This window comes from Clarias gariepinus, chromosome 1, assembly GCF_024256425.1.
Source record: "Clarias gariepinus isolate MV-2021 ecotype Netherlands chromosome 1, CGAR_prim_01v2, whole genome shotgun sequence".
NCBI lineage: Eukaryota > Metazoa > Chordata > Actinopteri > Siluriformes > Clariidae > Clarias > Clarias gariepinus.
Window position 1 is genome coordinate 50392757 of NC_071100.1, and position 138598 is coordinate 50531354.

At 40.6% G+C, this 138598-nt stretch overlaps 14 protein-coding genes and 3 non-coding genes across 32 annotated transcripts; 6 read left to right on the top strand and 11 right to left on the bottom strand.

The window, feature by feature from the left end:
- Positions 1 to 1156: 1156 nt before the first annotated feature.
- Positions 1157 to 15744, bottom strand: dvl3a (dishevelled segment polarity protein 3a). The gene is made up of 15 exons (XM_053498891.1): positions 15185 to 15744; positions 11116 to 11185; positions 9946 to 10064; positions 9453 to 9568; positions 7436 to 7580; positions 7043 to 7136; positions 6890 to 6959; positions 6095 to 6234; positions 5938 to 6014; positions 5785 to 5849; positions 5285 to 5434; positions 4687 to 4818; positions 4410 to 4577; positions 3936 to 4121; positions 1157 to 3410 (listed from the first exon to the last, which is right to left on the bottom strand). Exons 1-15 carry the CDS (start codon positions 15343 to 15345, stop codon positions 3142 to 3144), a joined length of 1962 nt encoding a protein of 653 aa, XP_053354866.1. The 5' UTR covers positions 15346 to 15744; the 3' UTR covers positions 1157 to 3141.
- Positions 15745 to 18872: 3128 nt separating this feature from the next.
- On the bottom strand, positions 18873 to 19006 carry LOC128532081 (small nucleolar RNA SNORA13). Its single transcript, XR_008361262.1, has one exon. It is a non-coding gene; the product is annotated as a small nucleolar RNA SNORA13 (small nucleolar RNA).
- Positions 19007 to 19413: 407 nt separating this feature from the next.
- LOC128532074 (small nucleolar RNA SNORA13) lies at positions 19414 to 19546 on the bottom strand. The gene has a single exon (XR_008361260.1). It is a non-coding gene; the product is annotated as a small nucleolar RNA SNORA13 (small nucleolar RNA).
- A 756-nt stretch (positions 19547 to 20302) lies between these two features.
- pcyt1aa (phosphate cytidylyltransferase 1A, choline a) lies at positions 20303 to 25546 on the top strand. Of its 2 annotated transcripts, XM_053504735.1 has the most exons (9): positions 20304 to 20402; positions 22080 to 22211; positions 22443 to 22542; positions 22627 to 22743; positions 22831 to 22982; positions 23170 to 23248; positions 23352 to 23494; positions 23585 to 23773; positions 24063 to 25546. In XM_053504735.1, exons 2-9 carry the CDS (start codon positions 22101 to 22103, stop codon positions 24309 to 24311), a joined length of 1140 nt encoding a protein of 379 aa, XP_053360710.1. In that variant the 5' UTR covers positions 20304 to 20402; positions 22080 to 22100; the 3' UTR covers positions 24312 to 25546. The 2 variants fall into 2 exon arrangements, with proteins under 2 accessions (XP_053360703.1, XP_053360710.1); XM_053504728.1 differs by having other exon boundaries at positions 20303 to 20402; positions 23352 to 23773.
- A 1201-nt stretch (positions 25547 to 26747) lies between these two features.
- ap2m1a (adaptor related protein complex 2 subunit mu 1a) lies at positions 26748 to 33211 on the bottom strand. Its single transcript, XM_053495655.1, has 12 exons — positions 33085 to 33211; positions 31530 to 31647; positions 30639 to 30904; positions 30120 to 30202; positions 29005 to 29010; positions 28738 to 28873; positions 28434 to 28578; positions 28194 to 28313; positions 27967 to 28102; positions 27789 to 27886; positions 27572 to 27683; positions 26748 to 27303 (listed from the first exon to the last, which is right to left on the bottom strand). The coding sequence occupies exons 2-12, from the start codon at positions 31601 to 31603 to the stop codon at positions 27169 to 27171; spliced, it is 1311 nt and encodes a 436-aa protein (XP_053351630.1). The 5' UTR covers positions 31604 to 31647; positions 33085 to 33211; the 3' UTR covers positions 26748 to 27168.
- A 5073-nt stretch (positions 33212 to 38284) lies between these two features.
- Positions 38285 to 46510, top strand: anxa13l (annexin A13, like). The gene is made up of 11 exons (XM_053495647.1): positions 38285 to 38431; positions 39087 to 39162; positions 39262 to 39356; positions 40501 to 40671; positions 40771 to 40804; positions 40911 to 40990; positions 41315 to 41383; positions 42701 to 42802; positions 43585 to 43660; positions 44066 to 44178; positions 44561 to 46510. The coding sequence occupies exons 1-11, from the start codon at positions 38417 to 38419 to the stop codon at positions 44678 to 44680; spliced, it is 951 nt and encodes a 316-aa protein (XP_053351622.1). The 5' UTR covers positions 38285 to 38416; the 3' UTR covers positions 44681 to 46510.
- A 2384-nt stretch (positions 46511 to 48894) lies between these two features.
- On the bottom strand, positions 48895 to 56623 carry si:ch211-252f13.5 (uncharacterized). The gene is made up of 4 exons (XM_053495637.1): positions 56078 to 56623; positions 52201 to 52718; positions 52040 to 52109; positions 48895 to 51938 (listed from the first exon to the last, which is right to left on the bottom strand). Exons 1-4 carry the CDS (start codon positions 56505 to 56507, stop codon positions 50431 to 50433), a joined length of 2526 nt encoding a protein of 841 aa, XP_053351612.1. The 5' UTR covers positions 56508 to 56623; the 3' UTR covers positions 48895 to 50430.
- A 902-nt stretch (positions 56624 to 57525) lies between these two features.
- Positions 57526 to 67792, bottom strand: abi1b (abl-interactor 1b). Of its 2 annotated transcripts, XM_053495639.1 has the most exons (11): positions 67606 to 67792; positions 63573 to 63740; positions 63038 to 63214; positions 62218 to 62232; positions 62031 to 62137; positions 61676 to 61816; positions 60648 to 60745; positions 60213 to 60431; positions 60036 to 60122; positions 59571 to 59756; positions 57526 to 59373 (listed from the first exon to the last, which is right to left on the bottom strand). In XM_053495639.1, the coding sequence occupies exons 1-11, from the start codon at positions 67720 to 67722 to the stop codon at positions 59198 to 59200; spliced, it is 1491 nt and encodes a 496-aa protein (XP_053351614.1). In that variant the 5' UTR covers positions 67723 to 67792; the 3' UTR covers positions 57526 to 59197. The 2 variants fall into 2 exon arrangements, with proteins under 2 accessions (XP_053351614.1, XP_053351615.1); XM_053495640.1 differs by lacking the exon at positions 62218 to 62232.
- A 2349-nt stretch (positions 67793 to 70141) lies between these two features.
- Positions 70142 to 76849, top strand: acbd5b (acyl-CoA binding domain containing 5b). Of its 6 annotated transcripts, XM_053495646.1 has the most exons (11): positions 70142 to 70217; positions 70970 to 71093; positions 71581 to 71653; positions 71730 to 71856; positions 72978 to 73142; positions 73226 to 73305; positions 74992 to 75191; positions 75652 to 75841; positions 76090 to 76140; positions 76241 to 76343; positions 76452 to 76849. In XM_053495646.1, the coding sequence occupies exons 1-11, from the start codon at positions 70142 to 70144 to the stop codon at positions 76457 to 76459; spliced, it is 1197 nt and encodes a 398-aa protein (XP_053351621.1). In that variant the 3' UTR covers positions 76460 to 76849. The 6 variants fall into 6 exon arrangements, with proteins under 6 accessions (XP_053351621.1, XP_053351616.1, XP_053351618.1 ...); XM_053495641.1 differs by lacking the exon at positions 70142 to 70217 and having other exon boundaries at positions 70975 to 71093; positions 74989 to 75172; positions 75711 to 75841; XM_053495643.1 differs by lacking the exon at positions 70142 to 70217 and having other exon boundaries at positions 70975 to 71093; positions 74989 to 75172; positions 75717 to 75841.
- On the bottom strand, positions 74197 to 74269 carry trnat-ugu (transfer RNA threonine (anticodon UGU)). Its single transcript has one exon. It is a non-coding gene; the product is annotated as a tRNA-Thr (tRNA).
- Positions 76850 to 77357: 508 nt separating the features above from the next.
- tsen15 (TSEN15 tRNA splicing endonuclease subunit) lies at positions 77358 to 84275 on the top strand. Of its 3 annotated transcripts, XM_053495652.1 has the most exons (6): positions 77358 to 77517; positions 78937 to 79018; positions 79739 to 79874; positions 81337 to 81561; positions 82514 to 82607; positions 84080 to 84275. In XM_053495652.1, exons 1-4 carry the CDS (start codon positions 77458 to 77460, stop codon positions 81503 to 81505), a joined length of 447 nt encoding a protein of 148 aa, XP_053351627.1. In that variant the 5' UTR covers positions 77358 to 77457; the 3' UTR covers positions 81506 to 81561; positions 82514 to 82607; positions 84080 to 84275. The 3 variants fall into 3 exon arrangements, with proteins under 3 accessions (XP_053351627.1, XP_053351625.1, XP_053351626.1); XM_053495650.1 differs by lacking the exon at positions 82514 to 82607; XM_053495651.1 differs by lacking the exons at positions 82514 to 82607; positions 84080 to 84275 and adding an exon at positions 82209 to 82330.
- zgc:55943 (uncharacterized protein LOC406337 homolog) lies at positions 84275 to 90714 on the bottom strand. 2 transcript variants are annotated; one of them, XM_053495653.1, is made up of 6 exons: positions 90555 to 90714; positions 89710 to 89852; positions 87540 to 87625; positions 86991 to 87055; positions 86814 to 86874; positions 84275 to 84580 (listed from the first exon to the last, which is right to left on the bottom strand). In XM_053495653.1, exons 2-6 carry the CDS (start codon positions 89801 to 89803, stop codon positions 84542 to 84544), a joined length of 345 nt encoding a protein of 114 aa, XP_053351628.1. In that variant the 5' UTR covers positions 89804 to 89852; positions 90555 to 90714; the 3' UTR covers positions 84275 to 84541. The 2 variants fall into 2 exon arrangements, with proteins under 2 accessions (XP_053351628.1, XP_053351629.1); XM_053495654.1 differs by lacking the exon at positions 90555 to 90714 and adding an exon at positions 90248 to 90309.
- An 878-nt stretch (positions 90715 to 91592) lies between these two features.
- imp3 (IMP U3 small nucleolar ribonucleoprotein 3) lies at positions 91593 to 96444 on the bottom strand. Of its 2 annotated transcripts, XM_053495648.1 has the most exons (7): positions 96221 to 96444; positions 94901 to 95008; positions 94672 to 94746; positions 93334 to 93413; positions 92922 to 92973; positions 92751 to 92823; positions 91593 to 92579 (listed from the first exon to the last, which is right to left on the bottom strand). In XM_053495648.1, the coding sequence occupies exons 1-7, from the start codon at positions 96355 to 96357 to the stop codon at positions 92553 to 92555; spliced, it is 552 nt and encodes a 183-aa protein (XP_053351623.1). In that variant the 5' UTR covers positions 96358 to 96444; the 3' UTR covers positions 91593 to 92552. The 2 variants fall into 2 exon arrangements, with proteins under 2 accessions (XP_053351623.1, XP_053351624.1); XM_053495649.1 differs by lacking the exons at positions 91593 to 92579; positions 92751 to 92823; positions 92922 to 92973; positions 93334 to 93413 and adding an exon at positions 93806 to 94070.
- Positions 96445 to 104757: 8313 nt separating this feature from the next.
- slc35a3b (solute carrier family 35 member A3b) lies at positions 104758 to 113368 on the top strand. Its single transcript, XM_053475996.1, has 9 exons — positions 104758 to 104944; positions 106849 to 106933; positions 107453 to 107711; positions 108935 to 109089; positions 109199 to 109321; positions 109919 to 110093; positions 110173 to 110291; positions 110406 to 110539; positions 112973 to 113368. The coding sequence occupies exons 2-9, from the start codon at positions 106913 to 106915 to the stop codon at positions 113061 to 113063; spliced, it is 1077 nt and encodes a 358-aa protein (XP_053331971.1). The 5' UTR covers positions 104758 to 104944; positions 106849 to 106912; the 3' UTR covers positions 113064 to 113368.
- Positions 113369 to 113434: 66 nt separating this feature from the next.
- Positions 113435 to 117238, bottom strand: fam78ba (family with sequence similarity 78 member Ba). Of its 2 annotated transcripts, XR_008355599.1 has the most exons (3): positions 115919 to 117238; positions 114316 to 115359; positions 113435 to 113732 (listed from the first exon to the last, which is right to left on the bottom strand). XR_008355599.1 is itself a non-coding variant. In XM_053476105.1 (2 exons), exons 1-2 carry the CDS (start codon positions 116251 to 116253, stop codon positions 114837 to 114839), a joined length of 858 nt encoding a protein of 285 aa, XP_053332080.1. In that variant the 5' UTR covers positions 116254 to 117238; the 3' UTR covers positions 113435 to 114836. The 2 variants fall into 2 exon arrangements, 1 of the variants encoding a protein (XP_053332080.1); XM_053476105.1 differs by having other exon boundaries at positions 113435 to 115359.
- Positions 117239 to 118241: 1003 nt separating this feature from the next.
- cmpk (cytidylate kinase) lies at positions 118242 to 127454 on the top strand. 2 transcript variants are annotated; one of them, XM_053476259.1, is made up of 6 exons: positions 118242 to 118516; positions 119336 to 119482; positions 121770 to 121922; positions 122059 to 122135; positions 123166 to 123262; positions 126900 to 127454. In XM_053476259.1, the coding sequence occupies exons 1-6, from the start codon at positions 118385 to 118387 to the stop codon at positions 126939 to 126941; spliced, it is 648 nt and encodes a 215-aa protein (XP_053332234.1). In that variant the 5' UTR covers positions 118242 to 118384; the 3' UTR covers positions 126942 to 127454. The 2 variants fall into 2 exon arrangements, with proteins under 2 accessions (XP_053332234.1, XP_053332316.1); XM_053476341.1 differs by lacking the exons at positions 118242 to 118516; positions 119336 to 119482; positions 121770 to 121922; positions 122059 to 122135; positions 123166 to 123262 and adding exons at positions 124692 to 124817; positions 125578 to 125724; positions 125838 to 125990; positions 126094 to 126170; positions 126690 to 126786.
- A 292-nt stretch (positions 127455 to 127746) lies between these two features.
- Positions 127747 to 132515, bottom strand: bcl6ab (BCL6A transcription repressor b). 3 transcript variants are annotated; one of them, XM_053475783.1, is made up of 9 exons: positions 132441 to 132515; positions 131471 to 131640; positions 131088 to 131309; positions 130433 to 130954; positions 130150 to 130256; positions 129715 to 129870; positions 129466 to 129596; positions 129237 to 129374; positions 127747 to 128615 (listed from the first exon to the last, which is right to left on the bottom strand). In XM_053475783.1, exons 2-9 carry the CDS (start codon positions 131629 to 131631, stop codon positions 128514 to 128516), a joined length of 1539 nt encoding a protein of 512 aa, XP_053331758.1. In that variant the 5' UTR covers positions 131632 to 131640; positions 132441 to 132515; the 3' UTR covers positions 127747 to 128513. The 3 variants fall into 3 exon arrangements, with proteins under 3 accessions (XP_053331758.1, XP_053331843.1, XP_053372435.1); XM_053475868.1 differs by having other exon boundaries at positions 131471 to 131632; positions 132441 to 132499; XM_053516460.1 differs by lacking the exon at positions 132441 to 132515 and adding an exon at positions 131741 to 131951.
- Positions 132516 to 138598: the final 6083 nt, after the last annotated feature.

Below are 138598 nucleotides of genomic sequence, written 5' to 3' on the forward strand. Positions count from 1 at the left end.
GATATGCATTGATATCGGCCCGCTCTGTGTCGAGTTTCTGTTTACGATTAAGGAATTTACTAGCTTGTGAAAACTATTAAACGTTTTTTAAATTCAGTGACTTACTGATAATAATAAACTAATGTATAATTTTACTATAGTGTCATAATAGCATAGGAAATATTAGATTAATTAAACTACATTTTACTTTCTAAATTCAATTATGTCTAGTGGTAAAAAAAAACATTGAAAAGTTCAACAGTATATGTTGTAATGAACAGACAGACAGATGGACACATAGGTAGATACTTTATTGCAATTCGAGTCACACAATCTAACGCTGTTCCAGTTTACCTCCGATTAAGTCATTTGTTTTGCTAATTTTATGCACTTAGCTTTTAGGCTAACGTAGCAATTAATTAAGACGCTTGCACCTTCCAGATTAGCATAAGCGTTGTTTCAACACATTTTGTCTGTTTTTTTCCCCCCAACAATCTGCTATTGTGTGATATAAATGAGTGTGTAACTGTGGCATTGTCTAGCCAGTGTGACAATTAGCTAATGGAAGCTAACATTAGTGCTAATTGATGCTACAGTAGGTCAGCTGTTGTGCCCTGCTATACACAGAATCAGCCAAAAAATGTTTCAGGAAAATGTGTTTACATTATATGTTATACATTATACATATATATATATATATAATATATAATATTCACATCATATGGATATCTTACATTTATTTATATCTAAATATATGCAAGATATCCACAAAATTGTTTTTTTTTCTTCTTTTTTGTGTGAATAAAGAAGCACTAAAGCGTTCTCTTATCTATTAAAGAACAGATACAGTATTTTATTTTATATATATTAAAAACCCTTAGAAATTAAAATACTGCAGCTGTTCTTTAATAGATAACAGACTTCCTTAGTGCTTTTTATTCACACAAAAAAGGGGAAAAATGTTATTTAAAAACAACCCAAGTTAAATTCTGCATGAATGACGTGTCATTTGTTAGCAAATTATCTCTCAGTCGACTGAAATATGTGAGTTGATTATTATCTTTAATTTATTTCTCATATATATACTGTATATATAAATGAACATAGACTAGACTGATCTAGAAGTGTGTATAACTGTGTTTTAACTTTACTTGGAAAGAAATCACAACACAAACAGTTAGTGCTAAAAATTATTTAATCACTTTTCCAACGTAATGCAATTTTGTAAAGTAAAAGGTGGACAAAAAAAATCATTCAACAGTTTCAGCCACAGTCATGGCAAAGAACAACAATCAATGGTCAAAATATCTGGTTTAGAAAAAACAAAAAAACAAACAAGAAACGCATTCATTAATGAGACAAATCGACTCGTTAACTCGGCTCACGGAACAGAGCTGGAATCTGCATCACTAGCCTGCATCCATCTACAGCTGATATGAAGAAATCCAACATCGCTAAAAAATTGCGACACGGGTCCAATGACAACGAAAATTCGGAAAAAGAAAATCATTTAGAAGCAAATTAAACCTGCACACTTTTTTATTGTTGTTTAAACAAATCTATCGCTCCTTGCCAGATGTTTTTACTGGCGCTAGTTCTAGTAGTAGCTAATTTCCCCGAACCCACATTTGGAATGACGTCTCCTTAATCATAAACAGCCTCCGCTGAAACACCTCCAGGAACATCTCCGCTGAGTGAAGAACACAAGCTCGTTACTCTTCCCACCGCGCGACGACAGCGCTGCCGAGACTCGCTATCGCTCTACAGACCTAAAGAAAGCCATGGATCTCTGGATCGCTCCAAAACGTGCACACAAACACACACCGGTGTAATAAAACTATATTTATAAATAAATGCATGAACTTCTGATTTTTTTTTTTCTTTTCCAAAAATCTCCTGGCACATAAACGCTGACAAACCGTGAAAAATACATTCCTGACTTATGTGGAGGTGAAAGTCTTTTCACTGTTGCAGGAAGAGCTAACAATCTTTCCAAACACACAACACCCACGTCAAATCTCGAGTAGGCATGTGCTGATATTCATCATGTTAACTACATCACTTATGAAACTGTCGGGTTCCAGCACCTCTGGGGTTTGGGCTCCTGGTGGTGGTGACAAACTAGTTCCCCAAAAAATAAATAATAATGAGGAAAAGGAGTACCTGTCCTACTGGAAAGTGGTTTAGAAAAAAATTAAATGAAAAGTATATAACATGAAAAAGATCATTTCATGTTATAACGTTTCGTATAATGTCGAAACACAAAATAATCCCACGTTATGTAAAGATAAGAAAAGATTTCTCAGGTTATAACGTGGAAATATCTTGAAATAGTATAAAGATTTTTAGATCTTTTCATGTAATTTCAGCATAAAAACACCTTATCTTTAAATAACATGATAATTTAGTGTTTACTGATTGGTTGTGTTAGCTGATGATGTTTCTAGTGCGGGACGTTAAACAGGAGGACATTCAGGGGCAGAACGTTTCGTACGTGAGTTTCAGATGAGACCAGCAAGTCCACAGTGGATAATTAATAATTTGACTGATTACCTGCACATGCCTAATTAGAAGACGTTTATTTAACCCTCGCAGTCGAAGCGCGCCGAGTTTCTGACATCATCTCTCTGTTTTCTTAGTCTAATTCTAATTTAAAATTCACGCTTTAAAAGTCTTTTATTCCACTAACCAGAGTTTTAAAAAATCATTTAAAAAACACACTACCTACAAGGCATCTTTATGGTATTGTATTAAAAAAAAAATTATTCCCAGCTTTATTTAAATATTTCCGCACATCGCCACATCTGGACTGAAATTTCTGAAACACAAACGCTGCAGGTTCAGACAGTCGGAGATGAAGCACAGACTGATGAGGTTCATCCACTTCACCATCGCGATCAGGGATTAACCGGGACGCGCCTTCTAGCTAAATATATTTATAAACGTCGCGCTTTGTATTCTAACGTTAATCCCATTCAGTTTTCAGCCTAATTTTAAGTTAAATAAAATGATCCTAGTGTTCTCACGTTTCAGGGCTACGCGTTACAGTTCGTCATCTACAGTTATTTTAAATGCAATTCGTAAAAAAAAAATAAAAAACTTAAGTAATAAAAAATGAAGAAAGAAATCAGGGTCTTGGTGTAGTTCACAATCCGGGCGTGGTCACATGATGTCGACGAACAGCTCTCCGTTGGCGGTGAGGCAGGAGCGGCGCGAGCCCGAGAGTTCAGAGGGCACGTGGGCGAGGTGGCGCGGAGCCGACACGCCGCTGTAGGCGTGAGAGTGAGAGCGTGAGCTGCGGATGCTGCCCTCGCTCGGCGCTCGCTCCCTGCGCAAGTCAAACTCCGGGGCGTCGCCTACGTCGTTCATCAGCAGCCCCGCCGCCGCCGCCGCCGCCGTCGTCTTCCCCTCCGTCCTGCTCCAGCTCGAACCTGAGTCGGGACAAATGAGCAAAATGTTTGGGTTTTCCCTGCACACACTCGGCTAAGCTTTGTTGAACTTTTGCCACCCTGAGATGTTTTGTATGTTTTTACAGATACAGTTGGATTTATAGATGAATAACGAGGAGGTTTTACACGTGAACGTCGTCAGGAGACACAGACGGTCCTCGTGACCGAGATGGACTGAGAACCAGTTTTGTCCAATACGTTTGCATTTAAAAAATACTTTTTAAGAGAATGGTATAAGCATGTTTTTTTTTTATTTAAGATTAAATTTTAATCTTAATTTAAACAACTTTAGCCAACTTAGCCATTTGCTAAGGGTGCCAATACTTTTGAAATGAACTACATGACATGTAGCATACACTGTATATATAAAAATTAACATGTAGGCAACAGGATTAGTTTACATTTTAGGAACGATGATGTCCATGATCAGGTGTGTTTATTATTATTATTATTATTATTATTAGAGAAATAATGAATCTGTGAAGCGTGACGTGACGATGCCGTTACCCTCGCTGTGGTGACTCCCGCCGCCCGTCTCGGCGTGATGGAGCGGTGCGTCGTGCAGCGAGGGCGGGTACTGATAGGGGAAGCTGGGCCACGGGGCCTCGGTGGGGTGGAGCAGGGGGGCGAGTGTGTCCTGATCAGACGCTCCGCTCGAACCGTCGTGCTCCTGCAGGGACAAGTGCGCCATATCTGCACACACACACACACACACACACACACACACACACACACACTAAGTTAACTAATGACGGCCATCAGGAAGTCATGTGCTAAAACATGTACCACATAAAGCTTAAGTTCTAAATGAACACTGCGCTAATAAAACAAATAACTCAATAATTATAAAAAGGAATTACGTTATAAAAAATAATATGAAAAAAATTACACTAATTATTGTAATTTATTTCCCTTTGCGTATTGACTATTTAAATTTTGACATTGAATACGTGTGTGTGTGTGTGTGTGTGTGAGACTCACTGCCTGATAAATCCCCAAACACGTAGTAGCACTGCTCGGAGAAGGTGATCTTGTTGACGGTGTGGCGGATGAAGCCGGCCTTCAGCAGGTTACTGGCGTACTTACGAGCTTCTCTTCTGTCTGCAAAACCCTCGACATGATGGAAGAGCCAGTCCACCACATCCGACCCTGAAACACACACACTGTTCAGAACCGTGATCCAAAATAATCATAAACTGCATGTTCAACACACACACACACACACACACACACACACACACACACACACATAATGTACCTATGAAGGCGTTGGCTATAGTGATTTTCAGCCACATCCTGTCTCGAACCTCCAGCCCCGAGTCAGGACAGGCCATCGCCTTGGCAACGGTTGCCATGTCGCTGTGGACTGACAGGTGGTAGTCATCAAAGCCTGAGGAGGAGGAAAATGACCACTAAACAAACTCCGATCCGAATTTGAATCCTTAATTCACGTGATATTTATTCAGCAGGAACACGTTCTCCCTGCTGGAGGAACATACGGAGTGTGTGCGCGCACACGTGCGTGGACTCGACACGCTCTACGCTTTAGGAACACACTCAGCTCGAACTTCACACACTTTTATTCTTACTCCAATACCACCGCTGTAAACACCCCCCCCCCGGCGATTGATCTCAGAGACGTAACCATGGCAACAATCATACAGTAAAACAGTCATGGTGTTATGGCTACTAAAACACGAGATTTTCAAATCACATCACTACATCACTAGTATAACTAATATTACTGCATTTCTATAACATGATTAGCTGCATCTTTAAAATGGTGTTCGTGCGCCCCCTAGTGACCACCTCTAGAAGTGTTGCTTGTTATTAAGTAAATATGGTTCGGCGCTCACGCTCGGTCTCGGGGATGGAGCTGGAGATGGAGGAGCTGGTGGAGGTGACCGTGCTCATGGAGGGGCTCATGCCGTAGGGAGGGTAGATCCCCGTCATGGCCGCCGTGTGAGACACCCAGGCTGCAGGGTCGATCGGACGAATGGGCTCACCTACGGAGGAATAGAAGGAAAAAAGATTAGGACGAACCATGTGACGTAGTTTACCAAATACTGTGGAGGTTCACCATCATCATCATCATCATCAACTCTGGCCAATATGGGATAGAAGAGTCGCAGTTCTTCCATCATGAAATACCCACAGCGCCACCTGCAGTACTGGTGCACTCGAAGGACACACACTGGGCACAACGAGTTAAATTTAGGTACAATCTTTTAAAGAATGGGTTATGGAAGTGTGTGTGTGTGTGTTTGTGTGTGTGTGTGTGTGTGTGTGTGTGTGTGTGTGTATGTGTGTGTGAGTGAGAGAGAGAGAGAAAGAGAGAGAATATAAAAACACTCACTTCTAGGAGTGAAGCAGTTGTTAGGGTTTGGATCCCAGCACTTGGCCACCGTCAAAGAAACAGGTCTGCAAACACACACACACACACACGCTTTTCACATCTCAGCAATAAAATGTTATAAAATCTAATTTCACACACACACCATGAGCTCACCCTGGTTTGTGCACGATGTCCCTCAACACCCTCACTGCATCATCGTTGCACATGTTCTCAAAGTTTATATCGTTCACCTGCAAAAAAAGAAAAAAATGTAAAACTTAAAGCCCCACCCACACCATCACCCCGACAAGCCTAAGCCCCGCCCACTCACCTGCAGCAGCATGTCACCCGGCTCGATCCGGCCGTCAGCTGCCACGGCCCCGCCCTTCATGATGGAGCCGATGTAGATGCCGCCGTCTCCTCGCTCGTTACTCTGCCCTACGATGCTGATGCCCAGGAAGTTGTACTTTTCTAAAAGAATGTGAGAAAGCGTCGTCCATAATAATAACTGCTGCGTCACATCAGCACCCTCTACTGGTGCAGTCTAGTATGGCACATCTTCATGGAAAAAGCAGCGATTAAAGCAGCAGTGTGCGACATGGAGACGAAATGCACTACAGGTGTTTAAACTAGATTTCCTTTTAAGGAAAGGGGCGGGTCCAACCATCTATGTTCTGATCTAAAATAAGATGATGTACACCAGTTCATCTAAAAGGGCCTGTTGGAATTCTGTTAGACGTTACAGACCGCCCCTTTAATTATAAAAGCCAGCTTCCTTTATGAGCTGCTGCTGCGATAATGACGATTAGCATGAACTTTAGGAACTATATTAAATAAAGCTGAGATTTTGTGACATATAAAATGTTTACAGAGATGACAATCATATACTGTGAAAATGATGTGGAAGATGATAATCATCTGGTTTCAGGCTTCTTCATAAAAAAATTTCTGGCCCTGAAATGAACTCCTCAATGAAGCAATGTCAGACCTGCTCAGCACCGCCTCTTTTCCTTCAAATCACATGATGTACATCTTTTTATTAGAGCTCTTTTTCGAACTATGGGGTGGAGTTTGGGGAAGGGGGAGGGGCATAGGCTGTGACGAGACGGGAAAAGCCGAGACTCACCCATGTTCAGCGTGACGGTGATGATGTTCAGGGACATGGTGGAGTCGGTGATGCTGCTGAAAGACGACGACTAAACAGAGACAAAAAGGAATAAAGAAGTTGATTTCACGTCATACACACGCGCGCAAGAATTTTCTCCCTAATGTGTCTCACCCTCTCCATGTGATGGGGTTTGGGTTTCCGTCTCCGGCGCCGGTGTCGCCTCATCATGCGTGACGAGCCGCTCTGTTCAGTCACGCTGCTGAAACTGGGAGACAAAAGTCAAACACGACATCATCTCTACAGAGAATCAAACTAACCAGGGGGAGTGTGTGCCAAAACTTTTGCTGTTTTCCTCCCTTGTGCAACAAAGTGGAATTACAGCATCACACAAAGTCCTCAGGCCGAAAGTGTTAAACATTGAGAGGAGCATGAAGTGGATTAGTGAAGCCAGAAGTGAAGTGAAACAGGTAGTGAGGCGGGGCGTGCCGTAGGGAGGGAGGCGGGGCGTGCCGTAGGGAGGGAGGCGGGGCGTGCCGTAGGGAGGGAGACAGTGATGTTTCTCACCGGCTGGTGGATCCGTCGTCGTCCGAGTCGAAGCAGCTGCTGGACTCCAGCTCACTGCTCATGAGGGACGAGCGGCTGTCACAGACGTCAAACCCCCCGAGCTCCATCCCTCTGCCCACGCGGGAGTAACCGTTCATCCTCGCGCCTGCAGGGGGAGCAACACAAACAAACGTTCATCAACAACCGCCGGTAGTTGGTTGGTAAAGAGTTCTCAGAAATAAAGAACAGGTTAAAGCTAAAGATAATCTGATCAGCTTTATAACGTAATTAATGATGTAACGATTATGCGTTTGGGGGGGGGGGAGAAGACGAAGTTTTCTTTTTTTCTACTTTTTTTTGAGTAAGTCATGCTGTGACTTTACATTCCCTTTTCTGGTGAAGTGAAGACGTGTTGGTCACTTGTTCCCTACACCGTTTGCAGTTCCCTTCGAACTGAACATTTTCGCTCCCTGTGGTTTGGAATCACACTGAACATGACTGAACACTCTGAAGTGTACTTCGCAGGGTACTTCGCAGGGTACTTCGCAGGGTACTTCGCAGGGTACTTCGCAGGGTACTTCAGGCCATTCGGATCGAACCATACGTTTCTCCTGAAACTCCATAAAAACATCATCTGTGTACGTGTGCAGACGCCGACCAATCAGAAGACGACTTATTCACATAAATTAGTCTTAAAGGGAAGACAGTCAAAATAAACATAAAATAAAAACTTCCATGGTGAGATTACACACCACTATTTTACCCACTATAAAGTTTACACTTCACACTCCGACACTCAAGTTTTTCCCCCCGAATTCCTCAGATGTTCCTGTTTAAGAGCGCACATGGGGAGGCGCGGCACGCTCGCATTCCTCAGCCCGAATCCCACAATGCATCAGTTATGTTATCGCACCCAGGACTAACTCAATAAATAGCTGGAATGTCAATCTCTGGGTAAGTGTGGGGAACGTCAACACACACTAGCCTTACCCAGAGAGTGTGTGTGTGTTTATCATCACACACACACACACACACACACACTAAAGGTTGGCTCCGTGTTTAAACATCATTAGATGACAAACTACTTCAGAGGTTTAGGCAACATGGAAGTGAACGATCTCGCTTCCATAAAAAAGTCGCTCACTTCATCCGTTTTGGAGAGATGATTTTATATGAGCCCCAAAAATGGACATGTTTTAGCGTTGGACTGTCTCACTTCAAACAATAATCATATAAAACACTAATTATTCTGATTTCGTTACGGGTATTGATACTTAAATTGGTGTAAGCTTCTAGTAGCACATGACTTTAAAATGTTACTTAAGTTGGTTTTTGGTAAAGCTTAAAAAGCAGAAAAATCCGTAGTGTCCGTAACCGTGTCAAAGTCCTGTTACAATATCTTAACAATTTTGCATTTTATAGAAATAATACACTTTGTCTGGTTCATGTCTTTTCATGCGAAATCTAAACTGGCCAAGTTTCATGTGAATGATGGTTAAGATCATTAAAAGATTTTAATAAAAAAAGTTATGGACACTAAAACATAAAAGGGCACGAAATTTAAAGTGTATTCATCAAATGTGTTTCTTTTTATCTGATAAAAATATAACTGTGTATGAATATTTATTTAAAAAAAAAAGAAGCATGGATCTGGAAATGAGAAGCAGTAAGTATTATGAAACACGGTGTCGTATGATCGGATCTGAAAATTCACTTTTTCACACACGTGAGACACCTTTTAGCACCAACACCATGTTTCGGTCGTGTGGGGTTCACGTGTTACTATGGCAACAAGCTGAGACAAGAATTTAGACTGAAGGTTTCAGCAAAATGGTGCGGCATCCCAGCTCGCAAAGTCTTTTGTGCACATTTCGTGCGACACCGACATCGTTACCATGACGACGCTCTTCCTAGCTAGCAGCGGTTTTACAAACTAAAGTTTGTCTTTCTTCTTTTAACGTTAACTTGCCATTTGAGAATAAAAGTAAAAGCGTCTGACGTCACGCTACGCTGTTCAAACTGGTAAAGGGAAGAGAACCTGAATGCTCATGCGAGTGTTTCCTGCGCATCCGGTCTCTGTCCCTCCGGTGTGACACCACCGAGTCCGTCTCCGTCTCATCGTCCACACCGTGTCGGCTGCCTGCAGCTTTAGGACTGCGGGAGAAAATAAATAAAGGTTACATTTTCACTTTAACGCTAATTGGCTCATTGTTGTGGAAGCTTTAAGGAACAGTTTAGCAAAAAAACAAACAATTAATTAAATGTGTCGAGGACTCGTATAGCTACGGCTGTTTGTTTCATACGATGTATTCCGTAACCCCTTACATCACCAGTGCCACACTACATCCATCAGCTCTTATCATTTTATTTCTGAACAGCGGAACCCGTCTGGTGCGGTACTGAAGTACTCGAGCTCTTTAGGGTTAATCAGAGCGTCTTAGGGGCGTCTAGACAGTCTCTAGGATAACTGATTTGCTGAACTGTTCTCCTTTAAGTGGTGTTTGCGTAGTGGGCGTGGCAGCGATACGGACTGAAAGGACGGCGGTCTGGAGTCTCCGATGCCCTGAGGTCTCTCCCCCGACGGCGGGCGCTCCGACTGGCTCTCCGCCACCGAGCATCCGTCCGAGTGCGAGCCGTCAGCCGACACCAGCTTCGACCAGAAGAGAAACACACACACACACACACATTTAATCCTGTTAGTACAAACTCAGTTGAGATATAAGATGACATCATCATAAGATCAGCACGTTTTATAATTATGTTTGCTCGCACTTTCTGCGTCTGTTTAAAGACATGTCTACATCTTATCTATAATCAGATCCTAACCTCCAGGCAGATGCAACCTGGTTTTGGGACAAAATTCATGACATCATCAACCTCTTACAGGCTGAACTTATGGACCATCATGAATACTTTTGCAGCCTGGAACACCATTACCAATTGGAAAGGTTTCTAATTAAAAAAAAAGAAAAATCTTGCGCTTATAACAGTTTTCGCAGCTTTGATTGATTTTTAATCTCGATTCGTTTAATCTCGACAGCGTTACGCAGTTTTAAATGTTGCTTCATTTTATAAACCCGACATCGAGACGTCACACCATAAACATCATTATTAAAAAAATTATTATGGTCAGAACTTTTAAAGCTAATCCAAAGAAGAAAAAAAAATCTCTGAAGCTGTAAATGACCAGCTAAACCTGGTTTATATTCCTGATGGGTTACGATGTAACTGGAGGCTGATCCTGTCCCGTCAGCGAGGGGTTTCATTAATCCTCTGCTTCATTACTCACACACTGTTCATACCGAGCGAAAAATATTCATCAGAATCTGTGCAAATTTAAATATTAAACATCAAAACCCGACAGCGAGTGACCTCGGACCTGAGACGGGAATTAAATTCTGATTTTTCCAGGGAAAAACCCTGAACGCTGTGGCGTAACTCGTCCACGTTTATGTTAAATGTTACTAAATTGTAACAAATTTCAACATAATTCAATAGTTCTGTATTCTATACTTTTTCTAGTCTAAATATTCCTACCCTTGTGGGGACACTCGGTCCTCATAAAGCCACAAAACATGACCCCACACACACACACACCCAAGGAAACCCCCAGCAGTGTAGTGTTCATTAATTCTCTGCTTCATTATGCAAAGAGGATCAGTAATGCTGTGTGTGTGTGTGTGTGTGTGTGTGTCTCTCACCCAGCACACCACACGGCCATTATAACAGGGCAGTTTGGCGTTGTCGTCCGTGATTTCCTCCTTGACCACCCTAAAGGACAAAAAAATAATAATTATAAGGAAAAGATTAAATTATGGACGCGTCAGCACATCATCGTGTCTCCGACGTCAATCACGCGGCAGCTGAGCTCGGCTTTAATCCCACCAGGAAGACGGAGCGAATACATTAGAATACATAAATACGACCGGGTCCGAGATAAAAGCAGAGACGAGCAGGTTTTAATGGTTTGTTCCCTATGAGAGGAGCAGCAGCCGGGCTGAGGGTTTAACCTCACACCCTCCTGGCCACTGGGGCAGAACCTTCACCAAAATCACCATCTGGGCCAAAACTCTCAGGTTTAACCGATTAAAAAACATTTTTCTAGAATTTCATTAAGTATATGTGGCTTTTTAAAAGGCAACAAGAGCACTGATATCCTGTGAACTGATACGTTTTATATCCTGTGTTTATTAAGTGTTGAAGAAGTTCATCAGTTTATAATTTATCTTCAGAAAAAGTGAACAGAATCCTCGTCATGCAGCAAAACAACAGACGAGTTCAAAAGAAGGGGGTGAAAACTTTTGAACAGTTTCCTGTTTATATAACAGTATTAATGTCACTATTCGCTACTTATTTATGTAATCATCTTCAAGAGTCTAAACACAAACACTTTTTTTATGCAAAAAAAAAAAAAAAAAAAGTCACATCAGAAGAGGGACACAAACTTTTGCACCCAGTGAAATTTCCTGGGGAAATAAAATAAAATTCCCAGGCTTGTGTATATGCATATACTGTATGCTATAGCAATGCCCATTCCTGAACATGGGTTCAAAGTGTGAATATAAAGAGGGGAGTGCAAAAGTTTGTGCACCCTTCTGTGGTCTACAAGTTTATTTTTACCTTCTTTTCTTTTGAAAAGAAAAACTGAGGCGACAATAAACCCGTGCTTTTGGATGTTCCGACACGTCATCGTATCACCTGCGAACAGGGAACTGGGTGATGTTCCGGAGCTCCAGTTTTATACATCAGGCTGAACTCAGCCTCACCGTCAACAAACATGAAACAGGAAGTAAACAGAACCTGCCGTGTTACTCGTCACGTGGTCCAAAGAGAGTCAGAGAGTCAGAGAGACCTCATGAAGGTCGCGTCACAGTTCAGTTGGTGAGTTTTGTGACATCACAACCTGTGCTGATTTAGGACTCCACCCTCAAATGCACATAAAGTCGCTCAGAGACGATGCGCTGCACTCGCTGATGTGCACAAGCGCCGTTTGTACACGTGAATGTGTTGCATGTGAACCGGGAGTGGGCGTGGCCTAAACGGAAACTGGTGTGTAAAGTCTTGCTGAGATCGCTTCCACCCAAAACAAAACGAACACGGGTTTCACACTAGACATAAAAAAAATAAACAAATAAAAATGTTAGATTTAAACGTAAAGCTAAAAAGCAAAGAAAGAGAGAACTTTTTTCCTCCTGATTTGGAAGTGGGAGCTCTGAAACTGTTAATCAGCCTCATGAACTATGAAATAACGTTCGGTCCTGTAAACACGTGGTCTGTGTGACGTGTCGGAGGGTGAATGAGGGGTGTACACACGAACATCCCACACGTCTGTTCCTGATTTATATTTATATTTACATTTAGAGACTAAACACGTTTAAGCTTTGAAACGAGCTGCGTGAAGAGCCAGGATCTGGCTGGAACGTATTTCACGCAGGACAGAGCCGCCGTAAAACTGACAGCACGTATCGCTAAATTCCACGCTCGGTCCAAGCTGGCATTCCTCCGTTAACGCAACGCACAAACACACAGATGGAGGTATGTGAAAAAGCAGCCGACGTCATATTAAAGCCTGCTGGAGAAATAAACAACTTCGGTTCAAGTATTCGTCATCCGAGACTCGTTACGCAACAACCTTAGAAACTCTGCTAATGTTCTCTCTCTCTTTTTTTGTTTTATGCCCCTTAACTTCGTCCCTGCTAAACTCTGAACTGCTGTGGTTTTCCCTTCCAGACAGGCTGAGCTGCTAAACACAGAATATAGCGGCGACAATACAACCGCTGACAATTTGTAAATTCAAATCTAGAAATTTACATTACGCTATTTGTTGCTGGTTAAAATCTTCTTATTGTTTTGTTTATATTTGTTTTGGGATTTTTCTTGTAGTAAAGACATTATTTTCTAACTCACAACTGTCCTTCATATTAAAATTACTGCTCATAGTTTAAGAGTAAAAATTTTATAAGGGAAATGAAAGAAATGAAAGGATAGATGGGCAGCGTTACTTTTTCCACTCATAAACATTTTAAAAGTACACGCAGATACACACACACACACACACACACACGCACACACACACAATAACGATACAAATACAAATGTGTAAAATTTTGCAATTAATATTTTGATCTCGATATTAGCGCCGATGCTGAAGCTACGATGTTGCTATCGTTTAAGTTTACCTCCTTCTAAGCTAGCACTAACTGACGAGAGCAGGAACGTTGCTGTAACTGACGTTTGTCAGGACTGAAAACTGATTCTTAAACTTTTTAACGAAACCAAGTCGTTTTGCTGACATCATTTTAAGAAACTAAGAAATCTATACCGACTGTGAAACTTTGCAATAACTTTGAGATACCAGATAAACATTAGTTTTTCTAAATTAAACTAACAATTAAAAAGCTAAGACTAGCCCTGGTTTTTGCGAATATATGCGTTTTTTAAATAAATAGATTAATTAATAAATCTAAATTTAAAAAAATTGTTATAATCCTTCCCAGTAGTGTTTACCCAGTGTGCGGATCTATCTAATGACGGAAACTTCAAAGCACTTTTGTAAGTCACTCTGGGTAAGAACGTCTGCCGAATGGTGAAATGTAAATATATCTATTTTGAAAAACCAACCCAGGACTGAATTTAGTAGGTAAACACACGACACCCCTAAACCTCGGTAGATAAGTACCGTACAGTGGACCCTCGCCACACGAACGCCCCGGCTAGCAGATATTCGACTTAGTAAAATCCAGCCAAAATGTTGCTTCCTTCGACCTGTGAAGTTGTTTTAGGATAAGAGCGATCAGAACTTCAGAGGCAGCCAGTCAGAACTGTCGGGTCGGGTTCTGATTGTCTGGAAGTGGTTATAGTTTTAATGGAACTGTTTCCATATGGCAAGAAAAATCATCACAATCATAAAAAAAGGTTAAGTGACGTTTAATGTCTGTTTATTTTATTATTTTACTTAATTAATATATCTTTTCTAAATGTTTGGATTGTTTTCATAAACAAAACCTGATTAAAGTGTTGGACATTTTGCTCATATTGTTGGGTGGCTGGAGCGGATTATCCACCTTTACACTGGACTCTGTGGGAAACAGTGATTCACTCTCCACAGCCCTGATGTACGAACTCGCCTCCAGAGCGGATTATATTTATCTGGATTTAATTCATCAGAACATTCCCGGTACATGCGGTACCGTGTGTGTGTGTGTGTGTGTGTGTGTATCGAGCGGCGGTGTATCGCTGAAACCCTGCGTGACCGCGGGGCACAGATGGCGTCTGCACTGCGCATGCGCCGGTCACAAAAGAACGCATTCAACGGACCACACACTCGCTTTAAACCGAACCGAAGAGCAGAGAGAAACAGGCCCGAGTGTGTGTGTTTGATGAACCCGGCGGTTTAGAGTCCCCAGTGCGCGCTCCCGAGTGTTTGTTCACCTCCTCAAAGTGTTTACGTCATAGATTTGGCGCATTTTTGTGCTGAACAATTCACACAAACATGGCAAAGCACTGTGTGTGTGTGTGTGTGTGTTTATTCGGCTGTCCCTGCCCCTCACACCGCTCCAAAAAAAAACAAACAAAACAAAACAAAAAAACCCTCTCAGAGTGGAAGTTGGAGGATGTTATGAGGTTTAGTCCCCACGTTCCTCCGAACAGACCCGCGGCGGTTAGACCCCGGCAGCGCGCGACACAAACTAACTGCACAAGTTTCCATGAGAAACAACATCAAAGAGAATCAAAGAAACAAAGTATCGGCGCGGTCACTCCGCCCCTCACCCGAAGTCCGCGTCCATGGACTTGAAGAAGAACTTATGGCTGCTTTTTTTCAGCGCATGTTTCAGGTCGGAGAGGGTGACCGAGTCGGCGGGGACGGAGATCTTCACCAGGTACGGAGTCTCCTGCTCGTCCAGATGGTAGATGACTTTAGTTTCCCCCATGGCAGAGAGCCGGGGAGAGAGAGGGCACGGTGGGCATCAGGGCCCCTCCGACACCCGGGGCCGCTTCTCCTTCACTCCGCTCCTGAAAACAAGCCCGACTTTTCCTCTCTTCCGTCCTTCTTTCCTTTCTTTCCTTTCTTCCTCGGGAGTTGCCAGGAAACCTTCCAACGCGCAAAGCCGAGCTACCCCCTCCGCTCTTCCATCTCTCTCTCTCTCTTTCTTTCTCTCTCACTCACTCTCTCTCTCTTTTGTACACTTTAATCACTAATACACACCACTTCTACAAGGTTCGAAACCCCAGTATCAGTTTTTTTTTTCTCTCTCTCTCTCTCTTCCCCAGCACTGAAGCTCGCTCCTGGTTTTCTATTGCTTTGATTGATCGGAGTGGAAAAGGGGGAAAGCACGACACGCGCCCCCTGATGGTCAGGAGCGGAAGTGCTTATTGCTCTTTTTTTATTTTCAGGGTGTCCAAAAAAAAAAAAAAAAAGGACCCAAGTTCCAGTGGTCAAATATTATCCTACGAAGAAAATATAGGATTATTACAATACTTATATGGGATTTTGATGATAATAATATGAAAATGTTTGCAAAGCAATTCCTAATCCTCTTCTTCGAATGTTACAAAGTCAAAACTAATTAGTCTATTTTTTCAACAAAACAAAAAAACATTTTGGAGACTTTAACTCTTGTATTGTGAGAGATAATATTGAGTTCCCTTTAGGATACAATCCCTTTCATTTTATTTATCATGCCCCAAAAACAAAGAAAACACTCTGTCAGTGACTTTGTATCTAAAAGAGTTAAATCTGACAGATTTCAGTATATTTTGTTCTGAGACAGAAACTCGAAATCATTTAATTTCTAACATAATTCACTAACATAAATAGTTATATAAAATTTTTAATTGTATTTTTTAATTCAGAATGCAATTGTTGTACAAAAAAGTTTGTATAAGAAAATAAAGAATTAAATCTCTGAATAAACAAACAGCTAAATAAATATATTTATTTAGCTGTTTGTTTATTCAGAGATTTATATATATATATATATATATATATATATATATATATATATATATATATATATATATATATATATATATATATATAAAATCACTGCACAATACCTATAAAACAACTATATATATATATATTCCAATATTTCCAACTATAAAATTTAACTGCTAAAAAGCATACATTTATTTAATTTGGCTAATATTGATTACAATATTTCAATATTAAATTGAAGATAAATTTAAAGTTGTATTTTGTTTTATTAGACCGCATTTTCCCTGACACCGGAAGTAAAAACTCCCAGAAACACTTCCGCTTTCTTAAAACTTTAATTTTATTATAAAATAAGGCGTCAGGTTTTATAAAGAACTAAATATTTATATTATATATTTTTTATATTATTATATATAGATTATAATATATAATAATAATATAGTATAACCAAAAGGGGACAAGAATGAATTCACTTCCGGATTTCGTTTGACGCGATGACGTAATCACGCACGCGCTTTAAAAGCTGACTCGCGATCAAGTCAGACCTTTAACGTTTAATATTAGATTTAATTCTAATTCTAATATTATTAATTCCAATACATTTAATGTAGTTATTATTTTGTGTAAATTGTACATCGATGAATCAAAATTTACAGATTAAAAAGTTTATTTTTATTTAATTTAAGGTCTATATTAAATTAAACATTCTATTATCTCTATAGCAAATAGAAATGATAAATGTTTTTGATTGAATAACCCATGGAAAATAAATTATTTAAATTTAAATAGAATCACTTCAACTGATACAAAACAAATATACAATTTATATCAGTAAGGTTGATTTATAAATCACATCAATTTTTTTCCACATTAATAAACCAAGAGCAGATGTTGGTTATTAGTAGACTTAGTCAAATGTTTCCTGTTTCTCCTCCACTACCTCAACTCGTACCTCATTACTACAAAAGTACTGAAACGTATTACGTTGTTGTGTTTGTCATTCTGTAGGTCTTTGTTCGCACATTTGTTGTATGTATGTTTTTTTTTTTTTGTATCACAGTTTTTAGGTTACCTTTAAAATAAAATCTAAATCTGTCATATCTGAGGAACGTTGTTTTGTTTCACTGTGTACTGAACTGTATATGGTTGGAATGACAATAAAAGCCAACTTGACTAATCTTGATTGGGTTTTTAAATGACTTTTCACTCACACACACCTTTATCGCTCATATAAGCCCAACAAATTGATTAAACTACTACACACACACACACAACTGTATAATTTATACAGCTTATAGATTTCTATTTTAGACCTGAAAATTGTTTATTTTACATTTCTATTCATTTTATTCTAACTTTTAAATTGGTAGATTTGGACATTCTACCAATTTTAGACATTTTTTAAACTTTAAATTGAAAATTTTCTTTTATTGCAGTAAAATCTTCCATTTTTAGGTCACGGTCATCTTTAGCATTCAACTGTATACACTTCTGTGTATGGTTGTGTACATGATGAAGAAAATAATTAGAACTTGGGAAATTAACCTTTATTATGATCCACAGAGGAAAAAAGATACATGAGAAAGTTAATACATGAGCAACAAACAGCAGATAGAACTCACCTGTGCAGTAAATCACATATCCTTCAAGTTAAACCTGAGCAAGTAAAGCAGACGAGCGTCTCAAACATTATAAAGTCAGGTTCAAACTGTGCGATTCCAGCGCTCAGATTATTACTATTTATACTGTAAAGTTTTAGTAAATTAATACGTTTTTAAGTTGTACTGAATCGTTTCTCACCGACCTTCAGCCTTGTCAGGTTTGGTAACGTTCTCGCTCACCCTGTACCTCACCAGTAGTCTGATAAACACGGCCTGCTAAAACCATTATACATGAAGGCAAACGGGTGCTTGCACCATCACCAGAACAGCACATGGGACTGAACTGATCGGATTCGCTTTGTTTCCAGTGTTCACACGGCCTATGTGCTGTACATCTCTTGGTTCAGATTCGAGAGGACTAAAACATGAACACTAACACTTCATTCTATACCTCATGTTCTAGTCAGTACTGCCATCATACCATCTTATTATATTGGAAACACATCCTGCGCATGCCGTTTCATTTATAAATATTATATATATATATATATATATATATATTTATATATTTATATATTTATATCTCTATTTAACCGTATTTTTATTGCAACTTTTTTTTTTTTTTTTTAAATGTAGATTTGTACATTTATCCCAATTTTTTTTTCTCTTAGCGCAAATCCACCCCCATTTGTCCTACTGCAGTAAAACCCTTTTTTCTCTAATTTTTAGGTCATGAAGAGTCAATCATTTTACTGCACATCATAATGTGTATGGTTGTGTATGTGAAATTTGATTTCAGCAGCTGCTTCCATCTTCTGTACTCCCTCCTCCACCACCTGCAATAAGACAGAAGAGAGTATTAAACCGTGACATTTTGGCTCAGTGAGCAGGATTTAGGAGTGTAAATCCTGGGGTGGTGATGTGTTCGTATCGGGACAGAAGCATGAGGAGTCAGGGGGACGTCCTGCTTTTACTCTCCCGATAAGGTTTGCTGTGCGCCTTTTCTGACACCGCGTCCATCACGGAGAGGAACGGACGGGCAACACTAAGGCGATATAAAATAAATCTATTATTGTGAACAACACATTTTTTGACATGCATTAAGACTACGTGATTGTATTTTAACAAAACTATGACGTCCTCTCTCACTTGACCAGAGACAACTTAAAAAATTAATAAATTAATTTAAAAAAACAAACAAAAAAAAAAAAACAGTAAGGTCTGAAGTTATGCACAACAAGAGCATAAAAACTAAAGCTTATCATGGGATTATATAATTTTACAGCAATTATAATTGATAAAACTGACCAAAACTGCAGTGTGTTCAGGCGCCTCAGTCGTCCTCATGGCCTGAACAAACTTTGAGTTTCCACCTGGTTTCAAAATCAACAAATGAAAAATAAGTTTATAAACAAAAGCACTGATACAGAATGAAACTCTTGTGCACGTGCTCTCTTTCAGGATGTCCTTGTGGCAGAATTTCACAAAAATCACAAGGATTTTATGAGTTAAAGCTTTTACAAGAGTTTTTTGTGCGCCTTGTTTGACACCACATTCATCTAAAAGAAAATGAACGGGCAACACATAAAGGCAGGAACATAAATAAATGAATAAATACATAAAAAGAGAAAAAAAAAAACAAATACCATGCATTAAAGAAAGAAAAACAAATAACATGCATTCATTTTGGAGTATTTTTAACATTTTAAGCATGATTTATTAAACAGAATATTAAAATATACTTACTCATACAGACCAATGAGGGCATAAAGGACAGAAAATGTAAAATTAATAATAAATTTAACAATAATAGTAATAAATCCTAAAGCCTATGCTGCTGCATGAAACAACTTCTCCATGCGCGCACACGGCACTGCACCACGTGGACGCGCTTTATATACCGGAAGTGTGGAGCTCAAAGGGACCTTAAAGGAGGTGGCCGTCAAAGCGCCGGAATTTATTTCATTTTATTTATTTGTTTCGTAAATAAATACTATAAAATACAATATATATTAACGATAAACAATAATTAAAAAAACACTACGAAGAAATAACTGGTACTACTAATAATAATGGGTCAAACGCAAAATGCGGTGCATTTGACCCAATCTTTCGGGTTCAATCCCAAATCGGTTGACACACAAACCCGAGTTCACTACGTATCGCGTACGGATTAATACAATTTAAGTTGCAACCACGTGTACCTGCTCAAAATGAGTGTAGTGTCAAGAGCAAATGAATAAACTGAACAAAAAAACAATATGTTTTGAAGCGGGATATTATCCTTTAGCCCGCGTTTTACATCCATGTAGCACTCAGGGGGAGTGAGGAAGTGCGGATTGGACGCCGCCTGAGCTGTCAGGGAAAAGCAGGGCTGAGTGTGTGTGTGTGTCTGAGTGTGTGTGTGTGTGAGAGAGAGAGAGAGAAAAGCGACGAGAACAGGACGAGGGTAAGCAGATTAAAATAAATGCGTTAGATATATTAAGTCGTTCATCGCTAGCTAAATGCTAGTTTGAGATAAATGTTAGTGTTAACGCTACAAACTGAGAGATGTGGTTAAAGTGCAGTCGGTTAGAGGTAGTTTAGCTCACAAACTAACAATTTAACTAGTTAATTAACTATTCCTGAGGTAACTATCTTTCTGACTAGGCGAAATAACCAAGTAAGTAAGTAAGAAGGTTGTGTGCTTGTGGTGATGTGTCGCTATTGAACGAGTCGGATCTTCGAGTCGGTTCCTTTCAACTGAGTCGGCTCTTACAGAAATGATTTAAAGACTATTTAATTGTCTGTGAAATTTAATTCAGCTAACTTTAGCAAGGCCACAATCTGTGTCATATCCTGTTTTTAATATTTTCCTCACAATGGACAAAAAGACATTATAGTGAACCGACTCTTATTAGTGAGCCGAGTCGAATGATTTGACTCACTGACTCAGTTACAGGGCTCTAAATGGGCGTGTCCGCTCGAGCAACAAATTGCGCAGGAAACAGGAACTGCACAGGAGTTTGTGCTTACATACACACACACACACACATCAGGTGTGTGTGTGTGTGTGGGGGGGGTGCCAATGATATGTATTCTGTATGGTGTTACAGATGTGTTATAGAAGTGTTATCCCCCACACACACACACACATACCATCACAGGGAGGCCAGCTGCTATATTTTGCCCCGGCTCTCTCGACCCTGGCACGCGTGCGTCTGAGCAGCTGCAGTGTGACGGGGCAGTTATTTCAGCCTCATGCCGAGAGAGATCCCTCGCTGAACTTCCTGAGACCGACCGAGAATTAAACTAGACCTAACAGCTGCGGGTTCGAATCTCCACCACAGTATCGTCTTAATTTACATGTCGGAAGCGATTGGTGGAAAGCCGTTGAGATTATTTAGTGATGTCACAACCCGAGCTGCCCCCAAGCCCCGCCCACAGCCTCGTTTTAATCCAAGGGACAGAACAAGTCTCTGTTTTGAAACAAAACAAAGAGTCTCGAGCAGACCGACTGGAATGTGGGACGCATGAGATATCTGGACGTGACATCAGAAAGACGCCGCATCGAGACAGAGATAATCAGTGCTATTATATGAAAAATGCGGGCTGTGTTCCAATACCACCTTTCTCTCGTTTACTTCCCCTGCCTTGTTGAGTCCAGGACACTGTGTTAACACTTTATTTCACAGCAAGCAAAAACACACACAAGAGCAAGTGTGTAAAGTGTACACTGATTAGAGGACATTTAAGAAGCATTAAAGTAGAACTGCGAAGAGCTCTAAATAAATTTTAAAATCACAATAAAAACTTTTTGTTTGAAATTAAGACATTTTCTTTTTAATTGAAATTTTAATGTTCTTTTTTTGTAATTTTGGTTATTTTGATATTTTTTAGCTGTTTGTCACTTATTTTTTACGTTTGTTGTAATTTTTTGTCATTTTCCTTTTTGCAATATATATTTTTTACATTTTTAATTCAAATTTCACGGGGATATTATATTATATATTTTCTGGTGCATCTAAAAAGCAGTTTACTCTTTACGAGTTATCTCATTGTCATTGCTGTCAGGGTAACTTCTGTGTTGTTAGGGTGCACTTATTTACGCACCTACTTGGCTCTATTTGTTTTTTTTTCCTTGTAGGATCGAGAGGACTTTTTGGGAATGGACGCTCACGCTTCATCACACTCTCTCTCGCGGAAGAGGAGAAGAGACGACTCGAACGGGGAGACAGAGGAAGGAGACGCCGCGGTCAGATTTAAACGGCACACCGTGGTAACGACACCGCGCTTTAACCAAGACGCGCACTGAGAGCTAGCAAAACATTATACATAAACCTTAAGCACGAGGACCGTGTAGTGTGACATTTATCACAATATAGACCTTTACCATGGTAATTCTCCTTTTAGTTTTTTCAGTAGATCTGAAAAAACCTTGCCAACGTTTAACACACACAGTAAATATCTACTAAACTCATGAAGAGTACCTGATCCCTCTTTCCCACAGGCTCTGAGAGACCCGGCTCCGTATGCTGATCAGCTGGACTCACTGAAGGATCGTCCGTATAAACGCGTCACCATGGAGGAGGCTCGCAGGGGGACACCACGTACGTCCCACACTGATTCTAGAAGTTTTAGAGCAAGGCTTTAACATTGTACTACATCATTATGTGTGTGTATGTGTGTGTTAGCCGACAGGCCGGTGAGGGTGTACGCCGACGGCATCTTCGACATGTTCCACTCAGGACACGCCCGCGCCCTCATGCAGGCCAAAGCCCTCTTCCCCAACACACACCTCATCGTTGGAGGTACACACACCGATCTTTAATACGCACCAAGTGTGTTAACGAGTGTGTGTTTTGAACGAGAGTCGTGATTATGTTGATTGTGTTCAGTATGCAGTGACGACCTCACACACAAGCTGAAAGGCTTCACGGTGATGAACGAGGAGGAGCGCTACGACGCCGTCACACACTGCCGCTACGTGGACGAGGTGGTGCGCAACGCGCCCTGGACCCTCACGACCGACTTCCTCACCAAACACCGGGTGTGTGACTGCAGCGGAACGTTGCTATACACTAACGGGAAACTCAATCATCCAGTAGTGTAGCTCTCACACACACACATAGGGCTTTGTAATCCTATAAGGCGCCATTACTTTTGCCCCGATTGATTAGCTCTACAACGAGTGTGCTGGAGTGCTAACCTGTGTGTGTGTGTGTGTGTGTTATCAGATCGACTTTGTCGCTCATGATGATATCCCGTACTCATCAGAAGATAGTGATGATGTGTACAAACACATCAAAGAGGCAGGTGAGGGAAACACACACACACACACGCACACACACACACATACGCACAGTGTTTATTCTGTTGACTCCAAGTCTCACATCCATGTGCATGTGTGTGTGTTCAGGCATGTTTGCTCCGACGCAGCGCACTGAGGGTATCTCCACCTCCGACATCATCACGCGCATCGTCCGCGACTACGACGTGTACGTGAGGAGAAACCTGCAGCGCGGCTACACGGCCAAAGAACTCAACGTCAGCTTCATCAACGTGAGTCTCCTCCTCACCCTGAACCGTTTTTTATCTCTCTCTCTCTCTCTCTCTCACACACACACGTATATGTTTGCGTTCCACACGCAGGAGAAGAAGTACCACCTGCAGGAGCGCGTGGATAAGGTGAAGCAGAAGGTGCGAGACGTGGAGGAGAAGAGCAAGGAGTTTGTGCAGAAGGTGGAGGAGAAGAGCATCGACCTGATCCAGAAGTGGGAGGAGAAATCCCGCGAGTTCATCGGAAACTTCCTGCAGATGTTCGGCCCCGAGGGGGCGCTGGTGAGTCGCAACGTCGTCTAAACGCCCATATAAGGAAACAAGCTTTATAAACACTATACGCTTAGCTTATTGATGATGATTACGGTGAACTTTGGATTTATATTCAAGTGTGATTGAGCAAAAGTAATGGCACCACAGTAGTCGAAATGCTACCGCATTTTAGTGCAAACCACAGTTATGCGGCGCTACTTCACCATTTCAGTATTTTGTGGGTGTGGCTTAATTTAAACATTAACATACCTGACAAGTCATTTTATTAAAACTGGTAAATGTGTGTGTGTGTGTGTAGAAGCACATGCTGAAAGAAGGGAAGGGCCGCATGCTGCAGGCCATCAGTCCTCGTCAGAGCCCGAGCAGCAGCCCGACCCGCGAGCGCTCGCCCTCGCCCACCTTCCGCCTCCCGTTCTTCACCAGGACCTCGCCGCCCGCCTCACCCCGCGCCAAGCGCCCACGCCATGACATCACTACCCATGGGCAGAACATCAGCGAGGATGAGGAGGAGGAGGACGAGGAGGACGAGGAGGAGGACGAAGATTAGGAGGGTAGCACAGGACTGGGTGTGGAAACGCTGAGCGGGGAACGCATCGCTCCTCTCCATCTTCCATCAAGTACGAAACGAGGAACGGATTTTTAGTTTAAAAAATACAGCTGCGGCTGTGTGCGTAGTATCCGTTAGCATAGCGGATGACTGCCTGTGTGTGTGTGTGTGTGTCTGTGTGATGTTACAGCATGCCAGTATTCTGGCCGTTTTCTATAACGATTCACATTTTGGGGGAAGTTTTTAAATTCTGGAGTCGTCCGTCAGTGTGCACATTCATTTCATTTCTCTTCTTTAAACAGTTATTTTGTCACATCTCAACGACGACGCTCACTGTACAGCTTTTCATCTTAATCATGCACTTAATGTGCTGTAAAGACATAACTATATTAATGCTACTGTTGGACATCGGTTGCTATGGTTACATAATGGACGCTGTGATCTCTCTCTGTGCAATCCAAATAATGAGGCCGAGGGCTAAAATAAATTAGCCCATTTTGATTTATGATCGTCGTCATGGTTACGTAGTAAGAGTACGTATTATTAAATTAATTTGGAGCTCAGAAAAAAATGAGAAAACGGCGCAGACCTGGCAGCAAACCACAAATGAGTATTTTTAACATTTTCACAGAAGTAATGCTGACATTTATTATTATCTTTCGCTGTATCGTTAAACCAAACAACACTAAGCTTGACAACACCACTAGGAGGCGCTGAAGTGCACATGTTAGGTTAGCTATAGCTAGCCCACTAGTCTTGTAGCAAAAACCGAGCTATGTTAGCTTCGAGTGCATTTAAGGCTTTCAGGATATTTTATTAACGCCAATCACATAATTTTTTTTTTTTTCGTATTAGATCATGGACGTCTTGTCATGTTTGTTTTTTTCTGTTTGTTTATTTTGTAAAATTAAGCATTGAGTAATGAAGAAAGTGTTTGGAGTTCAGGAACATCAAAGCAATCCCATAATCCTGGTTACCACACGAGTGTTTGATGATGATGATGGGACTGTAGTAATAATCTGACTCGACGCTGGTGATGACCTCAGCAGGGTTTAACTGCAGGATTGTGTACAGCTACTGTAATAAACCTCACTAGTGATTTAGTCTCTCACTGCACACACTGGAGTTTCTTCTCTGTCCCATTACTGTTTCCTTTTGTCTGGTGTCTGTCTGGGTTTCTAAATGTCTTGCAACACAGATCAGTGTAACATGAATAAAACTCAGAATTCCTTTTGTGTGTGCATCCAGCTCATTTTGTGACAAAAATAACAAAAAAGAAAATTGTTTTGGACAAATGAACTGAGGTTTTCATAAAAGCAGAACAAAATAATAAACTTTTTTTTAACAGAAAATTATTTATTGTGATCGAAATAACTGTAGAAAATAATATAATGATAATAAATGATAAGGTTAATGATTCTAATCAAGGGCTATTCCTCCTTTTTGAAGCTGTTGTAAAAATCAGATTTTTTTTCCTTTTGTTTTTCATAAGAAGTCTAGTTTACTTAGCTCTACTTAGACTTATGAATGAATATGTTCTGTTTGTGCATCCTGCTGAGAGATCAATATTATTTTAACAACGAACCAACGGCAACGTCTTGTTAAGCTAACCAGACTGAGCGGATCGTAAAATAATTATGTGATATTAGAAGTGGGAGGAAAAAAAATTAGTTCTGTGATGCATCTCGATTCATGTTTCACCACACCGACTAAAATATTTTTCTAAATTTATACAGTTTGCACTTGAGGAGTGTAAAATAAAACGTCACCGTTCCTCTATAATCCTGCAGGTGGTGCTATAAACTATTCTCACACACACACACACACACACACAACAGTGTCCTGAATGGTGAGAGCGAATTATTTGCCTAGTTTGTTTAGAGTTAACATTTAATAATTATAAAACCGTGATACTTGCTTGATACTAATTGCAATACAAATAGAATCATTACGTCGGTAATGTGATATCATATTACAGGTGATTCTCGTCCCTGTTAAGCATGTTATTACATTTTAGCGATGAGCATTGTAAAAGCCCTTTTGTGCCACTTGGCATCTTACATTAATATGTCGCTCTCTAGTTAATAATTTCTTTAGCTAATCTGCGAATTGACTGAATATGTTTATTTAATATGTTAGCTGGCTTTAAAAAGAAACATTTCCAAATATTTTTCTATTTAAATTTCCTGAGAAACAGGAAGTATGAAATTACACACAGTCTGCAGGCAGAAACTTCCATGTTCTTCTTTTATGATCAATAAGCTACATGGCTATTATTATCATCATCATCATAATAAAAGCTTTTTTTTTTTTCTCCTCGGAACAATGCAGTGCAGAGTAAAGTGTACGAGGTTTTTGTTTTTATCTAAGCAAAGCTTAACCATGTACAGTACGACCAGAGAGGAATAATAATAATAATAATAATAATACACAGTGTTCCAATTTTTTTTTTATATATTGATATATGCATGTTTACTGTTACAGAGAGTAAGATCAGACACTAAAACAGAGAGAGAGAGAGAGAGAGAGCGCGATTGAGCCATCCTCACAGCACTGCACCACTTCCTCCATCGCTCTACGCACTGTAACATCCGGTGAGGGAGGACGCTCACGCGGCTGTGTTGCTAGGATTCTAAAAAGGCATTTGGTACGCGCCCAGATTCAACCAGCTATCTGCTAAAGTAAACCCTCTGTACAGGGCGTGCAGCGCTCTGACCTTCTCACATCACACCCCTCTCTCTCTCTCATGCACACAGGACACGGTTCACATTTGCATAATTCTCTACTGTTTGTTTAGATGAACTCATACACCTGTCTCGGAGGAAAGGTGCGGAACGGGAGGCGGCTAGTTACGCGGTCAGCAGCGTGTCTCGTAGATGCCGCTGCGGCCGATGTAGCGGACCCATTTGATGACGTCGTGGTCGCTGTAGTTCAGCTTGGACTCGAACACCTTTAGGTAGCGAACCTTCAGACCGGATGGAGCGAACGGCACCTGAGAAACAAACACCGCGTGGAGTAAAGATCCTGAAGATTTTTTTCAACATGTTATGTAAATGTCAATTTATGTAATGGTACAGTAATGTAAACATGATACAAGTCAAGAGTTTATTTATATAAATATACAGATTTTTTCCATTACGATAGATTTTCCTGGTGGTGTTTCAGTGTTCAGTGGGTGGACAAGAAAAAAAAGGAAATTATAACGCAGACCGAAAACTGAATCAGAAATATCTTTCTGTTTTACTTCTTTTCTCTCTCACCTCAAAGTTCATTGAAATGGGAGGACGAGCCCACTTCTTCTTATCGTTGGTGGGCAGCAGCTCGATCTCAGCGCTGATCTGAGACTCCTTCATTCCGGCCATGCGCTTAATCCTGATAACAAGAGCATCACAAACTCAGACACTCCCTCCCTCACACACACATACAGTACATAAAGTGTATATAAAGGAGTCGTAAAAGTTAGCGGTCATGACTGACTTCCAGACGATGGCGTTCTCACTGGCCTTGTACTTGGCTTTGCCCTTCATGCAGATCACCTGCACGCCACTGGTGTTCAGAGGGGTGGGGATGCGCACCTGGAACCGGGAGCGGCTAGTTAACAGGAGCATAATTGCGATAAAAAAAAATTAACACAAAAGAAATTGAACTCATTCACCTCGATCTTCTGTGCCAGCAAAGCGGGTTTGAAATTGGACTTGATGACGACTTTGACCTCCAGCTTGGTGCGCCCGACCTCGCGGACCAGCGGGATGACGCGGAACGGCAGGATGATGTCCTTCGTGGTGCGATACCTGCCGCAAGGTGCCAGGGAGGATTTTACTGAGATGCATATTTAACACGTGCGCAGACGTCTGCCGAAGAACGTGTAAAAGTCAGGGTTACCTCATGAGCTCGTAATCTCCGTCTGGAGGAATGAAGCTGATGCTGCGCTCCGAGTCGAACTTGCTGAGACGCACACACTGGTGGAAGGTGCAGTCGTCGATGGCGATAGACTGCTTCCCGCTGTACAAAATCACACACACGTTTCGATCAATTTAAACACACACTATAGTCTACACACTGTGCATTCCCTATAAATAAACGAATTGTGTATCGCTGTAAAAGATAACAGGAGCTCTATACCTCTTTCCAGTGTCGTCGCCTGCGCTGCTTTTTCCCTGTTTATCGATGACGATCTTGTCGTTCATACCAAACTTGCACTCAGGCATCCCGCTCAGGTAACTCTTCATCACCACCCGGCCCGACACGTGCGCGCTCAGCACCTGACCTGCGACACACACATACTGCACTAGTACAGAGCAACACCTCAACACCACAAAGCCATAGTCAATCCTTTTACATTATTCATGAGCGTGATGTAAACCTTTCATCTAAACGGTTCTTTTGATGTTGAATGTGCGTGATCCCCAGGGGGGCCCTGTCTCACCTTGTGGAGACATGAGCAGGTTGACGCTCTCCAGCACGTCCAGGAAAAGCTCGTTGCGGCGGTATTTGATGCCCTCGCGGCGCCAGCCGATCTGCCCAGTCACCTGGCTGGTGATCTGAGACTGCTCCTCCTTTGTCTGAGGAACACCACAGAGAACCCATGAACAGGCCATTATATCTCACACACACACAGCCACAAACACACACACACACACACACACACACACACACACACACACACACTCTCATCCACATGTACACTATTTACCTGATGCTACAGTGATCCAGGCCCAAACACACCGCATGAGGGAAAAAAAAAAAGAGAAAACAATTACATTGACAAAGTGAACACACACACACACACACTTCTTTTAATTAAAACACACACTATTTCATATAAAACGCTACACCGCTGGGGCCTCCCAGTGCTCGCCCTATAATGCAGAAATCGCTGGTTTGACTCCCAGGTGATGCTGTAACCTCTAGAGAGGTCTAGAGAGAGCTGATTGGCCAAATTCTCTCAGGGGGGAGGGGTATTTAGTGCTCCCACATTAATCACGGCACTCCAGCCAATCAAGGGAGTCTGTGAGCTGTCCTCCGCGTGCATTATGCTGTCCCCAGCAACGTGAGTGAGCAGATCAAAAAAAACGCGGTCGGCTGACGTCATGTGTCTTGGAGGAAACACGTGATGGTCTTCGCCGCTCCCAACTGAGTGCTAGTAGTAGCTACTGCTCCTAAATAAAGAAGCGTCCTAGTGACAAGTGGAATTGGATACGACTAACAACTAAATTAGGGGGAAAATCCACCCACCCCCCTCCACCCCCCGAAAAAAACCCTCTAGACCACTCCCTAAAATCTCAAACATTCACACCTCATTTCTGTTTCTTTCTCCGACTCTCAATGTCCATTAACATTCTTACTCATCCTCTGTCCTTTCTGTGTTCTTTCTTTCCCTCCAGTTCCTAACTTTCTTGTTCCCCATGTCTCACTATTCGCTTCCATTTATCATTTATCATTTCCTACTTTGCTTTCTTGGTCTTTCTCTTTTCATCTTCCTTTCCTTCTCCAATTCTTTTTCTCTATATACAGTCTGTCTATATTTCTTTCTAACATTTATTCATCCATTTCTCTCTCTACACTTCCCTCTAATTTCCTTTTTTTCTTCTTTCTAAAAAATATTTAAACTTCCCTCCACTTTTTTTCTTTCCCTTACTCTGCCTTTCCTTTCTGAACATCCTGTATTGGTCACGTACTCGGATGGTTCCCTTTTTTTCTTTTTTTTGCTTATTCATCCCCAATTTTCCCTTTATTTTATATTTTTCAATAAAGGCAGAGCAGGCTGCCAATCAGAAGCCAGCGTGTATGAACATGGGCGGAGCCTACCTGACCCTTAATGCCCTGCTGCGTAATAAACGTCTTCAGTGCTCCGGTCTCTGAGTTCTGGGGATATCCGAAGTCCAGGATCTCTACACACACACACACGGAACGTACTTTAAAAACACATCATTTGACTCCTCCACCCAAAGTCTCTCCTTCATCCTTGCATTCATTCTTTCCACTGCCCCTTTCAGTTTCATTCCCCCCCGCCTTTATTTTTTACCACATCATCTTTCCCTCCTTTCTCTTTTTACCTCCCTCTCTCACACATTTCTTTGTTTCAATCCTCCCTCTTTTCCTTTCCTCACTAACTCCTTGCTCTCCTACCCTCTTACCTCCAGGTGAACAGCTTTCTATCTTTCCTCAGTTCCTTCTTTCTTCCAATTCTTCCATCCTTTATTTCTTCCTAAATTTCCTCATTTCATTCTCTCTCTGGCTTTCATTCTCCCATTTTTTTCTTCTTTCACTCTCTTTCCCTTTTATATTATTAAACCCTATTTATGTTTATGCATTTAGGATAATCACCGTCCAGGAGCTCGTAGATGAGGACGAAGTTGTTCTTGATGTTCTCCTCGCTGACCTTGCCGAAGTAGGCCGCCATCACGTCACACATCTTGTAGAGGAACTCAAACACCATGGCGGCGTTGACATTCTGCTTGGTGACGGCTGCCAGCCAGATGTTGGAGCGCTTCACGTGGAAGAAGCTGGTGCGTGCGATGTTAGTGACAGGCGAGCGCACCTGCTGCCGGGCGTGGATCACGTTCACACGGAACGCATCCACCGCGTTCCTTCTGCAAGAGGGAAGGATAACTTTAAATTTATAAATATAAACATACAGATGAGAAGAAAAAAAAAGTTTTTTCCATGTTCACACAGAACCTGGCTAATGTGAATCTCTCTCTCTTTCACACACACAAGTTTTGAAGCTCCCAGAACACCTACTGTAAATGCCTTAAACTCTCTCAGACACACACACACACACACACAGAGACACAGAACTAGGAGAAACATGGAGATGACTGGCTGCGGCTTGTGTGGCCTCTAATCACACACACACACACACACACACACACACACACAGAATAAATGATGATCCCCTCAAAACAGCGTTTATATAAACATTTGCTAATCTGTGGAATCTGTGTTCATGGGAAAAAAGAAGAAGAAACAACAATGCTGAAGCAGCAAAATCAGAAGCAGATGCAGCATCCTGCTGTCTGATTTGCACTTCCTGTGCTCTTTCCTGTGTCCCCGCAGCAGCAGGGAGGCTGACCCATAGGAGAACAATAGAGCCGGGGAGGGGGGGATAAAGCATGCGAAAGGGAGAAGTCTGACCGCTGTCAACGTTACAGAGCCGCAGTGGTCTCAGAGGAGGCACGAGACAGAAATAAAACAAATTTTACCCGGAGAGCTCACCCTATGTCATCGCGGTACACACGGGAGATCAGTACCTCCCCCTTGTGGTTGTAGATGAACAGTCCTCCGATCATGGTGGCCGCTCCTCACACCTCACATGCCATGGCAAATCTCGCACCTGAAGAAAAAAAAAAAAAAAAATTGGGAGGTTTAAATGGAAGGCTATATATACAGTAAGTCAGTCCCTGACTTACGAACATTCGGCTTATGAATTTCAGCAATTATGAACATTTGAAAACGCGGCATTTTAAAAGTATAAAAAGTGTATTTTACAAAAACTAGGTACTGCAGTTAGACACCACGATTGACGTCTGACGTTCCGCAAGGTTCTCCAAGGGCCGGCCCAAAAAAAAAAAACCCCACACTCCGTGTAGATAAGATAGGGGTGTAAGACTTATTTTGTCTGACCTACAAATGAGTTCGTAAGTCGGATTCATTTGTAAGTCGGATTTTTACTGTATATAAGAGTATACATCAGATATATACAAAAAATAAAAATAAAAATAGAGCAACACATAAGTACAGCTGACAAGGTGAACGATTTGAACCAATCACGTCAGACATTGCAAATCGTTCTAGAATGACAATAGCCTTTAATTATAACAACGTGCGCTAGCAGTCATGAGAAAAACTAGACTCGAAAGACGGCTTTAAATGACAGGGAAGCTGAGGAGAGAGAGCTCTTTCTGTGGCGTTGATGCAACGTACAGAACTCCAACTAGATACTGAGTGATACTGAAAGGAAAACGCGTTGAGAAGAAAAAGTGTTTGGAAGTACCAGATAAAGAAGACAAAAAGTTCAAGACACAAAACAAGTCAAGACAGGTTCAGGGAAGGATGAATTAGACGTTTTAGGCTGGGCTGGAAAATCTGCTTTAAGATGACGGGTAGATCTGGGAGAAGAGACCTAGAGTTGGCGGTAATATATCCTACTGTCAATAAACAACGAAGAAGAAGAAGAAGAAGAGGAAGAACTAGACGGGGCACTTTATTGCATACTCATGCATATTAATGATTATGCATAAATATCCTTACATATTTCATGAGTTTACCCAATGAAACTTGACATATTTCTATAGATTTACCTTTAGGCATATATTCTATTATAGAATTATTTTACATATGGTTAACGTCGAAACTTTAAATCCAAAAATATACTAGAAATGCCAAAAAGCAGAGACGATGATGATAAACTGGACGTTTGAAATAACTACCGTTATAACCCTAGTTCCTACGTCACTTCCGGTCAAAAAAAACGTTTAAACTTATCAATTATAAACCCAGCGGTTTCGTCTTCCACGCGCGTCTCAAAGGACAGAGCAACTGTATTAAATATTAATATAATTCCCACTTTATGATCTAGAACATCACTTTTAACTGCTGTTAGTTATCACAAAATTCTATCAACATTACATTTAATAAGCTTTAAATCTCCTCAGGCACACCGGGGTGCACGCGCGAAATTAGCCACAAGCCAAACAGCGTCGAACAAATCCCTTTATTGTCATGATTTTTTTTCTTTAACGTGATCCGTTTACCTAAATTACAATCGTACCTTATTAGGATCCCCTGGAGTCACCGCGGAACAAACTGAATTCCGTCTTTTTGGGGCGCAGCTAAAGGATTAGCGGAGACATCAGGGCGCTTTACCTCAGGATAACCTCCTCCTCCTCTCTGCTGTCAGCTGATAGCCGCCTCGGCTTAGTGCGCATGCGCTAAGAACCCGGAAGCAGGGCTGAATTTAATATATTAGGGTAATACCTACTCTAGGCAACTTGGTAGGGTGTAATTGCAGGTGGTTATAACAGTGCAGCTAGTGCACTATACATGGATTTAGGATACATTGTTGGTCAAAAATTGGGCATCAAGCCGTTTATATACTGTACATTATATAAAGAGAAAGGCAACAAAATGTATACGCACTTCAGGAAAAGAAAAAGCTACAAATATTTTAATTCTAAATGTATTGCTATGCGTTATATGTTGATAAATATATGATAACATTAATATTATATTAATATATTATAGATCATACTATTTTCCCTTAAGTGTGTATACGTTTATTTGACTGACTGTATATATATATATAGTTGCACTACTGTAATAAATCAGTGAAATGAGCTATTTTAATAACTCAACACAACCAATATATATATATATATATATATATATATATATATATTCGTGTTGTTACTTGATGAGAAACATCTACAGTACTCAGTAGGGCCCCCTTTAGCAGTTATGACCTGATGCAGACGTGATGTATAGCCAGACACCGGCTTCTAGCACTGTGTCGCAGGACCACAGCCCTGAACCCTCCAGGACTTCATCTGAAACCAAGCCTTGGTGGACTTCGAGTGCTTGTCCTACAACATCGAAGTTATAAAATTGATTTCCCTCTGGGATTAATAAAGTTATTTGAATCTTGAATCTTGATTGAATCCATCTTGCTCACTACACGCTGCAGGTTTCCAGTGCTAGAGAAGGTAAAGCCACCACAGAGCATCACCAAACCACCACCATGCTTCACTGAAGGCAGGGTCACTTTTCTGCATATGCCCAATTCTTTCTTCTCCAAACATAACGCTGATTTATATGCCCCAAAAGTTAAAGTTTTGTTCATCCGAATCCCCAAACTTCTGTGACCTTTTTATATGGTTTTTAGCATATTAGAGCCATCTTGTGTCTCTTTTGTTCTAGGATCAGTAGTGGGGTACGTCTTGCGGTGAACTTCAGTACTGCTGCCACCAAATCTTTCTGTAGGTCCTTTGCAGTCATTCAAGGTTTTTTTTTAACACTTGGTTCCTCAGGAATTTGGTAGTATAAGGTGAGAGCTTCCTCTTTCTGCGCCGTCCAGGTAGTGTAGTTGTTGTTCATTAACCCTGAACTTGTGAAAGGCTTTATACTGTTTTCATACTATTTTCATATATTCTTATATATGAAAATATATTTGTTTATACAAAGCAATTATCTCTTAACTTTATAGATAACTCTTGACTTGTTCATTTCTGACATGCAGTCAAACTTCTCCATCAACAAATCTCATATTAAAGGAATAATACACCTGAAAGTTTAACAGTGGCAAAATCCTCAAAGCAAAATAGTTTGAATTACATGAACTGAACAAAAACATGTTACAATAAAAATGTTTGAAATAAGCACTGCACTTTATTGTGGTTGTTTATTTCAAACTGAAATTGCTTTTAATACCGACCTCACTAAATTGCTGTTTAAAAATATTTTCAAGTGTTAAAAACACAACAAACGATGAGCTTACAAGTTTTTTAATGATGAATTAAAACAAAATGTGAACAAAAGTTGGCTTTACTGCTGGAGCATGTTTCAAACAAAACATCAAATAATAACTCAGACTAGGGACTAAACATAATAGACTAGACAAACTAAAGAGACTTGGGGATCAAACACACAAGGATCTTGACTAGGCCTACTAGCTGTTATGCACACTAGCTGCTAAGCTGGATGGTAGCTAAACAGACTATGATCCAAGCAGACTAGGAGACTAAACAGACTATGATCTAAGCAGACTAGGAGACTAAACAGACTATGATCCAAGCAAGTTAGTAGTTCAGTGGTTAATAATTGTACAGACTCAGAACTAAACATACAAGAGACTAATCACACATGAGGTTAAACACACAAGAGGCTAATCCTCCTAGGGGCTAAGCTTACGCTAGGAGATACACAGACAAAGAGACAAACTACAACACATACTAAATCAAAAGGGAATGTAAACTTAAACAGCTCCACAAAACATATGCCAACTAAAACAGAACAGAAAAAAATCCCCACTTTAACATAACCGATGCTCGTCCCAGTTTCCCAGAACAAAGAACTATTTATAAAGAAACTAATGAGCTTCCTTGGTTCAGGTGAGCGCTCTCATCACCTGACCGAGGTGCCTTCTGGGAAACTGAGTCTAAAAAACAAAAACTACACAAAACAAGATTTCTCTAGGGGTGATACATTACAGAGATTGGTATTTTAAATGCCTAAAATAAATTTTCGCTTGAAGTATACAACCACAATAAATTGCAGTATCAAAATTTTTTTCCCATTCAGATCAAATTGCAATGCAGAAAGATTCAAACATTTTTATTGCATCAAGTTTTTGTTCAGTTCATGTATTTTAACATGCTAATCTTCTTTGAGGAATTTTGGCACTGTTATACTTCCATAAATACATTTCATTCAAGTCATTCATCTTCTATACTGCTTATCCTGTACATAGTCACAGGAAGCCAACCACTACACCTCTGTGCCGCCATGATTGACGGATTTCTTTTTAAATTTGTTAAGCAAAATAAAAATAGAAATAAATATTATTTTATTATTATATTTTTACAACAACATAAAATTCAGCATTTACTTTTCTTCATGTTAAGACTACTGTATGTTACATTAATACAAATATATATATTAAAAAAATCATTATGGTTTGTTATTTTAATTTACAGATCGTGTGTATAGTGCATTTTAGCACAATTTTTTTTTAATAAAATGTACTGCATTGTAGACATCTTCATTAAATCTTATTTAATAGTTTTTTTAATTGTGCAACTATCAACTATTTCATAAATATACCCATCACCATTTCAGAAGGATCAAACTATTGGGCTGCATCGAGCACCATAAATAACTAAGGAGACTTGAAATTACCAAAACTGGGTTAAGAACCCTTCAACAAATCATCAAAACCTGTGAGGATAATGCTGAACCCTCGACTCTGTGGAAGAAACGTGGTTTGAAAAAAGCTAGTAATGATGAAGTTGCATGTTATAAAAGTGTCCACTGTACAAGCCTCTGGAGACAGTGTTATGATCTGGGGTTGCTTCAGTTGCTCAGGTCTAGACTCAGTAACGTTATGGGGCAATAAAATGAAGTCAAATGGAGTTCTGGGAGCATGAGGAATCATTATCACACATGAATTGGACAACATATCGTGTGTAATCAAAGCTAAAGGTGATTAAATGTAATCCTAGTGTGTGACTTTTTTGGCGCTGCACTGTATATCATGATTTAACTTCAATAATATGTATTTATTTAAGTACTATATAAACATTTCTGCAATTTAAGTCAAATTAACCTTCTGAAGTCATAATCCAGGTCCAGTCATGAATTATATTCATATTTCTATGCTATAAAGCTGTGTAGTATTTTAATTTCTAACATACAGATAATATGTACAAAACGTGGTCTGAAATTAGACTTGTTTTTATTGATTCAGTAATCATCCTGCTTTAAAAACTGAAATCCTTACACTAAATCTGATGTTGAGTTTTTATACCATGGTGAGATCACTGTCATAAAAAGTTACTATAATATTATTGTTTAAAACTGATTTATAGATGATGTAATGTGGTAGAAAGAATGTGACTGGAGGTCTACACTTATGGGCAGATCTGAGGATCAGTAGGAAGCTGTGTGTGATGAGTGTTTGATAAATGTATGAGGAGTGTGTGAGGAGTGTGTAGGTCGAAACTATTTCATCTCAACAAAGAGAGCTTGTGTGAAATTACATTCCTTTTGGAATCACGTTGCTAAAATTCAGGCTATTGTTTAGAATCAGGGCTTTTTTTAGGAGTGTAAATTAACACGCAGTAAATAAATCATCACAGACATAATCATCACAGCAGGATTATTGGCACAATATTAAAATTAACTACTTAGTTATTAACCTAGTTAACCCAGTGTAAGTATGTATCCAATGTTGTAAACATTAAAGCACTTTTTGTAAGTCGCTCTGGATAAGAGCGTCTGCCAAATGCCTAAATGTAAATGTAAATGTAACACAAATTAATATAGAAAAATATTAACATGCAAATGGTTGTGTATTTAACAGATAAATAGGTTTTTGATTATTTCTATAACTGACCATTGCTCATGATATATATTTTTTCTTTAAAGAGCCACCAGTGCATCCAAACTACACCGGCGCATCAATCATGTTTTATATTTTTTCACTAAGTTGATTTTTTTTCTTATATATATATATATATATATATGTGTGTGTGTATTGGAGAGAAACTTGTTCATGCTTAATTTGTAAATATTTTTGCAAAGTATATCACTCTTATGTGGACTTTTAAGTAAACCTTCAACTTCAAATAGGTAAAATACTTATTCATTGCCGTGTGTTTGATCAAAAGCATACAGTTTCTAAAATCTGAGTCTCAAGTTTTAAATGTTCTAAATATTATTATTATTGAGATATAGTTTGAACCTTGCTATGAAAAATTTACTCACACGATACAATATATAGAAATATCATTTTTTTTTATTGTAACAGCCTGAACATTAGAAATGTATATTTTAAATTTATCTTTTAATGTATTTTAAAAATTTATTTAAATCATAATATGAACTATGTAATATTATTAGCAAAAAAAGGATAAATAAACAATTTTTATTTAAGCAATTTAACAAACCACTTTAGCTTAACATAAAGAGTTTAACCATTTATAGAATAAAAAATATTATAAAAAATTTTAAATGACTTCATCATTTAAGGCCGAAACTATAAAAAACTATTAGGCAGTCAAACAAATAAATAAACAAATAAACTGCTTAAATAAGTATTCAAAAATAATTATAAATAATCAGACAAACAAATACAGCGTAAACAAACAAATAGTAGAATATATATATATTTCAGTAAACATTTGATTGCTGTGTTAGATTGAATGTGATCACTTTGATTATTATTATTATTATTATTATAACAGAGCGCGCGCCGCCATGTTGTCCGTCCCGCAGCAGGGTGCCGGTAAACAGATGACGTCACAGGAGTGACTGTGCAGGACGGGAGCGCGTGCGCGCGGTGATGAGAGAGCGGGAGCGCGTGCATTCAGGACCAGCGCGCGGTGAAGATGGGCAACGTTCACGTGAGTAGCGCTCTCTGCTCCAACGGCTTTATATTATTATTACTGCAGGATGTTTTAACATTTAATACTTTATTATCATCATCAAACGCACTCTGAGTGTAAACACTGAATACTTATTATTATTATTATTATTGTTATTGTTATTATTATTACTGTTATTATTATTGTTGTTATTATTGTTGTTGTTATTATTACTCAACTTTCTTGTGCGCTTCTCCTTCTTACTATATAATGTTTTTAACATAATGTCAGTGTTTTTATCTGCTCCATCACACACACACACACACACACACACACTCCCTTCCTGCTGATGGACCTGGGTCTGCACCGCCCCTGCAGAGATCATGACTCAGCCACACGCTCAAAAACATCATCACTACAAACTAAACATTAATAAATAACTAGAATAAATCAGTGCTAATTTACTGAAATACTACAACCAGGAAAAAAGTCTTAAAAAATATAGAGTCTAGAAAGAAGAAAAAGAATATTACAGTTTCTAGGTTACAGAAAAAACATTATACGAGGGGTGTTCGAGTCATGAGGAAATGTCTGGTGAATGAAGACGTAAAAGTGATTGACATTTACAGACGACTTCAGGCAGATATAAAGTGCACACATTCAGCACACAATATGTGTGGTTGTTTGTTCTCAGCCCACAGTCGTTCCCTATGAGGACTTTGACGTGATGGCGGATATTAAGGAGATCCGCAAAGCTTGCAAAGGAATGGGTACGTCCACACACACACACACACACACACACACACACACACACACAGAGCTGAGACTCTGGTGTAAAACAACCTGTGATGTCTTGTTGCTCTGTGCAGGCACCGACGAGGAGACCATCATCGACATCTTAGCTAACCGCTCCTCGGCCCAGCGCATGGAGATTAAACAAGCGTACTTTGAAAAATATGATGATGTATGATGTTGTGCACACACACACACACTCCCACAAACACACACACACACCCACGCAGTCTTTAATAATCGGAGTGTAAGAAGATCTGCCTGCAGGCTTGGCTTGGAGCCCATCTATAGACTGGAGTGCGGCAGAAAAGTGGGCGTGTCCTTTTCTCTAGATATGCAGATATGGGTGTGTCATTAAACCCATATATAACAATAAGGTCGTCTCTGAGTAAGGTCTGTGGATGAGAATATGTGTGTCTGTTCGTCTGTGTGTGTAAGGGAGTGTTTAAAACTATATTTTTGTTATATACATGTGGGTGTGGCTTTTACCATGCATAGAAAAGAATTGGGTGTGTCTTAAAAACTGTAGACAGGAATGTGGGCGTGGCTTCGAGTCTGTATGAGTTTTTGGATGCAATTGTGGGCGTGTCTTTTGAAAATCCCACATGTAAATAAATGGATTTATTTAAATAGTTTGTTTGCGTTTATATGTGTGTGTGTGTGGAGGGTGGGTTGGTTACAACTATATTTTTGGGATGTATATGTGGGTGTGGCTGTAAACAGACAGAGAAAAGCATGTGACTGAGTAGGCGTGTCTTTTAGACAGGAATGTGGGCGTGGCTATGAGTCTACAGCAGTGTTAGATGTTAATGTGGGGGTGTCTTTTGAAGATCCTATATGAAAACAAGTATCAGTTTATTGGTGTTTTTACGTGTTTGTGTGTTTGTGAGGGGTTGTTTAAGACTATTTCTGGGACACACATGTGGGTGTGGCTTTTACCATACATAGAAAAGAGTAGGCGTGTCTTGTAGACTGGAATGTGGGTGTGGCTTTGAGTCTATATGAGCGTTTAGATGTGCTTTAGTTAGAAATGTAGGTGTGTCTTAAAGTCTGTAGATGGAAATTAGTGTGTTGGTGAGTCTGTGGATGTTACAACTATTAGACAAGTAAAGGGGGCGTGTCTTAAAGTCCATATATGGAAATCTTTAACTAGAAGAATCTGCACATGATTATTTGCATATTTAATTATCTATTAATAAATTGATCGTTTGTATTGAAGAAGTAAAAGATGAGCAACTAATCAATACACACTCACACACACAGACACACAAACACTTACGTAATGCAGACAAACAGCATTAGCTGATTCCCCACAGGAGCTGGAGGAGGTGCTGAGGAGCGAGCTGATGGGAAGTTTCGAGAAGGCGATCATCGCCATGTTGGATCCGCCTCACGTCTACACTGCTAAAGAACTGCGGCGCGCCATGAAGGGAGCCGGAACCGACGAGGACGTGCTGGTGGAGATCCTGTGCACCAGCACCAACCAGGTCACACTCACAGCATCTGTGTTATAATCCTTCAAATGATATGTCACCCGCCATCACCAAATCTCTTCACCTCACTGTCATGTGTGATTTTATTCACAGGAGATTTTGAATATTAAGGAGGCGTACGCTCAGGGTAAGAACGAAATCAATCAGTGGTGTTATACTCTGATCGCTAAAAGACAAGTGTACTGACGTTCTGTGCTTTTATGACGTCGATGTTGGTGGTGATGATGATGTAGTACACGAGCGTGACCTGGAAGCTGACATCGAGGACGACACCAGTGGAGACGTGAGAAACCTGCTGATTTCACTTCTGCAGGTGAATTATTAATCAATCTATCAATTCACTGTAGTCATGGGATTAGAACCCACAACCTTCTGTGACATGCTAGTGTTGATCCTCATTTAAGTTTTGTCTTGATACCACAACAAACCTACTAACCCACTAAATCATTTAGTTAATTGTCTGTTTTCCCCAGTTGCCTAGCAACAGTGCTCCCAGTACAACCAGTAAAGTTTCATGGTGTAGTTATTTCAAATTTCTTCATCTCTCTGTTATTATAATGATTTATGAAGCACTGTCCCTGACTATCATGCCATTTTTAATTAAGTGCAAGTTGAAAGAGTTTTTCTGCGTGTACAGGCGAGCAGGGACGAGGGTTACGACGTGGATGAAGGACTGGCTGAACAGGACGCAACATCACTGATCGAGGTGAGGCAGAATTGAACAAAAAGTCATTTAAATGTTACGTTTATTAAAACGAATTTTTTCCATTGCATTGTGAGTTATGAAGCCAGACGAGCACTATATAAACAAAGTGTAAACTATAAGGACTCTTGGAACGAGTTCTACACGTTTCAGGATTTGAGATGATTCTCAAAATGACACGTTGACCCACTTTAACGTTAATTCTGTAAATGTAAGAAAGTTTTGGAACCCAGGCTTTGCGTGATTAAGCAATCCAGTCCAGAGTACACGCTCAAAAAGCATTCTCATTTCATGTTGAACCAAGCCTCTGCTTTGGTGTTTAAAGATTAATTTTAATGTCAATTTGGAAACATGACCATAAATTTGGAGACAAGGCTGTGAGTTCTGAAAAAGGACAAGAGAATTAGGAAACACAGCAGCGAATTCGACATCACATGACAAACATGACATCAAGTTCGGAAACTCAACCGTTAATTTGGAAACATGACCATGATTTTGGAAACAAGACAGCAAGTTCAGAAACACAACAGCAAATTTGGAAACATGAGACCGAATTTGGAAACATTACAGCAAATTTGGAAACACCACCGTAAATTCACAAACAAGACCATGATTTGGTAACAAGACTGTGATTCTGTAAAAACACAATAGTGAATTTGGAAGCATGAACGTGATTTAATAAGACAAGACCGTGATTCAGACTTATTTGGCAATATGAATTTCAAAACATGGCAGCAAATTTGGAAACATAATTTCGGAAATACGACAGAAAATCCAGAATTTGGAAATAAAACAGTAAACTTTAAAAGATTTACATTTATGCATTTGGCAGACGCTCTTATCCAGAGTGACTTACATTTTTATCTCATTACACATCTGAGAAGTTGAGGGTTAAGGGCCGCGCTCAAGGGCCCAACAGTGGCAACTTGGTGGTTGTGGGGTTTGAACCTGGGATCTTCCGAACCATAGTCCAACGCCTTAACCACTGAGCTACCCCAGCTACCTAAAACCCCACCATCAGTTGAGATACAATACAGCAAATTTGGAAACAAGTTTAGAAATAAGACCATGATTTCGTGAATCAAGGCAGTGATTTCAGAAACATGACCATGAGTTTGGAAACATGACTGCAAGTTCAGGCCTGTGGTGTAGTTAAAGTATTTTAAACATATGGTAGATAGATTATCTTCTTTATCTTATCTTCTTTTTTTTTTATTGTTTTATCATTTGCCCTTTTCTATAGTTATACCTGTGATACGTAACTGTTTAAGTGAATATGGACAGGATAGTAATATTTATAGCTTTACCTTTTTTTTCCAGGCTGGAGAAGGACGCTTCGGCACAGACGAGTCCACTTTCACCTACATCCTGACTCACAGGAACTACCTGCAGCTCCAGGCCACCTTCAAATGCTATGAATCTGTGAGAAAATAGACAGATTAATGAAACCGCTAGCTAGCTACACTGCATGTGTTACTAATGTACAATGCTGATGCTAGTCAGAGCAAAGAGCTTTGCTGTTTGTGCTTATTCTGAGCCACACTGTTTAAACCAACGCATAGCGTCATCATCATCATCATCATCATCATAACCTTGTATAATAGTAGAAATTAATTCTTTAATTTATTAAAATTGTAAGGGAGATATTTAAGCTACATGTTTTTGACAAACGCTCCGTTCTAGGAGTCTGGCTGATTAGCTAGCTAGCCTAGATTTAGGTCCATGAGTACCATGCTAACAGCTAACTCGCGGGGATTATGGTTTTTCATCAAGCAGAATTATAAAACAGAAACCAACCATTTACAAAAAGGTTTCTAATCCAGTCACTTACTGTAGCTAGCAAACTTCTACTTAGTAAAAATGTTCAAACTAGCTTTTAAGATATTTATTGAAAAATATTTCCACTAATAAAAAAATAAACAGTTTATTTCTAAAGAAATGATGTTCACACAATTTTAACTTAAGAACTTAAAGAAACAACTTGGCCAATAATTAAATTATTGGTGTGTGTGTGTGTGTGTGTGTGTGTGAGGTTTGCTTGTTATAGTTTTGATCAGCAGCTACATGGCTAATAAAGCTAACAGTTCAAACAGTTCATGGAAGCTTGTATCAACTAGTTTAATCTGGTGCATTTGTGGATAATTTAGTTTCAGCAATTAACTTGTAAATCATGAGGTTCTGTGTGTGTGTGTGTGTGTGTGTAGATGTCTGGGACGGACATCCTCGATGCCATCAGCGATGAAGCCACAGGGACTTTGAAGGACTGCTACATAACTCTGGGTAAAGCAGGAGTTTAGCGAAAAATAAATGAACAATAGAAACTTAAATATAATTTACTATAAGAGAAACACTGAGTGTGTAATGTTTGCTTTTCTTTCAATAGTTATCGTTCCCTGGTTTTAATAATCATGTCAAGTAAAACATTTTCACTAAACACAAGCCCAAATATGCAATATACTGTACCTTCTTTCAAAAACTGTTTATTATTTTAAGTATTTGAGGGTGTGGCTTAAACAGGGCGGAGTCATCCTAATTTCTGCCTAATTGGGCCGCCAGTTTTACCTTCCAGTGATCAGCTGCATAGTGAAGTTCAGCTTTAGTTTTTACTGCACACGTTAGGGTGTGATTTTCGACGCCACACCGTGTCATTGCCATGTGACTTTTCTCCTCTGCTTGTTGGAACAGTTCGGTGCGCTAAGAACCCGCAGCTTTATTTCGCCCGTCGGCTGAACGCAGCGATGTCAGGAGCGGGAACGGACGAGGACACGCTCGTCCGCATCATAGTGGGACGCTCGGAGGTACGAGACATCTCTGAAATCCTGCTGTTCCCTTCAAATGTCTGTGATGAATGAAAACAACTCGATTTAAAGCCTTCATTTCCCAGATTGAAAATATTTTTTTTTATAAAATAAATAATACATAATGAAGCTGGTCCGGGACATTATTATTTTTTTTGCGATGTGTTTCACAGCACGTGTATAATATAACATATATATATATAACATTTTTGATTATCATGTGTTATATGAATGTGTAAACGACTTTCGATTGAATGAAACCTTCAGTAATTATTAGTAAAACTCTCTCTTCTTCCCTGAATAATGTTTCGGCTGAGAAGTGCTGGTTCCACAGCTGATTGCTTGTCGATGAGTCTGTAACGCGGTTATTTATCCTGTACAGCTGGACCTGGAGACCATTAAGGACATGTACCTGGAGAAGTTTGACGTGACGCTGAAGGACGCTCTGAGCTCAGACTGCGGCGGAGACTTTAAGCGCCTCCTGCTGGCCGTCCTGCACTGAGAGATAGAGCGCGACAGAGTCCGACACTAATCTCTACACCAGGAACAAACCTTCTCACCAACACTGCCTAGAGGAATAACACACACACACACACACACACACAGGCCGTGTTCCAGTGCTGCTCTGACACGCCCTCGTCCACTTCCCTCTCGCCAAACAGTCTGAATCAAAACAATGGCAACTTTCACTCTTTTATTTACATTTTTGCATACTGGCAGATAAGCAAGTTTTTAAAAGAGACGTTTAGTTTTTAACCTCCTGGTTTAAAATACTCAAAACTTGAAATTTGCATGTTTAGAAAAAACTCTATGGGCCAGATTTTATCTATGAGTAAAATATACAAACTTTTCTAGTGGCCTAGTTCTCATAACAACATTCTGCTTAAGTGCAAATTAGAATTTTGGGATTTTTATTTACTAGGAAAAATAACTAATTACAGATTTAATAAGATTTTTAAGTCCTTAAGAATTGTAGTGGTTAAATATTTAACATTCTTGTGACCACACTTTCCATTTTATATTATAATAAAGTTCCGTATTTTGATACTTCATTACACATTTTTCAACACGCAATTTTTATCAACTTTTACAGGCCTTCAACCTTCAGTGACCGAGATCTCACAGATCTGACAGTTATGTTCAGTTTAACTCACAACTACGGGGTTTTTTTTCTAAATAGACGTTGACGAGGGCGTTTTAGAAACGCAGGAGCACACGACTACCATTTCTAAATCACTTCTGCTTTACGTTCACACTACGTTCAGATATCTTTCACGTCAGGTCACTTCACATATTTCATCCCAAACCTGGGGATTGTTTGGTGACAGCGTGAGTAGAATAACGCAGCTCCGCCTCAGTAATTCAGTTATTAAGAAAATAAACTAAAGCAAGGAAATCTTTAATTAATGTATATAATCAAACATAAGACATTTTTTGCACTCTACCTGTCCGGCTAGTGTCTCACCTGACACTCAAACCTACTCTTTATAGGAAATAATTCTCTAAAATAAAAATAAAAAATCACTTGGTGAAATTGAATCAAGGCTGAGTGTGAAGTAATATAATTGGAGTTATATTGTCCAACGCAAATTTCATAAAAATAAACTTTCTTTGAACCGCGTACATAAGTAGTATGTAGGTACAGTATCTATAGATTTTCCTGGGTGAGATAGATTTCTATTAATGAACAACATTAGCTTTGGAGCTTTTGAGTGCGAAAACAAAACAGCGTCTTGGTTCATCCACTACATTTAGCACGTATCAATTTATTTATTTCTTTGTTTGTTTATTTATTGGATATTTCCTGGACCGACCCTTTGAAAAGCTTTAAACCAGTAACAGTCACTGTTTATTCACTGAAACAGAACTTAGGCACTGCTTTTTATTTACTGTTACAGAATTAATAAAGATAAGAACACGTCTTAAAATCCAAATCTTTCTGATTGTGGTTGTTTCAGGAATTTTCTCTGAACCAAAAAGTGTTTGTGTGTTAATGCTAACAGCTTTCGAAACATATTTCTCCTCCTTACAGTAACGTGTGTAACCCTGAGTATGTAGAGTAGAGTATTAGACTAGCCTGCGCTGGAGTGTGTGCTGCTTGCTGCTGAGTAATCCTGTATTTACGCCATGTGGACGAGGACAGAGCGAGAGAGACGAGCTGATGACGGATGAGCAGGAGGAGGAGTTTGGAATGACGTACAAGTAGCTTATTTACATATTCATAATGACGTGTCGGATGTTAGCGTTAGCGCGTGTACACTGTGGTGTGATGAGTGTGATGTAATCTGTATACAGACCCAGGCGTTGATGTGTATCAATAAATAACAACAAGTGAACAAACTGCTTTAGTCGGACTCATTTCTGTTTGAAGAAATATTTACAGAGAAATAAAATATTATACAAACATATAAGAAGAATGTTAGACAGCAAGACAGACAGACAGATTGATAGATGTAATAAAAGACAGGCCAGAGAGAGAGATGGTCAGACACACACACACACACAGACAGATAAATAGATAGAGACAGCAGACAGACAGATGTAGAGAGTTGGTCAGACAGATAGATAGCATAAAAAGATATAGCGTCTGGGCTGATGGCGATCGTGTCATGTGACCCGTCACTGCTCGACTTTTATCGCTTCAGTGTGTGTGATCGCGTTATAAAAACACTAAAGTCTTTCAGCAGCCGAATTAAACCAGCTCTTAAACTCCAGCGTGTAATAGGGTTTCATTTATCCCACCATCCCGGATGTGTGGAGTCGATCAAAGCCTCTTTAATTACACACAAGCTGTGAAGAAGAACCCACAGCTGTCCAGATGCTGAGATCCGTCCAGATGTTACACAGTAGCCTTGCGAGGTCAAGGCAGGGCAAGGTGAGGTTTGAACAGACCATGTTCCAGTGGCTCACAGCTGTCTCACTCAGGCACACCGAAACAACTTTTACAAATGAAATAAAAAAATGGAATTAATTAATGGATCAATTATCTAGAGTAATAGCTCGCTTAGCGAGGAATTTGATATGAAGCTAACTAGCTAAGCTGTTTGATTTATGTTCCACTTTGCGGATAAGATTAGCAGTATGAGCTAACTGTACTAGCTACTTTGACTCACCAGAGAGCCATCTAACTTACATTCTAGCTTTACTTTTCTGTATAATGTCTCCATACGCTTTTTTTTTTTTTTCGAACAAGAGATGAACAGTATAGAGAAAGAAGAGAGAAGAAAATCTCTGGTTAAATGTTGCTAAAATTGTGGGATTTGTAGAACATAAACAAACTATTGTGACTTTGCTGCTAGCTAGCACGAATGACGGTGGCGTGGTGGCGTAGTGTGACAGTTAGCACTGTCGAGGGTCAGGTCTGTGTGAGTGGAGTTCGCATGTTCTCCCCGTGCTTGGTGGGTTTCCTCCAGGGTACTCCGGTTTCCTCCCACAGTCCAAAGACATGCAGATTAGTCTAATCGCCCGGTGTGTGTAAATCTGTATGTGAATGTTGACAGGAGGTCATACCACAGCTGTAAAAATGGGAATAAATACAATGGTCTCCTTTGGCCCTCACAGTTCCTAGATGGATGGATGGAACAGGAATGAACCAGTGTGATATTGAAGCACCATGATGGCTGGCTGAGCGAAAAGTAAGTCTTGTATCATATTTTATTGAAAACGGTCAAGATGTGTCAAGAACAAAGGAGACATATGGAGAGTCGTGTGAAATCCGAGGACCTCAGAATCATCCAGTCTATAACTCTTTACCTCCATACCTTCACCAGCGGATGAGCTCCAGACCTTCCCCATTCCGCTCAGCTTCAGTTTGTCTGACTGAACGTCTCAGTTTTATCGAGAGTGTTAATGCGAGCGAACTCTGTATGTTTTACATTAGGACCAGGATGGGACAGGATTCCTGTGTGTAAAGAAAAACTTCGGTGTGATGTCACACACACACACACACACACACACACACACTGCTCAAATGTGCCAAATGCTGTGATTCTTGAGAGCTTTGTATACATTTTTTAAGCCTAGAACCTTTTTTAATCCAAAAACATGATGAAAGCGTGTTAGATGTTTCAGAGGGAATACCGGCATCCAAATAAAATTCCCGGATTGTTCAGGAATCAACGCAGTACATTAATACATAAAAGGAGCTGAAGTGATGTTGATCATCCGCCGCTGTTTCGCCTAAACTCCAGGCATTAAACTCATTCCAGTAATAAAACGTCCTCTCTGTGCTCAACGAGAAACATCTGCGCCTGCACATCTGCGTTCGATTCTCTCCACGAGTGATCTGTGTTTGTTGCTCCTCCATACTGCTGCCCCGAGACGAGATCATAGTTGGCTCTGAGGCTCAGACACGCAGCCAGACGAGGAAAAAAATAAAGAACGAGGACTCACGCTACTGTCCTTGGAGGATGAAATGTATTAAGGAAATTAATTTAAGTGTTACTTTTTAAACATACTATAAAAATCCATGACAATGTTAACCTTTGGCGCTAAAATACAGCGGAATGATGAGGCTAATGCCTGCTAACTCTGCTACCGAATCCATGTTAGGTTCCATGTTGTTTTTATTTTTTAACAAATATTTTATTTCATTTGCTTTACTGACAATCATTTATAAAAATACCTAGGGAGCATGCCAGGCTAGTTATTTCGCCTAATCCTTGTTACGCATGGTGCATGAGACATTTTTCTCTCCAAGGAAAAAAAAATTCCAAGTCAGCATTTCATATCTTTGTTTATTTCTCATCAAACAACAGTTGGTTTATATAACTGAAGATGCATCTCTATAATCGTTCTCGCTTACAAAATACACAGTAAAAAAAATTCAAGCAGCAAAATACAAATACAAATACAAATACAAGGGGCGTTCGAGTCAAACCGGGACTTGTAATTAAATTTCTGGTGAATGAAAGCGTAACACTCACACAAGACCTCAAGCACAGTATGGTGTGATGAGACTCTTAGCCGCGGTAAAACATTTGAACGGTGGGAACGTTTTAAAGAAGGCCGTACGTCCGTGAATGACGATCCTGGCTATGTTTGGTGCATTTAAGGAGTTCCTGGGAGGCCAGCGTTTTTACCTTGATGGTGTCCAAGCACTAGTGAAACACTGCCGTAAGTGCATTTGTGTAGCAGAGGATAATATAGAGAAATAAAGAAAGGTTTTATTTTCTGAACTGAAATCCTGCTTTGACTCGAACGCCCGTTTGTACTTTAATTCTTGCCTTAAATTTTTCATTCTTACTTCATACAGTACAATTACTAACATGTTTATGAATAATACAACAGGGACCGGAATTAAATATTTACTTTGCCTGTAAATACACACAGCTGCATTTAAATAAAAAAGAAATATAAAATGTTTTTAAATGACCCCAATGCTTTAGCTAAGCTATATAGACAAGGGCAATAAGGTTAGTCTGTTAAGCGTTTCACAAAAAGTTTACACACACACACGCTGACATGGATAGCATATTTTACATAACACTGTATAATTTACACAGCTGAATACAAGCTATAATTGAACAATACCACAAAAATAATTCAGTGTCATCATGAGAACTATTGAGATATAATCACGCTAATAACGATAGGCTACAGTACATGACAGGCTAGATATTAACTGCAAACATGCTAACTCTCCTGACCTGCCTAATGTTTGTCGCGGTCTATATATGGATATAAAGGCTAGTCGTCCTGTGTGTCGCTACCTGTGCAATGCTGGATATAATGTATTGTGTTTGCTAACAAGCTAAGACATGCTAAATGGAGAGATGGCTACTTCCTGTTTCTACTCTACATGTTCAGTACTAACTACTGCTAGCATGCTAAAAAGAAAAAAAGATTACCAATAGAAATGTTGCATCCTGTGATGCATGAACTTCTGAATTCATGTTCCATGTTCTAAAAGCTACTTCTAAGTGTCACATCCTATATACACGCTATTATTGCTAACAAGCTAAAACAGGACCTGCTTAAGCCCCAATCATTTTTAGTGAATGGAAATCTATTATATTTCCTGTATCATTGTCTGTGCTAGGCTTATACCAGACTACTGCTAATTTATTAAAGCGTGCTACAGCTGTGTACCTACATGGAAATGGCACTTCCTGTGACATACAAGTTGCATCAAATGTGCTACAGCATATGACATACTGCTGGAAATGCTACGTTCTCTACTACTTGTACTAGACCATATATGAAGTCATTGTTAACAACCTAAATCATACTTAACTAAGATATCTGCTAAATTTATGCCGCGACCCAGAGGATGGAAATGCTACTTCCTGCATCATGGGCGATCTGGTTAAGACGTCCGCGCACGCAGTCCACCGTGACATACACTTCAGTTCCGTTTTGCACTGAGAATGACACCCTGAGCCCTAAGCTAGCCCATTCACTACCTTCCGGCATCTGACCTCCGATTTGGCGAGCGAGGACTGTCGGCGAAGCTCCTTGCTGAACTAAAACGAGGTCGATCCTGCTACAGGAGTGTATCAGCCTCAAATCAAGAGCAACACTAGCAGTTCCTGCCTCCCAGAAGATGAAATTACGATGTGCGTGCTGCTTGTTTGCGCTTGCTAGTTGTAGTTGCGCCACTGTCGGGGACGTTTGGTGAAAAAATAAGGGCTTGTTTCTTACAGCACCAAAAGGAAGACCTCTTTTGGATACGGTGGCCGACAGAGCAGAGGACACAGAAGAAGGGATCCACAGCAGACTTAGCATGCTAATCCCAGAGTCGTCGCAGAAGTAGCGCACGCTGCACTGTGCTGGTGCCAGGATTTCAAAAGTTAAAGTGTCTCCAGCCTCCACTGCAGCGGCAGCGGAAAGAGATATGGATGTGTCCCTGTAGTGAACACCAGGCTTGAAGACTCGCGTCAGTTCAACACTGCTTTCATTCCGGTTGACATACGCTACCAGGAAGAATCCCTCAGATACACAAGCTTGACCCATCGAATAGACTGCTTGTTGCAGGACAAATTTTACCGTGCCCTTCTCTGTAAAACGGACACCACGATTGTCATGGCTCAGGGTCACCATGTAAGGATCAGAGATGGACACCGTACGAAAGGAAGGTCGGAAATTGGTATGGAAGTGTGCTGCAACCACAGTCTGTGCAGTCATGGCTATAGCACCTGTATCATGTGAGAGCCAGAGCAAACTAAAAGGTGCCATGAGGCCACTCTGAAGGTGCACTTTATCATTTTCTGCATTACAGTGATTGCTAGTGCTTCTGAGGAACAGGGACAATGTGTGACCTGGATCCACAATAGTCACCCCGGTCACACTGACACTCTGGAGAGATTTTCCATCCCTTTGCTCCATGCGCATTCCACTTAGGTCCCTCCCTCCATCCTCGCTGGAATTCAACCTCAAACCCGCTTGGATAAAACTACGGCATCCATGCCTTAAAGCTAGGTTATGATCGACCCAGACAAGTCCGTGCTGATGCAAAACTAACCAACTGTTGGTGCAAGAAACGAGTGCTTCATCACTGTGTCCTTGGACGTGCAATTGCATGTTAGGAAACTCACTACCTTGGACCAGGGAAACTTCCCCGGACCAGGTAAGAGAGAATCTGGTTTCAGAGGAGCTTGAACAAATGGTGTCCCTCATGGCTGAGCAAGGAGATGCCACAGGTTGGGAATCGCATTCCGAGCAAGCCTGGCATTCCTGCAGCTGGGAATTGTAGAAATAAGAATGACCACACATTCCAGAAGCTGTGTCTTTTGACGACATTCCTGTACATCTGTATCCACCTGTCAACAGATATTAGGAATATCATAATAACTCAGGAACAAAGAATCCTTTTAGACAGTCGTACACAATTCCTAATTTTAAACCTGGTCTAAAGACTCACCCGGTGTATTAAGACATCGGTTTTGGTCACCACCACATAAGTGCTGTATCTCCAAGCATTCATCTCTGTCCTGTCAGACAAATACAATTGTCAAGAGAGTCATACTCATGAAAGTCTTGTACTACAGACTAGTCTTGTATGAAAAATAAAAAAGTAAGCACCTGACAAATCCTGTCGGCATGAATTAAGCACTGGGACACTAGGAAAAATCCTGGAAGACAAACAGTACACTTCTCGCACCTTGGCCATTCTCCGCTAAAATCGCAATACTCGTCTTCTTGACAGGAGCTGCACTCAGGCATCTGTCTTCCCACCTCCACCACACTCTCTGCCATTTCCACCTTGGGTATGGTGTAGGCCTCCATTGTGTGTGTTTTTATCTCGGACCTGTGGCTGTCCAGGTGGCCCTCTAGATCTTTGTGCAGGGCCGCATTTCTAAAGTTATCCATAACTATTTGGTACTCCACCTTTACTTGCTCCATCTGTTCGAAAATCCTCCGCTGTTGGTCCAGTATCTCCTTCTGTTGGGCCAGCAGGACGTCCTGCTGATCCTTTAACCCATTCTGAAGATTACTGACTTCAGCATGTTGAGACCGGAGCTCCTCCACAAGCTTCTCTTGCCCCTTGGCTAAGTGAATCTGCAGCACTAGGGCATCCTCAGATGGGACTTCATTAGTGCCTGGGCAGTTTAGCATGAGAAACAAGTAAGGGATCTTTGAAATTTATAATGAATTTAAAAATGCAATCAAATGCAAAAAGTGCATTTGTGTTCACACATTAACATGTTTATAATTTATATGATTAAGTCAGTGACAGATACTGCATCGGAACAGGATTGTGTTCAAGATTACATATCAGAGTCTCAGTAATACAAGATGGTGGAACCAAGTGGTGAGAGGAACCTAAGTAAAACTTCTATTTTAGTAAAATGGGACTAAAACAAAAATAATATTTTAGTCTCACTTTAAATTTAAAATGGCTAGCAACAGTGCTCTCTTTTGTGTTTCTCTTAAATCTTTTGGCAGAAACTGTAGAACGGGTTCCTTCTCTGCAGAAGCAGTTGGGATTGGTCAAACTTTCTGCATCAGTCTTCAAGGTTGGTAAAACTTTCTGTGGGTGTAGTCAGGATGGATTAAACTTTTTGTGAGAGTGGCCTAGATAGATTGGAGTTTTTGTGGGAGTGGTCTGGATTGGTCAGACTTTCTGTGGTAATGACCTGGATTGGTCAGTTTCTGTCCAATGGTCAGGATATGTCAAACTTCTATGAAAGTGGTTTGGCTTTGTAAATTTTTGTGGGAGTGGTCAGGATTGGCCAAACTTTCTGTGGTAATGACCTGGATTGGTCAGTTTCTTTGAGAGTGGTCTGGATTGGCCAGACATTCTGTGGGAGTGGTCTGCATTGGTGAAACTTTCCATTGGAATGGTCAGGATTGGTCATATGTCATGTGGGAGTGGCCTGGATTGGTCAACTTTTCAATGAGAGTGGTCTGGAATGGTCAAACTTTTTCCTTCAGTGGTCAGGATTGGTCAAAGTTTCGTAAGAGTGGTCAAGATTGGGCAGAAATTCTGTGGGAGTGGTCAGGATTGGGCAGAAATTCTGTGGGAGTGGTCAGGATTGGGCAGAAATTCTGTGGGAGTGGTCAGGATTGGTCAGTTTCTGTAGTAAAAGTGGTCAGGATAGGTCAGAGTTTCTGTGGGAGTGTCCAGGATTGGTCTGAGTTTTTACTGTAGCTAGTGGGATTAGTCAAAACTTTTGTAGGATCTTTAGGGATCTGGCAAAACGTTGAGTATTTTTCTCAGTATTTTGATTGAGAGTGATGAGTATTGGTCAAAGTTTCCACTCCAACCTTTACACACCATGTTTTCAGCTTGGCTGGTGCCTCATCATATCAAAGCTGCTTTGTGTCCTGCAGGTCCTGTGAAGGGAATTTGTACAGCATCCAATGACTGTACAGTTGTGTGCCTGAAAATTTTGGAGAAGAATCACACATGGCTGTTTCACAAGCTTGTGTATTTAAACTTTACTTGTAAGAACTCCTCTGTTACATGCTGCGGTTCTAAACCATATTTTCATAGTTTCCTTGCCTCTCTAGTCTTAAGCCCTAGTTTGCTGGTTCATGTCATAAATTTCCTCTGCTGTATTTTTGGATTTACAAGTACGGGTTTACAGATCAACATGTCTGCTTGTGTTTTGTGTCCAGCTGTGAAAGCAGACCGTGACATCTGTTTATACAACTTGAAGCTTCTTCCAAATCCTCTTGGAGAAGAATTTCATAAAGTTTAACTGGATCTAATGTGTACTTTTTATAATCCCCTTCCCCTTACTATTTTCCTTATGCATCATCTCCTCCCTTCCTTTCTCTTCTTCTACTTACAGTATTAATGTTTAAAAGCTTCAAAATCACACACATGAACAAATGTCACACAAACACAATAAAAAACTGATCGTCTCTGATTAAGCCCATTTAAAAGGTAAATATGTGGTGTTTTAATGCGATAGTGACATAGGAGATCACATGCTCTGTCATCACAGACCACAGTGAACATATGGTTTCAATGTGACTGACTGATTGATCTGTTTTAAAGGATATCCATGGCCTGTATAAGTAATTTTAAGCAGATGATACAAACTCGCAAATATACAGTGATTAAAGCAGAGCTGACGTGTACGTGTGGAAAACAGCTTCAGTGGTGATTTTATTAACTTACAGCTTTTTTTATTGGACTCCAGTAATATAATGTTTATGTTTCTGTACCTCAATCACATGAGAGATTTAGGCTAGCGTTTATAAACTGTTGATTAATTATCCATCTGCAATTACACTTTTATTGCAGTGTTTAAGATCAGATTAAGATCTTATTGGGGAGTTTATAAAAGATTCTGTAATATCGTCTGATCTTCGTGTTAGATGTACGATGGAGATTCTCATACAGCCAGGGATTACAGAGCTCTTTTCCCATGTGCAGATTTCATATAGTGTGAAGAAGTGGAGCCTGAAGTGCTGGAGTCATTCCAAACATCACCAGAACCAGAGTACGTGAAATCCAAATCACTTTCGCATTTTTCCCTTAGCGCTTTTCACAAATTTAAATTGTCAAGATATGATCCGAGTAAAAAATCTGAATTGTGCCAAGAAGCTAGTAATGTGAACGTAGCTGTCGCGTGAGGCAGACTTCTTTCACGTGTTAGCCGCTGAATGCTCAGGAAGTCTGGAGCCTATCCCAGGGGACTCGCACCATGAGACGGGGTACATCCTGGACGGAGTGACAGTACTTTGCATTGCACACAAGCACACACTCACTCACACACACACACACACTATGGTCAATTTGGAAACACCAATTACTGTATAAACGGCATGATTTTGGACTGTTAGAGGAAACTGGAGCACTTAGTACAGGGAGATCATGCAAACGCCGCCCCCACACACTCTCACTCGAGGTGGGCTAGTGTAAATCTATAGGAATTAATATTTTCACCAAAATATTCCTTTACATCAGAGTCCCGTACTCAGTCTGTTTGATATAGTTTAGATCACATGCTTATCGAACGTGACCTCTGGAAACGGTGAGAGAACCTGAAGAGGGTGCCGGTCCATCACACTGCACACAAGCACACGCGTTCACACACACTCACACTCACTCGTCATCGATACCGCTTTACTCATCATCATGCTTTATCCTGTAAACAGGGTCTCAGGGGGACTGGAGCCCATCCCAGGAGACTTAGTGGCATGAGGCGGGATACACCCTGGACTGGGTGCCAATCCATCACAGAGCAAACACACATCCACACACTCATTCACACACTACGGGCAGTTTGGGAAAGCAAATTCACCTATCCTGCATGACTTTGGACTGGGGGGGTGGGGGGTAAGGGGGGGTTATGGTTAGGGGCAACCCAAACTCTACACACACTTACTCTATAAATCAGAGATTCTCATGTCTGTTTGGATCACATGCTCGTTCAAGGTAACCTTTAGAAAATGTACAAGAGGAAAAAGAAAGCTTTTTTTTCTTGCTTCTTCTCATTCTCACCTGGTGTGACGTCACATGTGAGCTGTATCCCGTTCTGGGTGCCGAACTCCCGCGGCGCGCGCTCCGCTCCGTCGCGCATGTGCGTGATGCACTCGCGTCCTGCGCACGGTCGCCGCCTGGTCTGCGCGCACTGCTCTCCGCCCGCGCAGCCGTCGCGTGCCTGTCCCTGTGCCTGGGCACGTGCACGCACGTGCGTCTGCGCCTCCGCCGTGGCGCCGCCGCTCCTGGAGCTCTCCTGTCGCGCCCCCGCGGACGGGTGGATGATGGTGTAGGGCACCGCCGGGCGCCGGAGCGCGTCCCCGCGACCCGAGGCGCACCGCGCGCCCGCGCACGCTCCCGGGCATCGCGCTCCCCCGCACACCTCGACCGCGCGTGCTGCGGACGTGAGCGCGCAGACGGTGAGCCACAGAAGCGTCGAGAGGGGTGCCATTAAAAAGAGGGAGAGAGGGATCGAGCGTGCACCAGGCTCAGGATACGGACTCCACGTGCGATCCGAGAAATGTCTAATTTATCATTACTTGCGTGTTTAAGTGCAAGCAGCGTGTATCAGCACACACACACACACACACACTAGAGAAAGTCCCCCTGTGGATGTGTGTGTGCGCGCGCGCTGACACCATATGCCACAGAATTAATTGGCACCAGGTTTCCCCTTCAGCTTCCACTGGTGCTTTTAACCCATCACTCTCTTTTTAATCCTGGGGAAAAAAACTCTACACCCACAATTAACATAATTAACATTCAGTGCTGGTATAAATTACAGATGATTAACAGTAAAACCGAATAAAATATCCGACTTATTAAATCTGCAGGAATAATACGCAGGATAAAACATGGATGTGCTTTGATGTCACAAGTGTGGGTCAGTATCACCCTGTGCCACCCCTGTAGCCACGCCCCCTGTACCCCTTCATTAAAAGTGCCAGGATCAAGTAAATTTCAGGGTCTCTGCAGATTTTGCTTTTTTTTTTTTACTGAATTAATTCAGGATCCATCTAGTGCGATTAAACAGGAATTAGCGCACCCAGGTGGCCAGATTGTGTAACTACAAGCAGTTTCATACAAGCAATGCTTCCATCCATCTACGCCCATCCCAGGGGCCGTGGAGGCCGAGGGTGACCATTCTATTCATTACAATTTTTACAACCGTGATGGTCAACATTCACACACTACCGGCGATTTGGGAACGCCAATGAGCCTAATCTGCATGTCTTTGGACTGTGGGAGAAAACCGGACTACCCTGAAGAAAACCTCCGGGCACGGATACAAACTTCATGCACGCAGAAATCAAACCCGGACCCTGGAGGTGCAAGGCGACAGTGCTGAGCACTACACCACTGTACCACTGTACCGCCACGAGCAATTCTTATTTTTATTTAAATATACATTTAGTAAACGACTCCTCACTACCGCGTACGTTTAAGAAGAACACCAAGACACCGTGACATACTGGACAGTCCTTTATTATAAAAACCGCTGTACATCAACTGAGGAAAAAAAAAAAAGAACGGGTTTATTTTATGTACAAAGTGATGAGACAGAAGCTCTGGGCGGAGGTGATGAGTCACTAACACCGTGTGGTCGTGTTTCACACAGCATCAAGTCAATCACATTCTCATGACTGATCTGTTAAATTAATATAAAAGCAAACTTCAACATCATCAATTATAAACAACAACAACAAAAAAAACTAACAAACAACTTCATTTTACCGACAATCTACAAATTCATGCTGTGCTTGCTTGTAACTGCGAATAAAAACTATTCGCACCCGAGTGAAAACGGATTTTCACGGACAAAAACCACTGAGTCGTCACTAGCTAGGCTATCTTTATCTTGCTAAGCAGTACCCCTTCAGTTGTAGCTGTTTAACTCTACTAGCTAGCTAACGTTAGGCTAAGCACTGTATGGTGCAATGACAAGCACCAACAAACTGGCTAAATATGTATTACAGTACACTGTGTAAACCAGTAGGCAAGGTTGCTAGCGCACTAGCTAACATGAGGCAATTGTGTGTGTAAGACCGTAGTCAAGCGAGTAAGCGAGCTAACGTCACGCTAGCTACTTTTGTGTGTAAACCATTAGCCAGTGTCGTTCGAGACCTAGCTAAGATTAGGCTGTTATATCGTGTAAACAATTACTCAAGTTCCCCTAACAATTATTCTATTTTCACTCGGGTGCAAATGAGGCAACAGGCCTTGGGATGATTGTTACTAAAGAATGAGATTAGCCCGAATGTTTTTTTTTTGGGCAGAATGTTGTCTGATTCAAATCAGCCATATGGTACTTGAACCGGAATTTTTGCGCAAAATCACAGCTAGCATGCTAGTCAGCACAGCTGAATTAAAGATTTTAATAACTTATAAGTTAAAGGACACATTGCTCCACACATTTGCTACGTAACATCAGGTCACTTGATTTAAAATGTTTGTAGCATCATGTAGTTAAGAGTACATTTTCGTTTAAAAAAAAAAAGTCACTTAAATTGCCAAATTTCTGCCCTTGAAATTAGTTCCTGGCTGCTTAGCCCTAACTAGCTAGCAAATTTCTTTGGAGAGCAAGTGTTCCTTGAATTAGCTGGGCAATTAGCTATCCTTGCTGGTCAATTAACTACCTCGCTAAATAGCTAGTGCAGTCAAGGAACAAGTGAAGTCACATTAGCAGGCAAGTATAATACAGATGAAGTACCTGGCTCATTAGCGTCTGGCTACACGGAACCCAGTTTGCAGCTAGCAAAACAAATGCTATAGCTATGAAATGTTACGATCGCAACATACGTGGAATTAAAACGCAACATACCCTAACACTGCAGGCAACATGGAATAAGGATGACCTAGTATATCATCCAGATTATACTGTAAATCACGACATTCAACCACGTCTTCCCTGACGCAAAGGGAGTAGTACGTTAAAATATAAACTACCACTTGTTTTCATTTTTAAACTGACGAAACACGCACAATAACACGCACTAGTCACAACTGACAGGTTTCGTACAGTACCGTATGTACAAAAACACCTCTGAAAACCCGAAATCCGGAAGAACCGAAGAACTTCCTCAGTACACTGCACATCGTAAATACTTAAATAGGTCAGATGAAACCGTTCGCTAGTTAGCGTTAGTCAGCATAGTGCATGATGGACTCCACATAGTTTCCGGGAAACAGTCCGGTGACGCCGTTGCACACGCCCTCGAACCAGCCGTCATCGTTTTTCTTGATGATGTAGATGATGGCACCTTCCATGAAGGACAGCTCATCATCCTTGTCCTTGGTGTAGTCGTAGATGGCCACCACTGGAAAAAAAAGGAAAATCTCCTGATGAAAGGAAAACTTAAAAATGGTGTAACTGGTTTTTATGATACTCAACTCAAGACTATCAAAAGCAGTTCACTGTTACACCACTGGGAGGCAGTATCACATAGCTAGAAAACTAGCCAGCTACCCCACATTAATCAGCTACCCCAGGACGAGCCTGTAGGAGGACACGCACCCTTTTCTATGTAGGACTTGGGAGCCCAGTGAGGGTCTCCGTCTGCGTAGGGGTCGTTGTATTGCACCAGTGCGGCGTCCTCTTCTTCATAGTCCACGGGAGGTGGCGGAGGGGGTGGAGCCGCCTCTTCAAACATGGGTGTGTCTTCAGGGAGCGGTGGTGGAGGAGGGGAGGGGCTGTCTGAAACTGATCAGAAAGAAAGCTGACGTTATTTAACTTGAGAAGCGACTTCTGAAGTTAAGTGATAGGGAGAGAACACTGTTAATGTATTAGAAGTGAAGAAAAATTTCATGTCTTTGAAGTTCTCTCTGAAGTTCCACCAGTCAATGATGTTCGCTTGAGTATTTATTCTACAAATGTTAGCTAATTATGTTATATGAAAATATTTATCAGGCATATCCTGTATTTAGGTGACATATGCTGTTTAGTAGTGTGTGTATGAGAGTGTGTGTGTAAAACACTTACTATTCTCCTGAACTCGGGCCACAAACCCAGTGAGAGGAATCTGGGGTGTGAGCTGCGCCACTGGAGGAGGAGGCGGGGCAACAGAGACTACATATATATAAACATGTACATCATTAATATATTATAGCGAGATCTGATATTAGGACATTCTGATTTCTTTCCATAAGAAGTACACACCCGGAGCCGGGTTTTGTGGGTACGTCGGACCGCCGTTAAGGTGCGACTGGGGCACTGAGAACTGAGAGGAGCTGGACGGGGCTCGGCGGTATGTGCCGGTCGCTGACACCATGGAGGCAGAGGACGAGGCACTGGATGAGCTGTGCCTCGAGATCTGCCGAGAAATTGTGCCAAACTGCGACATCGGAACGGGACCCAGACCCGGACCTGGAGGTACCACTGTTAGCAGGAGAAAAATGGCAGTACCCATAAGTCAATCATACTTGTTGTCAGATAACTAAAAACTAAAAAACTAAAAAACCAGCTAGTAAACACAGGCACTACTATTCAGTCTAGATGTTATGTTCTTAATATGATACATAAAAGAAAGCTCAGTAAAACAGACTAGAAACCTATTTCTGACATACAACATAACCACACCGCTAACTCGCTAACCTGGTGCCATGCTAGGAGGAGACGGGGTCGGAACAGCCAGAGGAATTCCCACACTGTTCCCGCTGTTTTCTCGTCCACCGCTACCGCCACTGCTCCCACTGCCGAGAAGAAGAACACTGAATCACTCAATGCTTTTTTTTTCAAAACTTAACAAAAAAAAGTTTTTACTTAACATAATTTATAAGTAGAAATACATTAAAGAGAAAGACTTAAGTTTACAAAAGTTTATTTATTGTAGTAACATGGTCATTTTATATATATATATATTGTGTCATAATTTTGTATGTCATTTTCTTTGAAATCATCCTCAAAATAAGAAAAAAAATGTTTTATTTCTGTCATTTTAACACAACACTATCGAACATAAGGTCATCTGATCTTAAACACAAAAACGTTCTCAGTCTTCTCAGCGTGAGCTGACGTCCTATTTCTCTCACGGCATATAAAGGACTCGTGTTGAGGAGGAAACGAGCTCCGCGGCCCGCGCGGGAACTGAAAGGCTCCGGGAACGCTGATGGACAGCCGCGGTTGGACACGCTCAGGGTGCCAATACTTATCACTCTGACAGCTATTCAGTGCAGGACACCGCTGTGAGCCTCTAGAGTGGTTTTTGATTATTATTCGGGACATGATCGGACTGGTGTGAAATGATGAAAAGAATTAATCCTGATGATGACGATGACGATGATGACGATTGTATAATGACGAAATTAAATAACCAAAATAAATAAAATTCTGAGGTCCTGATTTAGCGACGTTCTGTGAATGATTTACAGCGGAACGTGACACACGAGAGAAAACTATATTTAAATAAAGTTGTGCGTGTGCTAATAGTGCTGCATTCCTGCTGAATTCTGACTTCTGATTGGCCGGAATGGTGGAGATTCATTTCCTATTACATAATCGTTTCTATAGTAACGGCTCACACGTATGGATTTGTACTGCACCTTCTCAACATACTAAGATTGAAATAATAATGGATGTAATTATTGATTTGGTGGTTTTATTGTTTTGTGTGTGTGATGTACCTGTGCGTCCGGGGTCTCTGGTTAACCGATGCAGTGCGTCCGGGGCTGCTCTGTCCCCCGAGTCTCGCTGGACTCGTCATGTAGTCGTTCGGCACCACAGGCGGCTTCACAGGCTCTAAAGTCTTATAGGGTGTGTTTCTCCTGTAAAACACACACACGCGTACCGCATTAGTGACAAACTTGGTTTCAAAATTAACAGCATCACAAATTCTAATGCGTACGTTTCCATAGCAACAGATTTGCAACATTGTTGCTATTGCTAAATAAACTGTATACGGTTAACGGAATGAGTCTCCAGTGTCAGAGTTAAAGCTATGTTGTAACAGATTTTAGATAAATAGTGAAATGTGTGTACCCCAAGGTGCCACGCCCCGCCATGGGTGGGCTCGGGGGCTTCTGCGTGGGTGGGTTGGTCCTCGATAAAGTCCCGCCCCCAGACCTGGCAGGCTGGCTGCTCCCTTGCTGGAGAACAAAACGGAAAGCATGAAGACAATCCGTGCATACGAGCAGGTGGAGTAAACCACAGAAATCACGGAGCTTACCTTCGCTTTCAGCCACTGAGCGCGTGCGGTGAGAGAGAGAAAAACAATAGGAGAGACATTTTAACCGTATTATTGTTAGTTAATGAGGAACATTTAGTCAGAGACAGCGGAAAGGTCAGAGCTGGCTGGAAATTAAATGGAGAGATAAACAGATAAATGTCACGTTCATTGTCTGATGTTTTCATCAAACAGACGTAGAACTGAAGTGTTTGTAATTAAAAATAAGGTGAAAAATGGGAGGAGTTTACATCCAGCAGAGTAATAAAACTGTTAATCGGCGGAGAAGTGCAAAACTACATGAAAAAAAAAAAAAAAATGGAAAAAAAGAAAGGAAGAAAGAAAAAACTAAATAACAAAAAAAAACTAATATCAACAAACCAAAAACAGTAGGTTTGTGAATTAAATTCTAAGAACTCTATACAGTACCTGCCTTTTCCGGTGTGACTGAATTGTTTTCTCATTTGTTATTTTGTTTTCGATTTTTTTTATTTTTCACTTTCTTTTCAGTTTTGTTATTTTGTTTTGCGCTTCCTGACCACCGTACTGACCCATCACAGGTTCTCCGTTTTTGTTTCTGCTCCTGTTTTCACTTGTTTCCTGTCAGTTTTCGGTTCATGTCTCTTTTTGGATCGCCTCTCTCTGTCTAACCCAATGTTCTCTAACTCCATATTCGTTTCCTGCTTCCTCGTGTATCTGACTTCCTTTCACGTAAAGTCACGTCATTTTTTTTTGGACACAAGACATAACATCATTCGAAGAAACAGAGCCACCTTCACCTTCACCGTGAACCTGCATCTCGCTCGTTTCTCCTCGGACTGACCTTGACGCCGTGGCCCACGTCGTCCAGCAGCGTGTAGTCGATCGGCTTCCTGATGTAGCGCACCGGGCGCTCCATGTTCCCGGGGGCGATGATTTTGTGCGTCCGTGATGTGTTTTTGTTGGTGGTCAAAATCCCGATCTCTCGCCGTGCGACCTTTTCCTTGTGGATGTCTACGGTCTGCAGATAACACACACACACACACACAAAGACATGTGAGATGTAAAACCTTCCAATACATGTTTTTTTAAGGGAATATTACATTCATGCAAAATGCAAAGCTGGAAATGTGCCAATGAGTCCATAACTGGCTGGACTGCCGCTGGTTCAACATCTCTCGGCTCATGAAGCGTACAGAGGATGGGATCTTGTGGCAGGAGGTATAATAATAAAGTATAAAATAATACTTAAATGAACCCAGGACATGAAGAGCTGCTCAGTGATTGTGTGATTGATTTATCTCGTTTTCCCTTTAGATATCTTAAAATCACGACTGTGTGTTTTGAGGTCAGTTCTGCTTTCAACAAACATGGCCGACCTGCGAGATGTGATTGACGGACGACTCCATGCGGCGTAGCTGAGACGCCTGGATGTCCAGCAGCTGCAGCACGTTGTTGGCCAGAGCGTTGATCTGATACGCCACGCTGGCCAGAGACTGAGTCGTGTACGCTTTAGTCTCCTCCAAGGCCTTCTTTTTATCCTGAGCCTGAAGAAACAGACAGATGGACAGAGAGTCAGTGAGAGACAGACAGAGAGAAAGACAAACAGAGACAGAAAGACAGTGAGACAAAGAGACAGACAGAACAAGACGCATACAGTCAGCGACAGACAGTCAGTGATACAGACACACAGAGAAAAACTGATGGACAGACTTTGAGAGAGACAGACAGAGACAGAGAGACAGACAGACAGACAGTCCATCAAGACAAACAAAAATAAAAAAGGAATGAAAGGAATAAGCAGAGAGACAGACAGAGAAAGACAAAAAGACAGATGATGAGACACACACACACACACACACACAGGACAGGGTCTACTCCTCATCATTTCTGCAGCATCTTGCAAACTGGAAGTACATCAGTGTCCTAATGACCAGAAGGTTGTGAGTTCATGTCCCAGCACGGCCAATAAGTCACTCATGAGCCTTTAACAAAACGTCTCATTAATACAGAACTATAAAAACCTTCATATTCCCTCATCACACTCAGAAACGAATATCCTGTTAAAACCACTGAACCAGTAAAAACCTCCTCCTGAACTGGTGTCTAAACATGAAAACACTAAATCTCTCTAATTACCTAAACATGTCAATTTTATATTTAATCCAATTAATATCTAAATGAAACATCGTTCTGATTAAACACAACCCGATACCTGAAGAGTTAATTAGCCAAAATCCTTAATGCGTTGATTAATGTCAATAAATAAATAAACTAATCTGTAAACACTGTCCGTTTGTCCAGTGAACTGAAGTGCAAACAGGTCGTTAGTTCGAGTTAGTGATATTTACATAATAAATCTGATTAATAAACAAATATGTGCCATAAATATTCTAATTTACTGAATTATTTTAAACTGGAAATGTAATATTTCTTTTATTATTGTTTAAAAACATTTTTATTCTGCTTTAATGAATCGAATTAATTAAATCTAAATAAAATCTTTAATTAATCATCTTGTGTATTTACAATAAATCCCGTCGTCTCTTTACAGCCAACACGTGTTAATCTTAAACTCAGCAGTAATTAACAAATGAACTCGATTTGTCCTGTTTAATTACCGAACTCACTGCAGTGGACAGGATCATTTAAATAAGACTTTAAATAACAGCTATAATATTTGGCTAAAAACAGCTAGCAGGCTAACATGTAGCTGTACAAGCTAGCTTTACTCCAGAATCGATCCAGACTTGCCATGGGGCGCTCGGAAACAGTTTCCCGTTGGTGTTTATTTGTTTCTGCAGAACACTGAACTGAAAGGTTTGCGAATTAGCATTGTGACTTAGCAGTAACGTTGAACTTTAGCCTATAGCACTCTTAGCTTCCTAGCTACGCGCTGTGTTGCAGAGACACGCTCGATCTTTCTTCATGTTCAGCTTACACAGATTACAACACTAATTAATGTTTAGACGCTGCACTGATTTAGCCTTTTTTTATGAACACATTAGCAATGCGGATGCTGACTTATTCATTCTAAACATGGTTGTGTTAATATGTAAATATGATAAATAAATTAGTCCAATGTTCTTGCTTCCGTTATAGCAGCTACACACTTCCGTTCCCTCACCACGCAGCTAGTCATATTAGCGAGAAACCGCAAAGAAGCATAAACTCCTCCGTTAACCAGAGAATATATGGTGTGCTGATATTAGACAGTAACAGCACTGTGAGGTGTAACTCTGTGTATGAGTGGGCGTGTCCCAGGTGTTGTCCAGTGGTTAATGACACTAACTGTGTGCCTCAGCGTGGGTGAGAGTAGGTCTGTACGGTCCGCAGTACTGAGGAGAGAGCAGCTGTCTGACTAAACCCACATTCACACCCAGTCACAGAAGCACTTTCAGTAAGAACACACATCTGATAACGTTATGGCGTCTTAAACAACACGCCGTCTCTGCACTAATCACTTCTAAGTCCTTCTCAATCGCCTCTGGTTCAGCCCTGTTCACGGCTAATGATTAGCTACAAAGCTAACTAGTGTCTAACACAAGGTTGAAACCCAAATCCCTCTCTAAACCATGATTGAGGGCTCTACTGGATGTGTGTGGAACAAGGGATTGTACATTGCTATTCCAACACAACAGCACTCCTTCTCATGTGATATTGCTTAATATGCTTTTCATTTATCATATATCCATCCATTCATCTGGGAATCTCTGTAGTCCAAGTAGGGACCGTGGAGGCCAATGGTGACCACTGTATTTACAACTGTCGTAGAACGTCTCTGCATTCACACTCTATGGGGCAATTTAGGAACACCAATTAGCATAGTCTGCATGTCTTTGGCCTACGGGAGGAAACCGGAAACCCAGAGGAAACCCAGCAAGCACAGGGAGAACATGCAAACTCCATTCACACAGAAATGGGAATCGAACCTGGACCCTGGATGTGCAAGGTGACAGTGCGAATATCGCACACTCACTCGTCACTCATCGTCTATACCGCTTTATCCTGTATACAGGGTGGTGGGGGGCCTGGAGCCTATCACAGGAGACTTAGGGTATGAGTACTGACCAGGGTGCCAGTCCATCACACACAGAGACACACAAAAATGCTTGTATTTACACGCTTGTTCAGACACTACGGGCAATTTGGGAACGCCAGTTAGCCTAATCTCCATGTTTCTGAACTGTGGAGGAAACCCACCAAGACCGTGCAAACTCCACGCACGCGGACCTGACGCGGGAATCGAACCCAGACCCTGGGACAGTGCTGACCACTAAGCCATAAGCAAACAGTATACAGTATATAATATAATCATGTAATAATAATCATTATTATATAATAATCATACTGTATTCATGACAAACAATCATCAGTAGTGTTGGATTTATAACACATTTCAGAGAGTTTATATAATATAACCGACATCACGGGATATTATAGTTTAGATAATGTATTCGTGTTAATTAAAAAAAAAAAACATGCCTAAAAAATGATTGCATCTTGTGTGGATCTGAAGCCTTTAGTGCATTAGTCTGAGAAAGAGAAAGAGAGAGAGAGAGAGGGAGAGAGAGAAAGAGAGAGAGTGAGAGAGAGAGAGAGAGAGAGGGAGAGAGAGAGAGAGAGAGAGACAGAGAGAGAGACAGAGAGAGAGAGAGAGAGAGACAGAGAGAGAGAGAAAGAGAGAGAGACAGAGAGAGAGAGAGACAGAGAGAGAGACAGAGAGAGAGAGACAGAGAGAGAGAGACAGAGAGAGAGAGAGAGAGAGACAGAGAGAGAGAGAAAGAGAGAGAGACAGAGAGAGAGAGAGACAGAGAGAGAGACAGAGAGAGAGAGACAGAGAGAGAGAGAGAGAGAGAGAAAGAGAGAGAGAGAAAGAGACAGAGAGAGAGATGGAGAGACAGAGACAGAGAGAGAAAGACAGAGAGAGAAAGACAGAGAGAGAGAGAGAGAGAGAGAGAGAGAGACAGAGAGAGAGAGCAGGGCGCAGAGTCTGATGGAGAGCTGCAGGCCGGCATCTGATCTGCGTCTGATCTCAGCCTCGGCTCTCTCTCTCTCTCTCTCTTTCTCTCCTGTCTCTCTCTCTCTTTCTCTGTCTCTCTCTCCCTCTGTCTCTCTCTCTCTCAGGCATCAGGGATGACTGACTGACTGACTGACACACCCTCCTCCATCCAGAACACACACACACACACACACACACACATCTGGACATCTATCTGCACATCTGTACTGATGCTCTGTGTGTAAACGCGCCCGACTGTGTAACAGAGATCAAAGCTTCCGCCCGCAACATCACGCACCAACACAACACAACACAACACAACCCCCTCCCCACACACACACACACACACACACAGACCGAATCATCCCCTCTATTCTTCCTCAGCTCCTTGTCCTCCTCCTCCTCATTACCTGTACATAATTACTCTCGCAGTACTCGGCCACTCTGGACAGGTTCTGGTAGCTCTCCAGTAAAGCTCTCTTCCCCGCAGGAATCTCCTCCTCTAGCAGCATCTGTAGCTCTGCCATTTTCCTCCTCTCTGCATTACTGGAGCCTCCTCACCCTGCCTGCCTGCGCCCCTTCCTCCATTCACACCCAGCGCACTCCACAGCTCAGCTCCAGCGAACACTCGACTCTCCGAATCACTGCGTTCTTAACAGGGAGTCGACTCCTGGCTACTGAGTCATTTGCCTTGTTTAGCCTGGCTGAGCCAAAATAAACACGTATTATATAAATAAGGTAGACACATAGAATGTAGGTGGTATATTAGAAAAGATAAAAAGATAAAACATATATATATATATATATATATATATATATATATATATATATATATATATATACATATATATTTATATTTATTTATTTATTTATTTATTTATAAATATGATTTATATCCTCAGCTGGGGCACTGGTGGCTCGTGGTAGGTTGCTCGCCTGCCATACGTAAGACCCAGCTTAAGTCCCACCCAGCGCCCAAACCCCAGCCACTGGACGCAGTGCCCGTCCCAAGCCCGGGTAAAATGGGAGGGTTGCATCAGGAAGGGCATCCGGTGTAAAACCTGTGCCAGGCTTGTATGTGCGGACTGGATTGTCCGCTGTGGCGAACCCCTTGCCCGAAAGACCACCAACAACATCTATAGTCTCACCTCCGTAATTTGTATGTCTGGGTTCCTCAACATCAATTAACAACATCATTTGCAATATTACTCGGCATTGTTGCTCTGCAAACTCTATATATTATAGTATACAATCTATTAGACTTGTGTCTTGTTTGTGGATTTTTTTATTTTCATTTTACTTAATTTATTTATTTACATTTTATTGCATGTACATTTTTTAAACTCTCTTTCCTCTTGGAGCAGTCTCTGGCACAAGAACTTCCTCTGGGATCACTAGAATACTATCTATCTATCTATCTATCTATCTATCCATCCATCCATCCATCCATCCATCCATCCATGAATTTGTTTTTATATCTGATTTGGGTTATTCTACAAAAATGCCTAAAAGTGCTTTCATTTACCTAAGATCATTTAAATTAACATAACAGACACTTGAATATGTTCAGAAAATATAGTATGTACTTTCAATCAAGAAATACATTTTTTTTACTTTAATGTTTAATATTTAATTGTAACTTCCTTTTTAAAGAGAAAGAGAGAGAAAGAAAAAGTTAAAAGAAAATGCCTTGTCAGTATGATGATAGTACATGGTAGTGGGGGTGTATACTTTTCATCTAAATTTATACCTTTTCAATAACAACTAAACTAACATATTTTCCTGTGGAATATCAAAGATTATTAAATCTTTCTTTTTAAATTAATCACTATCTTTTGTCGTTTTGTGTTTTAGTTCTTTTGGTATCGGGGAAACAAAAACGCCATTCTGGAGAGTCGATTCTGGGAGTCGACTCTATTGTTTTTCCATACAAAGAATCAGAGTCGGGAGGTGAGTCGACTCGGAATCGGGTGGAATCGAACAGCACTGGTAAGATGAAGACTCGCTTGTTTCTGTGCCTAATCTCCTCGCTGTTGCGCCTCGCGCTGCGTTCTGATTGGCCGCGCGCCGAATCCACCCATAGGAGAACACCGCGGTAGATTTAGCGATGAGAAACGGAACGACAACCCGGAAACGCCTCGAGGCTAGGATGCATTTTCTCGAAAAACGTTTTTTGTGTGGAGTAAAAACCATTTAAATGTATTTGTAGTAAAGTTCAAGTTTTTAATTAACGCTTCCTTTAACGAAGTAACAACTAGAGTGTAAAATCCTAATAAAATGTAATTTTAATAGCGTTTCACTCATTTGTGTCACATCACACAAAGGGTTTCAGGACGTTGTTTTTCACCTGAAATTAATGTATTAACACATAAACATTTATATACATATTATTCTTATATATTAAACATAATAAAGCAAAACATACGGTACTCTATTTAGTGCACTACATTTCCAAAAAGGATTCATTTGTGGTTCAGCCATCTTCTAACAGGGATTTAACGCACTTGCCGAAGGGTATTGTGGGTATTGTAGTTGACATCCATGCCATTTCTGCAACGCTTAAAAGCCTTGTGACTACATTTCCCATGTACATGTAAAGGACAGGCTTTGTGTTAAACACCCAAGGAGCAGGTGGTCAGCTTATTTATTATACACAATTCAAATGAGCTTCTCTGTATAATTTCCCCTTTTCACATCCTCAGGTAGAGTAATTTTTTTTTTTTGTCATTATTATTATTTTATTATAATTACATACTTTGTTCTTTGATTAATGCGAGAAACATAAACTCATCTGACTGTCGCACTAATCAAATAAAGTATGGCATTTTTATTAAATATTCTAGTATTTTAAAATATTTACAGCAATTTAAAATATAAAAAATATGTTAGATTTTTTATTCTAACATATTGCTATGATTTTCTTCATTATAATAAAATATTAAGAAAATGGAAAACTACAGCTCGAGTTATCAGAGGAGATTTGAAGCAGCTGTTAAAGTGATGAAGACTTTACCTGAGGATGGTAAGAACTCTTTATTCCATGTTATTACACTGTAATGAAGGGGCAAACTGCTCAGGTAAATATGTTAGGGTCATTATACAGAAAAGGTGGAATTTGGGTAATAAAAAATCTCCTGAAATGTATTTCTTCTTTAACTTTTAAATTTTATGAATCCACAAAAAGTAAAGTTTGCATTTTTAGTTTTTTTTTCACCCATCAACTTTTCCTCCTGGGAACACCAATGACAATTTAGAAAACATTAACTATTGAATGTAATCAGTTTTTTTATGGCCAATTTTTGACAGTTTAAATTATAAAAAGAGTAACACTAATGACAGTCTTAAAATCTTCTCAAAAACCTGCGAAATAATGAATGACATTTCTAAACAAATGAGGCGAGATGTACAACAGAGCTTTTGCATTAGTCCAATGACCTTAATCGAGTGACCTCTAATGCAGGGACAACTTCAAATTGTATTTTACAATAAATCTCTTTTCGTCTAACAGTAACGCCAATGACATAGTTTAGGGTGAGTGATATTTATTTAATTTCATTATTAATTATAATCAATTATTGTTTCATAATTTTAGTGTTTAATAGTGTTAATTCATTTATTTATTATTAGTTACATATTGATGTTATTGTGAATCAGATTTATTTCTTAAAAAAAAAAATCTTTACATTGTAATATCACATGGTCATAATGTTGATGCAGATGTTCAATCAGTGTCCTCTCTCTCTCTCTCTCTCTCTCTCTCTCTGTACTGCTCAGGTGCCTTAGTGCCATCTGAAGACATGCTGGTCACGCTGTACGCCCACCACAAACAAGCCACGGTCGGAGTCTGCCCCGACAGCACCGAGCCCCGCGGCCGGGACGCTCTGAGCAAAGCCAAGTGGTCAGTGTGACTGCATCAGCATCATCAGCCAGCCAGAACGTCTGCTTTATTATTATTATTATTATTATTATTATTACTGTTCTGTAGACAGGAGTAGACCTTACACACATCATTTATGCTAAAAACATAAACACACAAACCAGACCACAATTCTACTTTAAGTAAACGGGGCGACAAGGACACAAAAAACAAATACAGGCAAATGTGTAAATAAATTCAATAAATACACATGGAAATAAAAAATAAAGTAGCAAAATACCGGGAATAAAGGCAATAATATCAGTAACCAGAAAAAGAGAAAATATATATAAAGATATAAAAAGACACACTGTACTCAAAAGTGTGTACAAAAAGAGTACAATTACTGAAATGATAATAATATTTAGTTTATTTTATATTAATGTAGTCATGCAGCAAAAGTGAAAAAAGCCACCAAATATGATATGAGTTTGTGTGTATGTGTGTGTGTGTGTGTGTGTGTGTACAGGAAGGCCTGGAAGGCCTTGGGTGACATGTCTAAGGAAGCAGCCATGAAGGCGTACGTGGAGGAGATTCTGCTGGTGAGTTTCTTCGTCTCCGTTGTTTCAGTCGTTTTTAGTTTTGACTCTTTCAGCATCGCTCTTTTCCGCCGGTTAGATTCTGGAGATGATCCCTGTGACGGAGGAGGTGTGTGACCTGCTGGAAGTGCTCGAAACCTTTTACGAGGTGGTGGAGGACGAGGACGAGGAGACGACCAGCAAGCCTGCGACGTCAGCGTTCACGGGTATCATTTAAAATGATGTCATTATGGTCAAGAGAAAAAAAAAACATAGGAAAGCATATTTAAAAAAATGCAACAGGTAATAGCAGTGACAGAAATTTGCAAAATATTAGCAAATTGATATTACTGAGAATTATGCTTGTGACTTAAAAGCCGGTAGTCAAATGTACTGTGTATCTAACAGTTCACCAGAATAATACTGAGGAAGCAGTGACGTGTGGAGAGGAGAGAAGGTCTGTAGGAACTGTACATGATAAAAAAGGAGGATAATGAACATTAACCTTTAAAAACGTGTTAATTTACCTACAGATTTATTCAAATATCTTAAAGACTTTTCACTCAAGAAGTTCATCAGTCTCAGAAAAAAGTAGGCGTGGTCTCTCTATCAGTCTCAGTGAAGGAGGCGTGGTCTCTATTAGTCTCAGTGAAGGAGGCGTGGTCTCTATTAGTCTCAGTAAAGGAGGCGGGGTCTCTTTATCAGTCTCAGTGAAGGAGGCGTGGTCTCTATCAGTCTCAGTAAAGGAGGCGTGGTCTCTATCAGTCTCAGTGAAGGAGGCGTGGTCTCTATTAGTCTCAGTGAAGGAGGCGTGGTCTCTATCAGTCTCAGTAAAGGAGGCGTGGTCTCTCTATCAGTCTCAGTGAAGGAGGCGTGGTCTCTATCAGTCTCAGTGAAGGAGGCGTGGTCTCTATCAGTCTCAGTGAAGGAGGCGTGGTCTCTATTAGTCTCAGTGAAGGAGGCGTGGTCTCTATCAGTCTCAGTGAAGGAGGTGTGGTCTCTATTAGTCTCAGTGAAGGAGGCGTGGTCTCTCTATCAGTCTCAGTGAAGGAGGTGTGGTCTCTCTATCAGTCTCAGTGAAGGAGGTGTGGTCTCTCTATCAGTCTCAGTGAAGGAGGCGTGGTCTCTCTATCAGTCTCAGTGAAGGAGGTGTGGTCTCTCTATCAGTCTCAGTGAAGGAGGTGTGGTCTCTCTATCAGTGAAGAATGTTTTAAATAATTTCTGTTGTAATAATTGTATTAATTATTTTAATTAACTGTGTGTATTTTTTTCCTTCTTATGTTATTTGATCTGTTCTCTTCCTTTATAATTCTTCTGCCAGGATTATGGATTATTTATATGTTTATAGACACAGATATGACCAGGCTAACGGTGGCTAACAGAGCTGAGAGAGGAGGATCTCCGGTGTGTACACACGGCTCCTTAAACACGGAGGAGGACGAGGAGGAGAAGGAGCACCGCCGGGAGACGAGTCATGGCTCACCAGAAGCCCTTCTTCAGCAGCTCCCTGATGGTATTGGAGGATGAACATACATTATTCACCCCCTCATAGGAAAGTGTGTGATTACTGAGTGATGATGTCACTGATGATATCAGATTGTCTTACAGATGGCGGTGATGTCAGTGACCCGGGACGGCCGAGTGAGGTGTACAGTGACTTAGTCAGAGCTGAAGAGGTACAAACACACCATCATGCAGTTAATCAACACTAAGATCCTTTTTTTTTCTTCTTGTTTTGACTTATAGTCACTAGGGGGCGTGGTTTAAAGTTTGTAGGCGGAGCTTATTTGGTTTGCCTTTGGATCTCATATACCATGATGATTTATATAAGTTTCTATGAGTCTCTCTGTGCGGTAAGTAACTTACATGTCTGTCTTTTGGGAAATGTGCAAAAGTTTGCACGCCTTTAACTCAAAACCAAAGAAATCTTAAAGACCTTTTATTTTTTAATTAAAACATTTTAATGCACCCGGTTTCTGGTGTTATCGAAAATAACACAAAAGGACAAACTGTTTACATTGGCGTGTTTACAAAATTATTTCAGCAAATCAGAAGTTTGCGCACCCCCCCTTTCTGCCTTTTGTATCTAAAATCCTCTAATATTCCCGAATATATTTTCTTAATCCATATTCGCAGTGGAAATAGCTTCATATTATCTTCTTGCTCCAGAATACATCCGAGTTACTTTATTTATTTTTTTTATTCTGAAGTTTTATTTTTGATACATAAAATAAAAATAGTAGCACTTTTTTTTCCTTTCTACTCAGATCCATTAGGGGATACAAACTTTTGCACTCAGGTTGTCCATGCAAACCTGTGATCCTCAGGGTCCTATTGCTGGACAAATTGTTTTAAAAAAAAAAGCTTTTTAAGTAACTAACAACTCAAATGTGTGTCTTTATTTTTTTTCTAGGGATTTTTGATAAAACTTAGACGTCTCCATAATCAGCAAGAGGTCCATTAAGGTTCTGCAGAGGCTTTAAACATTACCACCAGCTTTTCACTCCCTGAGCTTTTAGATTAGAAAACTCTGAGCCGTTGTTGCTTCACGTTCAAAATTTACACTCAGGCCCCAGCGAGAATTGAACTCGCGACCCCTGGTTTACAAGACCAGTGCTCTAACCACTGAGCTATGGAGCCCTGTGGGAGGCTCTGGAAGCTGAAGAACATCAAGAGCAATCAGTCACACCCTCAGTGTTTACATACCTACAGGACAAAGACAATGCCTACATGTTTGTGTTCCCGGGTGTTCACCTCCTGTTATTCAGAATAACCTGGAGTTCATCCAACAAGCAGGATCCTGATTGGTCCAGGTCTGTAGCGGAAGGAAGGAGTGATGTCGTAATGATTCGCTTCAGTGATTCGATTTGTTCAATCTTGTGAATTAAACTATATGATTCAGTAGATATTCCTTTTTTAAACTTATTTTATTAAATAAGTTTCTATTGATGTAATAATAAAACAATCCAAGCTGATTCACAGGATTAACCGCATCTGTGGAGGATTTAATTTACCTTGAGACAAATGAACACAATGAAGAACTGATGTGTTAATAAAAACGCAACGCGTTTGTATGTAAATGAGAGGGCGGGGTCAGTGTTAATACGCATTGCATTCAGAATGTTTCTGAAAACGACGGCTTAAAATTCACATAATTGTAATATTAATTGAGAAACATAACCAATCAGCAGCGAGCATTGTTTTTATCCCCGCCCCCTTGAGGACCTTTAACATTTAAGCAGACGTTAAACAGCGCACAGCTGGATTGTTCGGTACTGGATTGAAAAAGCATCAGCTCCTGTGATGTTTGTGTTTTTTCCCCTGGCAGCGATATAAACCCGAGTGTTCGCTCGTCTCAGCAGGGTTCAGGAGGCCGAGGAGCTGCCGAAGCTCGAGCCAAAACGCCAGAGGGGCGAGGGAGAGACACAGCGCATGAGGGTGTGAGTCAGGATGGAAGACCACATGGCGCAGCACGTCCCCCCCTCTGCACAGCGGCACATGGACCGGTCCAATCTGTCATCGAGTCTGCAGGGAGAGCAGGAGGCGAGGGCTTTAATTTAATAACTGGATATTTATCCAACAGCACTATGCACCTGAACAAAAGATGTCTAGTGCACGTGATTTTACACCATAAATCGTGCTTTGGGCTGCTGGTCTGAGTCACTACAGATTAACCAGCATGTTTAATGTTGTGAGTGAACTGAATTAGCTCTTACACCATAAACACCATAAAAATGTTTTAGGTAGAAATATGGACACCAATCAGTGTAAAAACTACCGTAATTTTATAAATAAAATGTCTACTTTATAATGTAATAATGTGCAAATTGTCAGAAAAAATTCTGTAGCACATCTGCCTCAAACAAACTACCGTAATTGTTCAAATAGCGCACCTACCGTAAATACACTAACAAATACACGAATGCACGAAGTGTTGCGCTGTTTTATTTTTGAAGTTGTTTTCTGTCAATAATAATAATAATAATAATAATAATAATAATAATGTCAACATTTTCTTCTCCATCAGGGTGTAGGTGGACAGGAGAGTCTGTAAGTAACATCATGACGTTGTTGAATGAAGGTACAGTCGGCAGCGATGTGACGAGGGATTCGGTGGACACACAGATCACAGAGGCGTTGTCACGGCTACAGGACGACATGCGGAGCGTGTTAGCGAAGGTGAACACACTGGAGGCTCGGGCCGAGTTAAAGGTGAGAGAAAGGGTGTTTTCATGCTGAAGGTCATTATCTGTACCACTGCCCTGTTGAGTTCTGCGTTCTGAGCATGTCTATTCATTTTTTCGCGTTTTTTTTTCAGTAACATGACACGTTGCAGGTTATTTTTAGGATTTTTGATATTTAAAAAACTAACAAAACCTAAGTTGATAGTGAAATGATCAGACTGCAGCGTCTCTCCCGATGAGAAGCAGACACCTTAAACTCTCTGATGTTCTTCTCAGGTTAAAAGCCTCGCTCTCCGCCGCGAGCCTCACACAGACCTGTCTTACAAGGTAAGTGGAACCGAGTCAGGGAAAATAAATGCGTGTCTTTTAAGCTGACGGTAAAGACTTTCTTATGTCTTCAGTGTCTCTAATGTGTCTTCTTTAACAGCGGCTTTCTGTGAGTCCATCAGTCGTCTCTCAGATGGGATTTCTGTTCGTCTGGCCTTTCGTGACGCACTTCTTAATGCAGATTTACCTTAAGAGGAAAAAAAGTTTGTGCAACACAACAGTATATTAAAAGAACCTGTGAATTTAGTGTTATACACTGTGTAACCTCAGACCTGAGTCTCAGCTCAAACAGGCTGCTTTTTCCCTTTCAGGAGGATGAAGCTAAGAATCGGTCCAACACGCAGAATGTGAAAGCAGCCAAAAACACTGACGAACGTCACCGTGACTGCACTCCTGTCCTGATTTTAATATGTCCCTGTTAAATCTCACCATCGCCCCCTGATTACGGCGCCGTCACCGTCCCAGAGCTGGACGTCTGAGGGATCGAGACAGAGCTGACCGCTAGGTTTAGGTTTAGGAACGCTAATCAGAAAGAAAAAAGCAGAAAAAAAACATGTCATAAAAATATACAGTTGTTGATAGAATATTAAATGATTTTAAATGGTTTCTAATAGAAATTGTCTAAAGTTGATGAGAACTTAAAGGATGTAAATTTTGTTGTGACGGAATTGTTTTGTTAAAAATAGAGGTAACAGGAATGACGCATAAATGATGCTTTCTTTTGAAGGAAAAGGACAAACTATTTATAAACGTAACAGAACTAATAAAATCCCTAATATAGAAAAATTAATGTTTCATTTTCGGAGGTAAAACTGCACTTTTCATCGTAGCTGCTTTCTTCTGCTTAGTTAGTAACAAGTTATGGAGAAAACGGTTAAAAGTACTCTCTTAAGCTTTATATATAAATTCTGTATTTTATTACCATAATTTTAAAGTAATTTATTTATATTTACTAACTAAACTTTAGAATAGAAACAAATTTTATTTTGTCATTCTTGTTTGTTAAACTTTTTTTATTTCATTTCTGCTCAGAATCACCCTACATGAACATAATCTTTTGTGTTTATATAATTACGTGTATCTAACTATATATATATATATATTGGTGTATAAATAATAATAATAATAATAATAATAATCTGGAGAGAATGTATTAAACTGAATCTTTAGTTTAATGCGGAACCTTTGACTCAGACTCGTGTTTCCTTCCGGTGTGTTTCAGGTGAAGCACCATAACACTTCCGCGTGTGTTCGGTGTGTCGCTGTTTAACTGTAGAGGTTTTTAAAGATTTCTTTATACTTTGGGAAAAAATAAACATGTCGATGGACGGAGGGAGTCGGGCAGAGACTCCGGACTGGATCACACAGCACCCGGTGGTGAGGTTTAGATTTGGCGTTTGATTTGTTCTCAATGATGACGAGCCGAATATCAGGTGACACCGCGTGGACCGGACCACAGGCCAGGGGGGTGCACTAACTTTCGCACCCAGGGACATGTATTTCATGTAGCATGCGAAGTTAATTTAGTGGTTTTCTCTTAAACGCCGTTATTTATTTATTTATTTATTTATTATTAATGCTTGAGGAAATGTAAAGTTAAACTGAAAGGGATTTATATTTAGAGGGAAAGAGATAGATCTGTCAAAGAGGAGTGTGTTAGCGCCCTCTGCTGGCTACATTTATATTTATTCTTCCTCCTATTTTTTAACTGTTGTGTGTGTGTGTGTATATATATATATATATATATATACACACACACATTATATATAAAGAAAGAGAGGTTTTGTCTGTACATTGGGTCAGAACTCGCTCTTTAAATGATGTCTTCACCTTTACGTCTGTCTGTCCAGTCTATATTCTGTCAGAGCATCACACAAACTGTCTGTCTAGACTTTACTGAATCTCCTGCAGTCCTTAGATCTCTGCCTGAAGTTTAATCTGCACCATCAGTGAATCTAAATGTTGAGTAAAAGTGATGTTATGAACAGTTATGTGTGGGATTTAATAATCTACTGTAAAATAATCTACTAATGCGCTACTGTCTCAATGTAAACAAACACCTGCACCAATAGATATTAATTAGAAAAGATAAAGTGAATATTTTGACTGGGATTAGTTCATATTTTCACTTTGGCTGAAATAACAGCGCTGAAGTGGTATAAGTGAATTTTAACACGCTGGAGTGGTTTTAAGACAAAACTTCATCTTTATCCTTTTATCTCCTTTTTCCATTTCTCATCTGTGATTCACTCTCCGATTACCGAACAGGGAGTGTATTTGTCTGAGCACCAAAGAAGGACAACTTAGTGTAAACAAGGCGTACACTTAAACTTTTCTTTATCAGCCCTTTTTCCACTGACTGTAATAAGATGAAATTATAATAGATTTAAAATCTTTTAATGAACTCTGTACATTCTGTATAATTCCCAGTACTGTATAATGTTGTCACAGCAAACAAAAATTAGTTTAAGCATCAAGCTTGCAGGCAGACATGTAGGCTTCAACCTGATGATGATAATATCACTGATTACATTAAAGCTGATCAGCTTACTTTAACATGGGTACCCCAGCTAGTATACAATACACACACACACACACACACACAGTTTTGTTCTTTTCCTGACATAAATACCAGAAAGGAAATTTCCACCCTAAAAAACTGCTGTATTTGGTGCTAATTTGTCAGCCTGTGCTGTACTTTTATATACGTTCCGACAGCAGAGGGCGCTAAACACTGAACACTCCTCTGTGGTAGCTATAACGATAACACACCTTTTTTTTCCTCCTCATGTTCAGTACAGAGAGCTGCTGAATCTGGGCGTAGACGACGATGCGCAGGTGTACGGAGCGTTCCTGGTTTATCTCGACCTGACAGAAGGTGAGAGACGCCGCCTGCTGTAGATCGGACCAGCCTGGCATGTTTATTTTCTGAGCGAACCGTCACACACACTGTTTAAAGCTACTCGTTAATACCAACATGTTGATGTTCGTGAGAAAAGGCTCAGTATAAATCGCATGACACATTAGCATGAAACACTCAATCGACAGTCTGACACACTGACGAGCATTAAAACCCAAAGACGCGCATGTTGTTAACAGCGACTACGTAGCGTGTCGCCTTTACAGAACGTGTAAATGCACGAATGACGAAAACAACACGGAAATATCTGGAACGCTAACATTTACCTCAGACGTGTTGAAAAATTTGTTTAAAAAAGACTCGTTATGTATAAAACGACACGGTAATTACGATTAGCATCTAGTATTACCCGCTCAAGTTAACATCTGCCATGTTGAGAAACGTTTCTGTCATGACCTCAGTCTGAGAGCTGTGAGAAACATTCTGTGCCTTTGTGTAGAATTTACCGCATAGAATAACCGCAGGCGTTAGCTTGCTAACCAGTTAATGCGCTAAGGAGCCGCCCTGTTTGCTAGCCTGCAGGATAGCGTCATAACACTTTATTTATAGCCATAATTTTGCACCATTTCAGAAGTTTAAACATTTGAAGTAGACACGATGGTGTCAGCTCTGGGCGTCGCCGGCGTTGTCGTCGCTCATCACCCAGATGATCCTGACGAGGTCTTTCCTGTGTTGCAGTTCGGCGCTGGACGGGCGTGGTCGCGGTGTCGTGTCCTGAGCTCCGGGCTGTTCTGCTGGAAGGTCGTGAAAAAGAAGGCGAGGGGGTTCAGGTGGTGTATCCACTTCCTGCTCACAGAAGCGTCAGTCACAGAGAGTGAGTGGGAACGGCTAACATCGTGCTAGCGATTTTATCGCTCTTTTATTGATTGAGCTGGTTAATTTTATTCACACTTTCTGAAATATTTAGGTTCTATATAAGGTAAGTTCTATAAAAATCTACCGCAGTCGACTGAGCAGGAAGATCGGCGGGAAGTTAACGGGATCTCTTTTAACAATAAATGACGCGCGTTACACAGTGGTGGTTATTAGATACTTTTAGACTTTAAAGACAAACTAGGCGATAAACATTAGTGTAACTGAATCGAATTTAAAAATCAGCAAGAAATCTAGTTAAATCAAATCCCCAGTCTGCCTCTGATTCACAGCTCTGTTAGCCGACTGCGCTACAGCTACGCTACGGCTGCTAAGCATGTTAGCCAGTTAGTTGTACTGCTCTTACAAAACAATACAACATAAAATTTTAACATGACTTTTTTTTTTAATGCTTTACATTTTCTACAAATATTTTTTTAAATTATGCAAAAAAAATGGCGCCTAAAGATCAATTCAACATTGCAGAAACAATAGAAAAAGAAATACAAATATATTTAGGGTTTAAATTTTCTGTAAATCTGTATTTTTTATAGATGTTTATAAAATGTGTGTTAAAACGTAACTGTTGTAGATGTTTATTAGCTATTGAAATGTTTAAAACCTAAAAAAATGGCTTTAAAACACAATTTTTAGTTTTTACATACAATTTTTAAACATTAGCTGTAACAGTTAACTTTATTATGTTTATTTTTATTCCATTAGTATTTAGTCTGTTATTAGTCTGTTATATTGCTGTAAATATATCGGAGGTGTAGAAATATCTGCGTTTTACGTTCGCAGTAAAGATTAGAACAAACAAACAAATATAATAAACTATACTGCTAAAAAAATGGATGAAGGGATGAAGGAAACACTTAGTCCCAGGTTCACTTGAACATGTACTGTATATATACAGATGGTGCGTTCATGTCAAACTGGGACTAATCGGTCTCTTTAGTTTGTTATTAAAATTTGAGCAGTGTATTAATGAATTATAAACTGAACAGTTTCGTATGTTTTAAACATCTTTGTATTCATTTAGAACTTTTGTTTTAAGTCTGTGTAAGCGATGCTTAAAATCTTTGTAGTATTGATAATGTAAGTTTTTGTTTTTCTTTTTTTTTAAATCAAGAATTTGATCATTCTAATAAAAGTCTCGTTTTAGGTTTAAAGTTTAAAAATGTAAAGGTTCCTCTTGTGGTTTTCTTCATTATAAAGGTCTTTCTTTATACTGTACCTGCAGTGCATTGTGGGTAACAGGAGTTAATCACACAGAACACAGCTGTAGAATTCTGAAAACAGCTGATTAAAAAAAGAAATGTTATAAAATTGTGTATATATAATAAGTTTTAATCTTAAGGAATCGCGTGATGTTTGATGTTAGCCTCTCGGTCTCAACACAGATCTCCTTGTGTTTCTCTCAGTCTGAGGTGCATCGTGGGTCGCGGAACTCCAACGCTGCTTTGTGCCGTAGCATCGGACTCCACACTGGTGTACCAGCGCCTGAGTGATGGCCTGGTGACCCCTGACCCCCCTGTGGACATCAAAGACCTGGGACGCAGACAGCACCGTAAACGCAGACTACAGACGTGAAGTGGAGAAAAAGAGACAGATAATAAATAAACATGCTGGTGTAGAGGTTATGAAAGGTGAGTGTGTGTTTGCGCTGTAAGATCTGGGTTATGAGGGGTGTTCGAGTCAAACCGGGACTTTTGGTGACAGTTCTGAGAGTAATCACTCCCTTTATTTCTCTATATGATCCCGTGCTACACTAATGCACTTATCCCAGTGTGTCACCAGTGCGTGGACACCATCAAAGTAGAAAGTTTTCATGATTGGACTGCCTGCTTGACACCTCAAACGCTGGCCTCCCAGGAACTCCTTGGAAAAATGGCTTGGAGTGAGGCTGTAGTTTTGTTTCAGTAACTGCCAGCCAAAGACCAGGCACGTCCACTCGCTGCATGTCTCATGTCTCGACTAAGAGTCTCATCACCGTATTGTGACTCAAGTCTCCTATAAATGTCAGTCGTCTGTTTTATGCCTCATTCACTAGAAATGTCATCGTAAGTCCTGGTTTGACTCGAACGCTCCTCGTAGAGAAAAAGCTCTAAATGGTTTTTATGCTCCCAGGTTGTAATAAAGTGTGATAGCTGTGGTCTCTGTGATTTCCTGAGAGAAACTGAAAGTGGTTTTGGTGGTAAAGTTGCCACACGCTGCCAAGATTCTCACTGACTCAATATTCTGTATAACTTATACATACTATCTATATAGTAACTTTATCTTCTTACTCCCTCAGGTCTCGCTGTGATACCACAGATTTATTTCAGCTTCTGCATGAGAGTTTATAAAAAAATATATTTTATACACGCTATACTTTCATATATAGTTTTCCTTTTCATTAAAATTATAATTTTTCAAGCTATTCAGTGCTAGTGATTAGTGCTGGGAATCACGATACAATATCACACTTATTTAGGGCTGATTTAATATGTATCGTGTTTTTATAAATATCCTGATCCGATATATATTTATAGATGCAATTGGGGGGAAAAAAAACAGTATATGTATTTTTTTTTTAAACATTTCTAATCACTCCTACAGCACCACCCTGGACGCTCTGCTGCCTGCCAACGTCTGAATAAACCTGCTGGATTATAGAAGAACTGCAGTATTTTACCACCTCAAATGCAAATGCGTAAATGAAAAGTTTATATGAAACATGTTTCATGAATTCCCACACAAAAGAATCAGGATATATCACTGATCCCCCCAATCTCTAATAGATAAATATATACATGTAGACATTTAGCAGATGCCCTTAAGCAATTTTTTTTTTTTTAAGGGCCCAACAATGGTAACGTTGTGTTCATGAGGTTTGAACCAGGGACCTTCTGAAACGTAGCCCAACGCTTTAACCACTGAGCCGCCCCTGACCCTGACGCACAATTCTCTGGCATGTTAGCTAAGCTAGTTCTGTTTGCACATTCTTCAATGCTAGCTGCCTTCTTTAATATTAGCTAGAAATGCTAAGACAAATGACTGACACACAAAAAGCTAATGCTACTTCACATCAGTCAGCAGCTAAAGGCGAAGATTAGGACAAATAACGCTAACTAGCATTAAAACGTCTAAACAGAAACAGATCAGCTAACATTAGGTTACATTTAATAATAATTAATAAAATGGCACAACAATGTTTTTACGATCATATCAGCAGAGAACATGAGCGGGTATGACTCGACTCAGCAAAACTGCTACCATAGTCAGCGTTAGAACGGCTAACACGGTGGAGAGAAACATCTAGGAAATCTCCTCAGACCCTGGGAGAGAAACAGAAGTAGCACAATAGTGTGTGTGTGTGTGTGTGTGTGTGTCCATGGTGTGGCTGCGACTCAGAGAGAAGAGTTTTCTATAAAAAGGTTTATTGTTGTTTGTTGGGGTTCAGGGACGGGGTTTGTACAGAGCGCTTTTATACCACGATGCACACACAACCTTTCCGTCCTTCGTTTAAAGTCACGTGATGTGTTTACACTCGTGTGGACACGATGATGCGTTTTTTTCCGACGCTTTCCAGCTGAAACCCAGGCGGTGTCGGCTGCTTTCACACTTACTGATTATGGTTTCCTTTATGGAATCCAGCGTACTATTACATTTTTCTCCCAGTTTTAATCTCCTGTCCAATCAGCTCACGAGTTTAGAAAAAAAAAAAAAAAAGTGAGTTTTTTTTCGCCAGCTATATCGAGCGGACGGTATTCCAGCGGCACGGTATTCCAGCGGCACGGTGCAACCTGATCGTCCGGATCGCGAGCGAGGCTAATTAGCCGATACAGGGGAGTGTGTTGCCATGGTTACGATTCCGTCATCAGCACAGCATGCGCTCGAGATAGCGAGTATTCCCAGCAGGTGTGAAAGCAGCCTTCGGCCGGGGTGTGTTTATTAAAATATTGCATGTACGATGATAAAACGATGACATCGTCATTCGTAAAAAATATAAAATAAAAAGCAAGAACAAAAAAAAAAAATTTGTAGAATTAATGGCGAGAAAAATACTTTTCCAACACACACACACAGTGTATATATATTTATATAAAATGTTTGGAATGTGTGAAATGGAATGAAATTTTTCCTTTTTTGTTGTTTTGTTCCTTTTCACATGATGATCTGCAGCTTCCCGGGACGTCTCATCTCCAAGAAGAAGAAAAAAAAAAAGAAGAAGAAAAAAGCGGAATATTCGGCTACACGCGCAAGAGACGTAAAGTCTATGCGTCTCCGCAGACGTCACATGTCCTCCTTTTAAAAAAAATAATAATAATAACAATAAGTCCAGGACAGTGTTATGTTCATGGCTCTCTCTCTAAAAAAAGTCGTTGAGAAACACAAGAGAAAGGCTTAGTGTAAGGCAAGGGCGCTGTAACTGTAACGGTCTCTTTCCTCCTCCTCTCCAGACGTCTGGGTGTGTGTGGTCAGAGCGCTGGCTGAATGTAAACAGGGCGGCTCGATGGTCTTGGTGTGTGTGTGTGTGTGTGTAAAGAAAGGGGAAAGCTTGCTCAGCGCTCAGAGGAGGAGGAAAAGAAGACGCGGGATGGAGTGATCATCTCGAGGAGGAGTAGAGGTAAAGCTGCGCTCAGGTTATGTCACGTCCTCTTCCTCCGAGCAGTAGTCACGGCCCTGAAGGAGCGAAACAGATACGGCGATTTATTTTTGCGTCATGCAACACATGAGCAATCAGTGCAGGCCACGCCCACTAGTGACATCATCTGAGAACATAGTGTTAACATGCAAAACTATGCTGCTCAGTAAGAATGACGGGAACACTTAGTCCCCGTGTGACCCGAACGCCCTGGGTGCGTTTAAGTCAAACTGGGACTGCATTGTTTTCTCTAAATTAAAGGAGTTTTCTTTCTTTCTTTCTTTTTTTTTTTTGGACATTTTGATTTTTATTTAGCTTTAGGACACTTAGCAAGTCTTAAGACATTTTTACTGTTCCAATGTTGAAGAAAATGTATGGAAAATAATAAAAACAATATGTTAAACAGAAATACTTTCTCTCTAACGTCTTGTCATGTGTGATCTCATACCAGAAGACCAGGGTAGTTACTGTACAACCGACAGACTGTTCAGCTAACCCCACTTCACATCGGACAGGGTGTCAAAGCCAGCTAGCTAACGTTATAGAATAGAGATAAAACAAGGCTAAAGTAGCATAAAAATTTCTAAACAAAACTAGATTACCGTATATTAGAGAAAACACTTAACTAGGGCTGCGACAACGAATCGATAAAAAGCAATTACTAAAAGCGTTGGCAACGAATTTCATAATCGATTCGTTGTGTCGCGCGATGCGGAGACATTTGATTATTTAAAAAAAATCTTTAATTGAGCGCAGAGCAGAGTAAACAAACTCGGTCTCGCGCACTGATGCTAGCAGAGTTCGGTTCATAGACAGGACGGAGCAAAAATAAAAAACGAGCGGAAAGATGCGCAGCGGAGCCGGAGAAATCCGTAATCAGGGAAATCATCTCCCCTGCTGGGTCTTAGTGCTCTTACTGGTATAATCAACATCTGTGCACGCGTGTACTATAACACTGACCACGTGTGTGTAAAACATTTTATTTTGTGTCTATATGAGTGTGTGTACAGCGTGCGTGTAAAACAAAAGAAAGTTTCATTAGAGAGGTTAAAGATCCATTTTCTCTCTCTGCTCAAGGCTTAGCCTGCTCTGTGCCTGCTGTGCGCATGCGTCATTGAAGAACATGCGCCACACACACACAGACTACTCCTACTTTCACCTTCACACACACACACACACACACTCTTTCTCTTGGCTCTACACAAAAACACTGCTTTGTCGCGATTTTTTTCAAAGGTAAAGTGCAGGTTAATTTATTTTTACTTTACAGCAGTGATTCCATTAGTGTGTTTTTTAAAATCTAATTTGGTTTACAAGTGTTTTGGAATACGAGCCGCTTCCGGAACCAATTATTCTCGGGATCCAAGGTTCCACTGTATATATTTGGCAGATGTAAAGCATACATGTGTATGTTTTTTGTTAGTCCATTTTTATTTTATTATTATTATTATTATCATAACAGCTCAAGGAGCAACATGTTTGTGCACTTTCTAAAGATTTTAGTTCTGTTTTTGAATAAAGGGTTGGAAATTAATACTTTTTTTGCCTTTTATCCAATTAATGGAAGGAAAAATTGACAGATTAATCGATTATTAAAATAATCATTAGTTGCAGCCCTACACTTAACTAGCTCACTTTTAATAGTTTAAATAGTAAATGAGCTCATTTTTAAAGGAGATCAGCAATGAAAATGAGCGAGGATGACTCGGCAAAACTACAACGCTAGCGAGAGAGTGAGATAAAGTGACTGAACAAGGCTAGCTCGTTTTTTGTTTGAAATTTCGTCACAGCAACGAAACGTCTGCACACCTGATCTTATTGTTTATAAAGGGCAAAGGGTTGCTACGTTCCTACACTTGGTATCAGTACTGTGGGGTTAAATACAGTGATGATAATTCACCGCCCCAAGCCGTGTTTTCCTCTACGGTCACTTCGTATTCTCTATACAGTACTAAAAGATTTATACAGTTTTATATTTTCTATGGACATTTTGCCGAATTTACAGTCATTTTTATGTTACAGAATTAGTGAATAATATTGTTCAAATCAAATCAAGAAATGTCAATCTCTCCACTGCGTACAGTGTTGAACCAAAGTGGGCGGGTCTTGATTTAACCAGTATGATATGCAGAAACCCAGCGAGTTTAAAGGTGAGCAGGATGTTTTAATCCAAAACCCCCACTTCTATGTGACTCCGCCTTACAGAGGTTCATAACCCATGATCACGCTGCGGTTTTATTTATATAAACGAAATAAAGCGAGACGTCTCACCTTTTCGATCTTCTCGTCCAGCATCCTGAAGAACTCCTGCTGGCTCTCAGACGAGTGGATGCTTCACGATAAGAGGAGGAGTCAGATCATCAGATGGATAGAAACAAAAGAATGAATGAGTGTGACGGGAACAGACTCGGTCAGGGACGTGGCTTTACACGTGACTCAGACGCTCACCTTATTTTATTAGTGTTGCCGCTGGCCTCTTTGTGTTTGCCTTTGGGCAAAAGTGTGCTCTTCTCCTGGGGAACAAAAATACGAATAAATAAGAGATGTGAGCGAGTGAGTGGGTGGAGCTTCAAACATAAACAAGATGAACTTTACTGTAACTTAAACAGTTACTACAAGTTTTATTCCGTAAAGTAAATTTAAAAGAAATACTTTTGTACGTTTTTATCAACTACGAATGTAAAAAAAAAAGAAAAAAGACTTTTACATCAGGAATATTTAACCTGGGGTGACTATTTTTTTTTTATTTTAAGTACGAGATGTGTGTGTGTGTGAGCGTATGTTTATAGCTGCTATAACGTCAGTGATGCAAGAAGTCACTCAGGTCTTAGGCGCTGAACGTAATTATAAACAGATAAAAAGTATGACGTGATGTTCTTTACTACGTAAAAAAGTGTAACAAGAGGAATAAAACACTTATGGACACGCAGTTAGAGGAAAACCATCAGCGTCAGATCACGAGCACGTGTGTGTGCGCGGTGTGTGTGTGAGTGTTACCAGGTGCTCCTGGTTGCGCGTGTTCATCCGCTCCTCCTCTCCCTGCGCGTACTTCACCTTCTCCACTCCTTTCATTTTGTACTCGTCTGAGGAGGAACATAGCGAGGTGCAGTTTAACACTCCAGAGCTTTGTAACGTCACCTTCATCACCTCTCAGTTTCCCTTCGGAGGGAAAATTACTAAATCATTTTGTTAACAGAACCGCATCGTTGAAAGTGGGGTGTGGCTTGTCTAGGCTCCGCCCACTAGCATTCACAGAATGTTTTTTTTCTCTTTAAAGATGGACTTTTTATTATTATTTACGACAGAGAAGTGCGAGTAGATTTCTATATTTACACACAAACTAATATTAATTAAATCAGGATTAAAGAGTACTCTCCTGTCGCCTTAGTAACACGGAGCGAGAGTGACCAAACAGCACATAAACTCCAACCAACACGTGCATAAAGGACACTCTGTGTTAAAATCTAGTATTTCAAATCCAAGTTGCGCGTACACCACTGCTCAAAAGTTTGTACTCCCCTTCTAACTCCATGGTGGTTCCTGATGTTTATTTCCTTTTACACTGTAAATTAATATTAAAGGTGTTTATCCAAACACACAATAATCTCCTCTGAACAGTTGATATTGAGATGTTTATCTGCTCCTTCTGCTCTGTAAAGCTTCATAACGGCTCTAATCTGAGGTGCTGGTTGTTAATTGGTGATTTCTGAGGCTGCCGACTCTAAATGAACTTCTCCTCTGCAGCAGAGCTCAGTTTTGGAGACAGATTTATCATCATGGAGCTTGATGGGTTTTACAAACAAACTCTACTGTTCAGAACAGCTGACCTTCACGTCTTAAAAAACCAGCGGACTGTTAATGTTGTTACATCATAACATGATTCCGTATGCGTTATTTCATAGTTTTAAAATCCCCAGTATTGTTGTAGAACGCAGAAAATAAAAGATTAAATAAAAACTAAAAAATCTGCAAGTGATCCCAACGTTTGAGCGATAACGTCACAAGCTGTTTACGTCAGTGGAACGCTGAGTGAATAGAGTTTACACATTATCATTATTTTTATTATTAGATTAGGTGAAGACATACCAAGATAGATCCAGAGAATGTTTCTCAAGAAGAAAAGGGAGACGCTTTCAGTTTGGTTTAAATCAGCTGAGAGGAATCATAAATCACGGTTAATTGAAGTTTAATGTCTATTTATTTTTATATTTGCATGTCTTTTCTAATTGTTTTTATATGCAAAAGATATAATTATAGTGTGGGAATGGGTAATATTGGTCATATTTTTGGGTGGCATTTACATTCTTTCCTCTAGGGCTGAAACAATTCCTCGAGTAACTGGAATTACAAAAAATGATCGAGGCAAAATCTTCTGCCTCGAGGCTCTGTTTAATCAATTTTAAAAGCTTCTGTTGTGTTTTTGCGCAATTATTTGTTGACAGCACCCTTTTGACACAGCGTGCTTCCGGCTACAAGCCACCAGTAAACACAGAGGAAGAAGAAACGCTTACGTCACCCACAAAGTGGAAGGAGACACAAACAGTTAGCTGTGTATACAAAATGGAAAGAAGCGATAAAAATATCAGTGAACCAGGAGAAGAAGAAACCAACAAGAGAAAACGAGAGAAATTGTCAGTAAAGGCTTATGTTACGCCTGAGATGTAGATTTAAAAAATTTTGCATCTGAAAGTTAAGTTTGACAACGTAGTGTTTTTGTATAATTATTTATTCCAATGTTTGCCTTGGGTTTTTTTTTTTATACTTAAAGTTATTTGAAATACCTTTTTTTTTTGTTTTTGCACCTAAGGAAAGGTTTTAAAATAAGAACGTACGACACTGTAATGCACTTAATTCATCTCAGGCAACTTTAAGCTCTTCCTTGTATTGTGAATAATGACTGTTGTATAAATGCTGTAGGCATTCTATAAGTAAAAGTAGATTTTTCTAAAAAGAAAACCAATTAATCCTTGTTTCTCTTTTATATTTTACATTGCTGTTTAATGAAGCAACATTTTATCCGTTATAATACTCGATAGCTGCAGCTCTCATTCTGTTTCACAATACGAACGTCCTGATTGTGGACGCACTCTCTGGTGAACGTGTGTGTAAGAGAGACGGACAGACAGAGACACAGAGAGACAGACAGACAGACAGAGACGTTTCTGACCTGATGAGAAGGCGTCTCCATTGCTGTGGGCTTTGTCCCGATCCTCCTCGTCTCCGGGAACGGATGATAACTGCTTGGCCGAAGCGCAGCCCATCACTCACTCACACCCCGCTGTCTCTCCAACATGGTACACTCCTCCACACCTGAGACACACACACACACACACACACACACACACACACACAGAGGGAGGGAGGGGTGAGGAGAAACAGGGGACAGTTTCAGTCAGGTGCATAAGTTTGTGCACCCTCACACCACAGATTGTAAATGTTTCAACAATGTTTTTTTTTTTTAGATCACCACCCAAATAATTTTACTGCACACACACACACACACACAGTGCGTATGACGTCACACGGCGGTCATGCCACTGCTCGAGGGTTTCAGGGGGAGATTTGGAACCGAGCCCTGAGTGAGGAGGGAGGCATGGAGCACCAACACACACACACACACACACACACACATATTTCACCAAAGACACGTGCAAGGCGTGTTCACACACGTGTGTGAGGTTTAATACACACATTTACACACTTACAGGAAACATGAACGTAATAAACACTGCAGAGCTCCATGTTGTTGTTGTTGTTGTTGTGTTTCCATTAGAGGCCTAAACACACACACACACCACTGTGGGACTAACCCTTCTCTACAGCAATAATAACACACACTCACATGTGTAACACATGATAAATGTGTGTGTGTGTGTGAGGCGGCGGAAAGCTAGAGCAAAAAAAAAAAAAACACAACAATGAAAACAAAACACTCCCGGGAATCTCTCGCTTCACACACACACACACACACAGGCGCGCGCGCAGCTTCCAGTCCCCTCAACACACTCTTACCTTCGTGCAAAACTCAGTGTTTCGGTAGAAAATATTTGGGATTTGCAGGAAAAGAAACAAACAAAAAAAAGAATAAAAAAATAAAAAGTGTGTTCCAGCATGTGAATCCAGCCGCAGCACAAACCCCGAGGAAGCGAGACTCTCCCGGGACGCGTCCCCATCCCCGCCCTCACACCCTCTATAGGCGCCCTGCGGATCGGTGACGTAAGCGGACACTACAGACACTCCCTAGTGCACTTCCTGGACATTTGGGACGCGACCAGGCAGTGACGAGTGTTCCATTTAAAGCTGAACCGTTTCCGTGGTTGGTAGTTTTTAAAAAAAAAAAAAAAAAAAATCGGATATTGATATATAAAATATCTATATTTAAAATATATTAGTGTAGAATTAATCCTGCTTTTTAATCTATTAATAAATCCGATTAGTAGTTAAAACGTTTTGCGCATTTACAATTGTGACTATTGTGAATAAATTAACCGATATCATGTAAAACTTAAGATATGTAATCTATACTTTTAACATGAATATCTATATCCCACGTGTGTATAAGAAAGGGAAATGTTTTCTAACTCAATTTAAAACGTTTGGAACGCAAATCCAGAGCAGCGGGTCAAGGGGACAGATTTAAATGTAACACGTTTCCGGTAGCGACTTTTTATGAGCGAATTCTACTTCCGGTCTTGACTGAGGAAGAAAATAGTAAAATACACAATTTAATTTGGTTAGATTAAAAAATATATATATAACTATTAAAAGATTAAAATAGTTTATGCGTTTTTATATTTTATTACATAAAATACAAATAAAAGCAAACGTCAATCATTTCACGTCCACGTGGCAACCGGAAGTACTTATTAATGTGCTTAGACAATCTTGGTTAATGAGTTAAACTACTGAATAAACCTTGTGCTATTTTTACAAATTAAAAAGTTGGAATAGGTTACAAATCAGTGGTAAAGTTTCATATTGTCTGGAAAAATAGATTTTGTTAATTCACAACCAAATTATTTAAATTAAATAAAAGGCACACAAAGAATCTTGTTCAAACAATAAAAAAAATATTCTTTATTTTAAGTTGTACAAGTTTTTGTTCTTTGATGTCGGTGCTTTCTGTTTCAAAGTTATACATCATCTTATTTAAAAACTGATACTTTTTGTTTTAAAGAGAAATAAAGCCAGAGACTCTACTTTTGAATGGCCCCTGGACCCCGCAGTTTGCATCATCTGGTTATATTTGATGAATTTTATTACAATATTTAAACAAATTCCTGGTACTGTATCCTCACATCTGTTGCGTCAGCTCTAAGCTTGCACCTTACACCATTAAAGGTTTATGTTTTCTAATCAGTTTTAATTATTTCCTAATATGAGATGATGGAATGATGCTGATATTTATGTCTCTCTCTCTCTCTCTCTCACACACACACACACACACACACACACACACACAAACAGTACAGTGAAATCCTTTTCTTTGCATATCCCAAGCAGGAGGCTGATATGGTGCTGCTGGAGCAAACGGGGTTAGGTTTAGTTTGCTAAAGGGCCCAAAAATGAAGCTCGGGCTTGAACTGACAACCTTCTGATCAGTAACCCAGAGCCTTAACTGAGCTGCCACTGAACACCCGGGTGTAAGTGGTGTTCATGAAATGTCAGGGCTCGATCACAATGATGTGCTGCACTAACCCAACAATTTATTATAAAATATAAAATATCCTAAAGGTGAAAAATGACAGCTTTATAAACTCTACAGATACTGCTTGTACCTGTTATTGACAAACGTTTTAATTTTATTCCGTCTCAAATAAATATTTTCACCTTGTGACACAATACCAGCGTGTAAAAGCTCGAAATGAGACACGCTCCTGCCTACGCAGGTTTGCGAACACGTTTCTTTGAAGCATGGCTGCCATTCGTTTGTTCCTCACGGCGTTCGAGGCGAGTGAAGCGCAGATCCTGATCAGCTCCCGATCGCCTGCGCTGACTCTCCTGGTAGCTTTAAACCACAAGGTCAAAGTCATCTCTCTGGAGAGGGGGGAGAAAAGAGAGAGATTTCATGAGAGCAGGTAAGCACTGTTTAAACAGGTTCCTCTCTAGATATTAGCGACAGCGAGGACGGAAAAAATATCAAAGACCGCTCGAGACCAGGGACGAGGTGAACAGCGCTGCCTCTTTTAACACTATTTTCTACCCTACCTCCTCGTTGTAATTCATGACGTGTTGCTTGATCTTGGACGAGTCCACCCAGGTCACAAAGTCCTCCATGTTCCTGTCAAGAGATGAGACACATTAAAGCCAAAAAACAACAACAAACAGATTCTGATCTAACAAGTGTGAGAAAGGAAAAAAAAAAAAAAAAAAACTGACCTCGTGACCAGGAACGCAGGATCTGTGATGATCTCAGGACCGACTCGAATATCTGGTGTGGAGTGAAGGAAGCTGAGCCGAGTTAAATAAACAGCCACACCTGATAGCCTGTGAGCCTGATGTGGTGAAACCTCTCAGATAATATCCGGGGAACTAATGATCTCTGAACTGGTTCTACTAGCCGGACTCGTAATCATACCCGTGCTCCCATCAAAGCTTCAGCAGATGTACGACCTAATTAAAGTTTATTTAAACTTCACAACATCTCGAAGGAGCTGTTTGTTTCCACTGTCGCTTCATTATGAAAAAACTTGATGGTTCATTAAGAACTTGCGTCTGAGGATCGATGGGTCGAGCTCAGCACCTAATGGTTATACTAACGAGTTCCCATTACAAGTTTATTAAAGGATACGCCCCTGTTCGATAAACGTGATGGCGTTCTTCAAATTCTGAGCCATGCGCAGCTTCATCATCACCCACGGTAACCGCCTCCTGGAACGACACACACACATCAAAAGACACGTCAAACGCACATCAAAAGATCGGATTTGTGCTCACGTTTATTATCCAAATATCTATCTAGACCCTTCTGTGGTGGCAGTACAGGGCACGAAAATACAACAATCACAAACATAAAAATAAATAAATAAAGGAATCACCAGAACGAGCTCTTGAGATTTAAAAAAAACTAAAAACTGTGTGAAAAAACAAAACAAAAACTCTAATAATTGCTCTTTACAACCATGCTGTAAACTTCAACACACTTAAAACTATAGAGCGTTCCAGTTCCATCACAGTCCACGAGGAACTTCTCAACTTCAACTGTTCAGGATTTGTACCCATCTTGAACTGTCTTATTTATTTATTTACTTTTTTTTCTGTTTTTCTTTTGTTGCTTAAGACTGGAGTAGTGTAGTGGTAACGAGCTCGCCCTATCATCCAGAGATCGCTCGTTCGATTTCCGGAGAGGGGGGGCTGGAGAGAGCTGATTGGCCAAACTCTCTCAAAGGGGAGGGACTTAGCGATCTCACATGAGTCACAGCTCTACAGCCAGTTACGGGTGTCTGTGAGGAAGGAGCGTATAGCGGGAACATATGATGGTTTTCCATCCTCCCTGACTGGAAGTAGTAGTCTTGATGGGGGAGTGGCCTAATGACGGGTGGGAATTAGACAACTATATTAGGGAAAAAAAATATGGAAAAATTTATAATAAACAAACATATAAAGAAATAGTAGCATCACGATGACCAGATTCTGTATTACAACTTCATGATTGTTACAACTTTAAGACCCTTCAAAATAAAAAAAAATCATAATTCAACGGTTTAATGCCTTAGCTTTAATCACCAGCTTCACAACCGAATTGAACACGAGTCGCGTGTTCCTTATAACATTAGTTTTATCACTTAAAAAAAATAAATCCTTTAAAGAGTTTAAATTTAATTTAATTTAAACACAAAGCTACATTGTTACTGAGCAGCTGCGCATCAGTGTGGGAACAGTTTAGAGTTCTGTCTCTAGGATTTATCTCTCTCAGCGTTTGATAACGTCATAAAGACGTGTTTATGTTGCGACACTCGAAAGCTCAGGACAGAAACAGTCAAATGCTGCGTGATCAAACTGTAAACCAGTCACGTCTGGTTCCTGGCCCATCAATTTTGGAGTCAGTGTGGCGATACGTGAATCAGCGCACAGAGGAATCGGCCACACACACTCCACCACACAGGGTCTTAAAAAATAAAGAATGTACCTGCAGAAGGATGAAGCGTTGACGTCGTTAGCGAGAGCCAGGCTCTGTTTGGTTGGGATCAAACCAACGCCGTAGCTGTTTGAGAAAAACGCACACATTGCATCAGAACTTTCTGCCGTGGTGTCCAAGATTATTTGTTTAAAACAGATAACATGATGTGTCTAAGTCACTACATCTAGTTAATAATAATGCAGCCTTTTTATGTTACAGAGCTGAGAGTTTTGCGTACAGTTTCTCCAGCAGCTGCGCTGTGCACTGAGCTCTGTATCCGTCTTTCTCATTCAGGTCGCGGATCTTCTGCGCTAGCTCTCGGATGCTGCGACTCAGCTTGTTGTACCTGCAAGAAAACGCACATGTTTTTCCTACAGGTTTTTGTTCACACATACGAAAATAAAATGATCATTGAGAAGTGTTATATAGCGTTTAGTGAATTAAAACAGACATTCACCTATACAAATAAAAGAAAGGATTTGTCAGAACTCTTTAAATGACTTCTTTACATTTCACACATGGGAGGACCAGAAACCAGTCTCTTTCTGTATGTCTATCCAGTCTATATTCTGTCGCAGCATCATACAAAACTGTCTGGACTGAATTTACTGAATCCCCTGCAGTCCTTAGATCTCTGCCTGAAGTTTAATCTGCACCATCAGTGAATCTAAATGTGGAGTAAAAGTGATGTTATGAACAGTTATGTGTGGGATTTAATAATCTACTGTAAAATAATCTACTAATGCGCTACTGTCTCAATGTAAACACACACCTGCACCAATAGATATTAATTAGAAAAGATAAAGTGAATATTTTTACTGGGATTAGTTCATATTTTCACTTTGGCTGAAATAACAGCGCTGAAGTGGTATAAGTGAATTTTAACACACTGGAGTGGTTTTAAGACAAAACTTCATCTTTATCCTTTGATCTACTTTTTCCATTTCTCATCTGTGATTCACTCTCCGATTACCGAACAGGGAGTGTATTTGTCTGAGCACCAAAGAAGGACAACTTAGTGTAAACAAGGCGTAAGATACTTAACCTTACAGAATGGGATTTCTTTGTATTAATAAGTTAGACAGAGAGTTCTGCTGTACAGAGAGACACACAGACATGTACGTGGGCTACAACCTCAAATAATAATAATAATAATAATAATAATAATAATATCACTGATTACATTAGAGATCAGCATTTTATTTTAACCTTAAAACTATTTATAGGAACTATTTAACTGTAAGTGACTCGTACTAACGCTAGTTAATGTATAAAATAACATTATGGCCTGGCTGAAGTTAATTAAACCTATGTATCGCGGTCCGTATCGTTAAAGTATCGCGAGAACACGAGTATCGTGACGAAATTTAGCATACTTCTTTAGCATCAAACACACACACACACAGCGGCTTCTACACTGACCCTTTTAAACAAACAGATATACGAATGTGAATGACAATACCTCAGATATTTTTAAACTAAATGATAAGTTAATTCTGCTTAACAAAATAAAATAAAACATTTAGCAAGCGACAGGTAGCCGCGCACGCGCACTCACTTGGTGTAGTCCTCTCTCTTCTCGATGCGGTATTTCCGCAACACTTTCACCTCATGGAGATTGTTGTCTACCTCCCAGTTAATAAAATCGACTTTCTTTAAGAGCTTCTGCTCGTGGAATCTTAATTTACGGACCATTTTTTTAATTCTAATGACCAATAAACTGTAAAACTGTGTAACCCGCTATCGCGTGCACGCTGTCTTCGCGGTTATGTGCCGTATGATGCTTTACGACGCTTGCACCGTCTGTACTGCGCATGCGTGTCGTTTTACGACACTACACAGCAGTTTGTGGCACGTTGAATTTTTTTTGTAAAGATTTAGATGTACCAAAATCCTTTTCTAAAAAAATTATTAAAGTTTATTTAATTTAATCTGAAAAAAAGACTATTTATTTAAAAATAAAGAATGTAGTTTATATGATCAAGGAGGTTTGAATGTGATTGATTTTGACACTTATAATATTATTTTTAAGTTGACCTGGATAAAACATTATATTAAACATAAAGAAAAAATATGATTATTATATTCTGTAATTATTAGATATAATAAATATATTATTTATTATTATATGTATACTATTATATATAATATTATATATAATAATTATTACTATTATATAAATATATTTAAATATTAATAATTAAAGTTACAAATCTCTCTTTTTTTTAAAAAAGTCAGTTTCTTTTAAAATGTGACTTTGAGGTTAACAAACTTGCTATTCAGTTATCTAATTTTCATAGACAAGCTCTATATTTTGGATTCTTATACTGTAAATAAACCTAATCTTTCTCCCCATAAGCAGCTAATATTGAATAACAAAACCATTAAATATAAGAACAAATGACTTTTCTATGATAATTGGGTTAAAGATGATATTCATCGTTTTTCATAATAATGAAGAATATTTGCTTACATACCCCTCTTGTTATTGTTGTTATTTTGTTATTATATATCACAATAATATTGTAATATATTATAACATAATTATAACACTTATAACACATATTGTAAATGTAATTTTCATTTCTTTCTTATTTTCCTTTCTGATATAATATGTGAATATAATGTTTATAATGTTTTATACATGTTTGTAAAATGATAATAAGACACAATAAAAATTATATGTACACACCCTGACAAAAGTCTTGTCGCCTATCCAAGTTGTAGAAACAACAAATAATAACTTGACTTCTAGTTGATCATTTACGCTCTAATCTGTGATTCAACCAATCACAGATTAGAGCGTCAACTGTGACAAATACTGCAATTACAGTCACACGTTCCCAGGTGGAAGAAGAACCCAAGCACACCCAACCTTCACTTGAAAGTATTTGTTTGGATTGTGTTTATATATACTGTATATATACATCAAAAAATAATATCAATTACATAATAACAATCCAAACAACACAACCAGGGAGGATGTAAAAAAGTTTGCAAAGCCGTTAATATTCCTCTTGTTTGAATGTAACACAGTTTTAGCCGATTGTATTGAGGAAAAACCTTCTTCGCAATCCTTAAAAAGTGATGTTAATTTATTAGACAAAAACTGCAATAACTGACTAATTAGTCAGTTTTTTTTGTAATGTAAAAGATTTAAATTTGAAGCAGATTCCTGTATATTTTGTTCTTCTGAGACATCAACTCTAAATCATTTATTGTTTAAATCCCAATTTGTTAAATTTTTTTTGGTCTGATTGGTTCCCACTATAATCGTGTAATATTCTTTCTTTTACTTATATAGATATAATATATTTTAGGGGTAATCTTGATTCTAGTAGGTCAGACACTGTTAATCCTGTAATAATTCTGAGTAAATACAATATTCATGGCTGTAAGCAGCAAAATTCCCTCCTTCACTTTGTTAATGTGTAACTTTATCAAATACTACCAGTCCTTAAAATGCACAGATTAGACTAGTAGAATGTCTAAAAAATTAGCTACACACATTTATAAATCCCTGCTTTTTTAATGTCTCATTTTATATTCATCTCTTTCTGTGTGTGTGTGTTTGTGTTCCCGTTTTTTTTTTGTGTGCAAAATCAATAATAATAATAATAATAAAGTTGGGTAAAAGGAGCAGTATATAACACAAAACTGAAGATTAAAACAAACAAACAAACAAACAAATAAACACTGTAAAGGAGCACCAGAAGTAGAATGTAAACATTTTATTTCATGTGACTGACATAAGTGTCAAATTCTAATAGCTTTGGAGTTTTTTTTTTTTTTTAATACTTACAGTATAATGTCATTTTTAAATATGATAAATAGCGGTTTACTCTTATTACATTTATATTTATGAATAAAAATGTAGCAGATTACATTTAATATAAAATACTCATCTTCTTCCTCCTCCCCCTCATGGCTAAAAAAAAAATCTACAATTCAAGAAACAAAGTAACATTGCATTACTTGTATTTAGCATAACTGTTACTTAATAAAAACAAGAAGATCTGAGCAAAATGTTTCCCTCCAGATCTCAGGTCCAAAACAACCACACGGAGTCACAGGAAGAGCAGCTGGTGTCCTTGTGCTTTTTAAATCTTAAATTAATAAAATATCTCACTGGATAATATTTATGTAATAATGGAAATGAGATTTCTCAGACCCTGTCAATTAAAATATATGTACAGTGGAGTGAAAAACTATTTGCCCCCTTCCTGATTTCTTATTCTTTTGCATGTTTGTCACACTAAAATGTTTCTGATCATCAAAAACCGTTAACTATTAGTCAAAGATAACATAATTGAACACAAAATGCAGTTTTTAAATGAAGGTTTACGTTATTAAGGTAGAAAAAAAATTCCAAATCTACATGGCCCTGTGTGAAAAAGTGATTGCCCCCCTTGTTAAAAAATAACCTAACTGTGGTTTATCACACCTGAGTTTAATTTCTGTAGTCACCCCCAGGCCTGATTACTGCCACACCTGTTTCAATCAAGAAATCACTTAAATAGGAGCTACCTGACACAGAGAAGTAGACCAAAAGCACCTCAAAAGCTAGACATCATGTCAAGATCCAAAGAAATTCAGAAACAAATGAGAACAAAAGTAATTGAGATCTATCAGTCTGGTAAAGGTTATAAAGCCATTTCTAAAGCTTTGGGACTCCAGCGAACCACAGTAAGAGCCATCATCCACAAATGGCAAAAACATGGAACAGTGGCGGGGCCAGGGGTAGCTCAGTGGTTAAGGCATTGGACTACAGTTCGGAAGATCCCAAGTTCAAACCCCACAACCACCGCCAAAAATGTAAGTCGCTCTGGATAAGAGCGTCTGCCAAATACATAAATGTAATGTAAATGCTGAACCTTCCCAGGAGTGGCCGGCTGACCAAAATTACCCCAAAAACGCAGAGACAACTCATCCGAGAGGCCACAAAAGACCCCAGGACAACATCTAAAGAACTGCAGGCCTCACTTGCCTCAATTAAGGTCAGTGTTCACGACTCAACCATAAGAAAGAGACTGGGCAAAAACGGCCTGCATGGCAGATTTCCAAGGCGCAAACCACTTTTAAGCAAAAAGAACATTAAGGCTCGTCTCAATTTTGCTAAAAAACATCTCACTGATTGCCAAGACTTTTGGGAAAATACCTTGTGGACCAACGAGACAAAAGTTGAACTTTTTGGAAGGTGCGTGTCCGGTTACATCTGGCGTAAAAGTAATACAGCATTTCAGAAAAAGAACATTATACCAACAGTAAAATATGGTGGTGGTAGTGTGATGGTCTGGGGTTGTTTTGCTGCTTCAGGACCTGGAAGGCTTGCTGTGATAGATGGAACCATGAATTCTACTGTCTACCAAAAAATCCTGAAGGAGAATGTCCGGCCATCTGTTCGTCAACTCAAGCTGAAGCGATATTGGGTGCTGCAGCAGGACAATGACCCAAAAACACACCAGCAAATCCACCTCTGAAAAGCTGAAGAAAAACAAAATGAAGACTTTGAAGTGGCCTAGTCAAAGTCCTGACCTGAATCCTATTGAGATGTTGTGGCATGACTTTAAAAAGGCGGTTCATGCTAGAAAACCCTCAAATAAAGCTGAATTACAACAATTCTGCAAAGATGAGTGGGCCAAAATTCCTCCAGAGCGCTGTAAAAGACTCGTTGCAAGTTATCGCAAACGCTTGATTGCAGTTATTGCTGCTAAGGGTGGCCCAACCAGTTATTAGGTTCAGGGGGCAATTACTTTTTCACACAGGGCCAAAATTTGTTTATTATTAACAAATCTATCCCGGTATGACATCACATGAGCCACAGTGACAGAGAGTTTTTGTAAAAAAAAAAAAGTGCTTTGACTCTTTTATTGTTGTGATGAGCGACTAAAAAACATATCTGTCCTACATGTGTTTCGGCGAGGTGAAAGATCTGAAACAACAGCTGAAGTGACACTTTGTAATAACTTGTGTTTGTGTGTGTGTGTGTGTATATATATATATATATATATATATATATATATATATATATATACAGTGCTAATAAATTTAAAGAGGTTAAAATACACCTTATGGTCTAACATTAACAGCACAGTTTGAAATAGCTGATAAACCGATCAAGAAAGTAAAACTAAAATGATGATTATATGGAAGACAAAAACATTATTTAAGCAAATGGACTAAATGTATACCTAGTTATGAATATAACTATATAATGTTATAATGATATAAGAAAAACGCTGTCGAAAATACAGAATTGCAATTAATATTCATTGTAATGGACAAAAGTATGTGCACCCCTCACTGTCCCACTCATCTGTAGTCCGTCTCTTAAGTTGTACAGAATGTACTAAACACACGGTGATAGAGAATGTCTTTTTGTGTTCTTTAATAAATGTTACAGAATATTTTCACTGGAATCAAGAGGAACTAACCAAACCTGTTCCAGCATCACGATACTTCTGAATGTACAGAGCACACGGTTATAGAGAATGTCTTAGTGTGCTGTTTATTACACACTATATCACCGAAAGTATTCTTCTCATGCATACAATATGAACATAAATAACACCTCATTCTTAATCCATAGGGTTTAACTTGATGTTGGCCCTGTGCATCTATAACAGCTACAACTTTTCTGTGAAGGCTTTCCACTAGGTGCGCTGTCATGTTGGAACTGGTGTTGAAGATCCTGAACAAAGCCCTGACTGAACTCAACCCTAAAATCTCACTGAACCATCACCTTTGGGATGAACTGGATTTAAAGGAGATTAGAAACCTGGAGAACTGGTGCCAGAGGAACAACCTTCTCCTGAACGTCAGCAAGAGAAAGGAGCTGATAGTGGACTTCAGTACAAAGCAGGAGAGGAACCACCAGAACCCCATCATCAATGAGAGGCCGATGGAGAAAGTAGACAGCTTCAGATACCTCGGTGTTCACATCACTCTGGACCGGTCGTGGTCCTGTCACATCAACACCATATCTTTACCTTCTTATAGCCTTTAATATTTCTACTGCAATTTTATTTTTATTGTAACTCTGTTTTATTGTAAATTTGTAAAAAAAATTAAATGTAGAAAAAATTCTATTTTTTCGTTTTTAGGGCACAAACAGTTGTGTAAGCATTTCACTACATATCATACTGTGTACAGTTATATAAAGTGATGATTAAATTAGAATTAGCTTAATAATGCACTTGTAGAATGTGTGAAGGAACACAAATCCCCACAGCCACGCTCCAGCGTCTAGCAGAAAGCCTTCCCAGACCAGATTAGTGTTAAGTGCATTTTAACAGTAAACACAGGGACAATAAATCTAGAATTAAGCTAATTTCTTTAAGAATTAAGAATTATTATTCCTGATAACCGACTCATAATTCTATTTATGTTTTATTATGAGAAAAGTTTGTACTGTAGGGTGTTTTTTAAATTTATGCCATTTTAATGAATAATGCTTGTTTGTCAAAGTGAAGTGTAAAAGTTTCTGACCTGTGTTTTCCTGAGAAATAAAGAATTTACAAGATTGAGTTTAGTTTTTTCTCACTTTAGCGATGTACTTCCGTTGAATATATAAATGCTGCACAGAAACAATACAATATTTAAATAATTACAAATAATGCTCTTTAAATCATTACCTGCTTAGCAACATTCTTGACATTTTTTTCACAATACCGTATAATATCTGTACCTGTAATATAAATCACATGGACGCCGCCCTTTAGGTGTGCCACGTGGAATGCAAAAAATTAATTCCTCTATTGTTATTTATTGTACAATGTTTATAAAGCATTCTTTTGCAGTCTGATTTCAGGAGTTTAGACAAGACAGGATGATTGTGTTGAACAGCATGACGAATACAGTATTTACGAATTATATAGAACAAAACAAAAACGTGACGCTAAAAGTGTAAACTAAAAGGTTAAAGTTTGATGGACGTCTAGCTGGAATTTACTGAAGATTTGGTGAGAACATTTTGTAGAGTATTATAAAGAGTTTTGGCTGGCTAAAGTGGTTTTTAAGATGAGATATAATATATAATAATAATAATAATAAAAAAAATTGTGTATGTGTGAGACAAATGTGTTTAGATAATAATGAAATGAATGAATAAAATGTCTCTGATGAGCAAGCCAAGGGTGACGGCGACAGTGGCAAGGAAAAACTCCCTGAGATGATGATAATAATAATAAATGGCAAAATGCAGTATAATGTACAGGTACATTCTTTAAATTCCAACTGTTATGTACAACTGTTTCATTTCCCTCATTATTGCAAATGTAATGCACATCATATTCATTTCAAATAAGGATGGGTTCCCTGTTGAGTCTGGTTCCTCTCATGGTTTCTTCCTATTACCATCTCAGGGAGTTTTTCCCCTCAGCACCGTCACACTCGGCTCGTTCATCAGGGACGATCTGATCATTCTGATTCACACACACTCACATTCCATACAGACTTAAATAATTTTCTTTTTGATTGTGTAAAGATGCTTTGTGACAATGACCAGTGTTAAAAGCCATAAAATAAAATAAATAATTCAATTGTATTAAAGTATGGCGAGCCAGCCAGGAGTTGAACCTAGAATCTACGGATTTGAATAAATTCTTCATTCTTCAAGAATTCTTCTTGTTGTTTTTTCTTGTTTTTTTTTCTCCACATGATGTAATACAATAATGTGTAAAAGTCTTGCACAACCCCTCATTTCTTCATATTGATTATAAAATAAAAGAACATAAAAATCTATTTAATTATGTTGATTTTAATTCAACTGAATTGTATTTTATTTTATTTAATGATGTGAATTAGTTGAAAGAAATGGGAACAAATGTTTTACTGTGACAGGTAAAATAAAAAAAATAAATTTTTCTGTTACATCTTCAGCAGCGACCTCATTTCCCCTCTCATCTGTTCCAACCACTCAGCATTCAGCATCAGCGTCATCATCCTGTTTCTCACTGGTTCAGGTCTCACGTTAGATGTTTCTTTTTTATTTAATGCTTGAATGGATCCATGGGTCACTGTGTGGTGTAACAAACAAAAAAAAAAAAAACTTTCCTCTGAAGCCACTCAGGTACAGGGACTGGAGCAAAAATAATGAGAGCCCTCAGGAAGCCTGGAGAACTAAAGGCAAGAAAGTCTAAGAACCGAGCGGGGCTCAATACTTTTGCACAGCACTGTACACTCTTACTGTACGAGCAGTTGCATAAAAATGTTTACTCTGTCTGAGATTGGAGGTCAAACATCAGCCCGTTGATACGGGAGTGTGTATCAGCGCCTTGGTGTGACACGTCAGCTCTCTCGGAATCAACTCTGGCGTCTTTGTTTTCGATCCACGCCTTCACCCTTAACGTGTGCAGCTGAGCAGGCGTGGCAGGTTATCTACAAACATACCAGCACTTCAGCTGCCTTTACTTGAACAAGATTCATGTTTGAACACACACACACACACACACACACTGTGGAGGGATTGATCTGGACGCTCCTGGTTTTTAACTCAACGTAAAGTTTGAAGATTATACAGAAGTGTCCTGCTGCTGCTGTTCCGTCTCTCACTTCAATAGGTTCCTCTGTGTAAGAGTGTGTCTCGGTGTGTCCATGTGGCAGGGCCGGTGTGTGTGGATGGAAAACACTTCCTCAGACCCTAAATCTCCACCACACACACTCTCACACTCACACACAGAGGGAGGGATTGTCTGCGTTACTCCCCTTCCCAGCCAAAAAGCAGCATAAGGCGGCTAGTGTGCTGGTAGTGCTGTGTGTGTGTGTGTGTGTGAGTGTGTGTGTGAATGACTCCTGTACTTTCGCAGCACACAGCCCTGAGGGTGAGGGCGGATCCTGTCCAGGCTGTAACTCTGTTTGAATAGAAGTGTGTTTATGCTAATGTTAATATAAAACATTTTAACCTTGAGTAACAGGTACTGTCATATAAATAAACACTAATTGTCTTTTATGACACACGCACACACACACACACGTGGATGTAAACAGGCAGGGCGATCGAGACTGACTGAATAGCCACTCGCTGTGCTCTGTGAGGCTCGGCGGTATGTTGGTGGGCGGAGTTACCAGTGGTGGCTCACTTGAAGGCGCAGCTCGAGCAGTTCGTCGCTCTGCTTCGGCTCTTTTTACACACAACTCGCAGAAGCTGAGGTTTTGGAGGTTTTCGTCTGGAGGACGGGAGACGCAGAGGGGGGGGGAGACGTTCCAGAGTCTCAGCAATGATGCTTCTTGTATAACAGCAATGATGATGATGATGATGATGATGAAGATGATGATAATAAAGGTAAGAGGTTTTAGATATCATTCATTCTCTCTTTCTCTCATTCTGAGGCTCTGATATGCGCTGAAGCTTAAAATATTTCTAATAAAAGTTTAAGAAATTTCTCTCAAATAAATAAATGAATAAAACGTATTAGTTATTTTTCGGCAGGAGAATGTACGGTGAGAGAGGAAGCGATTTCTTTCTCTGATGTTAAAGCATGTAGGTGAGATGTCTAAGTACTGTATATTAATGAGGTGTGACATCCCGTCTTTCAGGTTTGGATTTAGTGAGTTAATACCACAAACCCGATAATGATACAGAATTATTTATTATACGAAACGAAATCTCGAGCATTCCCGGAGTGATGTGATGAGCTGTGATTGGCCGCCTGTCCTGTTATTCAGGTTTATTTATTCTGAGATCATGTGTGACACTGTAATTACACCAATTTAGATTTCATAATGACACTCGACTGTGAGGCTCGACTGTTTTGTTAAGTAAGTTGTTTTGTTTTATATATTTTTATTTTGCTTCTGTAAAAGTCAACGTCTTTTAAAGAAGATTGTTTATTTTTTTTATCTTAATGTAAATAACGTCTAATTTTGGTGATAAATCAAGCATTCAGGTAAAACTTTTTTTTTTCTACTTTCATTTTTTCTACTTTTTATTTTTAAAATTACAATCTTAAAGCGTGTAGGTTTAAAACTAAAGTGAGAGCGTAAAATTTCTACACATGTTTATGTTATATAATATTACATTGCAATATAATTTTACACTTTAAAAAATAGTTTTATTTAAAGGAAGCAGTTGATTTGATGTTAAATTTTAAAATTTTAAACAAAAATTTTAAACTGATATTTAATAAGTTTCCACAAACTACAGATTTTTTTTTTTAAGGTTTCTTTATAAGTATTTCTTGAAGTGTTACACGATGCTCTTGTATTCTTCTCGTATATTCAGTATTACTCACTCCTAATGAAAATAAAGGATGTTTTAATTATCTTTTAAATAAAATAAACTTTCCGTGTAAAGCTTATTATTTGAACTGTAGATTATCCTCACTTGATCAGGATCGTCTATAATAAATAAATAAATAAATAAATATTGTTTGTTAACGATTCATCATCTTGATCTTGGAATTAAAGAATTCAAATGTCATTTGAATTTTCTTTCATGTTTTTAATTTTGAGCAGATCAAAGAACTAGAAAAGTTCTCAGGTAATACATTGTGTATCACATCATTACATCATCTCGCTTTCTGTATGGCTTATCATGAGGGAGATCAGGGGTGAGACACTCAGGATGAGGCGCAGAGCACACACTCTCACACTCTCTTTCACACACACACACTCTTACACACACACTCTCTCTCACACACACACTCTTCCCCCTTTACCCCATCAATACCCCGTGTGTAAGTTGTAGTTAAATGATGGCGTCTGCGTCGTCTCTGAATGACTGCGTGTGAATGTAGTGAGTTATCCCGAGCTGATATTTCTCACTCCTAAGTTTATTAATCTGCAGAACCTCCACATCGCGTCTGTTCTCTATTCTATTATCCAGGAAACAAAGATTTGAACGATGACCTAACAACTAAAATCCAACACTTTTACTTTTGTTTACACTCTTTTTGAATCGAATGTGAAAACAAATTATACGTATTGCGTAACAAATGTCTGAAAAGTTTCTGCTATAATGCTGACAGCTGGATTCAGATCTGATATTATTTTGCATTTGATAAACAGACTGATAATAAATAAAGATGAACACGCCCTCGACGTTCCAAAACCCAGATTAGGGTGTAGTGGAGCGTAAAGGTGTCAGGTGTTTAGCACTTGTTTGAAAATTGGTGAGGTTTGATCAGATTTCAGGCTGTCTTTAAAAAAAAAAAAAAAAAAAGTTAAATATGTGTGTTTTGTGTTTAGGGCTGTGTGTGAGCGCCGAGTGAAACGAGGGAAACTGGAAACTCAGGGAAGCACAAGCGTGACCATGCTGAACGGACCGGAGCAGGTAGGACTTTCAGCGCTCTCTCAATGGGATGAAACGAGAAAAGAATAAATAAACACACCTCTAAGTAGAAGTAAGGATTAAACAGCAGGTCAGGCCCAAGGGATCAGGTTCTAGCCTCCGCGCTAAGATCTGCACCCTGCCTCAGTCTGGTGTTTCTCTGGGTTTATAAAGTTAGAGAGTTTTTATATAGTCTCTTGTAGATCTAGCGTGTGTGTGTGTGAGTGTGTGTGTGTGCATGCAGAGTAAATGCAGAGCCTGTAGCTATCAAACATCAGTGAGCTTCAACGACAGCTTTACCTCTGACTGTTACGAAGCACTAACACTGGAGACTCCTTCCATACACGTTTCTTTAACATGTTTATCCGGCGCGCGATCTGCTCACGTCCCCGCTATAGAATCGATAAAACATCAGAACTGCTGGTAGAGAAAATAAACCTACTGGCCAAGATCGGGAAATATTTGAGAATAACATTCAGATTTTGTGTAGAGATCACTCTGTGTGTGTGTGTGTGTCCTCAGCCCATACTGGTTCTCTCCACTAAGCCCGCTTCGTTCAGCCATGATGAGACTCAGAGCCGCGCCCGGAGCGCCGGGTCTAACTGGCTGAAGTACGTGTCTCTCGGGGTGTTGGTTCTCCAGACCACCTCGCTGGTCCTCACCATGCGCTACTCGCGCACTCTGCTCTCCGACGAGCCGCGATACCTCGCCTCCTCCGCCGTGGTGTTCTCCGAGATCCTCAAGATCCTCACCTGCACCCTGCTCGTCTTCGGCAACGCCAGTGAGTCTCCCCTCGTCTGGTCCTCCAGAACCAGAGCTCTACTCCAGCGGTGGAGCTCACGGGGTGCTTTTATCAGAGTCATGAGATTCACTGGGATACGAACTCCACTAACTCAAAAACGAGACATTAAATCAGGGCGAGACAATGATTTTATACTGTGAAATTATAATACAGGACATGTCTCGGAGATATCACAGGCGTCTTTCATTAATTATTTTATTTTAAAAATATAACCAGTATCTCGATATATTTTTATAATATTTGAAAATAATATTATATTTGCAATCTAAACTTGTCTGATTTTTTACATTAAAGGTTTCTTTTATTTGTAATTTTTTAAAGATCCTTATTTATTTTTTCTTGTAAGTAATTTAGCAGGTCTCCAGGTATTTTTTTAAATAATTTTTAATCTTTCTTCCTTAAATAACATTTTATACACTGCAAACTGTTAAGTTTTAAAATTGCAACGTAAAGGCATGAAATTATTTTATATTACAATATTCTTTCATACTTTTTTAAAAGTAAAAATAGTTACATAATCAGGAAAGCAATTAATTTAATAGTAAATTGAACATTTTTAACCAAAATTCTTAAACCCAATTTTTTAAAAGATACATTAAGGACTTTTATAAATTAAAAGTAAAAGTAACTTCCGTTAAAAGTTTAGTTTTAAATGCATCACTAGAGTTTTGCTTTGAGTTTAACTTCAAAAGCAAAAAGAAAGAAAGTGAAGAAAGTGGAATTATTTTTTTTATTTAAAAGTGATCTTTAAGAAGTTCAAAAAGTTAAAAGCTTCAACAGATTATTTTTTTTTAGTAGAAGTAAAAAATAAGAGTATCAGGAAAATATATATATATTTATAACTTTTTTAAAAGTTTTGGTTTAAGTGTTTCTTGTCTTCTTGTCGTATATCACTCACTCCTAATTAAAATAACATCTAACTGATGAAACTAGCTTTTAAAAAAAGCATGTTTCATTTCTAACATAACATTTCTAACATAAACTATTATTTTAAAATATGAAATATTCCATGTAGCATTTTCAGAATGTATTTTTTAATTTAAAAAAGCTGAGAACCAGTTAATCAATCAATCAATCAATCAATCATTACGCTGATTTTATCTCCCGGCGTTCATGGTTTTACATTCTCTTCTGGAAGTGCAGTGTTCTATCGCGCTTTCGTGCCAGCGGTTCTCTAGCCTTTCCTGTTTTGCGTTCCTCAGGGTTCAGCATTCGAGGCCTGAATCAGGTCCTGAAGGAGGAGATCGTCCACAAACCGTTAGACACGATGAAGCTTGCGATCCCGTCGGGCATCTACACGCTGCAGAACAACCTGCTCTACCTGGCCTTGTCCCACCTGGATGCCGCTACGTACCAGGTGACCCAGACCGCCTCACGTCACCCGCTCTGACGAACAAACATGTGCGTTTGCGGAAAGGGTTAAACGTACGGGCTGATAAACAGGAGGGTGTGGGTTTGTTTTTCAGGTTACGTATCAGCTGAAGATCCTGACCACCGCCCTGTTCTCCGTGTCGATGCTCGGGAAGAGGCTCGGTGTGGCGCAGTGGCTCTCCTTACTCATTCTGATGATAGGCATCGCTTTCGTGCAGGTGAGAACGACTGGATGATCACCTTTGTTTATTTTCATTGTGATTTTAAAGTGCTTGTGAGTTTTGCTTTAAGTATCAGAATTATTTAAACTGGGTAGTCTGACTGGGAAGCGCGTCCAAACATAAATGACCGGACTGGGTTATTTCTGAGACGGCTAATTGTATTTTAAATTCTAAACTGTTTTTAAAAAAAAAAAATTTATGCCACATGTGTTAAGTTACATTGTGACATGGTACCCCTTATGTAAAAGGGCGTGGCCATGAGTTATAACCTTGACAGCCTGCTGGATCGATAATTTTGCTGCTCAGAGCAGCTTTTGTGCTGATACGGGAAAAGCAAAGATGAAGATTCCCTTGACTCTGGTGATGACACTTTATCTGTACACATCGTCACACCTGTGCTGTAAGCTGATTGGCTGAAAGGTCTCAGTGCAACTTCTCCAACTTGTTAAAGCTGTAAAGAGAAGACAGACAGGGCTCGGGACTGTCGTGTAAACACACCCGGCGGTGCAAACAAATAAAAAACTCTGTGCACACAGACAAGCACAAAGCGACAGGTGATGAGCGCATGACCCTGTGTCTTCGTGTCTCCCTCAGTGGCCGGCGCAGTCTGTGTCCAGCTCCGAGGTGCAGGAGGTGGCCGCGGGCTCGCAGTTAATCGGCGTGCTGGCCGTGCTGACCGCCTGTTTCTCCAGCGGCTTCGCCGGCGTGTACTTCGAGAAGATCCTGAAAGAGACGAAGCAGAGCGTCTGGATCCGCAACATTCAGCTGGGTCAGTGAGAACGTCTACACCGCCTGTTTGTTTTGCGACTGGATGTATATTTAGTCTGCGTTCCGTCCCCTCCCTGCAGGTTTGTTTGGTCTAATCTTCGGGTTGATCGGAGTGTTTGCGCAGGATGGGGATAAGGTCCGGGAGAACGGGATTTTACAAGGATATAACAGTGTGACCTGGGTGGTGGTGATTCTACAGGTGAATCATTTATACACTTTTTTCTCTCTCTGTCTGTCTTTTTAAAATATATATATCACCATTTCTGTTCCTGATGTAATGATTGGTTTAACCCGACTTTGTTCTGGACTCCAGGCTATGGGTGGCTTGATTGTGGCCGCGGTCATCAAGTACGCGGATAACATCCTGAAGAGCTTCGCCATGTCCGCCTCCATCCTGTTATCCACCCTCATCTCCTACTTCTTGCTCCACGACTTCAATCCCACCAGGTATCCTGTTCACGTCCTCCTCATTTAGGGATGTTGTGTTCAGAGCCGAGCCAGGAGCTCGGGGGCAAAAAAAAGCTGGCCTTCAGACTTCAGGATGAAATCCACCCGTGAATATTTCTATCGCTCGTCTGAAGTGTGTCTCAGTTAGACGCCGTGGCATCGTTAGGTCTGGAGGACACTGGGAAAAGCTCTGGTTATAAAAACCGATCACCTTCTGGTGTATTTCAGGAAGAGATGTCCAAGTAAACTGACCGGCTGGTCGAGTCGGAGTTCTGTCGCTCCCTAAGCGCAGAAAGAGTAGATTTTGCAATATAGGAAAGATAATAAGAAAGAAAGAAATCCTCTGTGTGAGGACAGAAAAAGAGAACGGACAGGGTGAGTGTTAGACGTGCTCATACTGCAGTGGATAAACTGCGCCCTCTTGGGATAAGCAGGGATAGTGCAGTCTTCTCTCTCTCTCTCTCTCTCTCTCTCCCTCGTATGGAACAAATTTCACCTCTGGAATTGAAAACGTCTGTGGGTGATTTATCTCTGTACGTGATTATCCAGAGGCGACCCAGCAGGCGTGGACTGATTGAGCAGGCGACACCCCAGTACAGAGGTGGTCGGATCCGGCCAGTTCTGGGAATAAAGGACTTTCACGCTAAATCCTGGTCGTTGTAGAGCAAAAATAACAGATTATTCTAATTATCTCGCTGAAATTTAAGAATGTCATTTAAACCTTAAATTGCACTTTACAATATTTCTGTTTACCAAAAAATATTATTTATTTATTTATCATAAAAGTAGATATAACCTTCCCAACCTAATGAAGCTGAACTTGTTATGAAAATAAATAAAAAAAGCCCTGGGCAAACGCAGTACTGACCTTGAACATTTACATTTACATTGAGGCATTTGGCAGACGCTCTTATCCAGATGGTCTTACAAAAAGTGCTTCGAAGTTTTCGTCACTGAATAGCGACTTACACTGAGTTAGTAGGTGTTTTACTAAGTGCCATCAATCAAACACAATTGGGAAGAAGTTTTTTTTTTTTACAGGGGATTAGTCCAAGTATTGATGAAACAGATACAGTAGGTCTTGAGAAGATATACAGTTTATATCTGCAGATCAATCCCTGCTATCTGTTATCACCCAGATGAGGATGGGTTCCCTGGTGAGTCTGGTTCCTCTCAAGGTTTCTTCCTCTTACTGTACCATCTCAGGGAGTTTTTCCCTCAGCACCGTCGCCCTCGGCTCGTTCATCAGGGACGATCTGATCATTCTGATTCACACACACACTCACATCTCCATAATTTTTTTTTCTGTAAAGCTGCTTTGACCAATAATGATACACAAATATAATTTAATTGACTTAAATTTACTATATACAGAGTTAACCAAAAAAATGTATACACACCTCAGGAATAAGAAAAACAGTATGATGTATATTGTATTAACATCATATTACTAATATACTCATGTTACCATCAATATCATCATATATATCAATAGATTATTATATAGCAATACATTTTGTTTTTAAATATTCATACAAGTCTTTCTTTTCCTTAAGTGTGTATACAATCTTTTGGCAAGAACAACCACATCTTTATACTGTGCGAGATTTAATAAACAAATACATGAGTGAACATGAGAATAATAATGAGTTTCATTAAATAAACATTTTCCCATAACTTACTCTACGCGGCCACTGCGGAGGGACTTTATGGACGCAAGTTATATAGACAGGACACATATATTGTCTGATTGTCTATACAGGTCTTAAACCTGTACACAGGGTTGCAGGGGGTGGGTGGGCGGAGCCTATCCCAGGAGACGTAGGGCACGAGGCGGGGTACACCGTGGACAAGTTGCCAATCCATCGTAGGGCACGCACATACACACACGCTCGTTTAACACACTATGGGCAATTTTGGGAACGACCTGGACATCATTGTATTGTGGGAGAAAACACACCAAGCGTGGGGAGAAGATGCAGACTCCATGCACACGGAGCCGAGGCGAGGCGACAGCGCTAACCACTACACCACCGTGACGCCTATATATACATATACAATCGGTGTGTCCATGAACTTTATGATGTCTGTAATTAATCAATATAACTAAATTGCATGCCTTCATCCCCAGATAGTGATAGATAGTGTTTTTTTTTACCTGTAATATGGTAAGCCTAAATTACTCTCACACTATACATCAGGTTTTTTTTTCCACTTCCTGCGATTGTGGATCATGTGGTTGGAAGAGGTGACGTAATCTGGTGGTTAAGGGCGTGTTTACCTAAAGAGGTGGTCTCGAGAAACATACAACGTACATTACGGGCACCAAATCCTGTGCGCCGGCCATTTTATAAACAAATCAACTGGAAATTTAATTTATGACACTTTGTCGTATTCACTGTTTGTGTTTTGTTTGTCCTCTCTGTCCTGCAGGTTGTTCTTCGTGGGAACTGTACTGGTCATCTCGGCAACGTTTCTCTACGGCTACGACTGGAAACCCGCCGCGAACGCCAGCAAACCCTAGGAGGACGGACGTGCGACTGTAGGACACGCGACTCGGTATCGCCGTCCGGTCGAAGCGAGAGATCAGGGATGAGACGCTACACGCGGACAAAGAGCAGTTGTTCAGTCGTCTCGAGGACGCCGTTGAGACGAGGCTGCAAAGTATTAAAGACACGACGTGTTGTACTATCGTATGATTGTCACAAACGTCTCCCTCACTTTAAGGTTTACATAAACTGGATTGTCAGTGGTTTCCTGAGAAACGGTCTGTGAATGTGTGTGTGTGTGTGTGTGTGTGTTTGTGCCTGCACTTAACAATGGTCAATTTCTTTGTGTGAAATAAAAGCAAGACGTTGTTGCTTTAAAGATGCTCAGTAGTGTTTTATTCGAAGCCTGAACCCCGAAGAGCTCAGAGCCCTTCGACAGAAACGACAGAAACACAGCACGGTTTTGTTTCCAAATTTGGCATGCAAGAAAACCAGACTATCTGCCGTCGCTTCCAGAACGTTCCTCCACGCTCAGAGACGCGTCTCCGTCTCTGTCGTCGTCTTCTTCTTCCTCTCCACGGTTAGCTAGCATGTGTGTAGCCATTGCATAGACTTCAGATGGATACGAAGAAGCAACAGTCAAAGTGAAATCAGCTGCAGAGCCGTTGGGTGTCGACCTTTAACAAGCGTCCTTCATTCCTTTTCTGCAGGAGCATAATTATTATTATTATTATTATTATTATTGTTTTTTTTACATTTTTTGAAACTAGTTTCATTTTCCTCTAAGAAAAACATCATCAGTTGTGACGTTAAAATATGCTGCTGGTGAAAAAAACGTCCTGGTTTTAATTACAAAGCTCTGTGTGTGTGTGTGTGTGAAAGAGAAAGACCTCTAGTCACGTGATCACCTTGGTCACATGATTACTTTGTAGGCTTAAAACAGTTAAAGGGTGAGGAACTAAACTGAGAGAATAATTAGAGAGATAGAAACACAGACTGATGGAGAATCTAAACACATGCAGACTAACATCTGAAGGCAACTTCATTTCGTCGAGAAGAACCATTTACTTCCCCATTCGCTTCATTTGTGTGTGTGTGTGTGTGTGTGTGTTTAAGAGGTGAGTAGCAGATATTGGCTTGGTTTGAATAGATTGAAAATTATCGCTGTGAGAGAAGAGGATGGGACAGGACGGAGGACAGACGGGGAGGGAGGGGGGGTGGTGCAGGAGGGGACGGAGGACAGATGGAGTGTGTGTGCTTATATGGAAACTGCCCACTGTGCAGCACCTGAGTGAGGAGGAGTGAGGAGAAACTCGTTCCAGATCAGGCAGGAGCATAAATCGCACTCCTACTGGCTTTCTGTTTTTGTCTGTGTGTGTGTCTGTGTGTGTGAGACATCGCTAATCATGCTACACCTCGTGTATGGTGTCTGCTAGCTAAGCGTCTCTGCTAGCGTCCCGTTAAGCAGTGTAAAAATCTGAAGCTCATCACACTAAATGAAGCTCCTCGTTCAGAGTCATGTCGCCTGTGTCGGGTCACATGACTCCGCTCAGACACGACGCAGGCCGCATCCGTATCAATCGCCGATCGTGACCTGGGCGCTAATCGTCCTGCACAGAGGCACTCTAGTCACCGGATTTGCCGCCAGAGCGTCACTGAGCTAACCCGTGATTTCGTTTCCCATGATGCATTGCTTGCGTGCAGACACGGGTTTGTAAAGCCGTCCACCGACCCGATTTCCCCTGCACGGGACACTAACAGAGGTGATTTTTCCACATCGCACTGCGCTCCAGATGTGACTAGCTGCCCTATTTGGAGGGGATGACGACTAGCGGCGGCCCCCTCCGTGGCCTCCACATTAACACCTGCGCGTCGTTGGCGTTGGGTCGCGCCAGTGCGTTTGGCGGAATAGGCTCGTTGTTGGACAGGATAAGCGGCTGTTCCTGTTGCGTCCGGCTGACCAGAGTGGCTCGTGAACCCAGCGGCATCATGGGATTGATAGCGATGTCGACCCGCATCCGCCACCGTATGGTCTGCAGCAGGATCTTCTCACGAGTCACATTGTTCAGCGCTACTAACCACGTGATGAAGCTCTGGTCACGTGTGACGCGGGTGAGCGCCGGGGCACTGCTCTCGCCTACTGGCACCGCCCACGTCACGCTCGGGTAGAAGTTGTCGTTCATGCTGATGGTGAGTCGTGATGGCTTGGACGTCGGACCCGTGATGGTCACCGTTTCTGTAGTGTTGCCGTACCATGGGTAGCTGACGCCGTCTGAGTCGCTGATGGCCTTCACTCTGCCCTCACGCAGCTCAGGCAGCTCCCAGCTCGACCTGCAGCGGGAGGAAACGTTCAGGGGTCAGAGGTCAGACAAGGCGAGTGGATGGAGGAATGAGAGTGTGATTGTTCATTCAGGCCTTTATTATTATCATTATAATAAAACTTATTTAAAATCTATTTATATTTATATTGAATTAATTCTAAAATAAGTTTATTAAAATCACCACGATGGAGGGTCGAAACCGGGGCAGGTGAAATGAAGACAGAAGTGTCTCATTGAAGATGTAATAAGAAAGAATGCTTGTCCTCTTTTTCAATGATTATCCATTATGCACCGGGACAGGAGACATGATGAAATAGCGTACACATCAGACACTTAGACATCAACTAGGATAATACACAAGTGTGCAGAATGAGAAGCTTTCCAGGACAAGCATTCTGGAGTATTGCACTGCCCCCTGCTGAGCAAATGCTTAACTACAGGATTATTTAAACCTTATTTAAAAGTATAAATCTTTTCGTTAAATTCATTTGAAATGTGATATATTATTATTATTATTATTATTATTATTGAAAAGTGATGCTCTGTTTGGGGTCACTACGGATACTTACACCCCGGCGTCCCCGTACGTGTTGTAGAACTCCATTTGCGTACATGCCTGAATCCAGCCCACCGTCCACGTCTCGTTCCTGGGCACGGGTGGCATGACGACCCCAGCGGAGGCGCGAAAGTAGGGCGTCCGATAGCGCAGCACAATGGGTGAGTTCTCCTCCACCACCGTGGGGCTCCGGTCGATCGACGCAGACACCTCGTACACCACAACGTTCTCGCGCCGCACGCGCGGCTTACATGTCACACTCTGGAGACAACCCATTGTCCCGGCTACAAAGAGCGCGACTGTGAGGAGCAACGGCAGCAACAAGACAGTTCGTAATCGTACGCTCATCAAGTCCTCGCACCTTCCCGCTTGGAAAAAAACGTTTTGGGGGACGTATTGCTAATGATGTATTGTAGCGTAGAATTACATACACACACAGTGAGCTGTTGTCAGGCTACAAAATTCGCTTCGCTGCTAATGCTCCTATTTCTGAGGTAATTTTTTAAAGCAGTGTGGTTGGAATCAGACACGTTGATTAACAACAGGTTTCTTCATTTAAGATCAGCCATTTCTTATTTATATTTAGATAATGTTAATTAGTAATAGTTCATTATCCTGCTGTAGCTGCAGCTGTAGCTAAGATAAGTTGAGCTAGTAGCTAAGGCAGCTAATTTTCCCTGAATACCTTAATAAAGATAAATTGCTAAATAAATAAATAAATACATACATAAATACTAACGTTTTGTTAATTAGCGATTTAATAATTTAATTGGTAATAGTTAACTTAGTTAATTAGTTTATACAAAAAAAACACAAGCTTTATATTTATTTTTTATGATATAAAGGAGAATAAAGTAATGGACATTGAGGTGGGTAATTAGCCTAGTTAGCTAACTAGTTAGTGTAAAACCTGTGCTGAGTCTGGTGCGGATCGACTGGTCCGCTGTGGCCAACCCTCAACGGGGGCACGCGAATGAAAGTTATCCTAGTTAGCAAGTAGAGAGAATTATCGCTATTTTAAGATAGAATATATATATACAGTTGCAAGCAGCGATGATCGGGCCCAAGCACCTGTGCTACTGCTAGAAACGTTCGTGTAGAGCTTTATCAATATTTTACCATAACAAAAAAAAAAGAACTGATACAGTGTCGGATATTACAGATACAGCATGTCAAAAATGTAAAACAAATAATAATAAGAAGAATAAAGTAAAAAGAGGAAATTTAAGCTGTAACCTTTATTCATTCACTCAGAGCGATAGGATCGTCAGCGCTACTGCCAGTTACCAGGCAACCGCATTTAAGTCATTTTTGAGGGAAAAAAAATGCAGGTCGTGAAATAAGGTTTTTTTAAAAAGGTAACGGACATTGAGGTGAGTAGTTAGCCTGTGCCAAGTCGCGTGCGGATCAGACGGTGGCGACCCCACGACGTAAGCATTCGGAAAGAAAGTTAGCCTAGTTAGCGGAAACGCTATTTTACAACAACAACAGCAAAAAAGGGACTGATATAGTGACAGATATTTATTACAGGAATAAGACGTCGAAAATGTAAAACAGTGATGATAATAATCACAATAATGATTGAGTAAAGAGAGGGAGTTGAAGCTGTACGGTCTACTCAGTCATTCACTCAGATACGGATCGTCAGCGCTACTGCGGGTTACCAAGCAACCAGCACTGGTGTCGCGCGAAAGTGATTCTGGCGGGAAAAAAAACCCGTTACTAATGAAAAGAATAAAGAAGTGAAAACGGGGTGAAAGGCAGCACCACTCTGACCTCCTCCCCCCCCCCCACACACACACCGTCCTCCTGACCCCCCACCCCACACCTTCCTCCCCCCAACACCACCTCCCTCCTCCCTCCTCCCCCCCACAACACCGCACTGCCCTTGGCGTTTGTCCGGGTTCGGATGCGCTCGGTTTCCGGTTCCCACGTGCGTGTCCCCGGCGTCATGTCAGCGCCGCGGTACTGAAGAAGAAGAGGAAGAAGAAGAGGGAGGAGGAGGAGGAGGAGGAGAAGGAGGCTGCATCATCATCATCATCATCATCATCACCGTGCTGATGAGACAACACTGAGGAGGACAGCACCGGAAACGCAAACAATCCGCATTGTTTTTTTAAATCTTTGTTTTCAGATTGAGAATTAATCCATGGATGAGTTGATAATATCCGGAGATTTTGTTTGTTTTGTTTTCTTTTAGTCCCTAATCGCAGCCCGGTCGCTGTTCAATCGCGGCTAGTGCTGATGGTTATTCAGGTCACGCGCAGCAGCATCAAGGCGTGCGCGTTCACGGCGTGCGAGCGTGCGTGCGTGGCAGCGTCACGCCACGCCACGCCCTGTTGCTCCCTGATTGGTCGCGCGTTACGTCACAGAGGAAGAGGAACCCGCCGCCACTTCCTCGTCTCCCGGCCAGCGCGTTCCGCTCCGCTCATTCATCCGCGCGACCTTCTCTCGGCTCTCCGCTCCCCGCGAGCTGTGTATGATCTCCGGGCCGCTGCGCAGTCTGCTCCACAAAGCTCACGGAGTTCTCCTCGCCATGAATCCGCAGGTGGTGTTCGTCCTGGGCGGACCCGGAGCCGGGAAGGGGACTCAGTGCGCCAAAATCGTCGAGGTAAGGGGGGGAGGGGTGGGGAGGAGGAGGGGGGTGGGTGCGCGCGCGTTCACGTCACATCAACAGCAAACAATATAAAACTCATCAACAAGAACTTACACACATCTGCTTTTACAAACACCCCTAAACACCGGGAGAGGAACACTTATTACCCCTTTACCCACTTTGGTGCCCCGTAGGCATCATGGGACGGGGTGTGTGTCCTTTACCATCCAGACCATTCCTGGATCATCTGGGTCTAAATCAGATGCTTTTTGAGAGTCGACTTCTCTTGGGGTCTCTAGGGATCTTATTTATAAACGCTCGCCTCAGCATCATGGGCTGAGGTGTGTGTGTGTGTGTGTGTGTGTAAGTTTCTACCAAGCAAAGTAAACACAGGGTTGTATAAAGGCCTGTTTGTCTATGGTGGTGTTTTAAACGTTCTCCGCCTCTACTAGATCCTGTTACTGCTGGAAAAACGTTCCCCTGAGCATGAGTTCCTGTAGTCACACACACACACACACACACACACACACACCCCTGAGTGTTCTATTCCTCTTTTACATCAGCAGTTTGACGATATTTTTTCATTCATCAATGAACAACCTTTGGTACTTTTAAAACGTCTGACACTGGAGACTCCTTACCAAACCATTTAAACTACAGGCAAGCGGTTGCTATGGAAACGTCAGATTTATCAGAACAAGATTTATTTAAACCTGATCCGTCGCCCTAGGAAACTAATCAACACCTCCCGAGGCGCAGAATGCAGAATGAACCTTACTTATCTTATTGCTCATATGTTTGTGCCCCCCCTCCTTGTGTGTGTTTTTGTGCCAGAACTACAGCTACACTCATCTGTCTGCCGGAGACCTGCTGAGGGAGGAGCGCAGCCGGACGGGCTCGGAGTTCGGGCAGCTCATCGACACCTACATCAAGGACGGCAGGATCGTCCCCGTCGAGATCACCATCAACTTACTGAAAAAGGTCTCACACACACACACACACACACACACACACACACACACACACACAGCGTTCTGGAAAATCAGGTCAATCCAGAAGGGTGAAGGTGTTCGAAGATGATGAAAGAACAAATAGTTTGGTGTGTGTGTCTAAATTTAAACGCACAAACAAAACAAAGAGAAGACGACAAAAGGGGAAAAGTCCAGCTTGAGTATTTAGAGTACTGTGTTTAAAAAAACTAGAGTTTTAACAGTTTTTGCAGGTTTGCGCTGCCAGGCAGGAGGTCTAGAGGAGGACCAGAGAGGAGATTTATGGATACAGTGAGAGAGGACATGAAGTTAGTTGGTGTGAGAGAAGAGGATGTGGAGGACAGGGTTAGATGGATCGGCAGTGGCGACACCCAAGAGGGAACAGCCCAAAGACAAAGGAGAAGATCAACATTCGCTGACGCTCTGGTGTTACGTCAGCGTTCTGTGTGCGAGTTACTTAAAGTGTGAAAGCGTTTAAATGCATCTTTATTGTTCGCTGTTGTGATGATACTAAGCTTTCTGAATTTCAGGTTTCTCAGGTCCAGACCCCCTAAGGGGTGTGTGTGTGTGTGTGTGTGTGGGGCACTTGAACAGAGCTTTTTGTGCTTTTGCATACAGGTTCTTGGTATGCAAAATAATTTCCATCCTGTGGTTTTATACATGTGTGTGTGTGTGTGTATGATAAATAATAATAATAATTTAAGCCTCATGGACCAATGTGGAGCAACAAAGTGCAGAACCTTAATTTTATTTCATCATTGAAGAGCTGTGGATTGAGTCCAAAGTGTACCTGGATATAACTAACATCAGTTACTCATTAGGTTAAGTACTAAACCTCGTGTGTGTGTTGTCGACGGGGCAGAGCTCCAGCCACACGTGCTCCCAGCCAGTAGACAGGTAGTGGTTGGAAATGTGTCTCTCGATGGAGGAGGAGGTGTTCACACTCCAGGATTATTTCCGCTCATACGGAAGCGCTCGTGAACGGGGACCGAGTTCAGACAAAGGGGGCAGAACAATTCCAGAGAGAGAGATTTAATGAGACGGCACGGAGTAACACAGTAACAGTTACACAGTCCTGCTGTCTATTGTTACGACATTCTGCCATTCTGGTGATGAACTCCTCCCTGCATTACACGCACAAATCATCTCCTGTTGCAGCAACCTTTGTTCCCGGGAATCCGGGTTGAAAATCTGCATGAATGATGTGAACTCCAGCGAGGCGGTGCACACACACACACACACACACACACACACACTTCCAACACTGACATAACTCGGAAGTCGTAAACTGTACACAAACTCCTTCACCAACACCACTTGCACATTAGCAGGACCTCTGTTGGGAGTTATTACCCCGTACAGTCCTGACCTCGCTCCCAGACATTTCCACAAGGAGTTCCTGGGAGGCCGGTGTTTCAAACACTGGTGAGACCCTGGGATAAGTGCATTAGTGTATCAGGAGATGATATAAAGAAGAAAGGGAGTTTTTACCCTCAGAACTGCCCTGACTTTTGACTCAAACTTGAAAGGAGTTAAATTTAACATTTTAAGCACCTTTTTAAATTTTTTTATCCAAAAATTAAACATTAGGAATATAACCCTATTTTGGGTTAGTGCTCCGATCTCGTCTGTTTGTGGAACATAACAGGTTTCTATAACGAATATAATATTTTTTTCCCCCTAAGACAGACACAACAAAACTCGAATGTTTCCCGCAGCGTGTGTGATGTTTTGTCTGGTTTTGTACTCGCTCTGTCCTTCGTCCTTCTGCGCTGTAAATTCCGTTTATTACTTTACTCATGCACTTTGATCTCGAGCAGGCACATCAGCTAAGATATGATGTTCTCCTATGAGCGTATCAGCACATCCACGAGTTCGATCTGGCGATAAAGATGATGACGCCAGGTGGCATCACTAAACCTGTTGAATTGTTTATAACACAATTATTGTGGAATGTGTCCTGTAATGAGACGACATCATACCACAGGGCTGTTAATCAGCTGTCTGTTTAAGGAAGAGGTTTGTTCTAAACACTCAAATGGTCTTCAGTACAATAGATAGCTAATTTATTAAAACAAAATCAACAGCGAGAAAAATCAATGTAGTGCAACAACAGTAACAACAGCAGGAGCACCACTACGGTCTGGTGGTATCCATGCCGAATGTTTATTTTTAAATAAACCCCTTGTTAATCGCTGATCTACCAAAGACATGGCGCTTCCCTAAACAGCCGTACGTCTTCACATCGTCATGTTTCTCATTTTCTTTTGTCTCCTTAGGCGATGGAGGAGACGATGAAAAAAGACGAAAACAAGTTTCGCTTCCTGATTGACGGCTTCCCTCGGAACGAGGACAACCTGCAGGGCTGGACGAGGGTCATGGACGGCAAAGCCGACGTCAAATTCGTCCTGTTTTTTAACTGTGGTAATGAAGTGAGTGTCCTACTCTCCTGCTGAGGCTTCTTTTTTGTAGTTACTGATGAGCACCACCACAGACCTGGTCGTTATTGGGATATATTGCGCCTCGTGTAACTCGAGAGTTTGGATTCTGATCAGCGCTGTTTTGCAGGTTTGTATCGAGAGATGTCTAGAAAGAGGGAAGAGCAGCGGCAGGACGGATGACAACAAAGAGAGCTTGGAGAAAAGGTAACCCCGTCTTCACCCTGACATTACATCCAGTTCTCAGTGTACAGTATGTCCACAACACAGGTTAGCAATCTGCTCAACAGGCTCATGTTCCACAGTCCCACGTTTACAAGTGCGCTCTTTTAAGGTCTGACGTGGACCCAATGACCCAAAGCTCCTTGGGCTTCCTCTCACCCCAAGGGTCCTCCTCCTTTCTACAGGCCCTAAGGCATCTGGGTCGATGGAACTAAAGACCTGAGTTTATAATATTTATGGTCTCAAATACTCAGATTCACAGAGGTTCTCTAGTTATATTCTATGTAAGATTTTATGATCTTAAAGGTCCCATTCGGCAAAGGTCCCGTGTTCTTAGAGGTCATGCATTCCTAAAGGTCCTACATTATTGAAGGTCCTGTCTTTTCAATGGTTCGACATTCTTGAAGGTCCTGTCTCCTACAAAGGTTCTACATTCTTGAAGGTCCTGTCTTCTCAAAGGTTTTACATTCTTGAAGGTCCTGTCTTCTCAAAGGTTTTACATTCTTGAAGGTCCTGTCTTCTCAAAGGTTTTACATTCTTGAAGGTCCTGTCTTCTCAATGGTTCTGTCTTTTCAAAGGCCCTTTATTTTTAAAGGTCCTGTTTCCCAAAAAGTCCTGCATTCTTGAGGGTCCCAGGTGTCCTGCAGTCTCACATGTGCTACGTTGTCAAAGGTTTTCCATTTTAAGTGGTTCATCATTCTTTGACTTCTTACTCTCTCTAAAGGTGCAATGTTATCAAGGTACCAGAGCCCGATGTTAACAATATCTTATATTCTCAAAGTCTTAGATTCCTTACGGTTTTATGGTAATTATTTCAAACGTCCAGCATCCACAGAAATTCTCCATTCCAGAAGATTCTGTGTCCTCAAAATGTGCTTCATTCTCACAGGTCAACTTCTGCTCACTTCACTGCTCTAGTTTTGATGATCTTCTTGTATGTTTCCAGTAGACTCCTTTCCCTTCCACATTTATGCTGGTTTGTGTTTGACCAAACGAAATCACTTTTTGTCGACAGGATCCAGACGTACCTGCAGTCCACACGGCCGATCATAGAGCTGTACGAGAAGCAGGGCAAAGTGCGCACCATTGACGCTTCACGCTCCGTCAGTGAGGTGAGACCGCAGTGGGCGGAGTTTAAACTAATACTATTTTATATACTTATACAGTTTATCCCAGAGATTACTGCAGGTCCAGGACGTTTCTGATTGGCTGGTTGTTGTGCAGGTTTTCACCGACGTGAAGTCAGTCTTCGATATAGAGGGGTGAACCTGCTGACATCCTGAAGGAACTTGAGTGGACCTCGACGATGCCACACGTCATTTATTTAGCAATTTATCTTTTTATCCATTTAAGTGTATTTTTGTTTAAGAGCAAATGAGTGAGTGTGTGTAAGAGAGAGAGAGAGAGAGAGAGCGCAAAAGGGAAGACATTCTGTGACTTTCAGCTTAATGCCCAAGAGAAAGAACAATATTCCTGGAGAACAACCATAAAAGTAGAGCAATAGAGTCCAGTTAAAGGACATTTTCCATAGGAATGGTATTTAGTACTTATAGTACTCTAAGTTTGTTGAGATTCGGCGTTTTATCTGCGGCCATATGAATACGAATGTGTGTCTTTGTTGTTGTTATTATTATTATTGTTATTATAACTATTATTAACCATGGAAGCGACTTAAGCAGGGATCACAGGGGGCCAAGAACGATAGTACCGCAGTGACTAAATTCTGTCATCTATGGAAAAAAAAAGTTTAAAACTGTTCTTAATTTATTTTTAAGTAGGGCTGCATTATACGTATACAGTACTGTACGACGATACCGTCGCCACATCTTGTTAAACAAAATACAAACAAAAAGAAAACTTATCATGGTTAAACATGCCGCATCACTTGGATCGAAAGGTTTAAATACAGAGTATGTGATTGGTCAGATGGATCATGTTAGACAGTTACACTTTAGGGCTCATTTACATACAGATCCCCGTGGCTCATTACGATCAGAAATGGCAATAAAGACGAACAAATGATGTATGGTGCAGCCCCGCCAGCCTGGTGTTCGCCCCCAAATGTTTTATCTTTATATGCTTTTGAAACATGTGAAGTCACAAGATCATCCAATGAAATAAAAAAAAAACATGTCTCCTGCTTCAAGAAGTTTTATTTCTTTATTTCTATACTTACGACTTGTGATCAGTGAGCTGGTCCAGATTGGAGCCAGGTGTTAAGATTACATCACTCACAATAGATATCATTATAATATTGTGATAGAGTGTCAAAGCACTGACACTGGAGACCCCTTCCATAAACGCATCCATACACCAAACTGCATATCAATGTAGCGTGTGATGGTTTATCCAGTCTATCACTATAAATGGGTTCATGGGGTGCCAATACTTTCTGCAGAACAAAAAATAGGTGAATAAGGAGGTAAATGTAAGTGCCCACACGTCGATGGTAAGTATCTACCAAATTTTCATATTAACCATTAAGTATAAAAAGGTATTTTTTACAATGGCTACGTGCGTAAGTTTTATTTCACGCAAAACGAAACCGAAAGTAAAGGCTGAAAAAGATCAAAGGAATGAGTTAGTCTAGCCATGAAGCCTCAGGTCGTGTTCGCTCTGGGGAGACCCGGAGCCGGGAAGGGCACTCAATGCTCCAGCATCACTGAGGTAAAGACACTTAATTTATTTGGAATAACATTACTGCAACATTATTATACAGCGTTCCTTTCCAAACAGGGTGACGTGAGGGTTTTATTCTACTTCACTTCGAGCAACCTGTAAAACAACCTGGTCAATCTGTGACTGTGATGCTCATTTAACTCTAAAACTAAGAATTAGATTTTACTTCAGCATAAATTACAGCTTATATATATATATATATAAAGAACTGAAATCTCTTCGATATATATCAATAAATTAGTCGAAAAGTTGATTTATTTCAGTAATGCAATTCAAAAGGTGCAACTCATTATACAGATTCATTACACACAGACTGATATATTTCAAATGTTTATTTCCTTTAATTCAGTATCACAGAAAATTTGAATATTACTAAAGACCAATTAAAATAAAAGGATTTTAGCACAGAAATGTTGGACTACTGAACAAGACTGAACTTGTGTACAGTACTCAATACTTGGGTGGGGCAGCAGTGGGGCGTGGCATGGAGGCGATCGGTCTGTGTCTCTGCTGAGGTGTTACTGTATGGAAGCCCAGGTGGATCTGATAGCGGCTTTATCATTAAATAAAGTGAAAAATATGTCCAGGAGATCTACAGTCCTTGCTGGATTTCTACTCTAGCCTGAGACGAGTTCCTTTAAGTGCTCCTCCTGGTGGTCAAGCATATTTAAAAAGTTTTCGCCAACCATCTCAGTGTGAACTTTGGAAGACAAGATGTTTATTTCATAGCGCTCTGTCTCTCTCTCAGCACTACAACTACACACACTTATCTGCCGGCGATCTGTTGAGGAAAGAGCGAACCAGAGCGGACTCTGAGTTCAGCCAGACCATCAACGAGTGCTTTAAGCGAGGAAAGTTCGTCCCTGTGGAGATCACCATCACCTTACTAAAACGGGTGAGATCTCTGAGATCTTCTAAATGAACCGAGCCTGATCATGTCTCTCAGTATTTCAACTGGTCTCCGGATCAGAAAGCTGCTGGACCAACCCATGTTCCTCTCATCTCTAGGCGATGGAGGAGACCATGAAGAATGACGAGAACAAGTTCCGCTTCCTCATCGACGGCTTTCCTCCAGATGAGGAGAACCTGCACGGCTGGACGCAGGTCATGGACGGCAAGGCGGATGTCAGATTCGTTCTGTTTTTCGACTGCAGTGATGAAGTGAGTCGTTTTCTCTTGCCGTGTTCTGCTGGAGTATCTGTCCTGTCCTGTCCTGTCCTGTCAGGTGAGGTAAGGTTGGGTTTTTTTTGTATCTTGGTTCCAGGTCTCCATCAGCAGGTGCCTAGAGAGAGGAAAGAGCAGCGGGAGGGACGATGACAATAAAAAGAGCTTGGAGAAAAGGTAGAAATGGGTTTAAACCTCATGTCCATTTTAATCCGTACTTTTGAAAGTTCTCTATTACCAGAGACGCTTCAGTTCCCAGAAATCTTTGCTCGGCTCCTTATGGTAAATATAAAGGCTTTACAAATAGCATGATCATGAAAAAGTAAAATGGACAAATAATAAAGATACAAAAATTAATTTTAAATGCTTTTTTATAAAATCTTGTACATGATGTTGTCCACCAAAACAATATCACTAGTGTACTTTGATCATTTGCTACAAAACATCCAAATATGATCTTTTTTTCTTTTCGTCAAATAAAGTGTGTGCAAAATCTCTACTAAACCTGCTGTTGGAATAACACACTATTTCAGATTTATTCAATTAATAATTTAAACACCTGACGCGCTATGAAGCCGCCACTAGGAGGAGCTGTGATCCTTTTCACTCTCAACTGCATGGTGTGACATCACCAGTTTATGTGTCTACTGTATCTACTGTATGTTTGTGAGTTCTTGATCGAGGTTCCGTCCACAGGATCCAGGCGTACCTGCAGTCCACACGGCCGGTCATAAAGCGATACCACAAGGAGGGGAAAGTGCGCACGGTCGACGCCTCGCGCTCCGTCACTGAGGTGGGCGGAGTTTATGCTCATGTTAAAGATAATGATGATGAAGGGTCGCACGAGTAGGCTGCGTGTCGGTACCGCAGGTGTGGACACTTTCTGATCCGCTGTTTATCCTGCAGGTTTTCGCCGACGTCAAGTCCGTCTTCGACAGAGAGGGGTGAACCTGCTGGCTCCGCCCCCTGAGGGGTGGAGTTCCCTGATGCCAGCGACACTATGCTTCATCCATTCCCACCTTTATATCTTTTGACTCCATTCTCTTCGAACACAGAGAGGATCAACAGAGACCAAAGGACGTTTTTCCACTGGAAATCGTCGGCTCTGTTAAAATTTTTATTTTTTCATCGTGGTTATATCCATCCTATATAAACACGTTCGCACTAATTGTTGTTACTACCAACTATAAAAAGTTAGACTTTTTATTTTTAGGTCAAATTTTCTTTTATTGTAGTAAAATCTTTCTATCCTGTTGGTCCATTCCTGGGTCATGTAGCGTCGTATAAGCTTTACACACTGCACATCATACTGTGTATGGTGATTCCATTTGAAGTTGTTTACGGAAAGCGTTTACTTCACATTATTGTAGCCTAAACTGGTGTTTACTGGATTAATGGGTGTACTTATTTTTTTTCTCAGCAGGTTTCTGAACATTGGAAATAAAATTGTTTAACATTAAATTTTGTTTATTTGTTTACACAAGTTGGTGACAAGAACATAATATCTAAACAAATAACAATAAAGGATTGAATGAGTGTTAGCTTTCTCCGTCCCTCCCCCCCCCCACGACTGCATGCATCAAATAAATAAACAATTTTCAGCAATAAAAATAAATAAAATAATAATGTTCCTGATAATGGAGACCAATGCAGTCTTACCAACTATGAAAAAAAAAACAATTGATGTTTATTTTTCCACGTGGCAGTGTTTATCACTTTTTTCCCCCAAAAACCCCAAAAAATAAACAAAAACTGAGCAACGTCTGTAATATTTTATTACAACACCCATCTCCACTTTTTTGTATCAAAATACTGTACAGAAAACATATAAAACATCTTTTCGTGTGTGTATGTGTATATATATATATATATATATATATTTATTTCATTTTTGTACCTCATATGTACCTTGTTGAACAGGTGCAAAAATAAACATTCTTTATAATAACCATATAATACATAAACATCTTTAACTGCTGTACAACTGACTGACTGTATACTCGCAAAAATGACAGTCTGAGTGCGCTGCCCATCACTTAACCAACGTTTTTTTTAAATAATACCAACAAAGAATTGATCATTATATATATATATATATATATATAAATAATTGAATTTGTAAATAATTCCTTTAAACATTTTCGCTAACCTCTTTAAATTCGGTGTGTTTTTGTCCATATTTGTCCGTCTGAGGTTTTATCCGTCTAATCCCAAGATCCGCTACGAGCAGATGATTTTTATTAATAAAGTTTTTTTTTTGTTTGTTTGTTTTACACAAAAACACAATCAGAAGAGAAATGAGGGGGTACTAAATTTTCACTAGTTCACTAGTTAGAGCCTTAACTGTGTTCATGTGTTGAAGAACAAAAACATCCTTAAAGTTTTTTTGGAAAAACGCAACAAACCCCTGAACACTGAAACGGACCAATCAGAAGAGAGCGTTATGATCAGTGATTAGTAGCGCACTCGGACATCTAAACCCACAGTACCAATGTACCGCTGTATTACAGTGTGTGTGTGTCAGCCGGTGGAGGGCTTGACGCTGGTCACGGCGCCGTGTTTCTGTCGCAGGTGAAGGCGGAGCTGACTCTTGTGTCTAAAGCGCAGATCGCACGTCTCGCACTGAGGAGAGAAGAAACACACACACAAAAAAAAGATTCATTTCTATACAAAAAGTGACAAATATACCTAAAAATTTATAAATAAATAAATAAAAGCCAGTGTTCAGACATTAAAGTACTTTAGGAGCTCATGAATGTTAATGAGGGTCCAAGCATTATTAATCAGTGGACAGTGAACATTAATGAGCATCTAATAAATTTTTATGTGTTCAATAAAGATTAACAAGAATGCAATTATTTATAAATAAATAAAGTGATACTATCAAATGCTCGATGAATATGAATGAGTGTACAATGAATATGGTACGACGGTTATGCTCTTTTAGCTAAATTTTACATTTTAAGACACTGAGCGAAATACGAGCTACAAAACTATAACTGAGGGAGATTTCTCCAATTAACATATAAATAAATAAATACTTATGGAACACACCATACAGTTTATACACTTGATAAATATTCATATTAATTGGCCATTCGTTAATTCTGCTTAAACACTAATAATCATCACACGATCAATGATTCTTTGGAAACATGTTTGTTAACATCCATCGCGTCCTGACTGATGTTGACCGTGACCACACACCCCCCACCCAACCCCTGAGTGAGGCGCTGTACTCACGTGGTAGGGTTTCTCCCCGGTGTGGATGCGCAGGTGAGATTTGAGCGTCTGCAGGTGTCGGAAGCGCGTGTTACACACGGAGCAGCAGTACGGTTTCTCACCGGTGTGGATCAGCACGTGAGCGCGCAGGTGAGCCACCTGTCACATTCATCACCAGGTTAGAGTCAGACATGCCGGAAAAAATGTGTAAAAACAACATGCTGAGGTTCATGCTCAGACGGGGCGGTACCTGCACGAAGGCGGAGCCACACGTCTCGCACTTGTAGGGTTTCTCGCCCGAGTGGATGCGCAGGTGCGTCTTCAGGTTGGCCGGTCGGTTGAACTGAGCGCCGCACACGCTGCAGTGGTACGGCTTCTCACCTGCGTCACGTCACAATCATTTAACTCATTCAAAACTTTATTCAAAAGCTTCATTCCTGATCGCTCAGGATCAAAAGGAAAGTGTGAGTGTGTGAGTGAGGGTGGAGGGTGCATTTACCTGATGAGACAGGTTTGTGGTTAGCGAGGGTGTGGTTGGAGATGAAGGGCGTTTTGAGGAGGTCGCAGTCGTACGGTTTGGAGTCCTGGAGACACGGGTAACCCGCCGGATCCGCCGTCTTCTCCCACACACTGCAGCTCAGATCACGGCTCTCCGCTGGAGGAGGACAACATGGACGTGTGTTTATGTTTTAGAGTTAACTTATTAAAGAGAGAGACTGGACAGATCATCGTTACATCTATAACATGGTCACATCGCCATAAGCAAAGACTAAACCGAACAGAAGCCACGCCTCCCTCCCGAAAATGAAAGCACCAAGGCCACGCCCCCTTCACTAACCAATGCTGGTCTTTAACATATTGTTCCAGTATACTTTTAAACACATGATATCAGGAAACATCACACACCAGCTTTAATAAAAGTTTAAACACTAACCGGTCTTCGTCTCTGCGCTGTTCATGTTGCTGTCCTCCCTCATGCCGCGGACAGACATGGGGACAGGCGTCTGCTCCAGCGCCGTCTCGCCGCATTTCTCCCAAGATCTACAGACAGGAGGCACACGCCAAATCTTAAAATTGGTAACATTTCCCTATTTCAACAAAAAAGCAACATTAATGGAATACGGATAAACAGGATAAGAATTTAACCATATTAAACCCACTAGAGGGCGCTGAGCTACATTAGTTCAGAAATTCTAATTTGAGAATCTTTAACGTACTGTTTGGAATTCCGGTGTGGATTCTCGTCTCCTTCTGCAGAGTTGAGAACGATAAACTTGTACTTCTTCCAGTTGTGCACCTTCGGAGGAGACGCGGCTTCCCGGCTGCAGCCGCTCGATTCGGCCGGAGAGTTCGGCTGGCAGTCCGACTTCAGGGGGCTGCGAGGATTGACCATGTGAGGGGAGTTCTCCATTTCAGCGACCTCCTCTTTCGCACTACCGTCCAGATGGACCACAGGGTCAGCGTTTGAGCGCTTGCCCCGACGTGCACCCGAACTGGGACACGGCCCGTGGGTTGCGGCATGGCGGTCTTTAGGAATTTCCCAGGGGATCAGCTTGGCTTTCATGACCGAGTCTGTGAGAAAAGGGTGGGGAGGGAGATGGTTGTAGACGCTGGACGGGTTGTTGGTGCCGACTGCATAGCGCACCGCAGGAGGACCAAAGTCTAAGAGGTCTACGCTCTGAGGTGGGTGGGCGGAGCCAGCCGGCAGTTCCTCTCGTGGCTGCTTCAAACTCAGACCCCTGTAAGAAGGAGGAGATGTTTCATCAAGGTCTCTGGACTGGGACACGCCCACATTTAGCTTATTTTTAATTTTCCTCCACGCTGCATCAGAATTAAGCTAACATAAACGTCGTTCCATAATAAGCAAGTTACCTGGACTCCATGAAGCGCTGGCAGGTCTCCACCATGTGCTCCATCTGCAGGTAGATGGCAGTGTTGAGCGTGGCCACGATGAAGCGCTCTTTTAGGGTCAGGCAGGAAGTGTACATGAACTCCAGCAGGATGGCGAAGCCGTCAGGGTCGGCCTTGGTGTCCAAGCTGACCACCGCAGGGTCCGCTTTTTGGCCGTTGATGAAGACGGTGTAGAAGAAGCCACTGAGGAAAGAGAAGATGGAGGAGGGCGGTGAGTTACAGTGCAACATCACATTCGCCTCGGGTTATTAAACTGCCAGCGTGTAAAATTCGCAGCTTCTAATCTGGTAATCTTTTCGCACTCACCCCATATTCATTGAATAATGTGTATTTTATTAACTGACCTGCAGGCCATGAGGACGGTCTTGTGCGCGTGAAACTCTCGGCCGCCGACCCGCACGATGACGTCTGTCAGGATGTTCCGGCTGCGCAGGCGGTTGAAGTTGAACAGCACGTCGCCTGCGTGCCGCGTGAACTGGATGCAGCCCTCTGCCACGCTGCTCATCCTAAACCTCTGTTCAGGGTGAAAAAAAAAAAAAAAAAAAAGAGGTCAAAACATTTTGCTCACCAATACCATGAGATGTGATTGGCTGAGAGCACGCTCCGTCGCAAACCTTAATAACGTTACACCTTCCTCCCCGACACTGGAGACTCCTTCCGGGAAAAAACATGTTAATCCCGGATCCTCCCTGCCTATAACGAACCGTTACCATGGAGACTATATCGAACTCTCATCGGAAATAAAGCTGACCAATCAGAATCCAGAACTGGGATGTTTAATGACAACACTTAACTAGGAATGGAATTATAATTACAGTGCTCAGGTTATGTGGAAAGTAATCTGAGAGCTATTTTAAATAGAGTTCATTAAAAAATAATAATTAATTTTTTTTTTTTTACACAGATAAGAATGCAGATGGAACCTGTTTGTGCCCATCCCTAACACTAACGAAGTTCACACTCTCTCACACACACACACACACTCACAGTGTGTTGACTTTCAGATTAAACTCAAATAAAAAAAACCCTCTGTATGAGTTACAGCTGACCAGAAGTTAAACTTTTAGGATTTTAAACGTCTAATATTCTCAAACAAACAAACAAAACAAAACAAAACAAAAAACCCACAGCAGCGAAAAGAATAAAGACTTTCAGGCCAACACGCAACTTTGTGTCGCTTTGGAAACAAAGTATCAGTTTAAACGTTAAAAAATGACATCATGGATAAATAAAAACAGTTAAAATATAACCGTCGCGTTTGTAAAGCGCGTGTGAAAACCGGTTTTATTAACAGTTAAAATATGTAAAAGTCACCTGGTCCGTATTTCTTAGAAATCTGTCCCTCGGCTGTTCCTGGAATCTGAACTTCTGTGAAGGCTCAGCTCTCACTTCTCGGAATTCCACCACCGGACCGAACCATTGCTCCGCCACATGGGGGTGAACCAACTCTCCTCCTCCCTCATTCATGACTAATCTCGAGTTATTTACTGATTTACAAATTTTTATTTCACTTAACTTCTGTTTGTTTTTGAACCTGTGAGTTATGTAAATAATTTCTCTTTGTAAATATTTAAACGTGTCGCACACGCTGTGCCCTAACCCCCCCCCGCCACCCCCGCCTTCTGTTCCTGGGTGGTGCGCTCCTCCAGGCAGAGCGATCATGAGCATTACGCAATCATGATATTTACCATCGCAGATTCATCACAATATTGAAAGTGATTTATTTCGAATTATTTATTAATTTGTTTATTATAAAAAAAAATTATAATCTTTTACAAAAATGTTACTTTGTAGGCCAGCACATTTTATTTTACCACACCACACTGACATGCTTGATCTTTGTGAACGTAGAACTTTACCTCATCTTAACATCTTGGTTGAAGAAGTTGCTAATGAGGTCATGAAAATGATTTCACAAACACCTTCACAATATAATTCAAACATAACCAGAATTCATTTTGCGGTACAGCGTGATCGATACTCCTCTCTATGTATCGGACGATACGCCCAACACACTGCGTACATAAATAAATTAATAAATGATGTATTTGTCATAACATGGTGTGTACGTTACCTGAGGTGTGATAAACATTGAAATTTAATCAAGCCATCACTCACTCGTCTGTAAAAGTAGCTTTCGCTATAGATATCTCTAGGCAGGGGTTTAAAAAGTGCCTCCTGTAAGCAGACATATTTGCTTGAATGTTCAACAACGAGAAGATGCTGGAAGAATCTTTCACAAAATGTCACTTTGTAGGTCAAAACATAAAAAAAACACATTTGCAAGCTTCATCTTTGTGACATTATACACTCACCTAAAGGATTATTAGGAACACCATACTAATACGGTGTTTGACCTCCTTTCACCTTCAGAACTGCCTTAATTCTACGTGGCATTAATTCAACAAGGTGCTGAAAGCATTCTTTAGAGATGTTGGTCCATATTGATAGGATAGCATCTTGCAGTTGATGGAGGTTTGTGGGATGCACATCCAGGGCACGAAGCTCCCGTTCCACCACATCCCAAAGATGCTCTATTGGGTTGAGATCTGGTGACTGTGGGGGCCATTTTAGTACAGTGAACTCATTGTGATGTTCAAGAAACCAATTTGAAATGATTCGAGCTTTGTGACATGGTGCATTATCCTGCTGGAAGTAGCCATCAGAGGATGGGTACATGGTGGTCATAAAGGGATGGACATGGTCAGAAACAATGCTCAGGTAGCCTGTGGCATTTAAACGATGCCCAATTGGCACTAAGGGACCTAAAGTGTGCCAAGAAAACATCCCCCACACCATTACACCACCACCAGCCTGCACAGTGGTAACAAGGCATGATGGATCCATGTTCTCATTCTGTTCACGCCAAATTCTGACTCTACCATTTGAATCTCTCAACAGAAGTCGAGACTCATCAGACCAGGCAACATTTTTGCAGTCTTCAACTGTCCAATTTTGGTGAGCTTGTGCAAATTGTAGCCTCTTTTTCCTATTTGTAGTAGAGATGAGTGGTACCTGGTGGGTCTTCTGCTGTTGTAGCCCATCCGCCTCAAGGTTGTGCGTGTTGTGGCTTCACAAATGCTTTGCTGCATACCTCGGTTATAACGAGTGGTTATTTCAGTCAAAGTAGCTCATCTATCAGCTTAAATCAGTCGGCCCATTCTCCTCTGACCTCTAGCATCAACAATGGCGGCATAGTGGTTAGCGCTGTTGCCTTGCGCCTCCAGGGTCCAGGTTCGATTCCCACCTCGGGGTCTGTGTGCCTTGAGTTTGTGTGTTCTCCCTATGCTTGGTGGGTACTCCCACAGTCTTTCAGCTGCTCCCATCAAGGTGTCAGTACCGTGGACCATCTGATCCACATGCAAGTTTGGCACAGGTTTTACACCGGATGCCCTTCCTGACACAACCCTCCCATTTTTTACAGGCTTGAGACCAGCACTCGGACCGGGCCTTCTGCATGGCAGGCGAGAACCCTACCACTGAGCCACCAATGCCTGCAGATTGGGCTGATTGGTGTTCTCAAATAATATGAAAAGAATGTGTGAATGCGCGAATGAGTGTTGACCAGATTTTCTACCACGGTTGTAAAATTGGAATAAATACAATAGTATTCACCATTGTCCTCCACGGTCAATGGCTGGACTAAAGAGGTTCCTAGATAAATAGATGGAAGATCTTGGTTAAATAAGTTGCCAATGAGATCATGAAAATGGCAGACACTTTTACAACATGGAAGATTATTAAATAATCAGCAACATTGCAAACATTGCAAATACATTTCACGTTACTACATAAAAGATACAATTTTCTCGATTCGATTTGTCTGTGTAAGGAACAATATGTTTAACACACTGAATAAAGAAAAACAAAAAATCAGTTATTTGTCATAAATTGGCGCATATGTTACCTGAGTTGTGAAACAAGCTGTCACTCACTTTCCTGTAAAAAATAGCTTCTGTATGGTTTGGTGACTCTAACAGCAAGGGAATGATGAACAGAAACAGAAACTGAGTGCTAAATGTGGCTAATATGTTGTGGACACGCAGAAAACTCTCCATCAGGTTACTATTCCTCACAGACTCAATCAGAAAGTTTCTTTGGTTGGAAACGACATCATCATTACCTGCATATTACCACTTTCAGAAAGAACTGGACAATCTCTCAGTGACATCACCAGTAGGTTTTCTGAAGAGAGGTTTTGAAGCTCAGCTGTGGGAACTTTGGTCGTCTCTATCTTGGCAGGACGGGGCTGACTCCGCCTATACCCATAATTGGGCAAATGGATAGAACAAACAGAGCCGGGATTTGGCTGGAACACGCCTACTTACCTCAGTTACTACAAGCTAGCTAGCTTAAAATGCTATGGCAGCTAGTGTTAATTTATATGCTAACGTTACATTGCATTTAATTGAAACGTCATCCGTACCCTACACGTCGTCCTGTGTCATGCCAGGCAGCTCGTGGTTTGACACCTGCAATGCAGCTGTCGCTCAAATTGCCCACGACCCGAACTCTGCATAAATCTATGGCTTAATGTAATTTAAATTGATGAGTTACATAAATAGTCCCCCGATCTGAGCAAGTACCATGAATGGGGAACCTAGATCAAACCTGTATTTTGTACCAGGCTGTGAATATGTTTATTTCTGTTGTCAATTTGTACATTTTAACATGGAGGGTCTATGGGGATTGACTCACTTTCGAAACCATACATGGAACTGCGTACTTTGGTGCTGTTCAGTCACGTCTAAGACTTTTCAGTTTCTGTGCTTCAAGTGGAAATTTGAATTTTGTGTATCATTCCAGAGATTTTACGTGTGCACCGTGAAATTTATATCTTAGTGAAGCAGAAAAAGGTAAACGATAACCTTAATAGAATAAGCACACACACACACACACACACACACATATATATATGTATATTAAATTCCAATAGAAATTATAATTAGTTATCATAACTGAGCAGAATGTTCATCGAGAAAAACATTCAGGTCAAGCTCAACTTTCAGTTCAGCTTTCATTTCAGTTTGGCAATTTCACCAAATCCAAGAGTGTTTAAGGTCATCCTTGAATCAGTGAGTTTCACGAAACCCAGTAAGCCAAAGCTTAAATGCGAAAGGTTAGGATTAAAGAGAACCATCTGACACATGCACACATACAGAGGTCAAGTGAGTTCAGAAAACCACATGCCAGTCTCACACACACACACACACACACACAAACGGTATGATTGTGGTCAAAAATCAGCCGCTAGTTTGCAACATCTGACCAGAGAGATTTACTTATCGCCTCAGCAGTAGAGGGAAAGTTCATCCGATTACAGTTTATTCCGTAAACCAAGTCATGGTTCGTGGCAGAAGTTTGTTTTGTTGCTCAGCTACAATTTTCCCAGGCCTAATATTTTATACACTTGTTTAAAACCTGTTTGCTAAGCATCGGCGTTATTACGCTCACAGTTTAATATCGATACCCATACATATATCCATCATTCTGAATAAATATACAGATACATTCTTATACTACATAGAAATACTTAATATCACAATTTCGTGTGCATACACTGTGATTTTCTGTACAGCGGCTTTGCCTGAACACGTTGCGTCATTAAAGCGACGGAAGAATCCCATGAATGAAAAGAACTCTGTTATTATTTCTTACGTAACTCGTCTCCTATACTTCTTGTATAGCATCTCATAACCTTAACCATAGGAATGTGTTTTGACCAGAAGGATTTTTTTTTGTGGGCGGGGTTTATGGGAATACACTGAGATCATGCCTCGTCTGTCTAGGTGAAAGGTGAGGTAGGTGTTTTTTTTCTTACTCGTACAAATGGAAGATCCAAACTTCGCACCACACGTAAAGCTGCCATGTGGATTTAAATATGCAAATACTTTTATACTTTTAATATGCAAAGCCTTTGATTGGATGATTACTGCAGCGATTGAAGAAGACGTGTCTGTTGGTCATGGAAAAGAGTTTACCGTGTGTTAGATGAGTCAAATTATTAAAAAAGACAACAACTAAGGAAATTGCTGGAATGACGACTTTAATTAGGTTAAGAACCGTCCAAGACGTTGTTAAAACCTGGTAGCCGAGGGCTGAACCGGGAACTTTACAGAGATGATGCTTAAACGCGTTGCATGAAATCAGAGCTATGTTTAATAGTGAAACTGAATTAAGAGAAGCTTATTGGAAAAGTGAGGCCTGGGCCAGGATGCTTGTTTGTGTTTGGATAACACTTCCTGTCAGTCATTGTATAGACAACAGGGCGGAGCTTTATAAACATGGATGGGCTCAAAGGGCAAAAATATTTATCATTCTAAATGACAAACCCATTTAATAATTAAGTAGGTACTGACTAATCTGACCTAAATCATTCTTTCGGGTTCATCAGTGACCCATCGGGTGACGGATACTCCCCACCTTGGAGATATATCGGTTGTTTCTGTGGCAGTTACTTAAGGGGTCGGGTTGCCAGCTCAACGTCAGATTGTCATTTACACACTAGGGGATGTTTTTGGACTGTGGGAGGAAACCCATCAAACACGGGAAGAACATGCAAACTCCACACCCGCAGATCCCGAGTCGGGCATCGACCACGCCCCCTGGATGTGTGAGACGCCACCATGCCGCCAATGCAAATAATCCATACATTAAATTAAACCTTTTTTTGTGATCTTTTGTATCTTGATTTTAGATCGTCTATTAAAATTAGAGCTACTTATTTGTAAAACATATGCTTTTTTGGCCCTTCAATTTACAGCCTATTCTCACAAGCCCCTCCCACTGAGTCACTTTGCTCATTAATATTCATAACCCTTCACAGAAACTGCTTCCATAAATAATAATAATAAAACATAATAATAATTCCATAGTGTCTGTCTGCATCAGCGATTTTACGCATTTTCAAGTCAGTTTATTTTTAAGCGTCCTGATTGTAATTGCACGATAACGTATTGACGTTTCAGAACAAGTCCATGTTGTGGAGTTGATGTTATGGTAAGTGAATGGAGTCCAGCCAGGATCCGACCTCAGCGGTACTTCATGCTGTAAAGGAGAAATGATTTGCACGTTCTTCAAAAAACAGATGGCTCCGAAAGCGAAGCATGATTTCAGGGGAAGTTTGAGTCTGACGCAAAACCTCGTGACACGACTTTCTAAGTTATTTCTTCCTAATTTGATTTCTCTTTTACTCTATTGTGAAACCTGTGCGACCCACACTGTCTGACGCATTCGCACTTCCTCATTCCCTGGAAACAGAGCCTTCACGTATGAACAGCTTCAGCGGCATTGTCTTACACTGTAAAGTCAGAGTTCACACTGTGTGTGTGTATGTGTGTGTATGGGGGTGTGTGAGATGATTAATGACTGTAGTATGTGCACTCTTACACAATCTTACACACATGAGCGGAGCCCATAGTTTATTAAAAGCATGGCTATTTGAAAGTATCCTTGTTTCTGATTGGTTGATA

Bases quoted from the DNA above. Each gene is read 5' to 3' on its own strand.
- dvl3a (XM_053498891.1), bottom strand. From the start codon at position 15,345: ATGGGGGAAACTAAAGTCATCTACCATCTGGACGAGCAGGAGACTCCG. The intron at 7,137-7,435 runs GTGAGAAACATC...TTTGTCTCCCAG, and splicing joins GACGACGGATCCACCAGCCG to TTTCAGCAGCGTGACTGAAC. The intron at 4,819-5,284 runs GTGAGCGCCGAA...CCTCCTCCTCAG, and splicing joins CTCCATCCCCGAGACCGAGC to GCTTTGATGACTACCACCTG.
- pcyt1aa (XM_053504728.1), top strand. From the start codon at position 22,101: ATGGACGCTCACGCTTCATCACACTCTCTCTCGCGGAAGAGGAGAAGA. The intron at 22,212-22,442 runs GTAACGACACCG...TCTTTCCCACAG, and splicing joins GATTTAAACGGCACACCGTG to GCTCTGAGAGACCCGGCTCC. The intron at 23,774-24,062 runs GTGAGTCGCAAC...GTGTGTGTGTAG, and splicing joins TCGGCCCCGAGGGGGCGCTG to AAGCACATGCTGAAAGAAGG.
- ap2m1a (XM_053495655.1), bottom strand. From the start codon at position 31,603: ATGATCGGAGGACTGTTCATCTACAACCACAAGGGGGAGGTACTGATC. The intron at 28,314-28,433 runs GTATAGAGCTCC...GATTTTGTACAG, and splicing joins GGCGACGACACTGGAAAGAG to CGGGAAGCAGTCTATCGCCA. The intron at 28,103-28,193 runs GTAACCCTGACT...ACCTTGCGGCAG, and splicing joins GGAGATTACGAGCTCATGAG to GTATCGCACCACGAAGGACA.
- anxa13l (XM_053495647.1), top strand. The intron at 41,384-42,700 runs GTGAGGCAGAAT...TTTTTTTTCCAG, and splicing joins ACGCAACATCACTGATCGAG to GCTGGAGAAGGACGCTTCGG. The intron at 42,803-43,584 runs GTGAGAAAATAG...GTGTGTGTGTAG, and splicing joins CCTTCAAATGCTATGAATCT to ATGTCTGGGACGGACATCCT.
- si:ch211-252f13.5 (XM_053495637.1), bottom strand. From the start codon at position 56,507: ATGGCACCCCTCTCGACGCTTCTGTGGCTCACCGTCTGCGCGCTCACG. The intron at 52,719-56,077 runs GTGAGAATGAGA...TAAACTGCCCAG, and splicing joins CACATGTGACGTCACACCAG to GCACTAATGAAGTCCCATCT. The intron at 52,110-52,200 runs GTGCTTACTTTT...TTTGTCTGACAG, and splicing joins ATGCCGACAGGATTTGTCAG to GACAGAGATGAATGCTTGGA.
- abi1b (XM_053495639.1), bottom strand. From the start codon at position 67,722: ATGGCAGAGCTACAGATGCTGCTAGAGGAGGAGATTCCTGCGGGGAAG. The intron at 63,215-63,572 runs GTCGGCCATGTT...TGTTATCTGCAG, and splicing joins CCGTCAATCACATCTCGCAG to ACCGTAGACATCCACAAGGA. The intron at 60,432-60,647 runs GTTAGCGAGTTA...TCCTGCTAACAG, and splicing joins TCCTCCTAGCATGGCACCAG to TGGTACCTCCAGGTCCGGGT.
- acbd5b (XM_053495646.1), top strand. From the start codon at position 70,142: ATGGAAAACTACAGCTCGAGTTATCAGAGGAGATTTGAAGCAGCTGTT. The intron at 71,857-72,977 runs GTATCATTTAAA...ATATGTTTATAG, and splicing joins TGCGACGTCAGCGTTCACGG to ACACAGATATGACCAGGCTA. The intron at 75,842-76,089 runs GTGAGAGAAAGG...TGTTCTTCTCAG, and splicing joins AGGCTCGGGCCGAGTTAAAG to GTTAAAAGCCTCGCTCTCCG.
- tsen15 (XM_053495652.1), top strand. From the start codon at position 77,458: ATGTCGATGGACGGAGGGAGTCGGGCAGAGACTCCGGACTGGATCACA. The intron at 79,019-79,738 runs GTGAGAGACGCC...CCTGTGTTGCAG, and splicing joins TTATCTCGACCTGACAGAAG to TTCGGCGCTGGACGGGCGTG. The intron at 79,875-81,336 runs GTGAGTGGGAAC...TGTTTCTCTCAG, and splicing joins AGAAGCGTCAGTCACAGAGA to TCTGAGGTGCATCGTGGGTC.
- zgc:55943 (XM_053495653.1), bottom strand. From the start codon at position 89,803: ATGGGCTGCGCTTCGGCCAAGCAGTTATCATCCGTTCCCGGAGACGAG. The intron at 87,626-89,709 runs GTCAGAAACGTC...GTTCCTCCTCAG, and splicing joins TGGAGACGCCTTCTCATCAG to ACGAGTACAAAATGAAAGGA. The intron at 84,581-86,813 runs GTGAGACGTCTC...TCGCTCCTTCAG, and splicing joins TGGACGAGAAGATCGAAAAG to GGCCGTGACTACTGCTCGGA.
- imp3 (XM_053495648.1), bottom strand. From the start codon at position 96,357: ATGGTCCGTAAATTAAGATTCCACGAGCAGAAGCTCTTAAAGAAAGTC. The intron at 92,974-93,333 runs GTATCCTTTAAT...ACTCCACACCAG, and splicing joins CACGTTTATCGAACAGGGGC to ATATTCGAGTCGGTCCTGAG. The intron at 92,824-92,921 runs GTCAGTTTTTTT...ATCTCTTGACAG, and splicing joins CCTGCGTTCCTGGTCACGAG to GAACATGGAGGACTTTGTGA.
- slc35a3b (XM_053475996.1), top strand. From the start codon at position 106,913: ATGCTGAACGGACCGGAGCAG. The intron at 107,712-108,934 runs GTGAGTCTCCCC...TGCGTTCCTCAG, and splicing joins GCTCGTCTTCGGCAACGCCA to GGTTCAGCATTCGAGGCCTG. The intron at 110,540-112,972 runs GTATCCTGTTCA...TCTGTCCTGCAG, and splicing joins CACGACTTCAATCCCACCAG to GTTGTTCTTCGTGGGAACTG.
- fam78ba (XM_053476105.1), bottom strand. From the start codon at position 116,253: ATGAGCGTACGATTACGAACTGTCTTGTTGCTGCCGTTGCTCCTCACA. The intron at 115,360-115,918 runs GTAAGTATCCGT...CTCCCGCTGCAG, and splicing joins ACGTACGGGGACGCCGGGGT to GTCGAGCTGGGAGCTGCCTG.
- cmpk (XM_053476259.1), top strand. From the start codon at position 118,385: ATGATCTCCGGGCCGCTGCGCAGTCTGCTCCACAAAGCTCACGGAGTT. The intron at 118,517-119,335 runs GTAAGGGGGGGA...TTTTTGTGCCAG, and splicing joins AGTGCGCCAAAATCGTCGAG to AACTACAGCTACACTCATCT. The intron at 119,483-121,769 runs GTCTCACACACA...TTGTCTCCTTAG, and splicing joins CCATCAACTTACTGAAAAAG to GCGATGGAGGAGACGATGAA.
- bcl6ab (XM_053516460.1), bottom strand. From the start codon at position 131,839: ATGGTAACGGTTCGTTATAGGCAGGGAGGATCCGGGATTAACATGTTT. The intron at 130,955-131,087 runs GTAACTTGCTTA...TCCTTCTTACAG, and splicing joins CAGCGCTTCATGGAGTCCAG to GGGTCTGAGTTTGAAGCAGC. The intron at 128,616-129,236 runs GTGAGTACAGCG...TTCTCTCCTCAG, and splicing joins CCGGGGAGAAACCCTACCAC to TGCGAGACGTGCGATCTGCG.